At 34.2% G+C, this 121,896-nt stretch overlaps 2 protein-coding genes across 2 annotated transcripts; one reads left to right on the plus strand and one right to left on the minus strand.

Moving 5' to 3' along the window:
- Positions 1–20,907: 20,907 nt before the first annotated feature.
- LOC143228295 (prohormone-1-like) lies at positions 20,908–28,682 on the plus strand. The gene is made up of 3 exons (XM_076459575.1): positions 20,908–21,130; positions 23,835–23,986; positions 28,371–28,682. Exons 2-3 carry the CDS (start codon positions 23,879–23,881, stop codon positions 28,536–28,538), a joined length of 276 nt encoding a protein of 91 aa, XP_076315690.1. The 5' UTR covers positions 20,908–21,130; positions 23,835–23,878; the 3' UTR covers positions 28,539–28,682.
- Positions 28,683–60,142: 31,460 nt separating this feature from the next.
- On the minus strand, positions 60,143–121,322 carry LOC143231165 (chloride channel protein 2-like). The gene is made up of 25 exons (XM_076465828.1): positions 120,839–121,322; positions 119,299–119,449; positions 117,227–117,358; positions 111,813–111,941; positions 109,716–109,849; positions 108,223–108,300; positions 103,371–103,449; positions 102,905–103,030; positions 102,287–102,371; positions 100,957–101,058; positions 100,145–100,229; positions 98,802–98,951; positions 95,686–95,755; positions 90,807–90,917; positions 86,068–86,165; positions 85,424–85,539; positions 83,616–83,752; positions 81,797–81,993; positions 74,790–74,904; positions 74,201–74,274; positions 73,171–73,221; positions 72,220–72,255; positions 68,887–68,991; positions 67,731–67,817; positions 60,143–62,612 (listed from the first exon to the last, which is right to left on the minus strand). Exons 1-25 carry the CDS (start codon positions 120,890–120,892, stop codon positions 62,415–62,417), a joined length of 2,700 nt encoding a protein of 899 aa, XP_076321943.1. The 5' UTR covers positions 120,893–121,322; the 3' UTR covers positions 60,143–62,414.
- Between the last annotated feature and the right edge of the window lie 574 nt (positions 121,323–121,896).

A 121,896-nucleotide genomic window follows, 5' to 3' on the forward strand; every position in this document is an offset into this window, starting at 1 on the left:
GACCTTCACACACTCTACTAGTTAGTAATATATACTATTATATACATAGATTTCACCAGGACCTTCACACACACCACTAGTTAGTAATATATACTATTATAAACATAGATTTCACCAGGACCTTCACACACTCCACTAGTTAGTAATATATACTATTATATACATAGATTTCACCAGGACCTTCACACACACCACTAGTTAGTAATATATACTATTATAAACATAGATTTCACCAGGACCTTCACACACACCACAAGTTAGTAATATATACTATTATAAACATAGATTTCACCAGGACTTTCACACACTCTACTAGTTAGTAATATATACTATTATAAACATAGATTTCACCAGGACCTTCACACACTCTACTAGTTAGTAATATATACATAGATTTCACCAGGACCTTCACACACACCACTAGTTAGTAATATATACTATTATAAACATAGATTTCACCAGGACCTTCACACACACCACTAGTTAGTAATATATACTATTATAAACATAGATTTCACCAGGACCTTCACACACTCCACTAGTTAGTAATATATACTATTATAAACATAGATTTCACCAGGACCTTCACACACCACTAGTTAGTAATATACACTATTATAAACATAGATTTCACCAGGACCTTCACACACTCTACTAGTTAGTAATATATACTATTATATACATAGATTTCACCAGGACCTTCACACACACCACTAGTTAGTAATATATACTATTATATACATAGATTTCACCAGGACCTTCACACACACCACTAGTTAGTAATATACACTATTATAAACATAGATTTCACCAGGACCTTCACACACTCCACTAGTGAGTAATATATACTATTATATACATAGATTTCACCAGGACCTTCACACACACCACTAGTTAGTAATATATACTATTATATACATAGATTTCACCAGGACCTTCACACACACCACTAGTTAGTAATATATACTATTATAAACATAGATTTCACCAGGACCTTCACACACTCCACTAGTTAGTAATATATACTATTATATACATAGATTTCACCAGGACCTTCACACACACCACTAGTTAGTAATATATACTATTATAAACATAGATTTCACCAGGACCTTCACACACTCCACTAGTTAGTAATATATACTATTATATACATAGATTTCCCAAGACCTTCACATACCACTAGTTAATGTCACCCTTTACTTCTATGTTCCTCTACATATTTTACAATTATTCTTGGCTGGTTTTACAAAGTACGACGACCTGACATGGCCAGGTGAGTTAAGGTGCTTGACTTGTAATCTAAGGGTCGTGGGTTTGAATCCCCGTCACACCAAAGATGCTCGCCCTTTCAGCCGTGGAGGCGTTATAATGCGACGGTCAATCCAACTATTCATTGGTAAAATGTAGCCTAACAGTTGGCGGTGGCTGGTGATAACTAGTTGCCTTCCCTTTAGTCTTACACTGTTAAATTAGGGACGGCTAGAGCAGATAGTCCTCGTGTAGCTTTGAGCGAAATTCAAAGACAAACAACGAAGCTTACTTCTATGTGACTTTAGTAACTGAACTCTAAAGTGGGATTCCTAAATCAGCTAGGAGCGCCGGTTCTACACATACTATGTTAATAACTACAAAGGAAAGATTAAATTTACAAATAAATTTTTTCATTAAATATTTAACCAGATAGACAAACATTTTAACTCTCAAGAGGACACTTTAATTGAATTAAAAGACATTTCTTTAGCATGAAAGTGCTCATAAATTGCGTCGTTTCGTTCCAGTGATTAAAGCGCTATGCAAAACCGAGATAAGGCTAAGTATAATTTAATAGTACATAAATGCAAACGTTGCATATATAAATGTCACATATATAAATGTCACACATATAAATGAGACAATACTAAAAAAAATCGAAAAGAAGTACATTGATAAACCTCTAGAGTCGTTGTGTTGATTTCATGTTGTAAACACACTTACAAACCCTGGCTCCCTATGTAGCTAAACACAAATATATTTTCATATTAGGTTGTTAGATACAAAGTAACTCGGCATCGCCAGGAGGTTAAGGTACTCGACTCGTAATCCAAGGGTCGCTGGTTCGAATCCTCATCACACCAAACATGCTCGCCCTTTCTGCCGTGGGGGCGTTATAATGTGACGGTCAATCTCACTATTCATTGATAAAAGAGTAGCCCAAGAGTTGGCGGTGGGTGGTGATGACTAGCAGCCTTAACTCTTCTCTTACACTGCTCAATTAGGGACGGCTAGCGCAGATAGTCCTCGTGCAGCTTTGCGCGAAATTCAAAAGAAACCGAAAATTCAAAATATAGTAGGTGTATCTGAATCCAATCATTTTCGAACCTGACAAAAAGTAAAAACCATGATAACGCTGATTGAGAGGATACATTGTTAACGAAAGGAAAAAAAAATAACTGGATAAAATACATGAGACAATGTTTCACGTAAAAACAAAACAGATCAGAATAACAAACGACTGGATTATCTGGTTACGCACTGACATTATCTAATATAAAACAATTTATAACAACAAATAGCAATCAAACACTTGGGAAAATACGTTTTTCGTTGAAATTCCTAACCCTTGTTTACTCGGTGTCAAATAGCGAATCAATGCGAATAGAACAAGTGTCTTGATTTTTATTATCAAAGATAAATATCCTATTTACGTGTTCCACAAATGTACACCATACACGTTCGTACAAATGATTTTTCAGTTGGTTGATTCTAGTTAAGCACGATGCCATACGATAAGCTATCAGTACTCTACCCACTAAGGTTATCAAAACCCAATTTTTAGTGTTGTAAGTCTACAAACTTACTGCTGGGCCACTGAGGGCAGGGGCTACTTTATTGTTATACGATAACGTTTATATTCTTATATCATCTTGTTTACTTTAAAACACTGATGTGCTAAGTGACTATTAATCTATTTAAAATCTCAGACTTGGTTTGTTTTTAATTTCGCGCAAAGCTACACAAGGGCTATCTGCCCTAGCCGTCCCTAATTTAGCAGTCTAAGACTAAAGTCAAGGCTGCTAGTCATCACCACCCACCGCCAACTCTTGGGTTACTCTTTTGCTAACGAACAGTGAGATTGATCGTCACATTATAACGCCCCCACGGCTTAAATGGCGAGCATGTGTTATGTGATGGAGGTTCGAACCTGCGACCTTCGGATTACGAATCGAGTGCCTTAAACTCCTGGCCATGCCGGGTTATTCCAGATAGAACTCGTATAAATGTGGATTTTATTGCTATTTTATTCATACCAACCCATTTAAGTATGTTTATTATTACCAATTAATTCACATTAGCTCATTTAAGTTCTTATTGTTACCAATTAATTTACACCAGACTATATAATTGTCTTTATTATTACCAGTTAATTCAGTGACATTTCAATCCATATCAATATGATTCTTATGTTTTGAATCAGATGACTCGCTATTTAATGTTTAACAAAACTTGAAACCACATAAATACCATACCTGTGTTTATTATTGAAAAACAAATGAAAATGTAAAAGCAAAGAAAGTATATTTGATGATATGACTCCATTTGTTCTCTACAATCAAGTATTTGTTCTTCAATACTGCCGTGTTTTATAGAACCACCTGTTTGTTACACAATGTGTTGTAAGCTAGTCTTTTTTTCTAAGAAAACAAAACAGTGAAATGCCATAGAGCCACAGTAAGGGATCTAATGTTATTTTCACTGTATTATTACTGCTTCCACCCGGCATGGCCAGATGGATTAAGTCATTCGACTCGTAATCTGAGGGTCGCGGGTTCGAATTCCCGTCGTACCAAACGTGCTCGCCCTTTCAGCTGAGGGGGCGTTATAAAGTGATGATCAATCCCATTATCCGTTGGTAAAAGAGTAGCCGAAGAGTTGGCGGTGGGTGGTGATGACTAGCTGCCTTCCCTCTAGTCTTACACTGCTAAATTAGGGACGGCTAGCACAGATAGCCCTCGAGTAGCTTTGTGCGAAATTCCAAAACAAACAAAGTAGTCTTACACTACTAGATTAGGCACGGCTAGCGCAGATAGCCCTCGTGTATCTTTGCGCGAAATTCAAATCAAACAGTTACTGCTTTTTCGTTTTTGCGGCGGAGCAGTTTCATGTTCGTATGTTTCAAAATGTTGCACAACGCTGCACACAGTCATCTGTAATTTTGAAGCGCAGATCAGAAAGAAGGCAGTTAGCTAGTCAACAGTTACGCTGTTTCCCAAGAGGACCACGTATATGGAGTGTGTAATCCGTCTTTGTTTCTCTTGCCTTGGTGAACACAATTATAAATGTAATGCTCAACTTTATATCATTATCACCATTCATCTTCGTGCTTAAGCCAAACAATAATTACTCAGCATGTAGGTTTCTAGCTGTAACCTATACGACCAATTATTATGCTAATTTTTAAAGAAAAATAAAGGGAGTCACGACTTTTACTGCTCATCCTCTTAAAGCTTAAGTAATAAATAGAATTTATCTACCAGCTCGGGTCTCATTTTCTGCATTCATTTCTATTTACGTGCCATGTTGACGTACGAACAAGCGACACTTAAATTCCATACACTAATTGCGTTTATAAGCTATTTAGTTCTTTTACCCTGAGCATAATTCAAAAATGTGTTTGTCTGATTGTTTTGAAGTTGTCGCAAAGCTGCACGAGGACTATATTCACTGGCCGTACCTAATTTAGCAGTGTAAGACTACAAGGAATGCAGCTAGCCGTCATCGCCCACCTCCAACTCGTGGGCTACTTTTTTACTAACGAATAGTGGGGGTAGTTCGCGCATTATATCGCCTCCACGGCTGAAAAGAGCATGTTTGTTGTGATGGGAATTGGAACCCGCGACTCTCTGATTAAGGGGAGGAACTCGAAACCATACGTAAGTGTTTTTAAGGCCATTGAAATAACAGCAGATAACACTCGTTTTGTTTTTGATATTTGCTCAAATTGCACGAGGTCTATACGTACGGCACTCGTTCCAAATTTTGGACTGGTAGGTTGAAAGGAGGGAATCACCTATTCGCCACCTATGGCCTACTTTAATCAAATAATGGAATTTGACCATCATTCTTATAACACACTCGTGGCTCCTTACTTCGATTCTGGGCAAAGGAGAAGCGAGTCATGTTATGAAATTCACGGTTCGACACAATAACCAGATGACAGTACTCAAGATTATATAATATCTGAAATCACAAAAGTAAACAAATAAATATATATGTATAATAAACACCAATACATAAATTATAGGTCCGGCATGGCGAGATGGTTAAGGCACTCAACTCATAATCCCAGCGTCGCGGGTTCTAATCCCCGTCGCACCAAACATGCTCGCCCTTTCAACCGTGGGGGCATTATAATGTTACGATCAATCTCAGTATTCGTTGGGAAATGAGTAGCCCAAGAGTTAGTGGTAGTGGTGGGTGATGATGACTAATTGCCTTCCCTCTAGTCTTACACTGCTAAATTAGGGACGGCTAGCGTAGGAAGCTCACACTTAGCTTTCCGCGAAATTCAAAATTTGATTTTCATTTATTTTTAACATCATAAATAATTTAGTAAAAGGTCTGAATAAGTAAAAGCAGAATAAAATTACTATCTTTACGAGAAAGTAATTTTCCCCTATGAGTTTCCTTTGATTTATTTAAACTTACACTGAAGCTATTTCTTCTGGTTGTTCCTAATTTAGAAGTGATAGACTGGAGTGAAGACAACAAGTCAACATCTCCCACCTTCAACTCTTGGGCTACTCTTTTATCAATGAGAAGTGTGAGTGACTGTGACTTTATAACGCCCACACAGTTGAAAAAGCGAGCATATTCGGTGAAGGCAATTCGAACCTGCGACTTACACATTGTGATCGCTACCAGGCCATGCCAAGTCCTCGAAGAGATAGAGAGAGGGACAGATCAAAACTGCAGTAGTGGTCTGTAGTTAAGAGCTAGCTGTGCAGGTTCGAATCTCGTCACCAACTTTGTTTGCCCTCTCAGCAGTGGGGGCGTTATAATGTGACGGTCAATTCAGCTATTCGTTAATTAAGACCTTCACAAGAGCTGACTGTGGTTGATGTCCTCTGGATCATCAAGGACGGCTAACGCACAGTTCAATGCAACAAATAAAACTTTCAGGTCGTGGGTTCGAATCCCCGTCGCACCAAACATGTTCGCCCCTTCAGCCTTTGCGACGTCATTATGTGACGGTCAATCCCACTATTCGTTGGTAAAAGAGTAGCCCAACAGTTTGCAGTGGGCAGTGATGATATATCGCCTTCCCTCTAGTCTTACACTGTTAAATTAGGGGCGGCTAGCGCATATAGTCCTCGTGTAGCTCTGCGCGAAATTCAAAAACAAACAAATTTTTGACTTTCATTTATATTTAAACCTTTGTTAACACCATAAAGAGCTTGGTATGGTCACGTGGTTAAGGTGCTGACTCGTAATCTGAGAGTCGACAGTTCGAATCCCCGTCGCACCAAACATGCTCGCCCCTTCAGCCTTTGCGACGTCATTATGTGACGGTCAATCCCACTATTCGTTGGTAAAAGAGTAGCCCAAGAGTTGGCGGTGGGTGGTGATGACTAGCTGCCTTCCCTCTAGTCTTACACTGCTAAATTAGGGACGGCTAGCACAGATAGCCCTCGAGTAGCTTTGTGCGAAATTCCAAAACAAACAAGCTAAGTCATGGACTGTGAAACGTAATCTTGAGGAGGCTGTAATGTTCTTGAAGTTATTTGAAACAGTTAAGGTTGATTTGAAATTTCCCTTAAGCTCAATTTTGAAAAATATTGTGTTACTACTTACAAACACATAAGCAATCTCTCTCTCTCTCTCACACACACATACATACACTTACCAACGGTAATTCCTGCTGCCATCTATCGGCTTTGTCTATAAATAATCTAGTTATTGTTGAATCGGCTTAATGCTTTTGGGCATTTCCTTAAACAGTCAATGCCACTGCATTTCTCATAACAGAAACTCACTGGTATTAACAAGCCTAACCCTTATTACTTCAATATCTTTGATTTTAAAGCTAATATGTTTAGAAGTAACCCCGACTAGAGTTTAGAAGTAAGCACAAAGCTATACAATGGACTATTTGTGCTTCGCCCAACGTAGATATCGAAACCCGATTTTTTTATTACTAAAATGTTCTAGACTTTTCACTGAGCTGCTGAGGTGGTAGTGGTGGGCAGCGACCTCGACGTTCGGGACGTAAATAAGGAATTTGGAGAAAGATAATGGTGAAATATTCCACTCGATCGACATTACACTAACTTTGATATAATAAGATTATTTTATAATTTTTTATTATAATATCGAGGATACGATAGTTTTGTTTTCCAACTAAAGTCGCTATGTAGTTTTCATCTGATTGTTGTATTGTTTCTGCTAGTTTCCATTGAGAAAATTAAATGTTTTTAAACTTATTGTAAACATTAGTAAATTTATTTACTTCACAATTATTTGTCTGAAATTAAAAAAAACAACTCGAGTTATAGTGGAAAACTTTTCTTCTACTTCCGCAAATCAGAGAAATTAATTTAGCGAAATAAAAAATACCCATAAAACACGGTTATGATTGAAACATTAATCTGTTTTGGGTTAGAAAAAAATTCAAGTACCTGAAATACAACTTCCAAGACGTCAGAAAGCAGTGGTATGAATAAATATCTTAGCTTAGAAACGCACAGACAAAGATTATTTGCTTCATGTCTTAAAATATATATCTTATTATAGATTCTCTCCACATTTACTGGTATAATAACCTCTTCACTCGAAAACGAATTCGAAAATTAAACGAACAGAGCTTTGCTCTTAAACGCAAAGCTACGCGAAATACTATTTATGATCTGCCCAACACAGGTATTCAAACCCGATTTTGGAGTTAAAAACCCTGGACTTACTACTGAACCACCAATGTGGGCTAAACACGAGTTTCAAAGGAAAATAGACATAACAGAAAATGCGTGAAGATAGAATATTTCAACCAAGGAATTGTATTTTCAAACTTACGTACACGTGACCCAAAAGGCTAGGTTTACAAACTACTAACATTCAGATATGACTTACGCTAACGTAATTATAGTGATTTGTTAAAGAAGGAATAATATTGTTTTTTTTATTTTAATAAACTCAGTTTTTCTAGTTTTGATTTTCTTGTTTCTTCTGTAACACTAAAACTTTCTATATTACTGTAGATAGTTAAGTCACATACACGTCGGTCCTTTCTTAGTTCATCTTCAGGTCAACAAAAAGAGGGTTTGTAACTGACCGTTACCAAACACATGTCTTAGAGAAATGGTCAGTTGCAAACTCTTTCTTTGTTAACCTGAAGATGACCTGAGAAGGTCGAAACGTCGTTCTGTACTTTATTTTGATTGAAGTTTTAACATTCATACCAGCTGTCTACATTTTAGCTTCAAGTGAGTTTCTCATCATCACGAATATCCATTTCTACTTAACTTTTTATAACATTTAAAAATTGGTTGAACTTATTTACTGGTGTTAATATACAAAGTTGCTACTGGTTTAGTCTAGTTTTGAATTTCGTTCAAAGCTACGCCAGGTCTATCTGCGCTGATCGTCCCAAATTTAGTAGTGTAAAACTACAGAAAAATTAGCCAACCAGCACCACTCTTGCGCTACTATTTTACCAACGAGATTAACCGCCATAGATGAATTGGCAAGCATGTTCGGTGTGGCGAGAATTTGAACCCGCGACCTGACTGGCATAGAATCTTAAATTTTCTTTTTGCATAACTCTACAACCTGCGAATAAAAACTATAGAGATTGTATTAATATTATAAAATATAATGTTTTCAGTAAGGCAATGCTATAGGAACAGTACAGGGCGGAATATTTGTTTACTAATAAAAAATTTAATATTTTAAGATAGGTAACTTTCACTGGTGAAGATAGGTACCTTCATTCTGTAATAAACATAACTGGCACTACAGTTTTAAATCGTAAAGGAAGGATAACTGATGTTAAATGAATGATAAGTGCATGTGTCGGTCATGGTATAGATTTAGTTTATTTGTCATTATATGCAAAGCTATATACAATGGTCCATCTGACTTGTGGCTAGAAAACAGATCGAACCTAGAAGTGAATCGTTATAAGCACTCAAGCTTATTACTATGCCGCAGGGATTTAGAAACTGGTTAATAAGGCTCTTAGGCCACATAGTTATATAATAAAGGATACCTAACGGATAACGTGTACTAGAACTGCCATTCAAGTAACAGATACTGTGTACCAGAACTGCCATTAAAGTAACAGATAATATGTACTAAAACTGCCATTCATGTAACACATAATATGTACTAGAACTGCCATTCATGTAACAGATAATATGTACTAGAACTGCCATTCAAGTAACAGATAATATGTACTAAAACTGCCATTCATGTAACAGATAATATGTACTATAACTGCCATTCATGTAACAGATAATATTAACTAGCTCTGCCCTTCATGTAACAGATAATATGTACTAGAACTGCCATTCATGTAACAGATAATATGTACTAGAACTGCCATTCATGTAACAGATAATACGTACTAGAACTGCCATTCATGTAACAGATAATATGTACTAGAACTGCCATTCATGTAACAGATAATATGTACTAGAACTGCCATTCAAGTAACAGATAATATGTACTAGAACTGCCATTCATGTAACAGATAATATGTACTAGAACTGCCATTCATGTAACAGATAATATGTACTAGAACTGCCATTCATGTAACAGATAATATTAACTAGCTCTGCCCTTCATGTAACAGATAATATGTACTATAACTGCCATTCATGTAACAGATAATATGTACTAGAACTGCCATTCATGTAACAGATAATATGTACTAGAACTGCCATTCATGTAACAGATAATATGTACTAGAACTGCCATTCATGTAACAGATAATATTAACTAGCTCTGCCCTTCATGTAACAGATAATATGTACTAGCTCTGCCATTCATGTAACAGATAATATGTACTAGAACTGCCATTCAAGTAACAGATAATATGTACTAGCTCTGCCATTCATGTAACAGATAATATGTACTATAACTGCCATTCATGTAACAGATAATATGTACTAGCTCTGCCATTCATGTAACAGATAATATGTACTAGCTCTGCCCTTCATGTAACAGATAATATGTACTATAACTGCCATTCCTGTAACAGATAATATGTACTATAACTGCCATTCATGTAACAGATAATATTAACTAGCTCTGCCCTTCATGTAACAGATAATATGTACTAGCTCTGCCATTCATGTAACAGATAATATGTACTAGAACTGCCATTCATGTAACAGATAATATGTACTAGAACTGCCATTCATGTAACAGATAATATGTACTAGAACTGCCATTCATGTAACAGATAATATGTACTAGAACTGCCATTCATGTAACAGATAATATTAACTAGCTCTGCCCTTCATGTAACAGATAATATGTACTAGCTCTGCCATTCCTGTAACAGATAATATGTACTATAACTGCCATTCATGTAACAGATAATATTAACTAGCTCTGCCCTTCATGTAACAGATAATATGTACTAGCTCTGCCATTCATGTAACAGATAATATGTACAAGAACTGCTATTCATGTAACAGATAATATGTACTAGAACTGCCATTCCTGTAACAGATAATATGTACTAAAACTGCCATTCATGTAACAGATAATATGTACAAGAACTGCCATTCATGTAACAGATAATATGTACTAGAACTGCCATTCCTGTAACAGATAATATGTACTAAAACTGCCATTCATGTAACAGATAATATGTACTAGAACTGCCATTCCTGTAACAGATAATATGTACTAAAACTGCCATTCATGTAACAGATAATATGTACAAGAACTGCCATTCATGTAACAAATAATATGTACTACAACTGCCATTCAAGTAACAGATAATATGTACTACAACTGCCATACAAGTAACAGATAATATGTACTAGAACTACCATTTACAAGTGTAATATAAAATAAGCAGTACTGCGTCTCTACATCTCTGTATGAGAAATAATTGTACACCTATTCTAGTAATAATGCTCAGTTTGTTAACACAGGATAAATAATACAGGGTGTTCGAAAAGTCACTCTGTAGCTTTGTAATGATATTTTATTCAGTCTATTTCAAGCCATTAACTGATAGAAACTGTTTAGAAACAAAATAAGAAGGATCCAGGCCTGTATTGATGCCAACGGGGGTCACTTTCAACATTGTTTATAATTGTCATTCATATTTACCTCCTGTATTCTATATTGAAACATGTCTCTTAATAAATATATAAGTGCACAGTGACTTTCCAAACACCCTGTAGAATACCTATTCCAGTGATGACACTCAGTTTGTTAACACAGGATAAATAATAGAACACCTATTCTAGTGAAGACACTCAGTTTGTTAACACAGGATAGATAATAGAACACCTATTCTAGTGATGCCACTCAGTTTGTTAACACAGGATAAATAATAGAACACCTATTCTAGTGATGCCACTCAGTTTGTTAACACAGGATAAATAATAGAACACCTATTCCAGTGATGACACTCAGTTTGTTAACACAGGATAGATAATAGAACACCTATTCTAGTGATGCCACTCGGTTTGTTAACACAAGATAAATAATAGAACACCTATTCTAGTGATGACACTCTGTTTGATAACACAGGGTAGATAATAGAACACCTATTCTAGTGATGACACTCAGTTTGTTAACACAGGATAGATAATAGAACACCTATTCTAGTGATGACACTCAGTTTGATAACACAGGATAGATAATAGAACACATATTCCAGTGATGCCACTCAGTTTGTTAACACAGGATAGATAATAGAACACCTATTCTAGTGATGCCACTCAGTTTGTTAACACAGGATAGATAATAGAACACCTATTCTAGTAATGCCACTCAGTTTGTTAACACAGGATAGATAATAGAACACCTATTCTAGTGATGACACTCAGTTTGTTAACACAGAATAGATAATAGAACACCTATTCTAGTGATGACACTCTGTTTGATAACACAGGGTAGATAATAGAACACCTATTCTAGTAATGACACTCTGTTTGATAACACAGGATAAATTATAGAACACCTATTCTAGTGATGCCACTCAGTTTGTTAACACAGAATAGATAATAGAACACCTATTCTAGTGATGACACTCAGTTTGATAACACAGGATAGATAATAGAACACCTATTCTAGTAATGACACTCAGTTTGTTAACACAGGATAGATAATAGAACACCTATTCTAGTGATGCCACTCAGTTTGATAACACAGGATAGATAATAGAACACATATTCCAGTGATGCCACTCAGTTTGTTAACACAGGATAGATAATAGAACACCTATTCTAGTGATGCCACTCAGTTTGTTAACACAGGATAGATAATAGAACACCTATTCTAGTAATGCCACTCAGTTTGTTAACACAGGATAGATAATAGAACACCTATTCTAGTGATGACACTCAGTTTGTTAACACAGAATAGATAATAGAACACCTATTCTAGTGATGACACTCTGTTTGATAACACAGGGTAGATAATAGAACACCTATTCTAGTAATGACACTCTGTTTGATAACACAGGATAAATTATAGAACACCTATTCTAGTGATGCCACTCAGTTTGTTAACACAGAATAGATAATAGAACACCTATTCTAGTGATGACACTCAGTTTGATAACACAGGATAGATAATAGAACACCTATTCTAGTGATGCCACTCAGTTTGTTAACACAGGATAGATAATAGAACACCTATTCTAGTAATGCCACTCAGTTTGTTAACACAGGATAGATAATAGAACACCTATTCTAGTGATGACACTCAGTTTGTTAACACAGAATAGATAATAGAACACCTATTCTAGTGATGACACTCTGTTTGATAACACAGGGTAGATAATAGAACACCTATTCTAGTAATGACACTCAGTTTGTTAACACAGAATAGATAATAGAAAACCTATTCTAGTAATGACACTCTGTTTGATAACACAGGGTAGATAATAGAACACCTATTCTAGTGATGCCACTCAGTTTGTTAACACAGAATAGATAATAGAACACCTATTCTAGTGATGACACTCAGTTTGTTAACACAGGATAGATAATAGAACACCTATTCTAGTAATGCCACTCAGTTTGTTAACACAGGATAGATAATAGAACACCTATTCTAGTGATGACACTCAGTTTGTTAACACAGAATAGATAATAGAACACCTATTCTAGTGATGACACTCTGTTTGATAACACAGGGTAGATAATAGAACACCTATTCTAGTGATGCCACTCAGTTTGTTAACACAGGATAGATAATAGAACACCTATTCTAGTAATGCCACTCAGTTTGTTAACACAGGATAGATAATAGAAAACCTATTCTAGTAATGACACTCTGTTTGATAACACAGGGTAGATAATAGAACACCTATTCTAGTGATGCCACTCAGTTTGTTAACACAGAATAGATAATAGAACACCTATTCTAGTGATGACACTCAGTTTGATAACACAGGATAGATAATAGAACACCTATTCTAGTGATGACACTCAGTTTGTTAACACAGAATAGATAATAGAACACCTATTCTAGTGATGACACTCTGTTTGATAACACAGGGTAGATAATAGAACACCTATTCTAGTAATGACACTCTGTTTGATAACACAGGGTAGATAATAGAACACCTATTCTAGTGATGCCACTCAGTTTGTTAACACAGAATAGATAATAGAACACATATTCTAGTGATGACACTCAGTTTGTTAACACAGAATAGATAATAGAACACATATTCTAGTGATGCCACTCTGTTTGATAACACAGGATAGATAATAGAACACCTATTCTAGTGATGACACTCAGTTTGTTAACACAGGATAAATTATAGAACACCTATTCTAGTGATGACACTCAGTTTGTTAACACAGGATAGATAATAGAACACCTATTCTAGTGATGCCACTCAGTTTGTTAACACAGGATAGATAATAGAACACACATTCTAGTGATGACACTCAGTTTGTTAACACAGGATAGATAATAGAACACACATTCTAGTGATGACACTCAGTTTGTTAACACAGGATAAATAATAGAACACCTATTCTAGTGATGCCACTCTGTTTGATAACACAGGATAGATAATAGAACACCTATTCTAGTGATGCCACTCGGTTTGTTAACACAAGATAAATAATAGAACACCTATTCTAGTGATGACACTCTGTTTGATAACACAGGGTAGATAATAGAACACCTATTCTAGTGATGACACTCAGTTTGTTAACACAGGATAGATAATAGAACACCTATTCTAGTGATGACACTCAGTTTGTTAACACAGGATAGATAATAGAACACCTATTCTAGTGATGACACTCAGTTTGTTAACACAGGATAGATAATAGAACACCTATTTTAGTGATGCCACTCAGTTTGTTAACACAGGATAGATAATAGAACACATATTCTAGCGGCAATCTAACAACATCGAACATTCTACTCCGAATATCTAACCATTTTTCTCTCGAAAACGCAAATTAATGCTGATTATAATCGCTAAAAGAACCCCATGGAGCGTTTCATTACAATGTCAAAAGGAGATATTTTGTTTGCTATCAGAGTGTTATATAAGAAATATCTCACGTTCCCTCTCCAGCAAAAATAGACAATCGTTCACACAATTTGTTGAAAAAGATGAAAATAAGGTTTCAGTTTTCTTTTCTTATGGTTTTAAAGCTTGCAATGTTGATGTAAAAGTCAGTAAAAGAAAGTGCTGAAATAGTCTACCTTTTCCGGTTATTTCTGGTTATCCAATTAAAACAAATATTTCCGCAAAAATGTTGTTGTCTTTCTTCATTTCTCTATCCAATTTCTATCAATTCTGTTACAACAACACGGGCACTCTAGAATTTCTTTACTTGGATATATATATATATTTCAAAGAAGCCTCGAGGTTTCTTATTTCCACAAACAACACAAGTGTTAGTGGTTCAAATTTTGAACATGGAGAAATTTTCCTAACTTTTTCCGATTTGTAATAATTCGGGAATAAGTTTATTTCTACTTTGTGTTTGATATTATGCTCTCCATAAACGGTATTATTATCCAAGTTTTGTGTTTGTTTTATAAAAGAAAACAACTAAATACCTTAAGAAAAATCAACTTTGTCTCATTAAGTCCTTGTCTTTCTAACGAGACCAATCAGGAGAAGAGTGCAAAAAAAAAAAAAAAAAAATCAGAGCGCATGCGCAGTTAATTGTGACCATTCGTAAAACAGATAAGCGACAGACTGTTGTTGACATTTCTGAGTATCAGGTGTCTTTAACCAAATTCAGCTAATGATTTTTTGAAAATTTAATTCCAAAAATAAGCTATAAAATTTGACAAAGTTTGATTAAGATTAAGAAATGTAAACATATTTTGTGCCAAAGAAATGAAACAGTTTTAATTTCAACAACTATTGTGAACTATTATTATTTGTTATCTGCAGAATTGGCCCGGTATTACCAAGTGGTTAAGGAACTCGACTCCTAATCTGAGTATCGCGGGTTCGAATCACCTTCACACCAAACACCCTCGCTCTTTTAAGCCGTGGGGACGTTATAGTGTGATGGTCAATCTTACTATTCGTTGGTAAAAGAGTAGCCCAAGAGTTGGCGGTGGGTGGTGATGACTAGCTGCCTTCCCTCTAGTCTTACACTGCCAAGTTAAGGACGGCTAGCACAGATAACTCTCGTGTAGTTTTGCGCGAAATTCAAAAACAAACAAACCTCCAGAACTGAAGGAAACTGCATAATTACAAGTAAAAAGAGGGGGAGTCTATCTGTAAATGACGTTTTTGTTTTAATTCTTTTTATTGTTAGGTGCAATATTAATTGTAAGAAGACAGAGGGCAGCACCATTAATTTGTTTTACTTTGCTGGAAATGAAAAATGGCTGTAATGACGGTAACAGTTACATACATCAAAATGTTATTTACTGTAAGATAAAATGTGAAAAAAAAATTTACGTGTAATAATATCGTAAACTCATCCGACAGACAAACAAGAATATCTTTACCAGCAACCGTAGTATTAACCTGAAAGTAACGAAGAACTAGGCTTACATAAGTTCTGTTTGTTTGTAATTACGCACAAAGCTATACAGTGGGATATTTGTGCTCTGCCCACCACGTGTTTCTAGCGTTGTACGTTCGTAGACGTATCGCTGTGCCACTACAGGACTATAGGCTCTGTAACCTGGTGACCAACAGTATTATAACAAAGAAGAGAGTCCGAGAAAACCTGGTGTGCAGAGAAGTTCAAGAGAATTAGAGAGAGAGAAACCAATTAAGCTTGAATTTTCGAACAATCGCATCTTCGAAGCACGTACTTTAAAGAGACAGATCGGAGACTTTTAGAGTTTAGGTGTAGCTGAACCTAATTTTGAGCTTCTGACCAGAGAGAAGGCAGCCAGACAGAAGAGCAACCGCTAGAGGGATTTTGTCTGGTTCTTTGAGTCGAATAATAGGATTGGCTGTCAATTTTATAACGCTCAATACTTGAAAGTAGCGAAGTTACACACAAGTATCACGTCTGAAATCCTGGGCCTTCGATTACTAGACAGAGACGATAATCACTGGGCTACATCCTGACGTAAAAAAATTAGGAGAGCAACAGAAACTGAAGGACAGAGATATATATATATCTATACCATTTCCTCAAACAAAATAAACTATGACACACATATCTTGTTTTCTTTAAATATATCTTAAATTCCCAGAGGCTCAGCAGAAAACGCTAAGAGGACATATAACAATAAAAGATTAGTTTCGATACTCGCTGTGGTCACCACATGGATAGTCAGTCCACTGTGTAACTCTGTTAACAAACAAATAATCTTATTCGTTCTGTATTTGTTTATAATCGTCACGTTTTTACCGTTTTAGTTATTTGTATCTGTACTTAAGAGATTTACAATTAGTCACGTGAGGTACAAAAAATTGGGTAAATCATAAATCGCGAAACCCTAGAATCCAAGCGTTTTACCCAGAAAAAAACAGCCTTCCTTCTCGACTCTGTTTAAAACGATCGCGTTATTCGTGTTGTGAACATATCCATACGAAACGTAGTCTTTAATATGGCTTCTCTGAGCAGATCCCAAATTACTCACAAAACTAGAAAAAAAAAAAAATAGTTAGCTTTAATACAAGTTTATAATAGTGACAGTATTTCAACTTCCTTGTGATTCGTGTGTTATAATGGGCTGTCACGTGTTATTACAGTTATAATGGCCATTGTGTTACCTCGTGTCGTTATGTGTTATTTTGAATTATCATGTGCCACCATGCGTTATTATAATCATTGTTCTTGTGTTTTCATGTGTCATTATGTGTTATTCTGATTTATCGTGTGCCATAATGTGTTATTATTAGATATCACGTGCTATTTATGATATGTTATAATGTGTTACTATGGTTTATCGTATGTTATTATTGGTTCTTGAACCCAACAAGGTCATAAAACAACAAACAATATTGTGCGTAAGTAGTTAAAAAATGTGTTAAAAAAAAGATGGCGTTCATACAGACTCTACCATTAGTCCCAGAATTAAACATTCTCACGTATATTGTACAACAAATGGGAGCCTTCTGTCCACATCAGGCGACGTTTATCTAATAATCGTGGACCCTTAGTAGAGTACTGTATGTGTTTGTGGAATTATCAGAGGTTAAACAGTTATACTCATTGACCTTTCTTGTTTTTCTTACAATAAGGGTTATTACTTATGACACGAATCCTCCTTAAATCAATACCACAGTCCGGATCATGTATATCTAACAGTGACAAAGTTATAAAGCAAACTACGATTGGAATACACGGCTTAGGTGTTAACGTATCGGGCTGCGTTACTGAAGGTCCTGGATTTGCTTCGTGATGACGTTTAACATACTCTATAATTACAGATAGAGACAATTAATCCCGCAACTTGGTTTAAATGGGACAAAATATTTATGACGGCGGAGCTTGCTCAGTAACTGTCTAACTTCTGGGCAGCAGTACAAGATTAAGGATGGTGGCACCTTAACTTTAAGAGTCTCTTACTTAGTCGCTTAATTCTATAAACATAAGGTGTTGTTATGGTTGAAAATACTAATAAAGGGCACATTCTGCAAGATAAATAATAAAAAAAAAGCCCTGGTGATCCACGGATTAGCTTAAGGGTTATAATGCTAAAATGCAAGTTTGGATATCTTCGATGGACTTATCATAAATAGCTCATTGTTTGGGTTTTCGTTAGCACCAAAAGAAACACTTTTAACTTTACGTGATGGAAACGATTACACATATAAGATACATTTGCTGGGGGTCAGTCTTTAAGAATTATTTGATTTTTCCACGTGTGATATAGGTTTGTTTTGTTTGGTTTTGGAATTTCGCACAAAGCTACTCGAGAGCTATTTGTGCTAGACGTCCCTAATTTAGCAGTGTAAGACTAAAGGGAAGGCAGCGAGTCATCACCACCCACCGCCAACTCTTGGGCTACTCTTTTACCAACGAATAGTGGGATTGACCGTCACATTATAACGCCCCCACGGCTGAAAGGGCGAGCATGTTTAGCACGACGAGGATGCGAACCCGCGACCCTCAGATTACGAGTCGCACGCCTTAACGCGCTTGGCCAAGCCGAGCCGTGATAAAAGTGCAAAAAAACTAAATAAAAGCCAATAAGCTTTGAAACGCTTGACGTATGTACTTAACACGATATTTTAATACAATTTTATCATATCAATATAACACCACCACTTTGATTGGGCCAGCTAAACGGGGAATTAGTAGCTCCCTCTTGTGTCTAACGGCTCAGCTCATAATTCCGCCATTGTGTTTAGAATAGTACAAGTTCTATGCGTTGTTAGAATTGTGTCAAATTTAGAATTTACATAAGAATGCCCTTGCCCGGTGGCTTAGTGTTAAGCCTCTAGGCTTACAACGCTAAAAACATCGCATTACAATACTCAAAGTGGACAGAGCGCAGATAGTGCATTTTGTTGCTTTGCGCTTAACAACAAACACACATATATGTGAGTAGAATAACTGCTATTTATTTCCTGATGGCACATTTCCAAATTCTCGTACTTAATTTATTGTTACACTGTACAATGCACTAGTACAAAATGATTACGAGGTCGGTAATGAGAATCTGTAACACTCTATAATAATCAATACATATTTTGACTAACCTTGGTTTTCCTTGTACGTAAGTTCTAGGCTTAGTTACATTGCATTGATCCCTTCGCTGACTATGTGTAAAAAACAACAAAAAAAACCTGCTGTCATCTATTAAAACCAAACGTTAGCTTCCGTGCAACCTCAGAAATTTCCCGGAGCCACAACGTAAGGACTACCAGAATATCAATATATCTGTAACTAGATACAGCTTTGCTGTACTAACCGTAGGCAGGCCATAATAATTTTTTCAGCATCTTTAGTGTCACTTTCTTCCTGTTAGAAATCTTTGTCCTTCACTTTGGTTTCTCCCCTCCTCCTATTGGTTGAAGAAGAAAATCTGGTGTAATTTGATTGGATGATAATCTTGATGAATGTTGCGAGTTGATGGTAGCAAAATACAAAGGCTTTTATAAAAAATAAATAAATAATGTATGCTGCTTACTTGGTACATTTGGTATTACAGCAACATAAAAAAGAAAGAATCGAAAAATTAGGTGAAAAAATTACAATAAAATCTATAAAAGAAATTTTAAAGCAACTGCAAGTGTTTTTCTTCCAGTTTCAACTCACCGAGAACTATATATTCTGTCATATATATATAACAGAAATTGTCGAATATATTATCTGTTCTCTCAACTCAGGGTCAGGTGTTTTAAGGCGTTCGATTCGTAATCTGAGAGTCGCGGGTTCGAATCCCCGTCACACCTAATATGCTCGCCCTTTCAGCCGTGGGGGCGTTACAATATTACGGCTAATCCCACTATTCGTTGGTAAAGGAGTAGCCCTAGCGTTGGTGGTGGATAGTGATGACTAGCTGCCTTCCCTCTAGTCTTACACTGCTAAATTAGGGACGGCTGGCGCAGATAGTCCTCGTGTAGCTTTACGCTAAATTCAAAACAAACTAAACCGTAAATCGTTTGAAGTCTGAGATGTGCGCGTGTGTGTGACCGTAAATAGGTCCCTTTTGTTTCTTTCTTTTTACACAAATACATAACTAATGCTTTGACCAAAGTCCCAGTCCAAAACCACAAATGAAGGGCTTTACTAAAACGTGTTACTTTTCTGTGAGTTTTTAATTTTTAATTCGCTCCTTTGCGTTTGGGGTACTAACAAAGCTATTATCAACCAGCAAACAGGCTGCACATTTGTATTGAAATTGAATGTTTGTCGTTGGTTTTCTAAAATTAATGTATTTGTTCTTTAAAAAATATAAGAAAAAGACGCCAATCTGAAGTGTTTATGATAAAGCCAGTTGATAATGTTTTACTAGAGAAACTGAAATCGTGAAATTCGTTTACCGTATTAAGGCCAGTAAAGAAATGCACATTGCTTTCCCTAAATTTCGTCAATCTGTTTACTTTAAAAGTAAACGTTATCAGTAGGCCTTCTGAGGAAATCTAGTGAAAGCTTTATTCTCTTTACCACATTTTGTTTCTAGTAGTCATCTCTGGCTAATCCCTGGTGTACGATTCGGGAACTAAATTTATTTCATGCAACACTGTTCGCAAACTACAATTGAACAATCAAACACGCAAACGACAGCCCTCCTACCTCGTGCATTAGAATGTTGCTAAAGGCTCGTGGTGGAACACCACGTGTTGGCTGAAGTACTGCAGCACGTTTGCAATAGTTCATTTACCAATATCCTTCAATTTTGCGAAGGTTCAACCACGTGACCCCTCGTCCCTAAAAGCATGCGCTATGCTGGAGTCGTCCTCTTCTTCTAAGCTATTTAAAGCCTGAGTTGGCAACCCTTCTTTGAGACCTGAAGATTGTTACTTACAACGCCGCTTCATAAAATTGTCCAGGTAAGGTTGTTGTTGTTTTATAGGAGGCGCATCATTTAAATCATAAAAATTACAGAATCATTACACGATTATATTTAATTTATTTTTACTTTTAACAAGAACAGAAGTGATTATTGAAATGTTCACTTACTCGCATATATATCTTCACCGTTTGCCTATCTATCATATTGCACTAATAACAAATTGCTGACTTTATCACTTGTGGCACTGCATTTAGAATAAACAAAATGTAATAACTGTATGGGGAAATAGAAACCCGCGCAAGCGTTTCTTTCCCCACATTCGTTTCAGATTACCGTCCGTTTCTGTGCGAACGTATAATTTTAAACGCTGTGATAACATCATTAACTATTTTAACAGAACTAGTAACACGAGCTTTAAAACAGAAAAGCATTGTTGTCCTGTAACATATTTCTCTCTAGACACACTAACCCTAATCAGTACATGTGTCATAACTCCACTTTGTTTCTGTGATCGCTTATCAACATAAATGTCCCCCATCTGGTAAAATGGTAAGTCTATGGATTTACAATGCTAAAATCTGAGGTTCGATTCTCCTCGGTGGATTCAGCAGATAGCCTGATATGGCTTTGCTATAAGAAAAAACACACCCACTGGGTCTTTGTTTTGTATACCAGCGCCTCTGTTAAGATATAAATATATAACTCATACGAAAACACGTGATGTTGAGAAGGCCATTGTTATTTTGAATAAGCACAAAGCTACATAATGGGCTACCTGGGATCTGCCCACCATAGGCCTGGCATGGCCAGGTGGGTTAAGGCGTTCGACTCGTAATCTAAGGGTCGCTGGTTCGAATTCCCGTCGTAGCAAAGATGCTCGCCCTTTCAGTCGTGGGGCCGTTATAATGTAACTGTCAATCCCACTATTTGTTGGTAAAAGAGTAGCCCAAGAGTTAGCGGTAGGTGATAATGACTAGCTGCCTTCTCTCTAGTCTTACATGCTAAATTAGGAACGGCTAGTGCAGACAGACCTCGTGTAACTTTGCGCGAAATTCAAAAAGAAAAAAACTGCCCACCATGGGTAACAAAACCCAGATTCTAGTGTGTGTGTGTGTGTGTTTTGTGGACGAGTGTGAGGGAGCACAACACATAGGTGTATTTGTGTGCGGTATTTGATTGTGAGTGTATTCGATTCTTTACACACAAACAAACAAATAATATGTGTGTGTGTGTGTGTGATATAGTATTTTAATAGTAAATAACAAAAACATGTTTCAATGTATTTCTTAATTATAATATTCATGTAAATGTGGTTTATAAAAAAATCACACATTTCGAAAAAGTCACAAATTTTGATTGAAAAGCAGTGGCTCATTTTCACAACATCTGTCGACACGCATACACAAAACATTTAAATACGCCTATTACGACTGAGAATAGAAGAAATGAAAAATATTTTACTTGTTTGTTTGTTTGTTTTCGAATTTCGCGCAAAACTAGTGAAGGGCTATCTGCGCTAGTCGTCCCTAATTTAGCAGTGTAAGACTAGAGAGAGAAGGCAGCTAGTCATCACCACCCACCGTCAACTCTTGGGCTAATCTCTTTTACCAACGAATAGTGGGATTGACCATCACACTTTAACGCCCCCACGGCTGAAAGGACAAGTATGTTTGGTGCGACAGGGATTCGAACCCGCCACCCTCAGATTACGAGTCGAACGCCTTAACCCACCTGGTCATACCGGGCCTAAATATTTTCCCTTATAATGGTTTCTATTTGTCTTTTCCTTCCTTTTTTTTTATCTGTCTATTTATTGTATATATACATATATGTCGATGTATATCACTTCACTTATCTCTTTATATATGTGTGGGGGATGTAAATTTAATTATTATTGTTTTAGCTCACATTTTCAGAGTTTCGACGCTAAACACAACTAAAGTATTAGACTATATGCAACTGTTAGAATTACACTATGTAACAAAATGTTTACTTATTCTTGTTCCTAAGCAGAAAATGTTATTTCCCAATTGTTTATGCCTAAAGTAAATGGAAAAGACCTATTTGTTTTTTTTCAAACTTTGCTTTTGTGACCTGTGAACGTATAACAACAACATGATGGGACACTATATTTGGGGGTTGATACATGAAAGTGATTTACATTACAGTCAAAAATCTCGAAAAACTACTCACTTCTGAACATTGTTGTGTAACTTTAGTATAAATACATGTAAATTTCGATTCATATGTTGTTTTATTCAGACTTTATGTGAATGAAAATGTGTAAATTTGACCGTTTTTACATAGAAAATAGGTTAATTTCTAAATTTCATTATCCAAGTCACAAAAGTAAAGTTTGAAGAGAATAATGGCCATTTTCTGTACTTTTACAACATAAGCAGTTAAACAATAACACATATTATCCAGAAACAAAATCTGTGTTACATCGTGTTATTAGCTCTTCATATTATCATATTTCTTCCCATCATATATCTCGTCGTTTCCAAACACATATGAACACATGAGGTATTATAAACATTAAGCTAAACCTAAACTCAGACTGTATAACACATGAGGTATTATAAGCATTAAGCTAAACCTAAACTCAGACTGTATAACACATGAGGTATTATAAGCATTAAGCTAAACCTAAACTCAGACTGTATAACACATGAGGTATTATAAGCATTAAGCTAAACCTAAACTCAGACTGTATAACAATATTTATCTTTTGTAAATAGCTAGATAATCCTTAGAAGTTCTTAAGGTTTCAACTTCGGCCGCCATGTTGAAAATAAACTTGGTTTTCTTGCTGGTGTTTCTCTTCTTGACCACCGGTTTCGCTAAAAGTTTGGGTGAGACAGAACGTGGACTTTATCCAACGGACCTTGATGTGAGTGGCGGTTTTATTTTTTATTTTTTTTTTACTGTAGCTACAAAATTATGTTTATTTCGAGACGAATAATAGAACAGATAAACTTAACGTTAACATAACTTTAGTTATGCGCTACAGTGACAATCGTAATCTTCGATAAACAGATAAAAATACATAAAACTACAAAATGTAGTAAGTCACCTTCTGATGAATAAAATACAAATAGATATAAAATACAGCAAGTCTCCTTCTGATAAATAAAATACAAAAATGTATAGGATACAGTAAGTCTCCTTCTGATAAATAAAATACAAATAGATATAAAATACAGCAAGTCTCCTTCTGATAAATAAAATACAAAAATGTATAGGATACAGTAAGTCTCCTTCTGATAAATAAAATACAAATAGATATAAAATACAGCAAGTCTCCTTCTGATAAATAAAATACAAAGATGTATAGGATACAGCAAGTCTCCTTCTGATAAATAAAATACAAAGATGTATAGGGTGGAGTAAGTCGCCATCTTGTCGGGCTAAAGTTATTGTTTTGTGCTGTTATACAGTAAGATGACAATTAAAGCATTTGGTTCTATTTAAGTATACATTACAATAGTCTATAACCAATACTTAATGGTGTCGTCTCTTCCCCAAAACTCGTCTTCCCTTGAACGTTTTGTAACATGCCTTCCTAACATTCTCTTCAGCATTTGCCTTCTTTAGTGTGATGTGAGTCCAAAATACACGCCCCCCAGTGGCGGATAGGTCCGAGGTCTCATAGTCGTATTTTGGTACTGGTAGTGAGCGCAGAACAGAGAGCTCGCTATGTAACTTTATTTCCTTTTGTGTTTGTTTTTTGAATTTCGCACAAAGCTGCACGAGGACTACTTGCGCTGGTCGTCCCTAATTTATAAGTGTAAGAGTAGAGGGAAGGCAGCTAGTCATCACCACCCACCGCCCACTCTTGGACTACTCCTTTACCAACGAATAGTGGGATTGGTCGTACGTTATAACGCCCCCGCGACCCTTGGATTATGAGTCGAGTGCTTTAACCATCTGGCCATACCGGGCCTGTGGGATTGTCTCTAACGTTTTGTACTTTACCTCTTAATTTCAGTTCCAATACTGGTCTGTTTTGTTACGATAAATTATTTTTATAAACAAATCAGCTGCTTCGTGACGTATGGTAAACTGATATTTATTTTATTACTGAATTAAGATATTTGAGAGTCACTTATCGAGATTAAAATATATAACACTTTATAATATATCCTATATTCTTAAAAATAACTTTCCATTCCATCTTTCCTTGTGTATGAGAATAATACACGTATTTCAACGTTTCGATTTTGGAATATTAAAAAAATTCGATATGGCCAAATGGTTAAAACGATCGACTTATAATCTGAGAGTCGCAGGTTCAAATCCCCGTCACACCAAACGTGCTCATCCTTTTAGCCATGTAGGCGTTATAATTCAGTGGTCAATCCCACTATTCGTTGGTTAAAAGTAGCCCAAGAGTTGGCGGTGGGTGATGACGACTAGCTGCCTTTGCTATAGTCTTACACCGTTAAAGTAGGGACGTCTAGCGCAGATAGCCCTCGTGTAGCTTTGCACTGAATTAAAAAAACAAACAAGCTTCACATCCTGCACCTTTCCTAAATATTGCCAGAACCAGATCAGAACCTTGATCACTGAGACAGACTCGAGGATAATAACTTTCCTACAGTAGATATAGCGAATGAGTTCAAGTGCTTGTGCTATTTCAGAAGACCACTAAAGTGGATAATTCTACAAAAGATGAGCACTTATTAAAGGGATAAAGTAAGTGGATCATGATCATTCAGTGGATCATGATAATTCTATTGTCCCTCAGTTGAGTTAATTCTCACGTTCATAATGTAATAGAAATTACACAAGTGAGAATCAACTGGAAGCAGTTGTAGTGAACATGAGTGATGCGTTAGACATACTTATAAAACCATGTGATTAAAAATATCAATAATAACTTATCTCTTACCACCCTGCCCAGATGATGAAATAAAAACATAATACCAAATCGCTTTTAACGACGTATTAAACAATACCTGGAACATTGGAGTTTTGCTATACGTTTGGTTTGGTTGTGTTAAGCGTATAGCTAAACAATGTGTGCTCTTCCCTAGTGAATATTGAAAGTCAGTTTCCCGCAGTTAGTTTAGTGGGGAAGGTGTTTGGCAATGAAAGAATAATATGAATGTTTCTGAATTTAGTGTGTCCAAAACTGTATCAGTCATGAAGTTAATTATTAAAAATTGCACCAGTTTTAGTGAATTTAATTATTAACAATTGCACCAGTTCTAGTGAATTTAATTATTGAAAATATCACCAGTTCTATTGGATTTATTTATTAAAAATAGCACCAGTTTTGGTGAATTTAATTATTAAAAATAGCACCAGTTCTAGGGAATTCAATTATTAAAAATAGCACCAGTTCTATTGGATATATTTATTAAAAATAGCACCAGTTCTATTGGATTTACTTATTAAAAATAGCACCAGTTCTATTGGATTTACTTATTAAAAATAGCACCAGTTCTATTGGATTTACTTATTAAAAATAGCACCAGTTCTATTGGATTTACTTATTAAAAATTGCACCAGTTCTAGTGAATTTAATTATTGAAAATATCACCAGTTCTATTGGATTTATTTATTAAAAATAGCACCAGTTTTGGTGAATTTAATTATTAAAAATAGCACCAGTTCTATTGGATATATTTATTAAAAATAGCACCAGTTCTATTGGATTTACTTATTAAAAATAGCACCAGTTCTATTGGATTTACTTATTAAAAATAGCACCAGTTCTAGGGAATTTAATTATTAAAAATAGCCCCAGTTCTATTGGATTTACTTATTAAAAATAGCACCAGTTCTAGGGAATTTAATTATTAAAAATAGCACCAGTTCTAGGGAATTCAATTATTAAAAAAACACCACTTCTAGTGAATTTAATTATTAAAAAAACACCACTTCTAGTGAATTTAATTATTAAAAAAAAACACCACTTCTAGTGAATTTAATTATTAAAAAAAACACCACTTCTAGTGAATTTAGTCTTGCCGCTGTACCAGCGGTAAGTCTATGAATTTACAACGCTAAAAGCATAGGTTTGATTCTCCTCGGTGGACTCAGCAGATAGCCCGATGTGGCTTTGCTATAAGAAAACACACACTACTGAATTTAATGATTAAAACATAATTAATCTTGAATTTAGTTATAAAAAACACAGCTAGCTTTAACACTCACTTATCTATCATCTCTGTTATATTATACGTGTGTGAATGTTTGATATTAAAACCAAATCGGGCTATCTGCTGTATCGAACCCTCCATTGTAGCGTCGTAAATCCGTAGACCTTCCGCTGAGTTTCACAGAGATATTCACTCTTCAGTATAAAACGTACGTAATTAATGGACTGTTATTTTCAGTTTAACTTTATGGGTTAACAGTTTTGGACGTTATGAAAAATTCCCGCTTTAATGAAACATCTTTCAGTCTTCAAACATAACATTTTGCCGCGTAGGGAAGACTGGGAAAAGAAATCATCAAAATTTGAGGTTCAGTACCATTCATGATATTTCAATATGAACGGCACACTTACGTGACACATGATCTTAAAGGCTGGGTTAAAGAATTGTGAGGTTCAGATAAAGTCACATTTATTATTATCTACTGATCAAAGGAAGTACAGTCATTCTCTCGTTAGTATGAATAGCGGGATTGGCCATTAGAAATCTAATATTCCTACAGCTAAAGATATGGAAGCATGTTCAGAGTCAAATCTCAGCTGGAACACTGGACCTTCCCATCTGCAACCTAGCAAGTTCACACTAAACCAGGCTCAGCCTATAAAATTCGGGAAGTGTAAATGAAAGACCTTTTGTAAATACGTTAGAGATTGAATAATTTACAATAAATATTAAAATTATTTCAAAGAGTGACAACGTCTGGAAGACACGTCTGTGATGCTAAGAAAGAGAAATGCTGGAAGTGATGTCTCGCTGTATCTACAACTGTAAAACCCTTACGATGTCGTTGGAAAAACGTTGTTTTTATCGATATCACAAAGCATTCGTGTTTGGTACGCAAGAGAACCTTCCAACTCCTAGTGCTGTAATAATATACTTATGTAAGAATTCAAACACTCTCACAAAATGCAAAGTAAAGAATGCCATTGCAATATAGTAAATATAGTCCTTTCGATTAATAACTTGGTTTTCTGTTACTTTGAGGTATAAAAGACTGAAAAACAAAACCATTATTCTGTCTCAAATAACCTAGATAAGAACTGTATAGGGTTGGTAATAAAACAGTCGTATATTAAACTTAATATTGGCATAATATATTTTCACTGGCAGATACCTGGCGATGATGGCTCAGTGGACGCAGCACTTTTAGACTACCTTTTTGCTCGCCAGATGGTGCAGCGATTGAGAAATAACCTGGACATCAGCGATCTCCAGAAAAAGCGAACCTACTGGAAACAGTGTGCTTTCAATGCTGTCTCGTGCTTTGGCCGAAAGTAAGCTTCTTCAACTAACATCACCAGTATGATGTTAGAAACAGATGACGTATAACGAAAGACTGGAACCTAAACCCAATCCATCAGGCTCATGATGTGTATCTCAATAAGTTCTTATAGTCTTAACATGTAATAAAGTATTGGAACAATGCACCTGAATACTTTTGAATGAAATTTATAGTGTTTCTATTCATTGTTTACTATTTCTTTATGTCTACGGATTTACAACGTTAAAATCAGGGGTTCGATTCCCCTCGGTGGGCTCAGCAGATAGCCCGATGTGGCTTTGTTATAACAAAAACACACACACATACTTTTCCTTTAATCTAAAAATTCATCTTTCAAAACGATCACGTAATCATAGTTCACAACGATGAAACATCAGATTGAACCATCACAAGAAGATAATAATTTTATTTTGATACCATTTGAAAATTGGCCTGACGAGGCCTAGCGTGCTACAATTTTAAAATCTAGGGTTCATGGTCCACGTTCTTTTTTTGTTTTTGTTTTCGAATTTCGCGCAAAGCTACTCGAGGGCTATCTGCGCTCGCCGTCCCTAATTTAGCAGTGTAAGACTAGAGGGAAGGCAGGTAGTCATCACCACCCACCGCCAACTCTTGGGCTACTCTTTTACCAAAGTGGGATTGATGGTCACATAATAACGCCCCCACGACTGAAAGGGCGAGCATGTTTGGTGCGACGGGGATGCGAACCCGCAACCCTCAGATTACGAGTCGCACGCTTTAGCCGACCTGGCCATGCTGGGCCACGGTCCACGTTCTATCGCAGCACTTCGGAGAAATGGTACTCCATAAAAATTACTCTCAAATCCTATTACCAGTCGATTAGAGTAGCCTAAGTGCCAGCGGTGGGTTCTTTAACTAATTGCCTTTCCTCTAGTCTATCCATCAGTGGCACAGCGGTATGTCTATGGACTCACAACGCTAGAACCCAGGATTCGATACCCGTGGTTGGCAGCGTGGTAGTATCACAATTGTGCTTAATTCTTAACAAACAAACTCTCCAGTCTACCGGTTAACAACTGGGGATGGATATGCGCAGGTAGCCCTTGTGCAGGTTTGTGCAGTAGGTTATATCTGCAGTAGAGATTTAATTCTTAAATTCAAGGTTTGAGTACACCTACTATTTTAAAACACTTATCTTGAGTTATGACAGAATTGATGTAGCTATAAACTACTACGAAACACTCACTATTTCACGTTGGCAAGATGTGCGACCATAGCAACACATTTCTATCAGATTAATAATTTTAATATGAAAGTAGTGGAACCTCTTGTATCCATGAGAACGAACGGATTTACTCTCTCAATGACGTATTGTGCACGTGCAGCGCCTCAATTTTGAATAAATTTTTTATAATTGTATCAAAGGCGAATGTATAACTTAAAGCTTGAGAGAGGTTAGGCATACATAAATATAAATTTATTTATGTAAGTTTTAAGTCATAAGAAAACTTCAAAAGAAAAAAAAATATTTGCATCTCCACAGGAAATCCACAAGAGGGGGCGCAGATAGCCCTCGTGTAGCTTTGCGCGAAATTCAAAACAAAGAAATAAACCACAAGAGATAGATAGACTAGAAAAATCAATTTATAATCTTTCTAGTAAGTAACGTTTACAGTAACGTTTTTATGATTAATGTGCAATAAGAACTAGTGACGAGACATGGACAGTTATACTATGTTTAAATTAAGGAGGCCCCCGCTAGTACAGCGGTATGTCTTTGGATTTACGACGCTAAAATAAGGAATTCGATTCCCCTCGGTGGGCTGAGAAGATAGCCCGATGTGGCTTTGCAATAAGAAAACACACACAAACACAAATTAAGGAGGTTAACATGCGCGTGCGAATGCTTCATGTCTTCGCCACGCGATTTCAATACAGCCAATTTCGACACCAGAAAAATTGAAAACTGTTTAGGACCTGCTAGTCATCACCACACACCGCCAACTCTTGGGCTACTCTTTTTACGAACGAATAGTGGGATTGACCGCCACTTTATAACGTCCCCACGGCTGAAAAGACGAGCATGTTTGGCGCGACGGAAATTTAAACTCGCGACCCTCGAATAACGAGTCGAGTGCCTTAACCACCAGGCCATGCCGAGCCTGGCCAAATGGACCCTAGTGGCTCAGTTATTAGTCTGCAGACTTACGAAGCAAAAATTAAGTTTAGATACCTGTGGTGGACACAGGACACGTAGCTCGCTGTGTAGCTTTCTGCTTAAGTACAAACGAACAAACCAATTGACAACGAATCATACCTGTATCGGCAGCTTAACCCTTTCACTACGCAATTAATTTCCAGATTGATTCTCAAGAATTGTCAATTATTAACTAAAAAATAAAAGTATGAACTTAACCCTTGGTATTAGTTTTTCAATATGAAAAAAGCCGTATTTTCTGTATTACACGGTAATATTCTTTGAAAATTCGTAGTGGATAGTGAAATAAAAAAATTAAATAAACATTTGCTGAAAATAAGAAGAAAAATGTTATTTAGTAAAAGGCATATATGTTGTCCTAACTAACTCAAAATCATTAGAGAACATAAAACAAATTATTTAGATAACAATACCCAAAATATAAAGCAACTGTCTTTATACATGTTCTACATATATGTAGTCCTAACTAATTCAAAATCATTAGAGAACATAAAACAAATTATTTAGATAACAATACCCAAGATATAAAGCAGCTGTCTTTATACATGTTCTACATATATGTAGTCCAAACTAACTCAAAATCATTAGAGAACGTAAAACAAATTATTTAGATAACAATACCCAAGATATAAAGCAACTGTCTTTATACATGTTCTACATATATGTAGTCCTAACTAACTCAAAATCATTCGAGAACATAAAACAAATTATTTAGATAACAATACCCAAGATATAAAGCAGCTGCCTTTATACATGTTCTACATATATGTAGTCCTAACTAACTCAAAATCATTCGAGAACATAAAACAAAATATTCAGATAACAATACCCAAGATATAAAGCAGCTGTCTTTATACATGTTCTTCAAGTGTTCCTGTAATGTTGGCGATTTTATAACGAAACAAATAAACTTCCAAGCTTCAAGCTTTACAACATAGATGGCAGCATGCACGCACGCAAAGTGGAGATTATTTCCCAGTTTTGATGTAGGGATATTCTGGCATGTCGCAGTGGAGGGAAACTTTTTCTTTTGGTGTGGAATAATATCCGAACTACGCAGTTAATGGGTTTCAATGTTTATTCGGATGTATCCAAACTACGCAGCAAAATGATCAAGCTAAATGGTCAAATAAACCGGTTTTCTATATTGATTAAATACGTTCGACATCTAGGTGATACTTAGTTTAAATAACTTGAACATCAGAAGGGTATAGAAAGATTATGAACAAAACACATGTTTTTTAATATATGTTACAAAGACATCAAATAAGTGTAAACTTAGAGATTCCAACAAAAGTTGTCTTTTCGACAAAACATTTCTTGACGGGAGATTTCCTTTAGTAAAGAAGCGTACGATGCTCTTGACGGAAGACATTGACGGAAACTTCTATTATTGAAGATACGTGCAACGTACCTGAAGGTTGTTTGTATGTATTTTTCTTGTAGCAAAGCCACGGTGGGCTATCTGCTGAGTCCACCAAGGGGAATCGAGCGCCTGATTTTATCGTTGTAAATCCGTCGACTTACGGCTGTACCATCTGGCGTATCTGAAGGAAGACATTGACGGAAGCATCTATTAGTACATATAAGTACAACCTGCCTGATTGAATATACTGATGGAAGCATCTATTAGTACAGATAAGTACAACCTGCCTGATTGAATATACTGATGGAAGCATCTATTAGTACAGATAAGTACAACCTGCCTGATTGAATATACTGATGGAAGCATCGACTAGTACAGATAAGTACAACCTGCCTGATTGGAGATACTGACGGAAGCATCGACTAGTACAGATAAGTACAACCTGCCTGATTGGAGATACTGACGGAAGCATCTATTAGTACAGATAAGTACAACATATCTCGGAAGAAATATTTAACAAAATTCATATAAAGAAGAAAAAATGGAGGGAGAGATAAAAAGTGTGTACCTCGAACACTTTATTAGAATAAACCGTATTACAGAAACTAATATGGCCGCGTAAGGTAGACATGCGTACAACATATTTAAAACTGTAGCTCTGTATCAACGAGATACGTATATAAAAATGCAGACATTAGAATGAGTCGAATCACCGTGTCAAAGAGACACATAGATAAAAATGTAAAAATGAAGTACCGTGCAGATATCTTATAAAATAATATAGATACATCAATGAAAAGGAACACCGTGTCAAAGAGACGCGTTTATAGCAATATAGATACAACAATGAAAAGAAGCGCCGTGTCAAAGAAACACTTTGTAGAATGTTCGCGTCCAAAACACATAACACGAAGTATAACAGGCAGGAAGCGCCACCTGAAACGTATTGAAAACAAAAATAAAATTTAGACATATACATGTACGTTTGTAGACACTTCCTTAAGTCGAACGCTCGGCATGAGCAGGTGGGTTAAGGAGTTAAACTCGTAATTCGAGCGTCACGGGTTCAAATCCCCGTCGCACCAAAAATTCTCGCCCTTTCAGCCGTGGGCGCGTTATAATGTGACGGTCAATCCAACTATTCGTTGGTAAAAAAGTAGCCCAAGAGTTGGTGATGACTAGCTGCCTTCCCTCTAGTCTTACACTTATAAATTAGGGACGGCTAGCGCAGATAGCCCTCGTATAGCTCTGCGCGAAATTCAAAAAAACAAATAAACCTTAAGTCGAGATACATAATACAGGAAAAGTTTTATTAATAATCGAAATGATCTTATTTCATTGCTAGTCGATGGTTCAAGAGCTTCGTTTCTTTTTAAAGAAAACACCAAGTCCACTATGAAGTCTTTGGACTCGACCAATAACAGTCCGATTACGTTAGTATTAAAGATCATCGAAGCGAGTCCTTTAGGAGATGTCCAAGCGGTCAAGTGTCGCTGCTATACTATCTCTCACATCTTCCTTTAGACAAGAACATAGACGCTGAAGAGTTTTCCAGCTCTCTCTCTCTCCATAATCCAGTTTCTCTTTACGTTTTCAATGTTTTCATCATTGTAAGCTCGCTGTCAAAAATAATACCATTCGTTCCCTTTCCCTAACGATCATCGTAATAAAACCCACACTCGAATTGTTCTCAACCATGAGTAAAATTCGGAGGCATTGTTTATCTTCACCCTAGGGAACGTTGTTATTTATTAAAACTGAACAGTATCCAGGAGTCTCTGAGTGAAATTGGTGTTCGAGTCCGTCTTTCTTTCTGTCAATTAACAGCTTTCAAATTCTGAATGTTGGCTTGCATATTTAGCATTAGTTTGTTGTTGTTTATTTCTCATAACATGTAAACGTATTTTGTAAATTTCCAGATTTACTTCTACACGGATTTCAGTGTCGGGTCTGTGTGCACGTGAGTCACATATTTCAAATGACAAGCACGAATTTTCTTTCTTCGTGAAGCCCTAAGACTAACTGGTAAGATGTTATTAACATCTGGTTGGCATGCTATAATCGTACCATTAGGGACATCTTTTCTACGGGGAATAAGTAACTGTTTCGTTACTATACAACGCAAGAATTAACACTGTAGCAATAATAAACGATTTTTTTTTTTTTTTCGGAAGGGAAAGGAGATACAGGATCAAATGTGGCAAATTTTCTGCCTGCATAACCTACGTGTGTACATATATGTTTATGAGTAGTTTGGTTTGGTTTGAATTTCGCGCAAAGCTACGCAAAAGCTATCTGCGCAAACCGTCCCTAATTTAGCAGTGTAAGACTAGAAGAAAGACAGCTAGTCATCACCACCCACCGCCTACTCTTGGGCTACTCTTTTACCAACGAATAGTGAGATTGCCCATCACATTATAACGCCCTCACGGCTGAAAGGACGAACATGTTTGGTATGATGGGGATTCAAACCCGCGACTCTCGGATAACGAGTCGAGTGCCTTAATCACCTGGCCATGTTGAGCCATATATGTGGATAGAGTTTAAAATTTTGAATTTTAAACACTTTTCACAAATGTATTTATATGTACTAATTGTTTCCCAGATATTTTTATGGTAATATCTTGTTCATGTCTTGTTTGTGGCCCCGGCATGGCCAGGTGGTTAAGGCGTTAGACTCGTAATCTGAGGGACGCACATTCGAAGCCCGGTCACACCAAACATGCTCGCCCTTTCAGCCGTGGGAGCGTTATAAAGTGATGGTCAATCCCACTATTCGTTGGTAAAAGAGTAGCCCAAGAGTTGACAGTGAGTGGTGATGACTAGCTGCTTTGCCTCTAGACTTACACTGCTAAATTAGGAACAGCTAGCGCAGATAGCCCTCGAGCAGCTTTGCGCAAAATTCAAAAAACAAGCATTGTTCTGTTTGTGACGATGACGAAAAATGTAACATTTTTACAGGTGGTTCTTGGTCCTTCCAAGGTACAACATAATTCAATCAAAATAGCTTGAAGATTTATACTTTACAGAATATTATAAAAACGTTATTATTTTACTACAATTAACGAAGCGTGTATTTCAGTACCTGTGATATGTAATAAAAACTTTAGCACAATCTATTGAATGGTGCCACCAACAAAAATCAACATTTGAACGATTAAAAAAATAACTGGCATTACATTTCTTTATACCAGGACACAGTTGTAAACAAAAGCACTCTTCTCACAACAAGAATACAATTTGCACTAGAACTATATGTGAGAGTCTGATTATATCTTTATTCATATAAATTTTAAATGTAGTGCTGAGAAATTGTAGTTTTTCTTTAAAAAAAGACCCGTTTCATCAATAAAGTGTCACATTTTTATGATATAAAACATTACGTGTGTGTTTTCCTCACAGTAGAGCCACATCAGGCTGTCTGCTGTGTCCATCGAAGAGAAAACATTACGATTTATACCAGTAAAATTTACGAACATTTTGAGCTCTGTACGTTGCATCATTTCTATACATGAGTTTAAAACAAGTAACTTTTCACATGAAGTACTTCTCAGAAAATAAATATACACATATTTACACATATATTTACACAATAAATATACACATATATTTATTTTTGTAGAAAATGTTCACCTTTAGTTTTAGTAAATTTTTTTTCAATGAGGTATGAATACTATGGTAGGTATGATTTCTAATTACTAGCACGGACAGTTACCCATAGGGTGGAGTTTCTGTCAGTGTCTAAAATAAAGATCTGTATATTATATGTTTTCATGAGTAGAATCTAAACGGATATTATTGCGACGTACATTATTAATACGTCATCATGCCTAAAGTCTAACGAACATTAGAAATCTGTATATTATAAATACGTTATCACGCCTAACAACTAAGCCTGAGCATATTACGATTCTAAGAACGGCATTAAGAAATCAATTTTGCGCATGTCTTGTTTGAAGTTTGTTTGTTTGTATTTTTAATTTCGCGCAAAGCTACACGAGGGCTGTCCGCACTATCCTTCCCTTATTTAGCAGTGTACGACTAGAGGGAAAGAAATTAGTCATCACCACCCACCGCCAACTCTTGGGCTACTCTTTTACCAACGAATAGTGGGACTGATCGACACATTATAACGCCCCCACGGCTGAAAGGACGAACATGTTTGGTATGACGGAAATTCGAACACGCAACCCTCTGACTACGAGTCGAGTACCTTAACCACCTGGCCATATCGGGCCAAGACTAGAGGAAAGGCAACTAATCATCACCACCTACCGCCAACTCTTGAGGTACTTTTTTTTACCAAGGATTGACAGTCACGGATGAAATGGTGAGCATGTTTAGTGTAACGGGGATTCAAACCCGTGACCCGTAGATTGCGAGTTATTCGCCCTAACCACCTGGCCATGCCGGGCCTTCTCTGAAGTACATTTAAGAAACTTCAATAATAAGTGCACTGTTTTAAGTTGTAATGAAAAAAGTGATAATAAAACATTTACAATAAAAACAAAGATCGTTTCTTCCCTTGTCCATAACATATCACCAGGTCTATCTGGTATCATCAAGTATGATACAAGGGTTAGCTTCTGTTCTGTTAAAATGTTGTGATCTGGCATCATCAAGTAAGATACAAGAGTTAGCTTCTGATCTGTTAAAATGTTGTGATCTGGCATCATCAAGTAAGATACAAGAGTTAGCTCCTGTTCTGTTAAAATGTTGTGATCTGGCATCATAAAGTAAGATACAAGAGTTAGCTCCTGTTCTGTTAAAATGTTGTGATCTGGCATCATCAAGTAAGATACAACAGTTAGCTTCTGTTCTGTTAAAATGTTGTGAACAGAATTAGGAAAAAATTTACTATGTATGATCGATTAAAAAAAAGCTTTTCTGTTAAAGCAATGCTGAGAATTGTGATAAATCTTGTAATGTTGAGAGATTTAACGATTAATCGTATAGGCAGATAAACCAAATCAAGTGATGTTACTTTTTGGAGGCGTTGACTAAGTTTTATAGAAAAAATCTCCACCCGTTTTCAGTATTTAATTGGTCGTTTGTATTAACCATATGAACAAATAAAAACAATGGCAGTAGGTGGCCATACAAAACCCACTCTAATAGTAGTTTTAGGGAACATTGTAAATAAACCAACAAAACACGGAACAAATTTTATTTAAAATTCAAAACAATTGCTTGTTCGTATCCACAGTTTAAACCCAGAATCTAGACGCTTGTGCTTCTAGATTGTTTTATTTTTGCAACGAAACAAGAAATAAAATACGAAAGAAAATGAATCCATTCATTTCAACCATGTACTCTCTTAGAGAGAGACCGTTTGAAAAACATGTGGAAAACGACATTTAAACAAAAAGTAGGTAAACATTCGAACAAAGCAAATACCGTTTCAGCTCTTGACAGTGAAAAACAAAAGTTGAAAGACAAATAAGCTTAATCACCGACTGAAACAGATTGGTCGAAATGGTTTTAATAAGATATTCGAAAAATATTGTTAACCAGACATTAAGTTATTGGTTTTATATTTCAGTAACACAAACCATACACCCCTCTGACGGGACTTTCTCGTACTACATTCTTCTCCGATTATTACATGCAACGTATGACTCAGGTATAACCATGTGCTTCTGTGAAGTTCTGATATCTTATATCACGCATTTGTTTGATATACTATTCTGATATTTTGATATCCTATACCACATACTTCTTTGGTACCATATATCAGATTCTTCTCTGATATCAAGTACAAAGCACTTCTCTGATATTACAAACCACATATTTGTCTGACATCCTATACAATATATCTATACGTATATCTCTGATAAGGCTTAAGTATATGATTTATCAGTGATAGTATTGAAGGCCTAAAGCTGTTACAAAGTTTGCGTATAAGAAAACCGAACTTACACGTACAGGTTAATGTACCAACAGAATATCTAAATAATTAATATATTGTATTTTTATATTTTTCTTGCTAATGATTTAATACCTGATACTGGACAAACAAAATCATTAAATCAATACAACATCCATATGTATATATATATATTTTTACACGCTTCTGTATTCCATATATATAAAAAAATACAGACAAGTTCCTTGTCTATTTGGCAGCATAGGTTCATAATATATATCCGGTTTAATATGACAGTCCAGACTGGAGTGCCCAAGTATATTTTACTCTCTGCTTGAATTCTACCAAAAATAATATTTTGTCTCCTTTCACGTGTGACAGCTAAACAAAGGAAACCCATAACTATACAACGTTTAACTTTAGATATATCCACGTCTGTTTCTCTCCATCATCCGACAGTTGAAATATATCGTAAAACGCCTCGGGGGTTTTATTTCTTTTGGCGCGACAACAATCTTAAACCAACATTTAATTCATCTGGTTTTGTAAATAAGCGCTAGTGGCTACTTATTTCATTTCGTTTTGCCAATAACGGTACAATATTTATATAGTTCCAATAACAGTACAATATATATATAGCTCAAATAACAGTACAATATGTGGCGTTCTTTGAAACACCGCCTAAGTAACTTTCGAAAGTTTAATGTGCATTAAGTGCACTCAATAACAGTGCAATATTTATATTACTTCAAATACAGCACAATATATGACATTCCGTGCAACAACATTAAAATGAACACATTTTTTCCTTACACTGCCAGTTTCAGAGAGGTGCAAGGCTGACCTAATTTAACCTTTACACCCTGACACCACGTCATATATCACGTGACCTCCAGTGCGTCTAAACACCCGATGCAAAAATAAAGTTGCGATGTTGTCCACTTACTTCAAAGAAACAGGAAGAATTGAAACTTTTTACTCAACTTCTGTAACAAGTCAAATTTCACATTTATTTTAGACGAATCAAAATTGAATGTGAAGTTATAATCGAAGACAGAGTTACAATATGTTGTCCTGAAGTAAGCACAAAGCTACACAATAGTGCTCTTCCCATCACAGGTATCGAAACCTGGTGTTTAGCGTTGTAAGTCCGCAGATAAACCGTTGTGTCATTGGAGGTTAGGGTGAGTTATAGTAACCTCTTTGAAGACTTTCGAAATCATTATGAAAAAAACATTCAAGGATATTTTTACCTATACATTACTTAATCAACAAACTAGAAACCATTTTACACCTACAAAATGAAGTTCTGCCTCAGCCATAAGAGAAGTTTCGGCGCTGCCAGGTGGTTAGGGCACTCGACTCGTAATCTCAAGGTCGCGGGTTCGATCCCCGTCATAACATTATAACGCTCCAACGGCTGAATAGCGAGCATGTTTAAACCCACTTAAAGTAAAAATGTGGGTTTCTCGTTATCACGAATGTGAGCCACGAATGTGACCATTAATCCCGCTATTCATTAGTGAAATAGTAGCCCAAGTGTTAGCGGTGGGTGGTGATGACTAGTTGCCTTCTCTCTAGTCTTACGTTGCTAAATTAGGGACTACACGCAGAGGTAGTCTTTGTGTAGTTTAGCGCGAATTTCAAAACAAACCAAAATCAACTATAATACTGTCCAACTCGAAATCCAGTTTGTCGTTTTTCTAACCAATATCTGATTCTTGTGCTGAGTCTCAGAGAAACATTATCGGCGTATGTTTTCCAATAATCCTTACAAATACGAATTGTTATTTATGAATACCATTCTGCATGAAGTTGCGAAAAATATTCTGATAAAGCAAATAATAGTTATAATAATTGACTACACAATTAATCTTAGCAGAATCAACTCTGAACACTGCCCTTCTCCGCGGTGAAAGGTCCCTGGAAAGCCGCAGGTAGGCCCTGCATGGCTAGATGGGGTAAGGCGTTTCACTCATAATCCGATGGTCGCGGGTTCGAATCCCCGTCGCATCAAACATGCTATTCCTTTCGGCCTTTTGGGCGTTATAATGTTACGATCAATCCCACTATTAGTTGGTAAAAGAGTAGCCCAAGAGTTGGCGGTGGGTGGTGATGACTAGCTGTCTTCCCTCTAGTCTTACACTGCTAAATTACGGACGGCTAGCGCAGATAGCCCTCGTGTAGCTTTCCGCGAAATTTAAATAACCAAAACCAAAGCCGCAAGCTTGGTTAAGATGGTCAAAAATTGTAAGCGGGAAAAGCAAACGTATAAAAAATACTTAAGTGCTCCTTATTCAATCTACTGCTAGAGAAAACTGTTGCTTACATTAATTCAATTCTATATATAAATCGACCACATCCAAAGCACATCTGTTAGACCATCGCTTAATCTGTAATATGTTGAGATAAAACCCTAAATTTAATGTAGGTATAATTACATTTTACAGCAACGAGAATGTGAAAAATCAGTAGCGATCACCATTGTGAAGGTTCTGTTCGACTCCTTGAACGTGACATCAACGTTAACTACCACAGTTGAAAGTGCCGAGCATGTTCAATAGCATCACTCGCGAGTTGAGCTTCAGACTTGCTATAACAAAAATATCCCACACACAAACACATTTAAAAATGCAAAATATGAATCAAAAAACAAGCTTTTCCAGCTGTGTTTATATTTTCCGATAAGAACCACTACACGAGTTATGAAGAACTTATATTGTTTTATTCTTTTCAAATATTCGTTCTTTTAGTTTGGTTTCCCAAAGCTTATACTCAAGTCTCACATTACACACTAATTGTCTAAGTCTGCTCTTTCGAGAACCAATATTCTCTGAGTACCAGGACTGTATTTAAACATACGGTCTATTTATTAACTCTTGTAAGAATTAATATTTATTTGGTGGGGAGTTTTGAAAGTTCCCCGATTCTTGACAAAGCCAGTTCTCAGACTCAGCAAATAGTAAAAGGACAATATAATTTCGAAAGTTAAGACGCTGACTTACTAGTATGTTAAGATCATTATTTTAGAAACCCTGCAGACCACGAAGGAAATAATCTTAAAAGCGATATTTGTTAAATTACCCAATTTGTATTTATTTATTTATTTTTGAATTTCGCACAAAGCTTCTCGAGGGCTATCTGTGCTAGCCGTCCCTAATTTAGCAGTGTAAGACAAGAGGGAAGGCAGCTAGTCATCACCACCCACCGCCAACTCTTGGGCTACTCTTTTACAAACGAATAGTGGGATTGACCGTCACATTTTAACGCCTCCACGGTGTGACAGGGATTTGAACCCGCGACCCTCAGATTACCCAATTTGTAACATTAAGTAGATGGTATAACGTTCGCGCCCGAGGTGTGTTTTTTTAATTTCGCGAGAAGCTACACGAGAGCCATCTGCATTAGACTTCCATAGTTTAGCAGCGTAAGAAGTAAAGGGAAGTCAACTAGTCATCAACATCCACCGTCTGGGCTACTCTTTAACCAACGACCAGTAGGACTGACCGTACATTATAACATACATTACTTGCGTTATGCTACTTTGGAAAATAAGATTAAAAAAAAAATCAGTTTAGATTAGAAGTTAGATATTTGAATAAATATTTTATTTGTACGCTTTAAGTTTAATTTTGAATTTGCACAGCAAATCTGGAAACCATTTTCATTCGTAGCCGCTATGTTTCTTGAAAATAAAATACATATTAAGGGTACAATGAACTCGCGCCTTTTTGAAACCAGGACATTCAATACAGATTTGGCTTGCTTGGAATTTCGCGTAAAGCCACACGAGGCCCCTCTGTGCTAGCCGTCCCTAATTTAGCAGTGTAAGACTAGAGGGAAGACAACTAGTCATCACCAACCATCGTCAACTCATGGGTTACTCTTTTGCCAACGAATAGTAGGATTGACCGTCACATTTTAACGCCTCCACGGTGTGACAGGGATTTGAACCCGCGACCCTCGCGAGTGCCTTAACCATCTGGCCTTCAATATAGAATAATGCAAATTATAGAATTGTTGAACTTTATAAGGCTAGCTGAATTTGGTTGTAATCTTGTATACAGGAAATAATATATAGGAATTAATCTATATTCTGTAATATATGCAAAAAATATATTAATATAGTCATGTATGGGTTATTTTATATGTTCTTACAACCGCTTAGAACTATTACATGTAACATTGCCTCATTAAACATATTTTTAAAACTATTTATACAACAAAGTGCGTCGGTGTCCATGCCGTCATTAGTTCATAGGTCCCTATATAACAGGCGTTCTCCAATGGCAAAGCATCCAGTCTGATGGCTTATAGCTCTAGAAACAGCTCAACATACGTAGCCTCTTGTGTAGCTTTGCGCTTAACAGCAAACACGCTAGTAACAAACGAGTTGCGCAAAAATATTCAAACAATGTCTTGGGCATTTTACACAGAAAATTAGTGACTTCGCTCAGTTATGGTCAGTTCTTTTTTATTAAATATTGTAACAGGAAAAACATAAAATCACTAAATATGGTAAAATATATGAAACCTCACTTGTAAATTGACGATTTAAAGACAATAAAGGGAAATCCCTTACGATATGAAAATAACTAAAGTAGCAGTGCAGTAAATAGTGCACTGTTGTCTTTCTGTTTACAATACCTGACTTTCAAGCTAATTTAATTAGTTCTGAACTTCGTAGAGTAAACTGGATGGTCAGATCTTACAAACTGTTAATAAGTTCTGGTGAAATCAAACACACTTTGGAGAAGGTAATTTAAAAAATTAAGAAAGTAATTTAACTAATGTTATATAATGAACTAACTAGCCACGGAAATCGAAGCACAGATTTTAGCTTCAGAAGTCCTTAAAGTCACTGCTCTGCCACCAGAGGGCACAAGAAAACAGAAATGTATAGCAGAATGCATTGATCTTTTAGTGGATCCTTCAATATTGTCGACGATTATTCCAGTATTCCTTTATTGGAATATACACAATAAACAGAATTTTTAATATCTTGTTTACCACGAGATATTAAATAAAAATACACAATAGGAAAAAATTCGAAAACACACATTAACTATGAAAGTTAGTCGTACAAAAAACAAAATGGTAGTACAAACTTTTAATCACAGACACTAGGACTATCAAGTTAAGTATTTTCATTTCTAGAAAAATCTCCATTTTTCAAACGAATTTTCCATCTCCATGCAAATTGATATATCCTTTTCTAGCACAATATTTCTTTGGGGAAAGCAAATAAATATTTATTAGGATATACAAAATCTGTAAAATGTTACGAATGAATTAATTTGAAGTAAAGTTCAATGAAACCGTATTAAATGTTTATGTGTGTAAGTAAAAAAATTATAAACTTGTCAGCAGAAATTTTTCAAGAATTCCCATCACCGAATCCGAGGGTCGCTGGTTCGAATCCCCCTCACCGAACATGTTCGCTCTTTCAGCCGTGGGGGCGTTATTTTGATTAGCCAATCCCACTATTCGTTGGTAGAAGAGTAGCCCAAGAGTTGGCGGTGGGCGGTGATGACTAGCTGCCTTCTTTTAGTCTTATACTACTAAATTAGAGATGATTGGTGCAGATAGCGCTCGCGTAGCTTTGCGCGAAATTTGAAAAACAAACAAACAAAAGTATATTTATATACACTACATGGCCAAAAGTACGTTGACACCCGATCATCACACCCATATGTGTTTGTTGAACATCTCATTCCAAAACCATGGGCATTAATATGGAGTTGGTCCACCCTTTGCTGCTATAACAGCCTCCACTCTTCTGATAAAGCTTTTCACTAGATTTTGGAACATGGGTGAGGGGATTCGCTCCTATTCAACCATAAAAGCATTAGTGAGATCTAGCACAAATGTCGGGCGAGAAGGCCTTGCTCGCAGTTGGCGTTTCAATTCATCCCAAAGGTGTTCGATGGGGTTGAGGTCAGAGCTCTGTGCAGGTCAGTCAAGTTCTTCCACACTGACCTCGGCAAACCATGTCTTTGTGGGTCTTGCTTTGTACACGGAGCATTGTCATGCTGAAACAAAAAAGAGCCTTCTCCAAACTGTTGCCACAAAGTAGAAATCACACAATTCTCTAGAATGTCATTGTATGCTGTAGCAAGATTTCTCTTCACTGGAAAGAAAAATCCTAGCCCAAACCACGAAAAACAGTCCCAGACCATTATTTCTCCTCCACAAAACTTTACATTTGGCACTGTGCATTCAGGCAAGTAGCGTTCTCCTGACATTCCCCAAACCCATATTCGTCCGTCAGACTGCCAGATAGTGAAGCGTGATTCACCACTCCAGATAACACGTTTCCACTGCTCCAGAGTCCAATGACAATTGGCTTTACACCACTCCAGCCGATACTTGATATTAGGCTTGTGTGCAGCTGCTCAGGCATGGAAACCCATTTCATGAAGCTACCGACAAATAGTTCTTGTGTTGATGTTGGTTCCAGAGGCAACTTGGAACTCGGTAGTGAGTGTTGCAGTTGTGGACAAACGATTTTTACGCGCTTCAGCACTTGGTGAACCCGTTCTGTGAGCTTGTGTGGCCTACTGCTTCGTGGCTGAGCTGTTGTTGCTCCTAGACGTTTCCAATTCGCAATAATAGCACTTACAGTTGACCGAGGCAGCTCTAGCAGAGGAAAAATTGGACGAAATGGCTTGTTGGAAAGGTGGCATCTTATGATAGTGCCACGTTGAAAGTCACTGAGCTCTTCAGTACGACCCATTCTACTGCCAATATATTGGAGATTGCATGGCTGTACGGTTGACTTCATGCACCTGTTAGTAATGCGTGTGACTGAAATAGCCGAACCCACTAATTAGAAGGGGTGTCCACATACTTTTAGTCATGTACTGTATGTCATATTCTAGGCTTCCGCTAGCCATTAGCCACATCACCATTGGCGAAAAGAAACAGCCTGTGGCTAAAAAATCTAGTGTTGGTTTCGCCACAGTGGCGAAAGATAATAATTTTTTCGGCCTTGGATGGTTTTCCTTTATTTATTCTGCTCAAGTTTCGGTCTTAACAGCTTCCGTGGTTTTTATCGCCATCCACCCCATTAATGATGACAAATGACCAGAAGCACCCCCAGCGAGTTGAAGAAACGTCTTTAAATACTACCACTGACTGTAATCTATATTTTCTTTATATATGTATTATGATGATTTCAGGGATATGAAAACTAACAAATTAATTTGAAAAAAAAATACTACTCAGTTGTGCTTATGATTTCTTTTATTTTCATTTCTTATCCTACATGTTTGATTCTGCCCGTGGTACACAAACAGTAATCAGAGAAAACCTGACTTTCATCAAACCAAAATATGGTCTGTATTAAAGTGGAAATCCCAAGTTTCGTTTGACATGTGTTTGAATTGAGATTATGACAACTCCTAGATCAGATAAAAAGACGTCTAAACAGTTAGATATATCAAGTTTTTTTTTCAAAAGAAGGTTGAAGCAACAACATCAACTGATGGTGGGAAATCCACTTCCAAAAGAAAAGACAGCTCTGAAGAAACTGAAGTTTGCAGCAGTGATCAGACCGTCGGTGTGAAAAAAATATATACCCAAGATTTTCACAGAGTTGTTAAAGAAACTTGGTTTTCACAGTTTCCTTGGCTGGAACATGTTTCCCAACAAAATACATTTCATTGCAAATTATGCAGGGACGACAAGAAGACAAATATTTATGCTTCCACTGGGAAAACTGCTACTAAGCCTAAAAAAGACGACTTGGTGAAGCATGCACGGTCAGAAGATCATCGCAGTGCAGTAAAATCACAAGTTTTGAAGAAGGACATGTCAACTGCTGCTATGAATGTGTATGTGGGGTGTGAAGGTGACATTCAGGCACAAATGGCCACATTACTTGTACAAGCAAAGGAAGCCATCCCAACTGTGAAGTTTCATTCCCTCCTTCCACCACAAGTATTCAATGTAAGAATATTCTTCATTCTAGTATTAATAAGATACTTTCTGTTTTCTACAGTATTTTCTTAAAACAAAAGGCAATTTGACAATTTTCTAAAAGTGAAACATTTTGAAAATATCTATCAAAAATTAAGTAGCTAGCCAACTCTTCCAAATATCTTTGTTTATCACTTTAATTGGTGGTCTTATTTCAAAACACAAGTTCTTATATATATTTTAACAGGGAGTGACCTCTCTAAAGAAACTACAGACTCAGTCACAAAGTGAAACAGAGAGCTTCGTATACACCCACAGCCAGTCTCTGAATGATATGTACAGCGCCATAAATCATGTAGTTCAGGATGAAATGCAGGCAGACTTTCCCATTTTTTGTTCTTGAAGCAGATGAAGCAACTGATGCAGGAAACACCTCTATACTGATAATTTATATCAGGTATCTTTCATCATTAGGTGATGTTACAAGTCGATTCCTTGCTGTGCATGAGCTGACCAACACTGGGGCTGATTCTATCTACAACACAATGCGCTCAGTCAAGGCACATCGAGGATTGTTTGATGTTGACTTGGTTGGACTTGCAACTGATGGTGCAAATGTCATGGTGGGAATAAAAATAGGTGTTACTACAAAATTTAAGGAGTAATGCCCCTGGATAATAACAAGTCATTGTTTGGCACACAGATTACAGTTGGCAGCTGACAAGGTAGCAAACCAAGTGCCATACCTTGTTTCAGTTTTGAACCAGTTTACAAAAAGCCTGAAATATTCTCCCAAGTTGTGTCGTGTTCTGAAGAGAGCAAAGCATTGCATAGAGAGAAAAGCAACACAATCAAGCAAGAGTTCTTCACACGATGGCTCTCTTTTAATGATTCCATCCAAGCACTAGTCAACTGTATTGAATCTGTGATAAGTTACCTGCAGGTCGTAGCAACGGAACGTGGTACTCCAGGCCAAGCCTTGCTACATGGTCTAGTCCAGCAAATGTCATGTTACAGCTTTGTCATGATGATACATTTTTTGGCTGTTGCTGTTGGCATTCTTGGACTTTTGTCAAGATCTCTACAGAGAGCTGATTTATCTTATGATTAGGCTAAAGCAATTATTGATGGACCAATTTTGCCAATTCAGTCACTGGTACACATCCCTAGTCCTTACACACAGACTGCACTGAAGGAACTCCCACAAGCTCCTGATGCCAGTGGTTACAATTCTTACAGAGGCCATGACATCAAAGATATTGATAAACAACGTGAAAAGTACAGATCAGTTGCTGAGTCATTTGTTGAAGAGGTGGTCACAAGACTACAAGTAGCATTCCCAGACACTATCATCATGTCATTTTTTTTCAATATTTAGCCCATGTCACAGCAGAGCAGTATCTGATGAGGATGATCTGAAGAAACTCATCCAGCACTTCTCTCCTTTCGTCAATGAGGATGAGACACTGACTGAATGACTGCTACTAAGGAACATTATGAAACAGGATGCTCACAAAAACAAAAATATGAAGAACTTCTACAAGGAATACATTCACCAGACCCGTCAGACTTTTCCAAATCTATCTCAGCTTGCAGAAATTGGATTAATAATTCCAGTTACATCTGTTGACTGTGAGCGAGGAATTAGCAGGTACAACAGCATCAAAACAGATGCCAGGAGCAGTCTGTCTGTGGCCAAGAGAGAAATGTTACTGAACTTATCCATGGAGTCCAAACCTTTAGATCATTTTAACTTCAACTCTGCATTCAAATACTGGGTCACTCACAAAGACAGACATGGGTACCATTACCTGTTGAAGAAATGTGCTTCAGAACTTCAGGTGTCAATTTCTACCACATCTTCTGTTGAAAGTGATTTGGCTGAAGAGCTGCCATTGGATTTATCTACTTACTAGTCATGCTACCGTATTCTAGTTTTAAGTCTTTTTTTTTTGTTTCTGTGTTATTTTGAGAAATGTATCTATTTATTTTTCTTTTTATCATGTTTATTTTGTTGTTTTTTTTTGGCGGGGAATATTGCTGGCGAATAAAAAAATAGTACAAAACTTAATGTATTTTCACATAATTACAACTATTTTTTACTGGATGGAATTGATGCATATTAAAAGTCACGCATCACACAGTTTTTGGCGACCTAAAATTATGGCTAAACAACTGTCACTGTGGCTGAAAGAAAATTACTTTGTTTAGCCACAGTGGCTAAGAGAGTTATTTTTCTAGTGAAAGCCCAGGTCATATTATAGTGGAACACACTGTAAAAATAAGACAGATTTATTACACTGACAGATCAGGTGATACCTTAAGGTTATACGAATCCTCTCCTGTGCTCATTGGTTATATAAATAACGCATGCGTGCTGAAAGGGATGGATTAATTTGGAACAGAGACTTAATTGTATTAGTTCGCCTTTGGTTTTGTTATTAAGAGTTACTTTGACTTTCCCTGTGCACTGTCTTTTCTTCAAACTTGATCGAACCGAACTAAACTTACTTTGTAGAAAATCGTCTTGATCACAGTTACGTGATTCAAACCATTTAACATCCAGATAATTATCAAGTCTTCTTTCGCCCCGCACCAGAAATAGTTGATTTAGACAAAATGTAGGAGGGTGTTTTATTTTATGAGATTTTAATTTATGTGCGCGACAATGAAAGAGGTAGAGAGGTCACGTCTAGAAGAGGAGTGAAGACGGTGAAGCCAAAGCCGGGTTTACCGAGGACAAGATCCAACGAGAAGGAAAATCGTCGACAAAGTAACTCTATAAACGGGCCTAAATGAAGATTTATAAATCTATTGAAACTGGATCAAAACCAGACAAATGAAATTTAATTCATTCAGTTTTCACCTATAAGGTTATCAGTGCACCTGAGAACACCACTAGAAAAAGAGAGTGGTTTGTTTAATTTCGCGCTAAAGCTACACGGGGGATATCTGCGCTAGTAGTCCCTAATTTAGCACTGTGAGACCAGAAGGAAGGCAGCTAGTCATCACCACCAACTCTTGGGATACTCTTTTACCAACGAATAGTGAGATTGACCTTCACTATATAACGCCCCCATGGCTGAAAGGGCGATCTGAAAGGGTTGGTGTTATGGGGATTGAAACGCACGACCCTCGGATTACGAGTCGAGTGCCTTAATCACCTGGCCATGCCGGACCGGGTGGTAATAGACAGATGGAAAGCTTAAAAAACATTTAAGGACAGTTTTACATAATAAAAATTTCACAAGTCAAGAAATACAATTTTAATACAAAATAAGTGAGGGAAAAATTAGAAAAAAAGACAGCTATGAAACAGATATATAAATGCATCTTATCTCTCAAATTACTTAGGGTAAAAACTTACACAGTGAAAACAAATTCAAATAATCAATGAAAGCCATACGTGCACACTGTAAACTTAGCAAACAATACACAATTATTACCAAAAACCAATACACACATTTAATATAACTTGTAACACTATAGCTTTTTAATTCTTTTTCTAATAATAACATTAAATGCAAAATTGCTTTTAAATTTCAATCATATAAAAATGTTACTACCCCCGAAAACAGAATAAAAATAATTATAAGGCAGTCACTCATTACAACAGCGGTAAGTTTCCAAACTTGCAATGCTAAAATGTTGAGTTAGATTGTCAGCGCAGATATCCCATTGTGTAGCTTTGCACTGAAGAAAAAAAAAAAGCTGCTAGCGATACGGTTATTACATACAGCAAAACCATAATACAGGAAAAGGATTAATGAAATTCAAACCCACAAGTAAGAAGCAAAAGAAAAAGAGAAAATAAGCACACAAAAGTAAGAAAAAAATAAAGACAAAAACAACAAAATAAGTCAAAATACATAAATTCCCAAAAGTTCTCTTTACAGCAACTCACATCTCTTACAATGTTCGTTATTGTTGTATATTTCACTCTGCATTGTTTTTTTTCTTATATCGTCGACCACAATGTAATATTCTTTTCTTCTTGCATTGACACTATTGTAATTTTAATGTATGCCTTCACAATCGGGTTTCGATAGTCCATTGTGTAGGTTTGTGCTTAATAACAAAGAAACGATTTTCATTTTTAAAATAAGATATTTACAAATACATTAATAGCTACCGATATTAGCAATGTTTATTAATATTGCATCTACAATATATAATAATTAATCCATTATATTTCTTGGCAAGATGTTTTGGATGATTAATAATATCTTTTTTACTCTAGCCGATCAAAATTAGGCTTAGAGTCCATAGTATATTTTAGAAAACTAATTATAAGCTCTAAAGGTTAATAAATGACTGTGATGCTGTGCAAAACGTAGTTAGTGAATCTCAAAAATTATAGTAATTAGACTGCATTAAACTTAACAATTGATTATTGTCGTTGTTATATCGATTTTTTTTGGAGGGTGAGCAATTCCATTAGCAACTCAGTTTCTTTCAGCTTGGACAACGTTAAATAGACTAAGCTACTTATTAAATCAATAATGAAATTTAACCTTTTTAAAGTAATTATAAATCATCAGATTATCCTGCAATTAAGATGTATAAAATTAATTTAAAAGTTCAACATAAAAATACGGCTTAACCAAATCAGCTTATAGAGAAGAGATTTTTTCTTTGACAATTACAAGAACGTATCAATAAACAAACTTTGAATAAAGACATCAGCTTCCGGCCGTTGAAAGTAATTTTCAAGAAACTGCATCAAATACAAGATGGCTGTTACGAAGTATTCGACCTTTACAGCACAGATATGTCCAGTAAAAACAAATATGAGTTTAATGTAAGTAAAACCTTATCCTTCTCTCACCAAACAGTGATTCATTGAACTTACTTATACAAGTTGTACTATAAGTATATTTCTCAACTTAGTTAAGAAATGTAAAATGTCTGGTTAATGGGCTACGTATATAAAATATTACCAGTAATAATGTACTAGCAGAGACCATCAAAACATTTGCGGTCAAATTAGTATATTTATTGCAACAGTGCTTTTTTTTAAAATGGAAGATTTTTAGAAAACTAAAAAAATAATTCTAATCGCAAACACTGAAACCTACAAATTTACTTATCTTAGGCCTAACTTAGTTAATTCGTTAAGCGTTTACTAAATACGGCTTATATTAAACAAGGAGATAAATTAACACTAACTTGTGTACGTTTTTTGCTTTAGTTTAGTTAGGTCTAAACTTTACGGTACTTATTTTTTTCTATCAATAAATAAATTTATAATGTTATTCTACGATCTAACATTAGGCCTTTTTAAAAATTTTGATAAGCCTTTAAAGTTTAAACAATAGCTCTGGATTGAGTGCAACGCATTGTTGGTACTGGATTTGAGAAATGTGGTACGGTCAGAATTCTGTTATTTTACACTCTTCTAATTTTTGAAAATTCCCAAGGATCTGGATTAAAATTATGATGCTTAAAAATATACTAGGCCTAATACTAATGTCTAATACAGTGTTTCTTAACCTTTTATTCGTCTTGGGCCTGGCCTAGCGCGTTAAGGCGTGCGCTTCGTAATCTGAGGATCGCGGGTTCGCGCCCGAGTCGCACCAAACATTCTCGCCCTCCCAGCCGTGGGGGTGTTATAATGTGACGGTCAGTCCCACTATTCGTTGGTAAAAGAGTAGCCCAAGAGTTGGCGGTGGGTGGTGATGACAAGCTGCCTTCCCTCTAGTCTTACACTGCAAAATTAGGGACGGCTAGCACAGATAGCCCTCCCTAGTAGCTTTGTGCGAAATTCCAAAACAACCAACCAACAACCAATTTATTCGTCTTACCCCCTGAGACTCTCCAGGGTATTACCGTGACCCCCTAGAATAAAACAAAATTATATAAAGATCCTAATTTATTGAAAATGTTACAAATAAATAACCTTGAGAAATGCTCCAAGTGCTAAACAAATGCAAAATCCATGGAATTACTGAACATCACACAAAACCAACTTATTCACTCAGTGTGAGGGTTGATATATATATATATATATATGAGAAAATATACTAAATGCGAAGGAAACTTTGATATTTAAATTTTAAGTTTGATGTATTAATATTATATGGTTAAAATATGTAGGCAATTAAAAAAGGTATAATATATGAACATTTTTACTCAAAATTAGACAGGTGGTTGCGCAACAAGCATCTCGACGAGTTCAACTGCTGCACTTCAGCGTGTTTCTCATTGGTGAGCAGTTACAGGCACTTGCCACAAAAACTAGAAACTGCTCTGTGATTTCCCCAATAATTCTCAAACCTTCCGTGACCCCCGAGAAACCTCAAACGACCCACAAGTTAAGAACCACTGGTGTAATACAATTAAGTGTATTTTACTACATATTTCGTTAAATTTGACTAATATATTATGAAATCCCAAACTCAAAACTGCAGAACTATAAACAAAACACCGTTCTATCATGTTACAGCTAACTGACCTGTCAAATAACAAATTTGTAACTTCCAAAAAAGTTCCAATTACTAGCTCAAGAAACAAAAAAATAATAATTTTCGATTTAAAATTTAACTATTAAAAACTTAAGCTTTATGTTAGAAAGAATACTATTAAAATTATAGCGCGGACTCTGGGTAAGAAAAATACGAGCATGGCTGGTCCTTAGTCTTTCTTTTCTGACACTATATATACATATAAAGACTTATTAACAATACAGAGAGTATGAGTAAATCTGAATGTAATTAAATTGTTGCTTCTCATCCTTACATGGCTGTTATGATGCGCAGTACTAGTCTTGAGAAACTGAGTTTCAAGCTCATTCACTAGAGTTTTTTTTTAAAAAAAACAGGTCACACTTCCTTCATCGATAAAACGCGTCCAGCAAAAACATTGGGAAGAAAATCAGTTTCTACTCGTAAAAGTAGGCTTAATAATAACAGTCAGTTGTATTTGTAAAAGATGTTACATTAAGAATATGAAACGTTATTACACAAGGAAATAAAACAAAGCTTTTTTTTTTACCTTTTACCCTACTTTAACTTTGAATCTATCACTGCATCTCTATCGCAGATCATATGGTTTAATTTGGCGTCAATGGGTTTTACTCATTTGAGCACTAGGGACCATTAAAATATTTCCACAACAATCGTGGTACCAGAAAGACCTACGTGACCCCTTCTCAATTGAGCGATACCAAATTATGCACACACACAAAATTATATTTATTATTCTCATAGAACCCAATAAAAATGAAGACAGATTTATTACACTGATAGATCAGGTGATACCTTAAGGTTATACGAATCCTCTCCTGTGCTCATTGGTTATATAAATAACGCATGCGTGCTGAGAGGGATGGATTAATTTGGAACAGAGACTTTGCACTTTAGATCATTTTAATCGGTGTACAAGCTAACTAAGAATTACAAATAAGTAAATCTAAAATTTCCTTTGGGAACACTATGGTTTCATATATATATGTATATTAAAAGCTGAAAGCGGATTGCGCTTGCCAGAAGAGCGCAGAGAGAATTGACAAATACCACCGTCACGTTATAACGCCCCCATGTTTATTGGAACCAACGACCCACAGATTATGACTCCTGACCACCTGGCTACATCGGGCCGTCAGTTTTGGTTTCAACATATTTAAGACATTACTCCCAAGTAAACTATTTTAAACGTGTCAAAGGGTAACGGCGACCAACGGTCTGTGTCGAGAAAACAGGTAAGATTTCCTACCCTTAGAGGGTGTAATAAACACCCTCCTACATTTTGTCTAAATCAACTATTTCTGGTGCGGGGCGAAAGAAGACTCGATAATTATCTGGATGTTAAATGGTTTGAATCACGTAACTGTGATCCAGACGATTTTCTACAAAGTAAGTTTAGTTCGGTTCGATCGAGTTTGAAGAAAAGACAGTGCAAAGGGTTTGGATACTGTTAAACACAACGCTACGCATTGGGGTTTCTGAGCTACGATCAACAAGTTTGTAAACCTGATCCACTAGAAGATTGGTTTGGTTTAGTTTGAATTTCGCGCAAAGCTACACAAGGGCTATCTGTGCTAGTCGTCCCTAATTTAGCAGTGTAACACAAGAGGGAAGGGAGCTAGTCATCACCACCCACCGCCAACTCTTGGGCTACTCTTTTACCAACGAATAGTGGGATTGACCGTAAATTATAGCGCCTCCACGGCTGAAATGGCAAGCATGTTTGGTGTGACGAGGATTCGAATCCGCGACCCTCGGATTACGAGTCGAGTGCCTTAACCCATTTGACCATGCCGGGCCCAAATGGAGGAACGGGGCAGTGAAAGAAAGTAAAAAAGTGAATACTAAATGGGCATTTTCGTTCTCTTACATAACCGAAATAGCTTCGTAAACAAAATTACTGCTCGTTGCAGAATCTTTGCACAAAGCAGTATTTATGCATAGCCAACCCTAATTTTGAACTCATGGACTAGAAGCGAGACAGTTAGTTAACAACACCCACTGCTAACTCTTGGTTCACTATGTAAATGGATTTGACCATTGTTCTTATTGCATATCCATAGCTCTAAAGTCCGAAAAGTATTTTTGCAGCAACGGGACACGAACCATGAACTCTCTTAGATTCGTAGTCTGGCACATTAACCTTTAGGCCACGCCCATCTAGAATAACTTTTAATGGTCACCAATTTCAATTATAAAGATAAAATAATAAGTTCGTGGTAGCAGTTGCAGGCGCAATTTACCTGTAACTAAGGGTGGAAATCTTACCTGTTTTCTCGACACAGACCGTTGGTCGCTGTTACCCTTTGACACGTTTAAAATAGTTTACTTGGGATTAATGTCTTAAATATGTTGAAACCAAAACTGACGGCCCGATACAGCCAGGTGGTCAGGAGGCATAATCTGTGGGTCGTTGGTTCCAATAAACATGGGGGCGTTATAACGTGGCGGTGGTAAAATAGTTGACACAGAGCTGGTAGTGGTTGGTAATGACTAGTTTCATTCCCTCTAGTTTTATACTGCTAACTTAGGGACTGATGTAGTTTTGCGCGAAATTCAAAACTGAAATTTCTTCAATAAAAAATCATTTTAATCGGTGTACAAGCTAACTAAGAATTACAAATAAGTAAATCTAAAAATTTCCTTTTGGAACACTATGGTTTCATATATATATGTATATTAAAAGCTGAAAGTGGATTGCGCTTGCCAGAAGAGCGCAGAGAGAAATTAGGTATGACTCCCCTTAAATATGTTTTATAATTAGGTAAGCGTTTAGGCTGATTTCGGTGAGATGGGGACCAATATATGATGAAATTCAGTGGAAAAAATAGTGGAGAAAGTTAGTTACTATAGTTTTTACTTTAATATATATATTTTTTTTGGATTCCTTAGTTCCAGCTTTGAAATTACTCATTTATTTTCTTGTAACGAGTGATTATTTTCAACCAGAAATTAAATTAAAGTTGGGAACTCATGTATGTTTTGACGCTCAAGTATTGATTCTAATAATTATATTTACTCGAAAAAGACAAACATTTTTCTCCTTACGCAATGAATCTCCGTTATAAGTGCCAGCGTTAAGAACCAGGCTTCTCCGTGATTCCTGATGACGAGAAACCCACTTGATGTAAAAATATTTCCAAGGATGGCTGATATGGGTAATAACACTTTTACTAATAAAGCAGAGAGCAACGTTTCGACCATCTTAGGTCAACCTTTGTTAACACCCTTTTTGTTTGTTTGTTTGTTTAAATTCGCACAAAACTACTATCTGTGCTAGCCGTCCCTAATTTAGCAGTGTAAGACTAGAGGGAAGGCAGCTAGTCATCACCACCCACCGCCAACTCTTGGGCTACTCTTTTACCAACGAATAGTGAGATTTGCCGTAACATTATAACGCCCCCACGGCCGAAAGAGCGAGCTCGTTTGGCGCGATGGGGATGCGAACCCGCGACCCTCAGATTACGAGTCGCACGCCTTAATACGCTTGGCCATGCTAGGGCCCCTTTTTGTTAATAGCCATAACAAACCAGGCTTCTGTTGTTAGGCGACGTACACACATATTCGCAACACAAGTGTTAAGTCCAGAGATATATTCCCAAAAACGCAAGAATTGCTGACAAAAGCTTTTGAGAAACGAGTTTAAATATATAAAACATTTTTGTTCCTATATAGCTATACAACACACACTAACAAAGTGTACATATCATTGTTGACTTGATGGTATTTCGTCGTTGTGCGCGACCTGGAAAGAAGGATAAAATTCACACTTGGAACTCTTCCTCCCTGATGGTTTTTATTTGGTGTTTCTTTTATGTGTAACATTTACTTTTTTTTAAATGTTTATATTATTCACTCCTGTCATCTAGCGTGGAATAATCTAATTAATATTAAATTAAAAGGTTAAACACTTATAATTTTAGACAACAACTTAATTTTTATATTTACGTACTTCAAAATATAATACATTTTCGTTAAAAATTGAATCTTTTTTAACCTTTCAATTGTATTTAAAAAAATGAGCGACATGAAAGTTTGTAATCTTTAATATCCACTTTATTTCGCCATTAATGTCGCTCCAGGACAAAAAGTAAATTATTTGTTCTATGTAACATTCACTTTAGGGTGGTTAGGTTTAAGGTAAATTTCATTCTTAGGGGCGCTGTGATTAATCGGTAAGATACTTTCTACGAATGGTATAAAATTATCTTACAGAAATAATTAACGATCGAAAATTTGATATTAAGTCTCTTGTAACTGAAACTCTAATAGCATAGTTTGGCGTTTAGAAATTCCTGTCTTTTTCTTTATTTCAGAATTTAATTTATTTAAAATCTGATACGTATATTAATTACGTACTTCACATAAAAAGAATCATAAGAAACACTGGAGGCTGTTTTTGAAACTTTATATTATATAGTACTACTGATGATATGTATTTCACATTTATTGCTTTTCTTCTAACTATTCACTCGAGTTCACTGACCGCCACAAGAAGCGAATAACCCAAGTCTGAAAACAAGTTAGTTTATAGTCTCTCTCATTCAATTACAAACTAGACAGCGGAAACCCAATTTGATAGGTAAGAGTTTTTAAACATGTTGGATTTCATCATAGAAGTTATAACCTCTATATAACACGTTATTTGTGTGTAAACGTCAGAGTAACATTGTATACTCTCATATTATCAAAATAAATCGCGTTATTTCTTAAGCAGGTGGTTCCGTAAAATATATCATTTGTTTTATAATTCTACAAATAAGATTACAACTTTTTTCCTTTATAGTGACTTCTTCCAAATACGTTCTGTTCGATCTTTAATTCAGTTTCGGGGGTGTGATAAACAAACTCAAGCTAATAAAGTTTTGAATATGCAACATAGAAGAATTTCTAAGATTAATCGTATTACGAACTTAGAAAAATAAGATAAGTTTTATTTGGGAATGTTTCGAACAAATAATTTATTTGTTAGAAATAAATTTTTTTCAACATCTTTAAACCCTTTTTTATGGTAATCGTCTTAAAATTACTAAATGACAAAATCATTTTTCATTCAGCTTAGCGCTTTCTATAAAATGTTTGTTTTTAATTTCGCACAAAACTGCAAGAGAACTATCAGCGCTAGCCGACCCTAATTTAGCAGTGTAAGACTAGAAGGAAGGCAGCTAGTCATCACCACCCACCGCCAACTCTTGGGCTACTCTTTTACCAACGAATAGTGGGATTGACCGTCACATCATAACGCCCCCCCACGGCTGAAAGGGCATGTTTGGTGTGACGGGGATTCGAACCCTCGACTCTCTGGTTACGAGTTGAGTGCCTTTACCACATTCTATAAAATGAATGGTGAAATATTTTTAGGAACTTAGCCAACAAATTAGTTTTTAGCACTTTCAGTACTTCGATAATACAGCTTTGTAAGAAATTGCATCTTATTGTTTTCAACCTTATGCATAACACCTTTAAAAATTAAAAAGATAAAAGAAAAAACGACGATTTCATAGTATTCCTCAGAACAAGGTCTCTGTTGCTGGTGAAAACTTTATTTCTAATCAGTTGCAAATTAACTTTAATTTTACACATGGTTCATTTTATATCTTAATGATAGATTATTTTTTAAAGTATCTTCAACAGATTTTGCCTCTAACACAAATATAGAAGAACCTGCGCACGCGCACACTGTTGTTACTTGTCTTCTGGAAACTAACATTGATACCAGATTCCGCAGTCTACTTTTCTAGACCAAAATGTACTGTCTTGCAAATGCTGTTTCCAAAAAATGAAAACAAAGAGCAAATTGCGATGACAACAAACCTCAGAATATCTCCTTTTTTACTCTCAAACACGAAATAAAAATGCCACGTAGTTCAAGTTTTTGTGTGTAATTTTGGTTATCGCTGTTTTATAACCATCCTACAAGTAAACCCTACAAAGTTTTATAACCTGATTTCACAGCGGACGTTGTTTCTTCTTTTGTCGTGAAGCAAATAAATTACCCTATGGTTTTTAGCGTTTTAAGCTTTCAGATCTACTGCTGAGCCAATGGGAGGGAAGGGCTCAATGACAACAGAAAAGTAGTTTTTCAGAGAAAAAAAGAAAAGAAAGAAGGATTAGTATGCATCACTAAATAAGTAATTGTCAACTAACTCATTTTAAATTTCGCACAAAGCTACACGAGAGCTATCTGCGCTAGCCGTCCCTAATTTAGCAGTGTAAGCCTAGAGAGAAGGCAGATAGTCATCACCATCCACTGCCAACTATTGGGCTACTCTTTTACCAAATGATAGTGGGATTGACCGTAACATTATAACGCTCCCACGACTGAAAGGGCGATCTTGATTGCTGTTATGGGAATTCGAAGCCACGACCCTCGGATTACGCGTCAAGTAACATAGTACTATGCCAGGCCCTGGGCTACTGTGATCGAATAGCCTGATTTGACCTTCATTCTTTTAACGGAGTACAATTTTGCAATAACGTGACGCGGACCCTCGAATTCACATTCTGTCTCACTAACAACTTAGCCATGCCTAGCTCATATCATAGTATAAAACTATGACAAATTCATCCTAAATCGAGAGAGCGCCATCTGTTATCCATAATAAGAAATTGCTACAAGAAAAGTGGTGATAATACCAATTAATAACAAACGCACGCTATTTTCATTTGTCCAAGCACCACAAAAAAATATTAAGATATACAGTCTTCGCATTTTGATATACGATTTAGTGTTTCAATATACCAAACTGCAGTTATATGTCCTACTCATACCAATGTTGACAGTTATGTTGTTTTTGCTATCGGAGAGACAGTCGTTAAAGTGTTAGAGTTTATAATTCTGTATCGGTCCGGTTCAACGAAACAGCCCTTTTTGGATGAATTATTCTAGTCTTTTATTTCATGCACATGTATGTGTTCTAAAATTGTTTGTTTAATTTCTCGCACAAATTTTGACGCGATGGATTATAGGGAAAGCAACTAGTCAACGCCACCCACGGCTATCTCTTTGCAAACGAATATTGTGTGGAAATGATCGTGATATTGTAACATCCAACCAGCTGGAAGGGCGTGCATGTTCAGTGACTGAATTCGATCCCACATCCCTCATTTTATGTCGAATACCCTAACCACTGATGTTTTATTAACGAATCAGTTACAGAATTAAAATGCCCACAGAAATAACAACACGTTCCACTCGTTTGAATATTACTGTGTTGGAACTTATTTATGTGAATATTAGGGTTATAAAGGTAAGTATCTCGAATCGTTTTCATAATGGTAAAACCTATAAAACGTTGAGACAAATGCTTCACTTAAAACCTGTTTGTCTATGGATTTGTGAATACTTTTAAAGGCTTCAAACTTTCCCAAAATACTTGTTTGTTACATATCTTGCACCAATATTTGTTTTGCCTAGCGAGTTGTTAATTAAGCCCACGTTTTTTTTAGGCTTAACGATTGTGCTCTTTAAAAAAAAAAAAAAAAACCTTGTATTTTTGCTATCTAGAAGGTAAACCTACAAAGAAAATTAAACTCATTTATTTGTATGCCTGAATGATAACTTCACAATAACTCTTAAAACTTCGGTAAAAAAAACAAATCTTAATAACTACCACAGGCGTTGCCAGACATTGGCACAAAGGTTCCGTGCTTCGATTACACATTACAGTCCTGAATCACCATGATCGATATATTGAAACGGTGAAAATTCCTGCGCCTACGATAGGCCTAAACCCCGAATCTCTAAAGCACCTAGCGATGCCTCTGATAACTACAACTAACAATAAAGTCACAAATATACAAACTTAAACCAACTAACAATTTATTACTGAAAACAAAACGAAGCTTATTTACACACATAGGCCAACAATAATGAAAACCTCAGTAACATTTGTATACAAAAAACATCATAAAAATCGCCGTCCCCATGGGTCTAGTAGAAAATAAGTAAAATATCAATAATAATAAAAAACACAGCTTAGAATGCACGTAATGTCTAGATTGCTCAAACTGGGCAGAGTTGTTTATTTTCGTAGAAATACATTTACATATTAATAGGAATCACTTATTTAGCGTTTCGGAAAAAACTGTTTATCGTCTTATATATATATATATATATATATCATATGGCTGTTGTAATTACAAATATTGTTTGTTTATTTTGTATCTCTAAGTTACTGATGATGAAAATTAAGATATAAACGTCAGTTACATTCAAGAAAAATATAAAAGAATATATTCTTATTTAAACCAACGTTTTGCATTTGTGGCTTCTTCAGGGTTAATATACACAACTGTTACTGATGATGGAATTTTGAAAGTTCCGAAATGTTAATAAATGATTCCTGTTATTTAGTTTGTGTTTTGCTAATTGGGCTAGAAAACGATCATAAAACATAACAGTCATTAATTTCTCGTCAATTATTTTATTAAATAATCTCCTTATAGGATTATTTGATGAATGAAACTCCACAGATCAATAATTATTAAAAATTATGTACAATTTAAGATTTCATAATATGTAGCTAGCTAGCGAAATACAAGTCGTTAAGTATTTTTCTAGCAGTCAATATAAAAAGTGATAACAAAGTCACCAATATATACAAACACACACAAAACAGGAGAAAAAAGTTAACCATTTTCCCATACTTGTCCAGTTGCCTTATACATGGAATAAATGTTGAGCAACAAATAACTCTTCTCAATAATATTACTATGATCAAAGGCAGTGTTTTATTATCATCATCTGAAATACACTGATTTAAGTACATTTTACATTCATTACAATACACATTATGCTAAGTTGTCTTAATCTCTTTAACAAGCACAACGTTGTTACATAAACTCTTCTGCCATCTTTAAAAATTAAAAGTATTTTATTAATGCTTTGTTATATTAAATAACGTATGAAATATTCAGTTGTCACAAAATTGGCTAATAAGATAAGGTTTCCAGAGACAAAAGGTGATGCCGATGGATACGACTCAATATTGTAAGTTAGCAATAGAATATTTGTTATAAACTAAAAATAATAATAATAAAAACAGCAAGTACATTTCTTTTTGTTCAGAAAGTAAAAGATCCAACTGTCCTTAGATACTCTCAGTTGAAAGAAACAGTCCAACTCTTATGACAGAATACAACCTTAAAAATATTTGGAATACTTTTGTCTTATTCTAAAGCTTTACTAACTGCAAAATAGTCTACAGTAGTTGTTATTTTTTTCTTTGCTTTAGGAAGGAGGAAGATGAGTATTCATACTTATGTGCACTAGAATTGAAACAGTAACCTATTATCTTTCACTTCAAACTTTAAAACTTCTAGAAAAAGAATACCTAAGATAAGAAATAGAGTAACATCAAAGCTAGGCCAGGTCTTAAAAATCCTACGTTTCTGTATGTAAACAAATGTTCTCTATTCAATCTTCCTCAACCTTTAAAATAAGATATTGCCAAGTTAGTTTCTCCATATTCAACAAGTGAGTAAAACCGTTGACTTTGTTACTCGAGTGTTTTAAAAGTGGCCAAGAATTAATAAAGATTTTTAAGCACAAACTGTCTCTGCATGAAAACCTCAACTCAATAACTTTCTTGTAACAAACTGACGGTTAAAACTCAGCATGAGTTATAAATCACACCACTTTCTTCCTGAGGGAATTTTACCACAAAAAGAAATTTCACTGAATCTGTATATACAAACATTAGTTTTTAAATGCATTTGATGCTGCAAATCTAGATTTCATCATAAAAAAATAATTTGAAACAGTTAATAACAAGCTGGATTTAAAGGCACACACTCCTACTTTAAAATATTGGATCCATTGCATACAACATTATCTATGAATGAGGAACACAAATAAAAGACGTTATATTTAGAATTAAAGGTAAATTATTAAAAAAACAATAATGATCACACCAAACAAGTTGCAAAAACAGTGAAAGAAATCCAATCGTTTTTAAACATCTAAAACATAACAAAGCATAAGTCAACTTATATTATCAGTAGAGGTATTAACTTGTAACTAAACACCCTAAGTACAGTCCCCTTTATACAATAATGTCCATCTTACATTTCACCTCAAACTGGGTGTGAGTCTTCTACTTCACTTTTATACAATCTTGTCAAAGGCCTACTCTCACTAATATACTCATCTGTTTCTGAATGAGTTTCTGATGGAAGCTCTGAAGATAAAGCCTCAATTTCAGGACCACTGTCATCACTCTCAGACATTCTATTAAAAACACCACTGTGAAGATTTTCAATGGCTTTACGCACCTAGGGATGAAACACATTTTTAGACTAAGTTTTACTTCCAACTTAGGAATTCATAAATTATAATAAAGGAACAGCCTGTCTTTCGTTTGGTCAGTTACCTAAGTACAATGTGGTTTGAAAGTTAGTTGACCTCAGATTTAGGTGCAGGGAATTTACTTTTGGATCACTACATCTATTCGTACTTTCTCACTTTTATCAGCTTGTGTTTAATGTCTGATAAAGATAATACATGTGTATGATACTTTGTATTAAAATTCATTGTAGCAATTATGTTAATATCTGTATCTCGGTAAGCATGTATAGTAAGTACAGTAGATACATGCATGTATATTCACATTGACTCATTGTTTGTTTTCAATTATCACAACCTTTCATAAACTTGTTCATTTGTTGGATTTCACCAAAAGCTACAATAAAAGGTCTTTGTAACTAGCCCTCCTTAATTTTGACATAATAGGTTAAAAGGAAGGTAACTAGTTGACACAACACACTACATCTCTTGGGCTACTCTTCTCAGACCAACTAAAGGGATTTGACTGTTACACTTATAATACACCCCAAAGTGTTTTTTTGCGTGTGTCAGTGGGACATGAGCTGTGGAATCCAAAAGATAAAAAAAAGAAACCAGTATGAGAGTGTTTCATTAGGGTTACACTAACTTAACAGATCATAAGCAAGACAAACTCAGACCTCACCTCACAACCAATAACAAAACAAAAACATATTATGTTTGTTTAATAATTCATTAAAATGCAGTTCAGAAATTTCTTCAGTTCAAACTTATAATGCATTTGTTTAACCCTTTCCGACCTAATATCTTGTGCTTTCTTATGAAAGCCAAGAAGCTAATTAAACTTTAATTTAAACATTTCACTGAAACTTTCCCCTTAAACACTTACAAAATAAAACCTAACTAAAATGTTCAGATTCATACTTTTGTATCTGCATAAATTTTGTTAATATTTGTTTCAAGTTAAATAATAATAAAAAAAAACGTTTCCAATCTGAAAATCCTAATGTAGCCTTTTTCCCTCCGTCCATTTGTAATTAATAGTCATGAGCTGGTTGGTTGATTTACTGTTTTATGGCACAGTAGCTCGGCTATCTGTGCCAAACATCCAGTAATAAGTTAAAAAGTAAATTTAGTAAAATTCATAACAGGAAATTAAGATAAAACAAAGTTTAAAAAGAAAAACAATTAGAATAAAACCAATATTTACATCTAGTCTACAACATTAAGAGAAAAACTACAGTAACACATGTTGTAAAATACTTTCTGTAGCATAACTGTAATAATCATAACTCTCCAGGAAGACTAACAGGTAAGTACAAAAACCACCATCAGTCACCTGAAGTTGACCTTTCCAGTCTTGGTTCCAAGTTATTTGACCTCATGGCCATTTTAAAAAAAGGAAAGAAATAAAAAGGTTTTAAAAGACGTGTAGCAAAATTATAATAATAACTTGCCAGGATGGCTAACAGGTAGTTGAAACAGTCACCTGAATTGACCTTTCCAGTCCTGGTTTCGAGTTATTTAATGTTACGGTCAGTTTCTAATTTCAAATTGAACTAGATGAACTGTGATTTTTAAAAGGGAGCCACATTAAAAAGTTGTAATGTATAAATTAAAAAACTTAAATGGCATTAAAAAGATTAATGGCCTTTAAAAAACTAAAAACATTTCTAAGGTGGACAGTGTCACCATCACCAATAACACTGTCTAACGTTATGAACAAACCTTGGGACAAAACATGTTTAAAATGATTATAACTCTCAACGACAGCAAGACAGTAAAATGTGGCTTACTATGACCTGAGTGTTATACAAACTACACACTGGTGCATCAGTTCCAGATAAAAGAAAACAATGAGTTAAAAAACTGTGACCAATGCCTAGTCTAGTTGGAACAACTTCCTCTTTCAAATCCTTATGGAAGCAAGATGACCTAATTCCAATGGAGGGTTTCATTTGGAAAAGTTTGTTTTTGTGTTCTCACTCCAATTTGACTGCCAGCTGGCACGGAGACGAGCCTTGAATACAGGACCATAGTCCATGTATGGAATAGGCACAGCGGTGATAGTGCCAGAGCAAATAGACTTAGCTGTGGTGTCGGCGAGCTGAAAAGCGATGCAGTTCAAGAGTGTGGGATATCTACGGAAAGTTTTCGAGCCTTTCATGCCATGTGGTAGGCAGGATTCCACCATGGACGAGGATATAGTGGAAAACATGTCGAGGTTTTATGAATACATTGAGCATCTGCTTGTATAATACAGTCAGTTATTGCTGCCACACAGTCGTCTATTGATGGCTGACAGACGATGGCAGAATCAAGTTCTGCGAGAGCAGTGAAAGTGGACCAGTCTGCCTGATCCAGCTTCTACCTGGGCATGCGGGTTGGGTGGTATTGACCACAACCAGTCTATCTTAAGATTATAGGAAAATAATCACTGCCTAGTGGATTACTGTCAACCCTCCAAGAAAAATGGGAGAATAATGAAGGGGAGCAAACTGAGAGATCAATAGCAGTAAAGGACTGACTAGGTGCATGAAAATAAGTAGAAGAACCAGTATTGAAAAGAGAAAGGTTGTGATCAGAGAGCATATGCTGTACAGAGTAACCCCTCATATCAATATCAGCACTTCCCCAGAGGAGGTGATGTCCATTAAAGTCCCCAGGATAAAAAAGGGAGACAGCAACTGTTCAATGAGACCATCAAGGTGTGATTGATCATATGTCTCTCCAGGCAACAGGTAGAGAGAACAAACAGTGATGATACAACCCAAAGAAACATGGATGGGCACATGCTGATCAACCAACAGTGCCACCCATCCATGCATTCATCCATCACACAGCCTGTCATTGCTGTACAAAGAAAACTGCCAAAAGGTGACTGTATCGGCAGTTTTCAGAAATGTTTCAGTAAGGAAAGACAAACAGGATGGTAGGAAGCAAGCAGTGTTTTGATATCATCTAAATTCGAACGTAAACCTTGACAGTTCCATTGTATCAAGGTGGCGGTTTTTACTTATGTGTAAACGAATTGTGTGGAGAACCCTTCTGTTTACAACCATGTCTTTTTTTTTTTTTTTTTTTTACTGTCTTTATTCCTGTCCTGGGTCAACTGGGCAGGTCTTTGCTGTTGGAAGAGGATTCCAGTGACTGAGGACATGAACGAATGATTGTTTTTCATCTTGGGGTGGGAGAAGAAAATGTACCTGAGGAAATGCTTGTACCCAGAACAATAGGAAGTGGATCTTGGGATTTGTTGGAATGTACGTAAGGGACAGAGATGGGTGTTGAAGTTGATTTATCAACTCTTTTAACCATGGAGATAAAAAAACTTTTCATTTGTTTTGAGAACAATTCTTTTGAAGGCACAGAGAGATCTGTTCCCACTGTAGTTGTGGAACAAACTGCAGCAGTATATGTCCAAGATGAAGTGGTGGACAGCAACTTTTGAACCTCAGGATAAGTAATGTTATGAATTGTTTTCAAATGCTGCACCTCTTTTTCTTCCAACCATTTAGGGCAAGAACGAAAGTAGGACAGGTGAGAACCATTGCAACAGATGCAATGAGGGCCCGTTTCACACTCGTAAGCATCATGGTCCTTGCCACTGCAACAAGCACATGTCAAGGAACCACGACATGATGTCTTTGAGTGACCAAACCGCTGACACTGGGAACATTGGAGAGGATTTGGAATGTATGGCTGTACTCTGCAATTTAGGTAACCTGCCTTGATGGTGGCAGGCGGACGTGGTGATGTAAACATGAGAAATGAGGACATTGGTTGGCACCATAATTCCCTTTTTGCGAGTGGAGATACGCCTCACTGCAGAAACTCCTTGGGTGGAGAAACCAGTGAGAATCTTTGACCCTGAAATGTTCTTCAAATCCCTCTCAACAATAACTCCTTGTGACGAATTCAAGGTAGCATAAGGTGTAATCTCAATAAGTATATCCCCAATTGCCTTTGAATGTAAAAGAAGTTCACTATATTGAGATGTGGATGTTTCCACCAATATGTCACCAGATCGAAGCTTCTTTAATGATTTTGGAGAGCTAGCAAGTCCCTCTAGTCCCTTCTGAATGAAAAAGGTATGAAAGTGAATGCAATATTAGAAAATGAGGTACAACAGGTGGTACAGATGGTGACGATTGCTGCTCAGAATTTTCAAGATGTGGTCGTTTACCTATAGAATATTTTTTTCACTATTTTATTAAGATTTGTAATTGGAGTATCCATAATGAAAAAAGGGAAATTTTGGTGCCCACTGGCTCCACCCATCATGGAGCCCTTTGAGGGGATGCACTACAATGTCAAACAAGGACACTGCAGCAGCACCAGGGTTTCATGAGCACTATACCCAAACACCAGCATTGGATACAATGTCCACAACACTTGTTGAGAACATCCAACACTGGTACTTGGTTGATCTTAGTCTGAGTGGACCGGCCGAATGACCCAAGAAGGCAACCCCAAGGCCAAAGTGGTGTGTTAGGGTTGGACCCCTCAACCATCAGGATCCTCTCCTCCCCCTTCACGGGTTGCCATGCATGGCAAACACATGGATGGATATTTAGATCTCAGAGAAGTTAAACTGATAGAACAGAACCTTCCCTTCGAGGTCCCCTCACCATGTATAGGAATCCACACTGAGGGGATTAGTCATGAGAAATTTAACAAAAATAAAACAAAGATGCAACTTTGTTATTTTATATATTCTGTTTCTTGTTTTTGCTTCAAAACGTTGATTTTTATTTTTAAAGTTAGTTGTATCAAAAACTATACAATTCAACTAAATGCATCGTTTTTTTTATACAATCAAAGCTTCTGAAGTTAAAATAAAGTTATAAATATGTTTTCTTCCTATTTTATTTATTTAGTTGTTGTAACTCTGTATTAAATGTTATAGAGGAAAGCATGGATTCTCATGGAAAGTCATACAATTTTCAGTATTCAGCAGTTGGACACTATTTAAACTACATTACTACAACTTTATATACTTGCTGATATACTTAATGAAAGTTTCAGTCACTAAACATTACTAGTTTTAATTAAGATAAACAATTAATCTGTAAGTTAAAGCAAAAGTTAGTAGCAAATATTTTTACCTCTTTTAAAGCTACGATCCCTACAAGTCTACCAATAGCAGTGACGTAGGCATGGTTTAATCCAAGCATGGAAAAGAGAGAGTGAACCTGGAAAAACAAAACAAATGTGAGTTTGTTAAATATATATAGTGTAAGCTCTGAGTATGGCAGAAAAGTCTGAAGTAGAATGTGTAATTTGGTGAATAATAAAATCTTACATTTAAAAAAACAACTGAGTGAGGTACACAGAGTTACTTGCTAGTTTTTGGTAAACAAACTTCCAAAAGAACAAATATAAATATAAAAAGTTAGCCCATCAGATCACAATAAGTGAACAAAGTTCCCAAAGAACAAGCAAATATAAAAAATAAGTTTGTCCATCAGATCATGAAAAGTAAACTTCCCAAAGAACAAACATAAATATAAAAAATAAATTAGTTCATCAGATCACAATAAGTGAACTTCCCAAACAACAAACATAAATTGAAAATACAAATGAGTCCAGTAGATCACAATAAGTGAACTTCCCAAACAACAAACATAAATTGAAAATACAAATGAGTCCAGTAGATCACAATAAGTGAACAAACTTCGCAAACAACAAACATAATTATAAAAAAAAGTAAGTCCATCAGATCACGATAAACAAACAAACTATAACTTCTCAAATAACAAACATAAATATGGAAAATAAGTTAGCCCATCAAATTGCAATAAGTGAACAAACTTCCCAAAAAAAAGACATAAATATAAAAAAAAAATTATTTGAACGTCCCCAGCAGAAAAGCATAATCAAAACATGAGATTGTTTATCAGCTGCAGTCCTGTAATAGAAATGTCATCAAATATGTCCACAGAAAGAAAATAATCACAATATCATAAATTAATATACAAAGTGACAAATCTATGAATCCTATCAAGGCTTTTAAACATGGAAGAGTTGTACAAACTAAAATTAATGTTGTTGCTTTACACAGCAAGCAAACCAAAGATATCTGATGAAAATATTTGCATATTTTTGTTTACGCTTTACATGCTTGCTTCACACTTTTTACAAGTCTAATGTTTTTTCGGGGCAAGTCACATTTTAGTTTATTAAGATAACAATAGTTTCTAATTCCTTTATTTTCTCAAACCTTCTACAAATGTTGAAAAAGCAGATACAAGCTAAGTGTACCTTGATCAGTGTTGTTCGTTCTACAAGTTGGAAAGGAGCTGGGTCAATGTGACACTGACCAAAATCCACTGGTTTGTTCAGCTGCTCTTCTTCCCAGGAATGTTGCTAGATATACCAAAGCATCATAAGTAATCTTATCATTAAATACAATATCTAATCTCTTAACACACATGTTAATATAGATACAACAACCCTATATAGACCAGTAAATACATACATAAATAAAGACTCAAACAAAATTTAAACTTCAGTTATCTCCTCAAGCTATTTACACAACAAAACTGTTGATACAATATTCACAAAAGCAACTAAATTGCTGAGTACCACACCATGGCCAGTTTTCCTATTTGCTTCATCTGCAAAACTAGCAACTGAAATACTGAGTGCTATACCATAGCTAATTCTTCTATTTGTTTCATCTGCAGAACTGGCAACTGAAATAGTGAGTACTGCACCATGGCCAAGTCTCCTATTTGCTTCATCTGCAGAACTAGCAACTGAAATACTGAGTACTGCACCATGGCCAGTTCTCCTACTTGCTTCATCTGCAGAACTGGCAACTGAAGTACCGAATATTGCACCATGGCCAGTTCTCCTATTTACTTCATCTGCAGAATTGGCAACTGAAATACCGAATATTGCACCATGGCCAGTTCTCCTATTTGCTTCATCTGCAGAACTGGCAACTGAAATACCGAATATTGCACCATGGCCAGTTCTCCTATTTGCTTCATCTGCAGAACTGGCAACTGAAATACCGAATATTGCACCATGGCCAGTTCTCCTATTTGCTTCATCTGCAAAACTAGCAACTGAAATACTGAGTGCTATACCATAGCTAATTCTTCTATTTGTTTCATCTGCAGAACTGGCAACTGAAATAGTTAGTACTGCACCATGGCCAATTCTCCTATTTGCTTCATCTGCAGAACTAGCAACTGAAATACTGAGTACTGCACCATGGCCAGTTCTCCTATTTGCTTCATCTGCAGAACTGGCAACTGAAATACCGAATATTGCACCATGGCCAGTTCTCCTATTTACTTCATCTGCAGAACTGGCAACTGAAATACCGAATATTGCACCATGGCCAGTTCTCCTATTTGCTTCATCTGCAGAACTGGCAACTGAAATACCGAATATTGCACCATGGCCAGTTCTCCTATTTGCTTCATCTGCAGAACTGGCAACTGAAATACCGAATATTGCACCATGGCCAGTTCTCCTATTTGCTTCATCTGCAGAACTGGCAACTGAAATACCGAATATTGCACCATGGCCAGTTCTCCTATTTGCTTCATCTGCAGAACTGGCAACTGAAATACCGAATATTGCACCATGGCCAGTTCTCCTATTTGCTTCATCTGCAGAACTGGCAACTGAAATACCGAATATTGCACCATGGCCAGTTCTCCTATTTGCTTCATCTGCAGAACTGGCAACTGAAATACCGAATATTGCACCATGGCCAGTTCTCCTATTTGCTTCATCTGCAGAACTGGCAACTGAAATACCGAATATTGCACCATGGCCAGTTCTCCTATTTGCTTCATCTGCAGAACTGGCAACTGAAATACCGAATATTGCACCATGGCCAGTTCTCCTATTTGCTTCATCTGCAGAACTGGCAACTGAAATACCGAATATTGCACCATGGCCAGTTCTCCTATTTGCTTCATCTGCAGAACTGGCAACTGAAATACCGAATATTGCACCATGGCCAGTTCTCCTATTTGCTTCATCTGCAGAACTGGCAACTGAAATACCGAATATTGCACCATGGCCAGTTCTCCTATTTGCTTCATCTGCATAACTGGCAACTGAAATACCGAATATTGCACCATGGCCAGTTCTCCTATTTGCTTCATCTGCAGAACTGGCAACTGAAATACCGAATATTGCACCATGGCCAGTTCTCCTATTTGCTTCATCTGCAGAACTGGCAACTGAAATACCGAATATTGCACCATGGCCAGTTCTCCTATTTGCTTCATCTGCAGAACTGGCAACTGAAATACCGAATATTGCACCATGGCCAGTTCTCCTATTTGCTTCATCTGCAGAACTGGCAACTGAAATACCGAATATTGCACCATGGCCAGTTCTCCTATTTGCTTCATCTGCAGAACTGGCAACTGAAATACCGAATATTGCACCATGGCCAGTTCTCCTATTTGCTTCATCTGCAGAACTGGCAACTGAAATACCGAATATTGCACCATGGCCAGTTCTTCTATTTGCTTCATCTGCAGAACTGGCAACTGAAATACCGTGTACTACAAGAAATACTATGGCTACTTCTACTATTTGATTCCTGTTATTTGTGTGAATCTCCAAATGGAAACATTAAAGAAAAGCAGCAAGGCCAGCTGTTACCTGGAAATAGCATGCTATAACAAACTTTATTATTTGTTAATTGTAATAATACACTGTTATCAATAATACAGTAAAATTAGCTGCTGCAAAAGCTGCTCATTAACTGTAAACATGTTTTTTTATTTTGCTACAAACCTTCCTACAAAATATTTCTCCACCTTGTTATAATATTGTGTATTACCTACATGTAAAGACAGTATGTATGTGAAAGAGACAGACTAAGTTCCTTATATATCAATATATATGCATATGGAAGACAAACTTAATTCATTAAATTCTATTAGTGGTAGTTTGTAAACAATAAAAGCATTTCTGCATAAACATTGTTGCCCATATGAGGAAATAAGCCTCAAAGCTATTGGTTATACATATACGATATGTTATGTACTGGTTATGTACAAAATATTACTACATCTATAATGAAACCTTTGGGATATACCAAAGTTCTCGTTTATCCTTCACACTTAAGAATGCTGTTTTACATTAGTAGCTCAGCATATTTAAGACTAACCTAAATCTTCTAGGTTAGCCACATCTCATGAGATATTATGGCTGGAAATGTCACCAGTAGTGAAAGCACCTAATTGATAAGTCAATCCAGTCTAATCAATACAAGTTTTAGATTCCTTATGCACTGATTTATGACAGTAAGAGCTTCTAGTCACCTCACTTTATAGAACTGGCTTCATTAAACATCCTATAACATACTCTTTATTTCTAATCAATATAGTTCTAGTAGTTCAAGGTCTAAGTAACTAAATCATAAAAAATCTGACAAGATCTTTAACTATTTACGTGTAATTCACACAAAAAAATGTACCTTCTGACAAACAACGTAATACAGAAATTCAGATATAAAGGAGACAAAAACTAGCTTACTTATATTGCCAATGATATATAAGAGGAAATTTAGTGCAAACGAACATTATAAAATTTTATAACATAAAAATGACAAACCTCTTCTTCTGACATATCAATTACACGTTCCTTTGGCTGTGGAAAGACAAAAAAAATTTCAGTTGGTAACATATGAAATAAAAATATTGCTTAATACACTCAAGTAATAATGTAAAAAAACAAAAGATATAACATTCAAAGTGACATTTCATACACGAACGATCTTCCACATTGCAAAGTCTGAAGAGGAACAGTTTCACTCAAAAATCTCCGATTGTTTAAACTTAGGCATTCACTTTTACATATGTTAAAATATGTAAAATAGTAAAATAGTGCTGATACCATAAGTTCCCCCTTTTAAAAAGTAAATTTGTTTACACTCAATAAAAAAGCACAAGAGAAAAAGATAAATATCTGAAGATATAAAACTGAAATGTATCTTCTTATTTAATTTTTACTATTCACTTAACTCATACGCATCCTAGATACTGAATGTATTTATGAGTCTGCAAACCTGCTTTTAAAATTGTGGACATACTGAAAGAGTATCTTAATGGACAATTTTGAGCCACTGATAAGGTACAAATATAAAAAAAAGTCTGCATTTAAAGACACTGAATAACATTTTGTGTGAAGAATCTATCTATCTAACGTTGATCATATGAAGTGTACTTTAAAACCTAAATAGATGGTCGTACCTTACTGTTGAAAAGTCCTCTTTTTTAATATATTTTTTTGTTTTATGTAATAAAAAGGGAAATTTTTAAGGGTAAGATAAGACCAACCTTTTAGATTTTAAAGTAAGATGGCCTTCTACATTATCTGTCTAGAAATGTTAATGACCAATATTTTAGAAACACTTACAAAGTTATAAATCTTTTACTATTGTAAATGTATGAAGATTTTACACTCTTAATTAATGTACATTTCAACAGTCTGCACAAAGCATAAGGTTAAGGTCTGAAAGTGTACTGAATAAATTAAGGCATCAATGAAGGTGGAGTTACATACCAACTGGACCCGCTTTTGGATGCTTGGAGTACTTGGAGCACTGACATCTGTCTGTAAAATGAAAAATTAAATTTAGACAATCTCTATTGAATACTGTATCACAATGATCCCATAATTAAAGAAAAAAACAATGAAAAAACCCACAACTATTGAAGCAGAACCTTCCAGACCTACATACATAACATAATGATATTTCAAACTTATAACGCTACTTTACGAACACCACTTTAACATGTTGCCTGGTTATAAAATAAATTAATAACTTCAGACTATAGTACTACAAAGAAATATTTTGAAACAAGGACTATGCAACTGCATAGCTGACAAAAAAAAAAAAAGACTAAATTTAAATTATTATTTTTGGTTATGTTTTAAAATTTTCATGTTTATACTATAGCCTTTTACTTACTTCACATGATGAGCATGGCTTAATGACTAGAACCTTTTTGAAAGTTTAAAAAATAATTTGAGGAACATGAAAAACAAGTTATTGTATGGTAAAGATTACTGAGATTTTCGTGTTACAGTGGATGACTCACGACTCCTTTGAGTCAGCAAAATTGTTAACCTGTATTCTGTCACATCATTTTCTTCACACTTAATCCTTGCATCTTTGTAACAATATATAAAACCCTATATTATTAATTGAGTAATTTATTAAAAAGATGTATTAGAAAATAATACTATTTAAATGTAAATAACCAAAATAGCTGTGCATAAATACTCTATAATCAGCCAGAACATCACATTTCAACTTCAAGGCAATGATCTGCACTCTGCACTGACTACCACTTTTACTGGATGTAGGCTTTACCCCAAATAGAATAAATTCTACAAATTCCCAGGCATGTAATGTTGAATTACAACTCAAGATATATTTCCCATCTGAGGCAAACCTAAATCACTGATTTGTGCATTTTTAGTAGCATGTATAATTGATAATCTCCACAAGATGTAAGAATATTTTTATTAAAAATTTAGTCTTAGAATGAAATTCTCAAATAAAATGTGGACAAACTTGTATTCTTACCTGATCTGGGTAGGCATCTTCTAAGGTTTTGGCTTTGTAAAAAATGGTCTCAAAAGCCTGTCGTAGTCTGAAATCTGCAGGTTATACATTGATAAACATTAAACTAATTTTTGTCTGACATAATACATAAATATCTAAGCAAATGACGGTATTATTTTATTAGCATTTAATTAAGTATGATTTAAACTATATAAATTGGACAAAATCTACAAAAAGTTTACAGAACCTGAATATGTGACAAATAAAAACTTGTTTGTAAAGAAATGTTGAATATAATACTATTTACATGAAAATTAATAAGCTCACAAAATAAAGCAATGAAAAAATTTTGGTTATATTAAGTTTTAAACAATTATACTTAATCTGAAATTGTATAGAGCTAATAAAATTACAAGTCTAAAATTACTAATAGAATTACAAGTCTAAAATTACCTACATAATCCTTAATATGAATGTAGTTGTCTTTAATCATTGCATTTTTATTTTTTAATGTACTTCCTGAATTTAGAATCGAGTATTTGTGAAATTAATTTGTGAATTTAGAAATACATTATACACCTGCAAGAATGAAAAATAAGTGAAAACTCACCTTGGGACGTGATAGTTGAATAAGGTGATGTTAATGGTGAAGGTTTGAGGATGGACTTCACTGGCGATTTAGGGCTGAGTGGTGGTGAAGATGTGGGTGAAATTTCTGTAGAAAGCTATTTGGAAAAAAATTCTATTTATAGAATGGTAATAGTTTTAATTTTTATTTAAGTTTTACTTAAAAAAATAACTTAATAAAAGCCAGGAAAACCACATTCACAACTGATAACGTTTAATATTCAAATACTGAGATATGCATATCTGTGATCTGCAGTACATCAACAATGATACCAGTTCACACATAACTGTGATGTTTTGTTTTTTACAGACAGGTCGAGGTTATAGAAGAAAATGAAAGGAAAAAGGATACATGTACATAATAAATATTTCAAACAGGCACTTTAACAAAAACCAAAATTAAAGTAGCAATAGTTGATATGAGCTGTGGCTTCGTTAATTGAGGATGTTTAATGGATATTAAAAGATTTTCTTCTAGAAGCAGTTTCTTGTTAGATGAACCCAATTAACAAAATTCTGAAATTTATACTCTTCAGTGTGTTAGATGAGCATTTTTTAATTGTTATTTTATGATCCCACTGATCCAAGATACAAATAAAATATTTATTTTTTCGAATTTTGACTTAGAAATAATCAAGCATAGAAAATAAATAAACAAATTTCTTTGATTTTTTTAAATCTCTGCACTGCCATTAGTCCTCTACTGAAAGAACTGAGCTTTGAGTATTACTGCAATTTCTCAGACTTACACCATTTTTCTCACTGTACAAGTTCCTATTTAAAATGCATGTGCTCTGGGAACAAGGTTTTCTGGCCATTTTACATTGATATCTGCTTGTTGGGCTCTGGCCTGGCTCACCTCTCTGGTGCTGCCTTTGTTTCACTCCCCCTTTCTCACCCATCAATTTTATAATGCCCCATCACACTTCATCACCTTAAACAAGTAAAAAAATTAAATACAGGCAAAATTCCAAGCATAGTTAAATAATTTTCCACATGAGGGAACGAAGAGGAACCACAACGTTCCTGATCGCCCCCGATGGGGAGAGAAATCTCGAGACTTCTCTCTCTCTCTAAACTGAACCCCTGCCAAGTTCGTTTGCACTTGTTTATGAACAAGATTTTCTCTATGGTTGGAGATACAAGGTGGTTTGGGGAGAATTACACACAAGCTACAGTATTAAACATAGATCAGTCTGAAATCACACAGCAAACCAGAGGATAAGTATTGAAAAGGTTCAGTACAAAATGCTTGGGTTATAAACTATTAGTGACATTATGTCCCAATCTATCACAATTTTTTTTACACCCACTTGCTATACTCAATACAAAAAACAAGAAGGAACACAGAGACCATTTTAAATGTAGTGTATCAAACTGCCATATGCATGTACATAAACCTGTGATGAAAGAACATCTGTGACGTTCAACATACTTCTGTTCACCTTAACCCTGTAAATCAAGTCTTAGAATCCAAGCAGTTAAAGACAAAATTTTTCTGGATTTCCTTTAGCCTTAGGTTTTACTGATTAAAATTCATCTTATCACTTTATCACATAGGTGTCACTGGTGTGCTGATGCTTCTCTTACATGAACGTGCCACGAGTTAGGCCTATCTATAACACATGCTTTACTTCTGGTAACAACCCAATAAACCATCATCCCTGTATAGGCACTAGAAAGTAACAGAACATTGTAGGAAACTGATGAATATACAAATGAAAACCATATACAGTTTTGTGTTTTCATTATGATACATTCATGTGTAGCTGTGTATTTACAAAATATTGTTTGACTGATGTAACTATAAAATTATTGGTAAGATTCCCCCCCCTCATACTCCAATTTATTTTTTAAACAAATTGTGAAACTAAAAAAAATTAAAAAATGCTTGTTTTATTGTATACGAGAGTCTGTTTCTTTCAATTTCATACGAAGCTACACAAAAGTTATCTGTACTTGCCATACTCAAATCAGCAGTGTAAGGCTAGTCATCACATTTCACTGCCAACTCTTGGATTACTCTTTTACTGCTGATTATTTGTATTGATTATCATATCATAATGCCCTCACAGTTGAAGGGATGAGTATGTTTGGTGTGACAGGGATTCAAACCTGCAACCCTCAGATCACAAGTCAAGTGCCCCAACCACCTGTCCATGCCAGGCCTTGTATAGGAAAGAATCATGTATTTATCACCATTTAGTAGCTCTATGTGAAATTCCTATATGTTCGTAGGTACACATTTTTAATTGGTATTTTGTCTCACCCACAAAAGTGACCTTCAAGGGTCAACAAAGGTATACTGATAAATTATCTATCCACGGACACAGTGGAATATAGAGTGTGTCTTTGTGATAGAATTTGTTGTGAGTTTTGAAAGTAGTTTGTAAACAATGTGTAACTTATGTTGAAGAAGTTCATATGACATGAAATCTCTATAAATAACTTCAGAATTCTGGCACAAGTTCATCTTAAATGTAACATGTTAATGTCTAGTGATCAGCACAAACTTGTTAATGAACAAAAATCACATCAACTTTCACTATTGTGATTTTTTAAATGTGTGTTACTTGTACCCTGTTTTCTTTCTTTAATTTTCTATTAGCTCAATGTATCTACTGAAAATAATAAATCACAATTATATATGGGTTAATACTATTCCATGCTTGATGTATTACAAATCATTGAAGATAGGATATGTTTACCTTGTAACATCCAAACATAATTTAAACCTCAGATTACTTTCTTGCCAGCTAAACTATTGAACATCAGGTAACACAATTAACAGTAGCTAACTGCCAAAAAACTCATGGGTGATTAAAATTAGTAAATAATCAAAAAGAGGCAGTGATAATTTTTGCCAGGCTATAATCAAACCATGATTATAAACATTCAGACCCACCAAACACAATGGTCAAAATTATTAGACCGAATGATTGGCTACAAACACAAACATTTTATGGAAAAGACATAACTGATTGATAACTTATTAAACATCAGTCTCACGTCTTTCAGTCGGGATTTTCAAGTTTAGAATATCAAATAATGACAGCTTGTTAAAATGGCATTTCTGGACACTATATGGCTTAATTTTCTAATTTAATGTTAAGAAATGCAACTGTTATTTCAAACACAGATATAACATTAGATGGTTTAAAGGAAAACTATGAAAAAAAAATGTAATGTTTCCTTAAAATTCACATCAACTGATTTGTTTTTCAATCATAAGAGGAATACAATTCATAATTTTGTGTTGTTGTCAGTAGCATGGCTGGAACTTTCAAACTGTAACCAAAAGTTTAATGACTTTTTTGGATTAATATAAAAATACATCATCTTACTCATCCATACTTTAATATATTAACATACTTTACAAACATTATATTTGTTTTTATTAATTAAAAAAGATAAAACAGTTTGATTTCCATAAAGACTAATATGTTTTTAATATTTGGTCTGGATACTTGTATAGAGTTACACAGGGGTTATCTATCCCTAATTTTGAACTGATAGACTAGAGGTAAGACAGCTAGTGAACAGCACTCGCAAGAAACTTTTTACAATTAGGAAATGAGATTGGACAGTAACTCTTATAAATCATTTATGGTTCCAAATTATTGAGTGGAATCTTGTGGCAACAGAAAATGAACCATAAACCCTCAGAGTTGTCCAGTATGCTGATCACTAGGGATGGTTTTTATTCTAAAAAGATACAATGCAGTAGGTTTATTTCATGTTATTTCTATATAAACATGACTTTCCTTTCATATAAACTGAACTCCTACACCAACTGATAACATTTTCTCAACTGGAAAATTAATTTCAGGATTTTACTTTCTAATTATCAAATGATTCTATTTCCCAATATCATCTGGTATGAAGTTAAGGGAATACCAAGGATCAAATGATTCTATTTCCCAATATCATCTGGTATGAAGTTAAGGGAATACCAAGGATCAAATGATTCTATTTCCCAATATCATCTGGTATGGAGTTAAGGGAATACCAAGGATCAAATGATTCTATTTCCCAATATCATCTGGTATGGAGTTAAAGGAATACCAAGGATCAAATGATTCTATTTCCCAATATCATCTGGTATGGAGTTAAGGGAATACCAAGGATCAAATGATTCTATTTCCCAGTATCATCTGGTATGGAGTTAAGGGAATACCAAGGATCAAATGATTCTATTTCCCAGTATCATCTGGTATGGAGTTAAGGGAATACCAAGGACCAAATGATTCTATTTCCCAGTATCATCTGGTATGGAGTTAAGGGAATACCAAGGATCAAATGATTCTATTTCCCAGTATCATCTGGTATGGAGTTAAAGGAATACCAAGGATCAAATGATTCTATTTCCCAATATCATCTGGTATGGAGTTAAGGGAATACCAAGGATCAAATGATTCTATTTCCCAATATCATCTGGTATGAAGTTAAGGGAATACCAAGGATCAAATGATTCTATTTCCCAGTATCATCTGGTATGGAGTTAAGGGAATACCAAGGACCAAATGATTCTATTTCCCAGTTAAGGGAATACCAAGGACCAAATGATTCTATTTCCCAGTATCATCTGGTATGGAGTTAAGGGAATACCAAGGACCAAATGATTCTATTTCCCAGTATCATCTGGTATGGAGTTAAGGGAATACCAAGGACCAAATGATTCTATTTCCCAGTATCATCTGGTATGAAGTTAAGGGAATACCAAGGACCAAATGATTCTATTTCCCAGTATCATCTGGTATGGAGTTAAGGGAATACCAAGGACCAAATGATTCTATTTCCCAATATCATCTCGTATGAAGTTAAGGGAATACCAAGGATCAAATGATTCTATTTCCCAGTATCATCTGGTATGGAGTTAAGGGAATACCAAGGACCAAATGATTCTATTTCCCAGTATCATCTGGTATGAAGTTAAGGGAATACCAAGGATCAAATGATTCTATTTCCCAGTATCATCTGGTATGGAGTTAAGGGAATACCAAGGACCAAATGATTCTATTTCCCAGTATCATCTGGTACGGAGTTAAGGGAATGATTCTATTTCCCAGTAAGGATGAAGTTAAGGGAATACCAAATGATTCTATTTCCCAGTATCATCTGGTATGGAGTTAAGGGAATACCAAGGACCAAATGATTCTATTTCCCAGTATCATCTGGTACAGAGTTAAGGGAATACCAAGGATCAAATGATTCTATTTCCCAGTATCATCTGGTACAGAGTTAAGGGAATACCAAGGATCAAATGATTCTATTTCCCAGTATCATCTGGTATGGAGTTAAGGGAATACCAAGGACCAAATGATTCTATTTCCTGATATCATCTGGTATGGAGTTAAGGGAATACCAAGGACCAAAGGATTCTATTTCCTGATATCATCTGGTATGGAGTTAAGGGAAGACCAAGAGAGAATATTAATTGAAATTTTGACATTTCTGTTCACACCTCAACTGAAACTTATTTCACAACAAAGTAGTAATTACCTGGAATCAAGAAATGAATTTGATCCCTCTACATTTATATACTAGGTATGGTTAGTAAAAAATGATGAAAAGTTTTGTACCATACAAGTTTACCAAATGTATTTGTTTATGTGTATTGAATTTATACCAAGGACTAGTTCGATAAGAAATATAAATACCGTATTTTCCGGTTAATAAGCCGAATCGCTGAATAAGCCGAGGCCAATTTTCAGCTCTAAAAATGAGGGTTTTTGCTTATTACTGCCCAATAAGCCGAAGCCATTTTTAAGAAGTGACAAGTTTCTTCAAAATGATTTCTTAGTCTCGTTTCAGCGTCAGCATGCATGTTGTGTGTGATCATTGGCGTTCTGTAGTAAAGCAGAACGTGTCGTATTGAGACAGAGATGGAATCAATATGTCATTCGTTATTGGCTCCACTCACTGTAATTAGGTAACCAATGAAATTCCAGAAACAACGTTTCACTGTAGTCTTAACGTGCTTTGCTGATGGGACAAAATTACCGCCTATGGTAATTTTCAAAATAAAAACATTTCCTAAGAAGAAGAAATTTCCGAAAGGAGTGATCGGCCAATAAGCCGACCCCCAAAAATCAGGTCCAAAATTTAGGGCCAGAAATTCGGCTTATTAGGCGGAAAATACGGTATATGAAAGATGACTACGTTTCACTGAACTCCTACAATTACAGATTTTTTTTTATCAAATTAGAGCTCAGTGCTAGCAGTATGACATTTATTAATGAATCAACCTTCTATGAATACATACACAGTTTTTATCAAACTTTGCACAACTTTTGAAAAACTGCTAGCAGATTGAAAAAGTGTTTCAAATATCGCATTTTCAGATTTTATTCATACTATTCTTAATACTAAGTTTCGAATACATATTACTGGAGATATTAAATAACCATTAAAATATTTTTTTACCTCCAACAACTTACATAATTTAAAACTTGAACAATGGAGGGTGTTATTTCAAGGAAGTTTCATAAATGTTTTGTTTGTCTGCACTAGTACAAAGCTACACAATGAGTTTATGTACCCTGTCCTCCACAGTGAATCAAACCCTGGATTTTAGCACTTTAAGTCCATAACGTACCATTGACCCATCAGAGGACATCCATAACTCATTAGAACTTCCCTGTTAATGGTGTTAGTTTCCACTAACTTATTACTTTCACCTAACATTCATTTTGTACAAGCAACAGAGGTAATATTTCTACTAAGAAAATAACTGCTACATTTTTAAAAGTCTAATAAAATAAAAATTATAATCTACTTTTCTACACCATGCAAAATTATTGATTTATAAAGATTTTTAAATTTAAACTTGATATTTAATGTCAAACTGCAATAAAATATTTTAGCACCACACTATCTCTTCCTTCAGTGTATTTGAAAAATGTCTTTTACTGACAAAAAAAGAGCTTTGCTAAAAGTTTTTAAAATAATTAACATCTGTAAACTGTAAAACGAAGCTACAATACTTACTTTATCACTTCCTGAAACAGGTATTATCTCAAACCTCGACATTTTACGAGGCTGGTCAGAAAACTGTAGTTTGTTACGTGCATCATCTATCGACTGACGTCTTGCCATCTCTTTCAGTCGACGTTCTCTACCTAACTGGTTCTCCAAAAGTTTCTTGAGCTCAACCCGCTGAATTGATCCAAGTAGAATCATGGACTCTTTAGGTGAAATGTAATATTATTATACAATTTAGATTTTTGTGATAATAGCTCTTTCAGATACTTAATAAAAAACATTATTGACTTTTATTCTAAAAAAACAATTTCACTTGCTACTCAGTTCTTTGGTAATAACATTTTTTTTTATGCACAATTGGTTATTCGGTTAAACAATTCACTCATTACTAACAGTTCCATTTTTATATAAACAAGTATTAATCCAACACTATTTTTTATTATAATGCTTAAGTGAATACAGCCATATATATACCAACTATAATCAGGTACCACCAAATCCTCATTACATATACTTAGTGAATTATAAATGCACCATCACTGATATGTTATTATAAGATGGATCATTTTAACAAACTTAAAAAAAAACAAGAAAAAACATTAATGTTACATAAAAAAGCAATTACAAACATAGTAAACAATTTCTTTTTTACCACTGATGTAAATTTGTCTGACACGTACATGTGAGAATATTGCAAAACTATATTTAATTATCTTGCTTGTATTCATATACATGATGAGCCATACTACAGTATGGCTGCCTATACCTATTCATTTTTATTTCTGAACTAACACACTAGAGGGAGACAGCTAGACAACAGTAGTAATCTCCAGCTAATGTAATCATTATAAAGACACAAACAAGTGTGGTTGGAATAAGTAGCAAAATATCCTTATTTTGCAATAATAAATAATTGCAGTTTAAAGATGTATCACTTTTACTAGTAAAACACTACAAGATATATTAATTAATTGAATTAATCATAACTTTAATACCATGTTTTCAGAAGAAAACTGTTTTAGCTAATGTGCACTAATGTACACAATTATAGTAGAAACTATTTAAAAAATGAACAACCAGGAAGTCTTAAAAATACTTAATTAAATTAACTTTATAATTTGGGGATTAATTTCTAAATAAAAATCAAATAGGTCATTAATAGGAAGTAACATTTTGCTCATTAATAAAAATGCCTCAATTTGAAAATCTAGTGCCATCAAGCCAAAAGTAAGTTCTATTTATTCATGATCACAAGAAACCCACTTGAAGTAAAAATGTCTCTCAAGATGGCTGGGTATGGGTATTAAATCTTTTATTGAAATAAAGTAGAGACCAATGTTTTGACCTTCTTAGGTCATCTTCAGGTTAACAGAGAGAGTTTGCAGAGAGTTTGTATAGGCACTATTGCTAAAGCAGGCTCTTGCTCAGTATTAAAGCTCACCAAGACAAGCAACATACAAAAAAAAAAAACTCAACTAAAGCAGCATTTACACCAGTCATCTAAAATCTCATTATTTTGTGTAATATTAGATTTAAACAATACTAATAAATATTTCTAACAAATCTTTCTTCATCAGACCCACCCACCAACCCTATTTCCTATGGACTATCACCCAAAGGTACTCTTATAAACAGATAATGGATTTTTTTCTATAAGTTTTATAACCCTTTTCCTCTCTACTATACACATAACTGACAAAAGTCTTAGAATTCTCAAAAATCCTCTATGAGCATACATCCAAAATCTATTGTAAAGCAAAGTTCAAACTATTAATGCATTATTAATCCTCTAAGAGAACTCTTAAAATTAACTAAAAAAACTGACCAGGAGAATCAACAAAAGGATAGGAGTGAAACTGTTTATTCATTTTCAGAATATTCACAATTTCTCTGTACGTCATTCCTTGCCATACGTGCACAACGTCTCGAACCATAATCTCATCGACATAAACATTGTGGGCCCTGAAAATCAACAAGGTACTTCATAAATCACTAAGATGCAGAATATATTTACATGTTATCAAATCAAAAGAGCATAAATTGTAGAAAAGCTTTTCCTAAGTATTAAAACTAGACCTATGTTACATATATAGAAAACTAGAGAGAACAGATATATACAATTTTTGCTGTTTGAAAATTTTTTGAAAATAGTTTAGCAGCATCAGAATTAAAGTCTGTGATTTTAAAATTACAACTTTTCTTATAAGGAATATCTAATAATTACTTAGATCCATGTGCTTATTGTTAAGATGAAAACTTTGGAAATAAAAAAAATTAAAGCACAAAAAAAACAACTTTATTCAACAGAAAATGTCCATATAACATAAAAGAAAAAACTATGAGAAAATAGTGATGCTAATTAAAAAAAAATATAAAACAATAAAAAAATTAAATCGTTTTACTTTTCAACTATGAGTCCGTAGAATAATGTGTAAAATTACATATTCTTATCTACTTTAGGAAACTGGAAAGCAATACTTTTAATTAGATCCTGTGCAGCATATTAAGATAGATATATTCAATTTATATTTACAGAAACTGTAAATGCTGTTTGAAACACTGGTTGCCATTAGATAATTTCATTAATCCTTAAAAACAGCCATTATGAATCTACTTCATACTTTTCAGTCAGCTTATAAACATAGTACACTTTCTAGACTCTCCATCATTATGGGTAAAATCATGTTAATATTAAATATTTGTGAAAAGTACAATCTTGTACACTTTCCTCCATTCTAAATTATGGCGTTTTTCAAAGTGCCAATGGTTTAAATTATTTATTATACTTGTGATAAGTTATTTATGGCAAAAAAAAACCAGCACTAGCAAGAATCGATGAAATATGTATCTTACCAATGAACCAGTTACATACAAAAAATCTACCACCAAGGTTCTTTGACTTTATGTTTAACCTGTATTATGCTTCTAATTGTTCATATTTTTAATAAGTATCTTAGTCAGGAGTAGAATGGGTCACTAAACATGAATAAATGGTTGCTTCATCTCTTCTTTAAATGGAAAATAAATTATTCATAATTTATATATTATCAGATTATAACAAGATCAGAGCCAATCTTAGGACAGAGCAAGTTAGGCAGTTGCTTTGGGCTCCATGTTTGAAGTTTGAAATCCAATAAAATATTGCCATGGCTAATTTAAAATAATGTAATTTGATTACATATGCTCAAGTAGGTATAAACTCAACAGTCTAACAGAAAAATCCAAGTGTTGTCACCTTTTATGCCAACCATCGAGCAAGTCACTGATATTGAAATGTCATGCCATCAATCTACCTCATGCACTGACATTGTATGTTTTCTAACAATTGTAGTTTCACTTACAGAAGAGAGCCCAGTGAGATACTCTGTCATTGGGCCTCACAAACTCTGAGATCATCTTTGGGCAAAACCTTTGTCTTTTTCAAACACTTGATATACATAACCAATATTGAAATTTTTTTACAACTGGCTCACAGAGAACCCCTCAGGAATGCCTTGTCACATATATGTTAAAACACTAAATACGAGAGAAAGTAACATATTAAACACATATATGCACACCGTGTATTAAAGAATTACATTTATTAATATGTCAGAAAAATTTATATACAAATTGGTAAAGAATCAAACTTACACTGATGAAACAGTAAGAATGGGTGGTAAGTATGGAAGTTTCTTGATTTTAATAATGCTATCATAAATGGAAGGTTGTAGTGACTGGGCAATGGCATTTGATATTAGAACAGCTACCTGTTAGAAAAGAAAGTGAATTACCTGTTTATTTGCACACTGTACACATAGATCTGATAAAAACCTATTAACATCATTTTATGAATTATGAAGAGTGGATTTGGAACATTTACCTATCATATTGAGGATTAATCTCTTTTTACAATGACATCTTACAAGGTTTGTTTTATGAAATCTGCACATAAATCAAGAACAAAATATTAACCAATTATCCCACTAAATTACACATCTTTGTGTAAAGTCCTACAGATTGTATTTGTTAAATAATACATCAGAAATACAATTTGTATACAACACTCTCAACCAATAGTAAAATAAGAAAGGTGGTTTTTATTCATTTCTATCAAGACTTACATATTTTTTAACATCATAAAGGTGGTTTACTTTACACATTTTGTTGAAGACAACACAACTAAAAACAAAAATCTCTGAAGGTTATTGTACATAACGTTCCATTGAATAACTCACACAATAGTTACCTATTATTAGACTTAGAACATCAGAAGAAGATCCTTTAAAGACACTCACAATTACAGGAAGAATATGAGACATTTGTCCGGTCAGCTCAAAGACAATAACAGACGTCGATACTGTGTGAGTGACGCTTCCAGAGAGAGCAGCAGCACCTATGGAAATTAGTCAATAAGTTAATACATTCTCTGAGGTAAAACCGATACAATGGGGTTTCACTGATATAGAACTATTAACCCTATGGACATGAGCAAGTTTAAGCATGTGTCACAACCTTGTTATAGTTGCACTCAAAATTTAATTAATTTATTTTCTATGTATGTCAATAAGCCTGCAATCAACGTATAGTTTATAATATTTTTTTTATATTATCTAACCCATTAAGTTACAAAGTTGAAAAGGAGACAAATATTTTCAATCTGAGCTTCTCTTAGTCACATGATGTGCAGAAATGTGGCTTCACATTTACATATTTACAACATTTCCTTTGAAGGGCTTCAGGGTGTTCAAACACTAAGAAACATATGGTACAGGTTACCAATAAGCCAAAATAAAAAGTTTCATAGTGATGATAAGGAACCCACTTGAAGTAAAAATGTATTCTCAAGACAGCTGGTATGGGTATTAAATTTGTAATTAAAGTAAAGTACATTTTGACCTTCTCAGGTCATCTTCGGTTTTATCCTCTTGTCTTCTTGCTTTAGTGATATATTTCTTCGCTCCACATTGACACATTCCTCCCAAAGCCTCTGTCTTTTAAAAAAATGCTTACTATCACCTTAGACATTACTAATACACATGTTTATAGTTTATAGAAACAATAAATTCATACTACATATATCAGGTGATTATTTTACTTTAGAGATAAATGCCAATAGTTTGCCATGAAAATTTGACGTGTTTAGATTAAAAATGTTGTGCTACATAGTTTGCAGTTTTTGGTTTTATTTTACCTATTTATAGATTAGTTAGGAAGCCAGATAGATTGAGTCATTTTGGGACATTCTATTCTAGTATCCAATATTTTTTTTTGTGTTCTAAAATGCATATTTGAAAACTAGATGAATTATTTCTGGGAACCAACAAATAAATATAAAGCAATAAGCTAACCATATCATGCACGTAAACACAAGAACATAGTATTACATTTCTTTTATTAACACATATATTTTATTCATTGTTATATATTTTTAACAAAACTAACTTAAATGTGAAAATTAGAAACTTCTGTTAGATAAGGAGGTTTGAATGATAAAAAACAAAGGGGAATATATGCAAGCTGTTGCCACATTCCATAGATTTATAATTTGTTTACCCTAACATCCCCAAAGCTCTCATTGAGTTGTTTACTGTTTTCTTGTGCTAGTTAGGTAAGGTTCAAAGAAAAATAAAACATTAAAATCAAACAAATATAGATGTGAAGCTGTTTAGGATAATTAACTAACAGTATGTAACAATATACAATCATTCTATAACAGTGTGTAATAATATACAATAATTCTGTACCAGTGTGTAGCAATATACAATCATTCTGTAACAGTATGTAGCAATTTACAATCATTCTGTAACAGTATGTAGCAATTTACAATCATTCTGTAACAGTATGTAGCAATTTACAATCATTCTGTAACAGTATGTAGCAATTTACAATCATTCTGTAACAGTATGTAACAATATACAATCATTCTGTAACAGTATGTAACAATATACAATCATTCTCTAACAGTATGTAATATACAATCATTCTGTAACAGTATGTAACAATATACAATCATTCTCTAACAGTATGTAATATACAATCATTCTCTAACACTATATAACAACATAATCATTCTCTAACACTATATAACAATATAATCATTCTGTAACAGAATAATTAACTATCAGTGTGTAACAATATACAATCATTCTGTAACAGAATAATTAACTAACAGTATGTAACAATATACAATCATTCTGCAACAGAATAATTAACTAACAGTGTGTAACAATATACAATCATTCTGCAACAGAATAATTAACTAACAGTATGTAACAATATACAATCATTCTGCAACAGAATAATTAACTAACAGTATGTAACAATATACAATCATTCTGCAACAGAATAATTAACTAACAGTGTGTAACAATATACAATCATTCTGCAACAGAATAATTAACTAACAGTATGTAACAATATACAATCATTCTGCAACAGAATAATTAACTAACAGTGTGTAACAATATACAATCATTCTGCAACAGAATAATTAACTAACAGTATGTAACAATATACAATCATTCTCTAACAGAATAATTAACTAACAGTGCGTAACAATATACAATCATACTGTAACAGAATAATTAACTGACAGTGCGTAACGATATACAATCATTCTGTAACAGAATAATTAACTTACAGTGTATAACGATATACAATCATTCTGTAATAGAATAATTAACTAACAGTATGTAACAATATACAATCATTCTCTAACAGAATAATTAACTAACAGTGCGTAACAATATACAATCATACTGTAACAGAATAATTAACTGACAGTGCGTAACAATATACAATCATACTGTAACAGAATAATTAACTGACAGTGCGTAACGATATACAATCATTCTGTAACAGAATAATTAACTTACAGTGTATAACGATATACAATCATTCTGTAATAGAATAATTAACTAACAGTGTAACAATATACAATCATTCTGTAACAGAATAATTAACTAACAGTGCATAACAATATACAATGATTCTGTAACAGAATAATTAACTAACAGTGTGTAACAATATACAATCATTCTGTTACAGATTACTTAACAGTGAGTAACAATACACAATCATTCTGTAACAGAATAATTAACTAACAATGTGCAACAATGTACGAGGTCTGTTCAAAAAATACGTGGACTGACGTCATAAAACAAAATGTACTTTATTTAGAAGTTACAGGTCTGGGACCCCTTCAAAGTACTCTCCTCCCCAACGCACACACTTATCCCAACGATGTTTCCACTTGTTGAAACAGTCCTGGTACGCTTCTTTTGTAATGTCCTCCAGCTCCTTCGTCGTATTTGCCTTAATCTCGGGAATCGTTTCAAATCTTCTTCCTTTCAAGGGTCTTTTGAGTTTGGGGAACAAGAAAATATCGCAAGGAGCAAGGTCAGGTGAGTAGGGGGGTGGAGAAGAACAGTGATCGAGTGTTTGGCCAAAAACTCACGAGTTCTGAGGGCTGAATGGGCACAAATTTCGCAGCAACGCGGTGCCTCTTTAATTTTTCGGTCAAAATCTCGTAACAAGATCCAACTGATATCCCACACTCTTCAGCAAGCTCCCTGACAGTCAGACGTCGATTTGCCTGCACCAGGGTGTTGATTTTGTCGACGTATGGGTCGTCAGTTGACTTGGAAGAACGTCCAGGACGCTCATCATCTTCAATGGACTGTCGACCATCCTTAAAACCTTCATGCCACTTGAAACATGCTGTACGCTTCATAGCAACATCACCGTAAGCCGTATTAAGCATAGCAAAAGTTTCAGATGCAGATTTTCCAAGTTTAACACAAAATTTCACAGCAAGTCGTTGCTCCTTCATGTCATTCATTCTGAAATCTGCCAAACGAAAAAAATCCCACTTCACTTAAAACCGCGTAGCTAATACACAAATGAAGATATCTGCAATTGGGAAATGGCGTCGTAATCAGCTGATCTGTGCAAACCTAGCAACACCAAGCAGACTTCCCTGGAACCAACTGGAGCCGCGCAATTCAAACAGTCTGCGTATTTTTTTAACAGACCTCGTACAATCATTCTGTAACAGAATAATTAACTAACAGTGCATAACAATATACAATCATTCTGTAACAGAATAATTAACTAACAGTGCGTAACAATATACAATCATTCTGTAACAGAATAATTAACAGTGTGTTACAATATACAATCTTTCTGTAACAGAATAATTAACTAACAGTGTAACAATATACAATGATTCTGTTACAGAATAATTAACTAACAGTGCGTAACAATATACAATGATTCTGTTACAGAATAATTAACTAACAGTGTGTAACGATATACAATCATTATGCAACAGAATAATTAACTAACAGTATGTAACAATATACAATCATTCTGTAACAGAATAATTAACTAACAGTGTGTAATGATCATTCTGTAACTTTTTCTATATATTATTTTTCATATTTTATTGCAAATTATTTTGCTACAGTAGTGAAAATAACTAATAAAGAAATATCACACTCACATAAAAAACTATAGCAATTTGTTTAGGAGGTTCTATAGGTGACATAAATGAAATGCAAAAACTACGATAAAATAACTGAGCCTTTATATAGACTTAATAGGTCTTGAGATGTAAAAACATACGAAACGGAGTTTTACTGATACAGTTTTCCTGCTATAAATTTCTAAAAATATTAACAAGTTCTTCAAAATTAAAAACCGACAAAATGATAAACGTTCTAGAAGAATTCTGCTATCAAATAAAAATGTAACATTTGATTCTTTATAAGATTCATTTTATCCCGTATAACACATGCTCACATTGGATCAGAAGTGAATTAATTAATGGATTAATTAGCTTTTCTCCAAATATTTTACATACTGTATTTTTCTATTTGTATATTATTATGAAATCTATTAATAGAGAAACATGACGTATCCACCTATACAACCCTAATCCTTAAAATTAAACTATCTGATACTGTTTCAGAAGACACAGCAATAACAAAAAATTGAAAACTAGGAAAAAATACCAATGAACTGAAAAGCTCACCAACAACTGCATAACCTCCAGGAATAATTTTGGTCACTGTTTCACCCAGCCGTACTCCATCAGGAAACCAAGCTGCCATACACTCTCCAACAAGACGGCCAAAAGCAGCACCTACACATTAAAAGAATTAATAAAAGTTACACGTTAAAACATTCACACACAAAACAGAAGTTTTATACTTAATAGATCAAGTTGAGGATGAAATCTACAGTTTTCAAAAATGCATAATTTTTTTTTGAAATGTAATAGAACAACAGTAGGGTAGAACTATTATAATTAACAATTCTTTCAAACACATAACATTACTGCTAACAGGAGTAGTTCTCACACATTAACAATTACAAGGTGAAAACAATTTAACACCGAGTTTGCAAGTTCAATATTGTAGGTTTTCTTCGTACGTTCTTCTCACAGAACACATACATTTATATAATGTTCTCGTGCATACAACATTCTCCATAAAAACTTAAAATCTGCTTATTTTAGACAGGTCTGCAAAGCTCATAATTCAAATGCAGTTTTATGTCATGGTTCTGGTGATGCAATTTTACCAAACACCTTTTAAACAAGAACATTATTGCACAAGTTATTTTTGATTAACTAACTAAATAATAAAATAATTCATGCATTTATAAAAAATTAAAAACTCAAGACATTAAAGACTTGTCCAAAGTACACAATATTCTAACAAAAGTTATGTATTACTACATTTGGTTAAATAAAGTGGTATATATTACCAGTATTTCCATATATATTGTTCTATGAAATGTGTTACTTCACAATGGATAACAAAAGAGACCCAGAGTTTGAAAAAAATATCAGATTCTATTAGAAAATTGATTGATTGATTGATTTAGTGTTTTATGGCACAAAGCAGCAAGGCTATCTGCGCCAGACATTCGGTAAAAATGTAAAAAAAAAATATAAAAAAATAAAAAATAAATGTAGTAATAGACATAAATGGAAATGAAGGTAAAACAAAAAAGTATAAAACCAATGTTGACAACTAGTCTACAATGTTAAGATAGAAGGCAGAGTATAAGAAGTTGTAAGGTATTTACTCTAGCAAAAAGGTAATGATCATAACCCACCAGGAAGACTAACAGTTAAGTTCAAGAACCACCGTCAATCACCTAAAGTTGGCCTTTCCAGTCCTGGTTCCGGGTTATGTGTCATAGCAACCAGTATCAAAATGTAAAAGAATAAAAGTTTTAAAAGACACTCCGCAAAATCGTAATAATGAGTAGCCAAATGTCCAGTAAAAAAATAAAAGTCAAGTAAATGGAGTAAAATTTGTAAAAGTAATTGAAGATAAAAGCAAAACGGCAATTAAAACAGAAAATGGCGTAAAAACCAATGTTGACATCCAGTCAACAAAGTTGTAAAGAACTACCTGTAGCAGAATGGTAATGATCATAACCCGTCAGGAAGACTAACAGGTAAGTATAAAAACCACCGTCAGTCACCTGAAGTTGGTCTTTCTAGTTCTGGTTCCAGGTTATGAGTCAATATGGCCAGAACTAAAAAGTTAAGTAGTAAAAGTGTGAAATGATATGCAGCAAAAGTATAATAACAACTCGCCAGGACGACTAACGAGTAGTTCAAACGGATAGTTCAAACAGTAGCGTTAGTCACCTGAAGTTACTCTTTCCAGTCCTGGTGTCGAGTTATTTAATGTTCTGGCCATTGTCCAATGTCAAATTGAAGGAGAGATATTAAAACTGTAAAAAAGGAACCACAATTAAAAAGGTGTAATGAATAAATATGCAACACTTAAATGAGATTAAAAAGATTAATGGCCATTAAAAAATTAAAAACATTATCAAAGTGGACAGAGTCACCATCACCAATAACTGTCCAATGTTACAGACTGACCCTGGGAAAAAATATGTTTAAAATATTGCCGTCGTTGAGAATTGTAACGATGGCAAGAAAGTAAAACGTGGCTGATAGTGATTTGAATGTTACACAAACTACACACTGGTGCATCAGTTCCAGATAAAAGAAAATGATGAGTTAAAAAATTGTGACCAATGCGTAGCCTAGTGAGAACAACTTCCTCCTTCCGAACTTTATGGAAGCTAGATGGCCAAAGCCCAATTTTGGGTTTGATTTGAAAAAGTTTGTTGTCACGTTGCTCACTCCAAGTGGACTGCCAGCTGGCACAGAGCCGAGCCTTGAAGACAACACCATAGTCCATGTATGGAATAGGCATAGGAGTGATGGTGCTGAAGCAGACATATTTAGCTGCCATGTCTGCAAGCTCATTCCGGCGAATACCAACCTGGCTTGGTATCCAGAAAAACTGGATTGAAGTAGCTGCTAATGAGAACTGGGCCAGTCGGTTTCGAATATCAGCGAGAATAGGATGTGAGCTAAATGTGTAGCGATTCCAAGGCAAGTATAGAACTAAGCGAATCAGTATAAATAGTGCAGTTCGAGTACTGCTCAGCTGCAATATGATCCAGGGCAAGAGATATGGCATACAGTTCAGCAGTGAACACAGAAGCTGTAGAAGGGATTCTGCGCACAACTACTGACCCATAGCAAACCATAGCAGAGCCCACTGAATTACCTGATATGGAACCATCTGTATAAATGGGAACTGAATGATTGTTTGAAAGATATTCATTGAATAAAAGACGGTACTTCCAATCTGGAGTATCTGCCTTTTTTAGGTGACTGAAAGAAAGGTCACATTTGGGGGCTGTAATAAGCCATGGTGGGATGGGCCAACCTGTGGAATCTGCAATGTTATCCAAGGACAGACCCAATTCATCCAATTGCGCCCGGATGCGAAGGCCAAACGGAGCAATGGCTGATCATCTGTTTTGAAGAAGTACTGCCCACCGAGGAAGGAAAACACATTTCCAGGTGGGATGCTTTGGTAAGGAATGAAGTTTCGAAGTATATTGTAAAGATAGTTGCAAACGGCGAAGGTGTAGAGAAGGTTCATGAGATTCAATGTATATACTTTGAACTGGAGAGGTACGGAGAGCCCCAGTGCAGGGTCGAAGTCCTTGGTGATGAATGGGGTCCAGCATCTTTAAGGCCGAGGGTCTGGCAGAGCCATAGACCATTGATTCATAATCAAGTTTCTATCTAATAAGAGCACGATATACCTTTAACATTGAACAGCAATCTGCCCCCCAACTGGTAGAAGAGAGAACACGGAGGATGTTCAGTGCTCTTGTGGATTTGACCCGAAGCTGCTTTAAGTGTGGTATAAAGGGGAATCCAGTGACTGAGGACGCGAACAAATAATTGTTTTGTCTCTTGTGGTGGGAGAAAAAGATGTATCAGAAGAAATGCCTGTATTTGAAACTGAAGGATGTGGATCTTGAGGTTTGTTGGAAGGTATGGGAGGAACAGAGATGGGTGTGGAAGTCAATTCATCAACCTTTTTAATCACAGAGGTCAAAGGGCTTTTCATTTGTTTTGAAAACGATTCTCTTGGAGGCACAGAGAGATCTGTCTGCACTCCCACTGTAGTTGTGGAATGAAGTACAGCAGCATATGTCCGAGATGGAGTTGTGGACAGCAATTTCCGAGCCTCAGAATAACTAATGTTATGTGTCGTTTTCAAACGCTGCACCTCTTTTTCCTCCAACCATTTTGGTCAAGAATGAAAGTAAGAGGGGTGAGAACCATTGCAGTTTATGCAATGTGGGTTCATGTCACAGTCATAGGCATCGTGGTCCTTGCCTCCACAACGAGCACATGTCAGGGAACCACGACAAGATGTCTTTGAGTGGCCGAATCTCTGACATTGAAAACATCGAAGAGGGTTTGGTATGTATGGCCGAACCCTGCAAATGAGATAACCTGCCTTGATAGTGGCAGGTGCACGTGGTGAAGTAAATGTTAAAACGAGGGTATATGTTGGCAGTGTAACTCCATCTTTGTGAGTGGAGATGCGCCTCACTGCAGAAACTCCATGAGTGGAGAGACCAGCGAGAATCTCTGACTCGGGAACGTTCTTCAAATCCCTTTCAACAATAACTCCTCGTGAAGAATTCAAGGTAGCATGGGGTGTAACCTCAATAGGTATATCCCCAATTGCCTTTGAATTCAAGAGGAGTTCACTGTGTTGGGATGTGGATGTTTCAACCAATATGTCACCAGATCGAGCTTTCTTTACTGATTTTGGAGAGCCAGCAAGTCCCTCTAGTCCCTTTTAAATAAAAAAAGGGGACATTTGCCCTAAAGGTTTTTCCGAAAGAGATGGTTATATAAGAAAATGAGGTACGTGTGTTACTGATGTTGAAGATTACTATTCTGAGTATTCAAGACATGGTCGCTTACCCATTGACTGTTTTTTTACAATTTTATTTAAATTTTTTAGAGGATCCATAAGAAAAGGAAAAAATTTTGGTACCCACTGACCCCACCCACCATAGAGCCCTACAAGGGGATGCACTACAAAGTCACGCAAGGACAATGCAGCAACGCCAGGGTTTCGTGAGCACTATACCCAAACACCAGTATCAGGCACAATGTCCACAACACCCGTTGAGAACTTCCAACACTGGTACTTGGTTGACTCTAGCCCAAGTGGACCAGCCGATTGACCCAAGGGGGGCCACCCAAAGGCCGCCCGTGTACAGGAATTCGAGGCCAAAGTGGTGTGTTAGGGTTGGACCCCTCAACCACCAGGATCCTCTCCTCCCCTTCACGGGTCGCCACGCACGGCAAACACGTGGGTGGATGTTTAGATCCCAGAGAAGGTAACCAGATAGAACAGAACCTTCCCCCTGGGAGGTCCCCTCACCACGTACAGGAATCCACACCGAGGGGTCTATTAGAAAAGTCAACCAGTGGAACTTTATGTATCTTATGCAAATATATTCCTTATTTGATTAGTAAAAATATTATTCACCCATCTTGAAAACAGGAATAAAAACACCAGCAGGAACAGGAATTGTTGCAGCCCATGCAGTAGTCAGAAACTAAAGAAAAAGAAAGAATATAACTGTACAAAAACTGGAAAGAAATCAAAAACATAATTTGAGATAATCAGCCATGCTAGTTCATACAGCAACAACTACAATCAGCAAAACTGTTACAGAAGTTTACATGTCACTGGTAATTTAAATACAGTATAACCTTGAAAATTACAACACATAGTATATCAAACTAGTCAGATAATTAACTGGTAATTTAAATACAGTATAACCTTGAAAATTACAACACATAGTATATCAAACTAGTCAGATAATTAACTGGTAATTTAAATACAGTATAACCTTGAAAATTACAACACATAGTATATCAAACTAGTCAGATAATTAACTGGTAATTTAAATACAGTATAACCTTGAAAATTACAACACATAGTATATCAAACTAGTCAGATAATTAACTGGTAATTTAAATACAGTATAACCTTGAAAATTACAACACATAGTATATCAAACTAGTCAGATAATTAACTGGTAATTTAAATACAGTATAACCTTGAAAATTACAACACATAGTATATCAAACTAGTCAGATAATTAACTGGTAATTTAAATACAGTATAACCTTGAAAATTACAACACATAGTATATCAAACTTTTCAGATAATTAACTGCATATATTGGTAAACCAATTTTTAGTTAATTTCTCTTTACTTAATTTGTACTTTTAACTTTACTACTACTTTAAATGTTTGGCAATAAGCTCACTTTCAAAATATTTTCAGTTTTTTTTAATTAATTTTTCAATGCTTACTGAACAAACTTATTTTATGATCAACATCACCAAAACTGTCAAAATTCTTCAACTGTTAACCTGAAGATGACCTTGGAAGGTCAAAACAATGTTCTCTAGTTATTGATAAAAGTGTTGATACCCATACCAGATGTTCTGAGATACAATATTTTTCAGAGTTGTAAACAAACTAAAAAAACTAGTTATTCCATAGCAGAGACTTACTTCATATATTAAGCAACAGGTATAGGCTGGAAACCCTTATTAAAAAATACTCTACATAAAAAGTTACACAAACTGCTGTCTGTACATAGCCATCCTTAATTTTGAACTGACAGACTAGAAAAAAGACAGCTAATCAATTATACCCACCAACTGTTAAGACTACTCTTGTCTAATCAGTTAATGAAACTTTTTTACTGTTACCTTTATAATCTACCTACAACCCCAAAATGTGAAGTGCATTTTTGTGGCAATGAGTAGTAGACACTAAATTCTCTATTTAATAGTCACGTCATATTAACAATATATGATTGTTAATCAAACTAAATATGGCCAGTGAGACCATATCTCACCCACGCATGGTAATAATTATAACTTCTTTTCTCAAGAAATGTACAGGTGAAATTAAATAGCTTTACTTAAACTTAACTTATCATGGCCAAATGAATGCAGTCAGCCTAGAAAGCAAAACTGTACCAGTGAATTAAAAATAAAATTATTGAAAATAAACGTTTAGTTGTTTTCTCATATGTTTACAAAATTAAATACCTCATGGTTAAGTTTCTTTTTAATAAAAAAGATTCATTTATTTATTAATTTTATATAAAATTGGTTTATTGTATTGTGCAAATTTGAATTTTCCTGATCATGATATCCCACTTGTAGCCATTACACTTTTAAATAAAAGCAATAATAATTTGTACTTTGGACATGGGTGCATGGGTAGTTTTATCATTGATGGTCAAAATGCTGTTTCTCAACTAAATTGTTACGAGACGACGTTAGTGCCTGCACCTTATAAGCTGCTGATCTAAACATGTCACTGACGTTCTTTTACCATTCTTGCAACTGTAAAAACTATGTTCAACTTCAACCAGAATATAGTAGTAAATGTTTGTCTTGGTAAAGTTTACTGCTATAGAAGTTGTTTTAATTACAGTTGTAATTTATTTTGTCAAAGCTTAAGAAAGGCTCACTTTATAACTTTATACTTCATACGAATGTGAAAGTAATATATTAAAGTACTTAATTTATCTTACTCAACTACTCAACCATGTCACGTTTCACTTACAAAACAACTGTGTGTTAGGCCTCATTTGAATTAGACCATATCAGCTTAAATAACTTTTGAAGATATAAAAAAAATCACCCCTAAAAATGTAGACAAACATATATAAATTAATATCAAATAGGTTTAAAACTTACTACATATATTAAATGAAACCTTCTACTTTAAAAAGTTTAAAAAAAATGACTTGCTTATAGTTTTGGTGCAATTCAAAATTGTTTTTTACACACCAGTGATCATAAACATAATGAAAGTGAGCATATTCTTTCTCAACAGAAAACAAAGATAAAATTTGGTTTTAGACAATAAAAACTTTAAAGGAAAGCAGAATGATATAAAAGTTAAGAATTAAAAGCTACACCAGATACACAGTTTTAGTTGTTTCTTTAAAAGATCACAGTTACATCTTTCCAAAATTTCAAAGCTGTGAATTCGAATAAAAACAAGATATTTTATTAGCAGAAATTACATAAACTGTAGAAAATAAATTTGAAGTTTCATACAATTTCATCTAATAGTTTATTTTCACACCATAATAAAACAAACACACACACACACTGACTGATGCAGACGTATTTCATACAGTTAAATGAGTTAATCCAAGTGATGAAAAATTAGCACATTTGAAATATCAAGTAAAATATTAAAGAGTGAAAAAAATAACATTTTTAAAATGTCATAATTTTAGTAATGTTGAATATTTTAAGCACATAAACAGTTATAAATATTTTTCATGAAAACATTTAACTTCAACATTGTTTTTCTTCAAAAAACATAACAAAAACATAATTTAAAAGTGTATCAGCTCTTGGTACATACATACACAACAGTCATAACTGTCATGCTACTATTTATATATTTTTTTATTTTACATTCGATTTTTTCAGCTGCATGCAAACTTAATTATTTCAGACTTTTCTATTTGATAGAATTTCAAATATTTAGTTCATTTGAACATTCTAATTGTAATTCAATTAAATATACATATATAACAATTAAAATGTACTTACTGTGACAACAATATAAATGACAAGATTGACATAGATGTTGGACTGTGTTGTTGACCAATGACTGATAATGATGGCTTCATCCAGTGGTGGATTTGTTCCTGTCCAGGTTGTGTTGCTAAACAGTTCACTCACCTGCTCATGGGTGGTTAACTTTAAGAAAGAATTTTTAAACAGAAATTTTATAAACCACCAGTTTCATTATAAGTACCCACAAAACTAAAAAAAAAAAAATCTGAGATCTTAAAACCACACTTATAAGTGATTCAGATCGAAAACCCGATACGATTTCAATCTTAGGTTCTAAAAGTGTTACAGGTTTGTGAATCTCCTTTAACTCTTGGTACACAAGTTGTAGATTCTAGTTTTATGGATTTTTCACAGTTTTACAGAAACAATGTTTTACATCGTACTTTGGTCAAACACAGAATCATTAATAAGCCTGTTGCTTACTAACCAAGCATGAAGTGAGTATAACTTGAGAAATATAAGCTACAAACAATCACCTGAAGCATTGTGTAATTAGTTTACTTCATTTCTGAAAAGAAATGGAGAGTTCTATAAATGTATATAATAATTATTTATAATTGTTTATAATTTTTTCAGTTTCATAAATTATATCACATATTCAACAGAATTAATGAGATTTTTATTTTTTTATTTTTCAACAGGTTATACAAAACATTTTATTAAACGTATTGTTAACAATTGCATACTTATCTTCTGTATTAAAGGCTTAGCTAACAATCACTGATATTTTATAATCTTCACTGAGATGTTTCACCAGACATATGCTTATGATGCCCTTGATATATTATCATAATTCAGTTTTCATTGTGATAACCCTATAGTGTAACTTGAATATTTTTACTAACTGTAGTGATGAACAGGCAACATGGTCATTAAACTGAAAATAACAATAATAATGACAAAAGCATAAAAGAATACATTAGCTACAACCTTTGTAGTATTTTCTTTTCATTGGTATACATCTATATAAGGTCATTTTAATACACATGTGATACCTAGTTTATAGTACGTAATGCTATATATTCTATCATTTCAGTTTAAGAAAAATAAACAAAAATCAGAGTTAGAAACTTTAATTTTTAAACAACATTACTGATTTACTTGTTTACTGATTTGTTAAATTTCCAAATATAAAAATGCTTTGCATGAAATCATTGCTTGCAAACATCTTCCTGAATGGACACACCCACACTCAACACAACAAAACACAGGCCAGTTTACTAACTTATGACACGTCTATCTTGTAATGTAACACTTTCATAAAACATCATATTGAGAAAGTTATCTTAATAGATATAAAATAATAAACCTGTTACCTCAGATGCCATAAACTTTCCAAGTCCCAGAGGGAATGTTAGTGTTGCTATTACTGTTGTTACAATGGCTGGGTAAATAAAACGGCTAAAATTTTCATACAAATAATAAAAGTTGATTAAACAAACCAATAATGAAAGCTACATTTCTATCACATTAAAAAAAAAAAAGAGGTAAAATACATATGAAAATATGCACATACGTAAAAACATAGAAGAAAAAAACTAAAGAATTGAAAATATTTATTTATAATCATTGGAAAGGCTTCCCTTGGCAAACTATGTTCAAACCATTTCTATTAACACATAACAATTTGTTTACCTGTTATTAAGCACAAAGTTACACAATTTGTGCTCTTCCCACCACTTGTATCAAAACCCCGCTTTTAGTGTTATAAGCCCTCAGACATAACACTAATCCACCAGAAGCAAAAACTACAGAATCTGTGGTGTTTACAAAGTAAATTTATGAAGAACAGAATATTCAAGATTCAAACAACAGGAAATGTCTTCTTTGCTCTTATATAACAGGTTTTTCTACAACTAAACAGACAGAACGATGTTTTTGACAAATATATCCAAATATATAAATATATTTTGACAAAAATATTAATTTTCACACATTTAATACAATGTAAAATTTTCAGTTACTTTAGTTTTGTAAGGGTGTGGAAAATGAGGGAGTATATCAAGTGGTCTAAACAAACAAAACTCTTAATATAGTATCCAAGCAAATTAAAGTTCCGTCTAATAAACCAAATTTCAATTAAAAATAAATGCTCGAGAAATATATAACTCATGTGTACAGTACTCACTTTTTTTGCAAGAAAGTATTCAGTTTTTTGTGTTTTCTGTTAAATTCAACAATTCTTCGGTGAAACCAGACAAAAAATGCTCCAGCAAAACCACAGAATACTCTAAAGAAACACAATAAACATGAAATCATCTTAATCTAAATAATTAGATTAATTACTTAATACATTAATCTAAGTAATTAGATTAATTACTTAATACATGGTCTTTGGTGGTGTACATCTTAAATGATATATAGATAAAACACATTAATTCCTTTGGATATTTAAGACACATAAACAAGTCTATTTTTTGTGCATTTGAAATCTGAATATGTTATAGTCATCACATATCTGCAGATACTTCATTTAAAAACATGCGTTTCAACATTTTTTAATGATATTAAACGAAGAATATACTAGGGGAAAAAATATAAACACGAACTTTTGCACTACTGCTGTATTTCTCATATACAGGTTTGCCTAAAACGTTTAATGAAGTAATTCTATATTTTTCTGATTAAATTTGTTAGTTATACTTTACATGTTCTAGAGGTTCCTCTTAAAATTCATAGAATTTTTGTGTTTATATGTGCAAAATAGTATATTGAAGATAGGTAAATATTCCACAAGAATTCACAAACTTCTATACAAAGTGATTCTTTTAATCACAGTCCTATGAAACCAGTTGTTGTTTGTTTTTTTTCAAGCAGCTAAGTCAATGAAAATTGTTAATACATTTTTATCACTTCCATATTTAATCAGTTGCTCTTTCCATGATCAAACATGTCTGTAGGTGTTCTTTGAAAAAAAAAAAATTATTTGACTAGAATATGATAATTCTGTCCATCTAGTTTAATTACTGTGAAAATCCAACATGTTCCCATCTTAACCAACAATCACAGAAACTGCTGATTTCAGTTTGCAGTTGATTTCTTGTGCTATAAATGCAAGTTCAGAGTGATTGCCATAAAGGAAAGGAACTCGTGAATTTCACATTTCAGTCAGTCATTCTAGGCCTTATTTGATACTTATGGCAAGAATATTAGGCAAAATTATTTAGTTAACACTCACTAAATACATATTTTGGTGATTATTAACAGTGTCTTTAATGATACATTTTCTAAACATGTTTATTTTATAACTTTTAAATGAGTTCACTGAGTACAGACAGTGTAACATTTTAAATGTTACTCAATTTGAAATATTACTAAACTACTGAATTTTAATTCAGTCATCATTAGCACATTAGTTAATTTTCTACATAAATCTTGATCAGAAAGTGTTATAAAATTATTTATTTTAAATACAGGTAACACACAAACATATATATATATTTATCATATATCCTTACCCAATCATAGCAAATGCTACTAGTTCTTGTGGATCAAAAGGGAAATCCACTCTAAAGTTTGTTTTAAATAGTGCTGTAATTGTTTCTGTTTCAGGAAAATTAAAAAAAAATATTATAAGTAAAAACTATTTACTGGCACCGAAACATTATGTATTTATGATATAACTGACATCCCATTATCACTTTCCTTTTCAGATAAAAAAATAATTAAAATAAACCCAAAACCAAATTTACACTGAATATAACTCTGCACTTCTTTATGTTGAGGAAAACTATTTTATTGTTTTTTCAAGTTAGGATAAAATCTAACTCTACACAGTGTTACAATATTTGGCCTATTTATAAAGTAAACAAGTTATAAACATATATGTATTTACTGCTAAAAGGAATGTTTTATATTGGTACAAAATAACTGAAAATTTCAAATAATTAATTCACATTACTCCAACAACAAAAAAATCGTAAAAATTTGTTGTTAAACTGTTACATATTGTAGTTTAATATACAGGCCTCACTAGATGAACTTGAACAAAATTAGTGAAAAAGATTTTTAAACAAAAGAAAAATAACAGAACCATCCACAAATCTTATATTAATATACACAAAGAGAAGTTTTACCTTCATCTTTAAACCACACAGCAAGTAATCTCCACACCATGGCTCCACAACATGCAGCAAAAAAACCTCTCCAATAGTTCCGCACAGCAAAGAAAACAGAAGTAACTTCTATACTAAACAGTACTCCTACACGTGAAACAAATAATAATCTTTAGCTTTCAGGTACCCATGGAAACAAAATACATTTGAAAAAACAACAACTTCTTCATAATTAAAAACACTTTAATTATTTTAGTTAGGCCTACAGGGGATTGAATCTGATTGTTTTTAAATGTAAGCCAAGTTTCTGAAATTTTAAGGAATTCTATTTTCACTTTATACAGATTTTATCATGCATTTGTGGTTTTGTCACAAAAGAATACACACTACAGTAATCTGAGTTAGTCATGGATCTATGATATAACACACTAACCACTAGACCACTCTTGGTTCAGTAGAAACTGAAAAACAAAACAAGTTTACCTACCACCAATGGGAGCAGCAAAACTACAAGCTACACCAACTGCACATGCAGCAGCCAACATTTCACTTGTTCTGGATTCATTCTGAAAGTAAATTCTACAATTTTAAAATGCTTATTTACAGATGTACAAACAAGATGGTTCTTAAAAATGATATAAAACTTGTATATACAACATACAAGTTACATGTACAAATAATCTAAAGCAATCAGTTATGTAGATAAAGAAACTAAGATATGACTGAAGTAAAGAAACATTACATAACTGCTACTACAATTGTAATACGTTTATTTATTAAAGCATCCATCTTATAGATCACAAAACATATAGAACATATACTTCTGAAAAAGGTAATGCTAAAATAATACCCCATCATAACAGATTCATAATTTTCCTATGATTTCTCTGTTTCACTAACTGTTTCCTTTTTTCTCTTGTGGAAAGAATCCTGTTCTAACAATGTTGTGATATGAACATTACCAGTTTTATATAGTTATAAGAGAAATATCAGTGGTGCATTACCTAGAACATATTTATCGAAAACTTAATAGATGATATAACCTAAAAAGTAAGAAACAAAATTATTTCTTTGTCATAAGTTAAAAAAATAAACACAATATAGAATTAAATTACTGAAGTTTCAAAATGTGAATTTATTTATATCTTTAATAATTTAGACTAAGCTTTAAACAAAACATTTGAAGACAAGACCAAAGTTAAATTAAACATGTTTTGTTCTTATCTAAATCTGGTACAATAATTTTTCTTTTACATTATATCTATAACAATAATGACAAATACATCACCAATATAGTTAATAAAACTTTATTTTCACTCATACTCTTACACACTAATAAATATTTTAGCTGAAAAACCAATTATCATGTGTAAATTATCCCAGATAGACCTGGCAAGTCAAGTTAATAGTATTTATATAAAACAGCAAGATACAAACAAGTCAAAACAGCCAGAAAACCTTAGTTAATTGGATATCCACACACAAGGTATCTTCTCCAACAAGTATATAGTTACAAATAACTGAAAAAACTAGAGTTCACAAGGCTCACTGTTTCTTTTAGATGAATTTAAATTTTAGTATGCATGTATCAGAAATGAAGTGTAATTGCTTACTATACCTGCAATATTATTTTTTCTTAACTTATGAATGCACACAATGCCCATATGTTTATTTTAGTTTCTAATATTTAATTCAACAAATTATTTTATGCAAATATTTCATATCTGATGGAATAAATAAATGCCTATTACCCTTAAAAAACTTACACCAGGATAACAAAGACTTGTGTCAAAACAAGTTCATAGCAGTGTACCCACATATGAAAATTACAACATTTTTACCATTGCTAGACAGAAACTCACTTCTTTCTCAAGTAGAGGTATATTTTACTATCAATTTGCAGCTACATTTGAAAAATAAAAAGATAATTATACATGTAAAACACACGTGCTTCAATCTTTTATGACTATCAGTTGTCAGGAGATTTAAAATAAATATTTACTCATTTTTGTGCATGCTGTAAGGTGCAAGATATTTCTTACTTTAACAATTATAGTTTTAAAACCAGCACACTCTCTAGATATTGTTAAAATGCTCAGACATTAAACAAAGCCTGAAACAACTTACTCCATAACAATTCTTAATGCTGAGAAAGAAGACAAAGCCTGAAACAACTTACTCCCTAATAATGCTCTTCGACATGTTGGGAGAGGCAGCAATGCCTTAAACAGCATACTCCCTAATAATGCTCTTCAACATGTTGGGAGAGGCAGCAATGCCTTAAACAGCATACTCCCTAATAATGCTCTTCAACATGTTGGGAGAGGCAGCAATGCCTTAAACAGCATACTTCATAATAATTATTGATTTTAAGCACACTTTTACACAGATTAACTTCTTTATCAGAGACAAAAAAACAAACAATAAATAGAACAAAATGAATTGCATGCAACTTGTGTAACTTCTTCAACAATAAACCAAAAACAGTGCAAGAGATGATGAATGCATCCATATTATTACTATTAGAGTCTAACATGCAAGGCCATGCACAGACTAAGCAGATAACAACAGTGGCTCATAAACAAAGCTGACATAATGGTTTTAAATCAATAATACGTAAAGATTCTTTTTAAAGTTCAATATGCAGTTTATGCACACAAACTAGTTTAGTTATTGAATGTCTATATATGACATTAAAAATGGAATAAAGTAACAAACTTCAACTGAATTGTTTAGTTAACTTTTAAAATCAAGACATTTTCATTCTTACTTTCAAAGTCTAACAAGTGTCCTTTACCTAGGAAAAACAAATTATAAAGCATGTATGTTAGACATAATATACTGCATGCACTAATGCAAAACCAGCTCAACTTGTACTCAAAACTTCATGCACTCTTCCACTGTTTACCCTCTTCCTGTCAAAATTTTACTCAAAACTTCATGCACTCTTCCACTGTTTACCCTCTTCCTGTCAAAACTTCAAAATATGAACATCACACCCAAACTCACCTGCTTCATAAGAGCTTTATATGTTGTTCTATCCTGTCAAAACCATAGGTAACAAATGTTCATTCTGTCTTATTTATGACTACGCAATTAAGCGACTTCTCACGCTTAATTTTAAATAATAATATGCAACAAACTATGTCGAAATATACATTATATACAGTAGATATTTCACCATTTTTATAGGATATTTTTGTAAATGTCAGTGCAACAGAAAAGAAAATATCATAAACACACAGTGTAGCATGTGAAGTTTATACACATATTACTGCCAGTTCTTTTGGACACAACATGCTATTTAAAGTTATTGTCCTTCATCTAATTTCCTTTATACATTTCCAAAAGCTACATGTCCAAGTTCCTATAATGTTTTTCCACAACATACATCATAACTGTCCTAGTTGTATGACACTTTTCCATTTACAAACATAATCCTATTTGCAAAAAGGGAAAGGTACCAAGAAATGACAGGTAATAAAAGAAAGGTTTTGAAACCAAACAAGTTTGAGAACACTGAAGAGTTATGATTAGCAATAATTTTTAAAATAAAAAATAACTGATCTTCTTCAAGGCTTACAAACTTAGGTATTTGGTCATGTGACCAGAAGTGTAGTTCAATCTTTCTTTTTTTTAAGAACTGAAAGGTTTGAATTAAGAATTTTCAGGAATTGCTGAACATGGACATGCTAGACACGAGTTTTAATACTTTCTCAATATTAATAAGTAATTCAAACAGAACGTAAGGCTATAGGCATGCAACAAAAGAAAAATTATGCCAATTGGACAACAGAATGATGAGGAATGTTTGTTAATGGGTTGAACAATCTGCAAGATTTTTTAATATTTTTATTTAAAAACGTATGACATATCAAGCTAGCACTCTACAACCATCTGAACGATTCAACAACGAGCATTAGCTGGAAATGTCATCCTTCGCTAAATAAAAACATTTAAAACTTGGCATATCTCAACATTTTGTTGTCCGATTAGCAAAGCTTTGTTTCTTGTTGGATATCTTGTATATTGTCTATAGCTTTACATTCTGTTTGAATTGCTTGTTAAAACAGAGAAATTATTAAAACTTGTGTCTGGCATATCCATGTTCAGCAATTCCTGAAAATGCCTAATCAAAACCGTCCTTCATGTGGATATCTTTGTCACCTATGTGGTTTTAACTACATCTTTGCTAATTAGTCAACTATATGTTTTGTTTTAACTTGTTTTGCCACTACAGAGCTTTTAGGGCTCAAACAGAACTGATCACAACAAAAGAATTTGTAATGTTAAAACACCACAAGATATATTCCAGCTCTAGAGTAAATAGTCTTTTTAATTTTTTGCAAATGTCAATTTTTTTCCAGTTGCAACTGCAAACGATAAAGTAGGAAAATATTGTATGCTGCTGATAGTTTTCTTACATCCATTTTTTAGACTGTTTGCTTTCACCCAATTTCAAATTAAATTAAAATGTTGATAAGTGCAGTTGTTAAAAATATTCTGTATATGTATATTTTTATATGTCCACCATTAATAAAATAATTTTAATACGATGTATTTTCTTTAAAAGATATATGATCAAATTGGCAGCATTGTTCAATGTACTACATGATAGAGCAAAAACACTACAAGTATTCTTAGACAAGTGAGCACCAACACCACATATACCTAAACGGGCGAGCATCAACACCACATATACTTAGACGGGCAAGCATCAACACCACATATACTTAGATGGGCGAGCATCAACACCACATATACTTAGACGGGCGAGCATCAACACCACATATACCTAGACGGATGAGCATCAACACTACGAGTATACCTAGACGGGTGAGCATCAACACCACACATACCTAGAAAGGTTGCATAAACACCACATATACCTAGAAAGGTTGCATTAACAATACAAGTATAATTAGACAGGGGAGCATTAATGCCACATATACCTAGATGGGTGAGCATTAATGCTACATATACCTAGATGGGTGAGCATTAACATTACATACAATAGATGGGTGTGCATTAAAATTACATACAATAGATGGGTGAGCATTAGCATTACATGTATTAGATGGGTGAGCATTAGCATTACATGTATTAAATGGGTGAGCATTAGCATTACATGTATTAAATGGGTGAGCATAAGCACTACATGAATAAGATAGGTGAGCGTTAACACTACATATAATGACATATTAATGTAGTCTCAGCTACACATGTAGCAAATTAATCATAGTTCGAAATCCTTGAGGATTCTCTCTCTTTATATCCATCAATTTGAATAGCATCAAAATAAATATTACCACTTCATAATGATATAATGCAGTCCTTACCTCATATATACCTTTGAAGGATGTCACAAGCTTACTGAGAAGGGTGGCTACTATGCTTGCCACATGTACAAAGGGACCCTGAAACATTTAATCAAAATCAAGTTAATGTTTAAACTTATCAACAAATTGATGAAGAATACTGCGGAAAAATAATAAATACATACTCATATATTAGAGTAAAAAAGATATTAATTGCTACATTTTCATGATGTTACAATTTTTTCAAACTGCATTACAAGTTTTAGATCTTCTACATTTGTTTTTCCACATTTTAAATATACAGATTTTACAATTAACAAGTATTATCATTTTTATACTACTATAACATACTCCCAAGTACTCCCAGTGAGATAACAACTGTTAACATTTTATAAAAATCTCTGAAGGAAACTACATATATAATGTGAAAAAAATATATGTATTTCATTAAAACAAAATTTTTTTGAAACGTATCCTAATTTGGAGTAAAAAAAGTTATGAAATAAGTAGAGCAAACTACACTGGTCTTTTTTTTCCAAGTATTACACCTAATTAGGTACACTTCACTCAATAAACAAATTACCATATGTTCATTAAAAAAAATGCAACATTCAGTTTCAAAAGAAAAAAATACAGGAGTGAATTAACCATTTTTTACCAGTTACATTTCAAAAAGATATGTTACTTTATTCGTAACAGAACATTTTATTTACTTCGTTTTATAAACACATTTCTGATAAATTTGTGTTAAACAACAGTATATGAATGTTTATCACATAACATTATAAAAGTAGAAAACAAATTCTGACTGAAACCAACGAAACAAATTCAGATGATTCAGTCACTGTCTCCAGTAACATTAACAAAAAATAAATGTCAAGGACCAAGTTGACTTTCAGTCACTCTTTTATATGTCTTTAATATTAAAAAGAATAACTTTAGTTCTGCATTCTACCTGTCTCAAAAAAGATCTACAAATTTACAATGACTGTTAAAAGACTTCAAGTTCAATTAATGTAGAATACATTACAACAGTAGTTCCCAACTAGGGGTGCTCGCATCCCTTGGGGGTGCAAGATAGCATTCCAGGGGGTGTGAGATAACATTTCTTTTGGCTACCTTCACCTTTATTCTCAAATAAATAATTACTGTGAGGAATGCAAGAACATATTAATTTTTTTTAGGGGTGCAGGGCATAAAAGAAGTTGGGAACCACTGCATTATAATATGCCAAATGTACTGTATATGCTATATCAGAAGCCAGCGAGATCTTTTGCCCAATACGAAAGATTGTCATGTATAGTAGTACGTACCAGTAGCTTAAACATTTATCTCACAAACAAGATCTATCCTAGGGTCTTTTCTCAGGTCACTAGATAAATGCCAGTTTTTTTGCGTGGTAATTTCAGTTTCTGCATTTCTTTCAAGAGTGACCTGAACCAAAGTTCAAGAGTTAACACATAAGCAAGCTACCATATGATCTGACAATTTCCCATAGAACAAGTAAGAATTACCTCTTTGCCTAGTGGCATTCCACTGCCTAAAGAGGCAGTGAGACCAACCATCTTGGACACTAATGTTCGAAATGTGAGATATTCTTTAAGCACAACTCCTCGAAGAATTGTTTTCATTTCAGGAATGCCAGATCCTAGAAAGAAATTAAAATACTTATATGAGTCATTTTTATATAATAATTATATATAATAATTGTCTCTTTTTTGAGACAAAGAAATTTCTGGTAACATGTGAAGTGTTACTTATAAAAAATATATCACACTTCTGTGCAAATAGCTAAGCAAAGATATGGCTAATTTTTTACTTTAGTTTCATCACTATTACTGGTTATTACATCATGTGTGTGCATGTGTAAATATATGTTTTAAATTCTTTTATGCTTCTCATGATTATTTTGCATTTTTAGCTTAGTGTATGGATTTAGAACTTAAACCTCTTAAAATTGTTCTAGCCAACAAGATATTAAAAAGATTTGGGCCAGAAATATTGGTACAGTAAGAGTACCTTACTGATGTATCATTGAACCATAATTGTAAGTTTCTTCTAAACTGTTTTATCACATTCAATGCTATTAGTTTTCCCCTTTTAAAAAAAATTATCCATATTGTTTATTAAGTTAACATTTGTTCTTATCTACACAGTTACTTTGCTTTGATTAGAAGGTAATGATAATTATAATCAAAAACAGAACAAACACAAAACTAACATCAAAATCTAAGGATAATGCATACCAGGCATTTGTAAGCTAATTTTGTATAAAACAATGTAAGAAAATTTACAAGCATTGTATATTAAGTTAATTCAGTTAAGTTAATTCAGCTTGTATAAATTTCTTTATAAACACCAGTAACAGAGCAAACTAACTGATGGAAGTCAGCTGTGAATAAGGAATACAACTTAACACTGTATCAGATGATACTGATGAAACCATATATTAAATAGCACTCTTGGTAATAGGATGGCAACAAGCAATTTCTAACAACCCACTCAAACTTATACAAGTGCAGCTGTGATGAGTGGTGTGTTTGTTTACATTTGGACTTGCAGTATCTGTGAGCTGAGTCAGCTGATAGAATTAACACCAACAAAAAAAACACCTAATTATTATTCAAACATCAGAAACATTTGTCCTGTACAAATCACAAATTTTAATTTTTTTTTATTAAACAATCTGTTTATTAACAAAATAGCTGTCAACTAAAAATATCTTAAAATATATAGAATTATTTTGTCATAGATATAATTATTCATTATATACACAAATCCTTTTGTACAATACATATTTATCACAATTACAATAACAAACTTGAAGAAAAAAATCAGTACATAAATGTCCAATGTCTAACAACAAAAATAAAACGAAAAAGTAAACAGATGTTAAGCACTACAGGAATTAGTTTCTAATCATAAAACACTGAAGAAAAACAAACAAACAATGTTAACCACATGTAATTTGATAACTTTATCACTTGCTGTTCTACATGTCAGTGGGTCAGCTAATAAACTTCACCCTGTTTAACACACTGACAAAATGACCTTTGTGTGAGTTTTTAGGCACCTGGAAATAAAGGAAATAAAAACCAGATTACAGTACTTTAGATATAAGATATCTCTCTCAACTATAGCCAGATAACAGTTGAAGAAACATACAGAAAATGTGGTTGTAGATAAATAAGAAAATCAGTCTCAAAACCAACCCATGCAAGTTTATCAGAAGTAAAGAACTTTATCAACCAAATTCACGGGACAGCATGTTCAACTTCATACAGACTGATTATAGCTATTCTTGATGACGAGAAACCCACTTGAAATAAAAATGTATCTCAGAACGACTGGTATGAGTATTAACACTTTTATTGATGAGCAGAGAGCAATGTTTCGACCCTCCTAGGTCATCTTTGTTGACATGAAGATCCAAACATTCTTATGCGGTTATCAATAAAAGTGTTAATATCCATGAGATATAATTATAACTCTTCTTTATCAGGTTATATATATATATATATTTACCTTAATTTAAAACCATGCCTATAATGATATATATTAACATTAACATCTTCTGTACTCATAACTCATTCCAATGTTTTTAAACTTACCCACTGCTTGAGCAGCAACAATATGAACAAAACCTGCAGAGAACAGCATAAGGATCAAAGGAAAAGCTAGCCAGGCTAAATACTGTTGAGCTGGATGTTCAGTGAGATCTCGATACAACCAGATGCGAGCTGGAATGAAAATGAACATTTTTATTTATTGCTCAAGTCATTTTATTTACAATTCAACTGCATAGGTGTGTGACTGAGTCAACAAGAACTTATTCTACAGATTTACTGCAAAAAGATATGCATGTGTTAAATTATTTTAATACATCAAAGCTAAACTACAACAGTTACAAGCTACACTATGCAAATATGAAGATTAGCGCTGACAACATACCAAAGTTAAACTACCCAAGTTTCAAGATTAGCTTTGACTTCATATCAATGTTAAACTACCCAAGTTGTGTGATGAACTTTGAAACCATATCAAAGTTAAACTACCCAAGTTATGTGATGAACTTGGGCATCATATCAAAGCTAAACTACCCAAGTTATGTGATGAACTTGGGCATCATATCAAAGTTAAACTACCCAAGTAATGTAATGAACTTGGGCATCATATCAAAGTTAAACTACCCAAGTAATGTGATGAACTTTGACACCATATCAAAGTTAAACTACCCAAGTTATGTGATGAACTTTGACATCATATCAAAGTTAAACTACCCAAGTTACAAGATTAGCTTTCACATCACATCAATGTTAAATCACTCAAATTACATGATGAGGTTTGATATCATATCAAAGCTCAAATATGTGACTTACAACACGAGCTTTTACACAATATGAACTCTAAACTACCAGAGTTAAAAGATGACCATTGATGATATACTATCAAATCTAAACATTAATGAAACACAATATTAGTTTGAATTACTTTTCCAGTAGATAAAGAACTTGCTTCAACACCACATTCTTCATATTTGAAAATATGCATTTTTGACAAGGGTTTTTCTAAGAATAAATGAATAACACTTGCAAGCAAACATGTTTGAATACTCAAAATTACATGTCAGTTATATATGTATATTCTTTTTGTACTTTCACACATGAAGCTTGAAAAAGACAATACAAAAAAGGTTTAATGAACTTTTCCTTTAAAAAAACTATGATGTAAAACCTAACACTTAGTAAAATCTGTCTGAAGGATATTTTTGAATTAAAAAAAATCTTAAATCTTTGGAAATGGGATCAGCTAAACTTTAGAAAGCTTTACAGAACAGATCTTTGTAGTGTGTTTAGTGATACAATTCAAATAGCACAGATGTCAGATTTAAGTGTTATGACTTAAAAATTATTCAAAAATTAAAAATAAAATTTAAAAGAAAACCACACAAAAAGCCTTACGTTATGATGATTTGTTGAAGTTAAGAGTTTAATCATGATTTAATACCCACAATGTAGACCTCTGGTGGTAAGTTTTAACAAGCTGACTGCTATGGCATAGTAATATATCTCACTACATTTCTGGCAAAGACACCAGTTTACACTCTTAAGATGCCACAAGCACAAAGATGGGAAGACAGCCAAAACTTAATTTTGTTTCTACACAACTGATCTTAAGATTTATGAAACTCCCATGTGTATAGTAATGCCATTGAAAATACTTGCTAATAAAATCAGTGGCAAAATCAACTGATGGTAATTTTTTATCTAAATCCTTTTACATTTCCACAACTTGTTTTATTACCATAACACTGAAAACAAACTGACCATAAATGTTCTGTTTTATCACCATATGGTGAAAGATAGAATCACAAGTGTAATGAAGAACTATTGATGATAGAGCTGCTTAAGTGGTTTAATATTTTAAAAACTTCAAATATCTCCACTCGTAACATTTAATACGTATGTAATAGTCAGTAATAAAAGAATACATGAAACTAGAAAGAAACATATTGAGAAAACTGCCATAATTCTTCAAATTATCAATACTTTGTTCACTATTTCCCTTAACTAATTTACGACTCTACACAAAATAAATCTCCATATGAATTTAACACTGAAAATGGAAGTAATAAATAGTAAACCTAACAGAAAAATTAAACAAATCTATTTGTTAGAAGATTCTCAGATGTGACAACAAATTTGTTTTAGAATATGAATTATAACTTTAATTCATTGTAATATCGACTTCACTGGCAAGTCTTTCTAGGTGGATACTATTAACTATTTAGGATCTTATATACGAGTATTCTGAGTAATATACCTGAATTACGTAACTCCATCAAGTCTACATGAAAGTTTACAATTAATTACATTTTCTTGAATTACAAATGTTTTCTCATGTGGTGAACTTCTAATCAGTGGTTATAAAAACTGACTTCCCTTGACTTACATAAGCCTCCCCCCCTCAATGTCTTAAAATTGGGACAGTACAATTCTTAAAATCATACACACTCTATATCTCTAAATGTCTGTACAATTGAGACAATATATTCTTGAAAGCTTTTGTTCTTGTGAGAGATAAGTGTTTCATTATTGACAGGGAATGCTTGAATCTCGTATATTGATAACTATACATAAGTTGGAACTAAGAATATTTAATTATAATTTAACTCTGGCATGAATTAATAGAGTTAATAAATTATTTGACCAAGAATTTAAAATTATTAAATTAGTTATGATTCTATATTTAGTTTTCTACATGATTTTGACATGTTACCAACTACAAGGAAACCTTTTACCCTAACACAAGAAAGCATCACATACACACGAGCTACTTGCACTAGAAAATCCACTCACATATAACATTAGTCTGGGTATTTTGTTGACCTTTTAAATCTTTAGATACTCTTACCATTTGATGAGCCCCATTCGTGGCAAGTAAATAGTAGTTTTAGGCCTAATTTTAAAAATTGGCTATAAAATATATTAAATAACTAGCTTCTTTTCAATATGCCTCCACAAGCATCACGAAAAGTTGTGAAGAAGGCCTGAAATGCCCAGGTTCTTAAGCAGATCAACCCAGATACTGGAATCTCCAGCAAAGCTATGTCCATTATGAATAGCTTCGTGAACAACATTTTCAAAAGAATTGTTGTTGAAGCTTCTCACCTGACTCACTACAACAATTATCACGAGCAGGGAGATACAGATCTTCTATTATTTTATTTTCTCTCTCTATTTCCTTCTTCGTTTGTTTTTTTCCCGTATATCACCAGACATGCTGATGCCTGCATCTCCTTGCTTAACCTACTACGGATGATCATCACCCACCCACCCCAAATCAATCTGGCCCTTTTGTCACCTTCACTCCACCTGTTCCTGACATGCGAGGCTCAAAATTTTCCTTCCAAGTGCCAAATCATGGATCCCCTAAGCTGGATTTTTAACCCCACACCACAAACACCTAATCTTAATCTCAAGTGTGGGGCTGAAGAGAAACAGATGTTTCCAAGCACCCTTGGTTGTCTCACAAGCCGTGAAGTTAATCTTGAACCATTTGACAAAATAAAAAGGGGCTATAATCTTACTTTATTCTGTGTGTGCCTAAACCTCAAGTTTTATTTTTAGTTTATAGTTGAAAGACGGAATGCATATAATAAATTAATCCAAAATACAAATAACAAAAACACAGTCAGTTTGATTTTCAAGCTATCTTGAAAGTACTTTCCATTTTTGAATTTTTTCACTAATTTCTGTCAATAAACTTTTTAAGACTAAAATACAACAATGCAGACAATTTAAATGTTACCCAAAATAAGTTGTTTATTTTTATTCAACATGTGCATATCCTACATCACAAGAACAAAGATAAAATACAGGTGTACAGTAGAAACCGAACACCACTTCTACTTGGCCCAGTTATCTACGTCCCACTTTTATTGTATTAGTATCTCGATATAGTTAACTATTTCTCTAATCTTCAGTTTCAGAACATTGAGATAATATATGAAAAATGTTTCTTATAAATAATATACTTGAATTACATAATTTCAACCAATCCATGTAAAAGTTTTCAACTCATTACATTTTCTTGAATTCACCAAAGTTTCTTTATATAATAAACTTCTAATCAATGGTAATAAAAACTGGCCTTATATAAGCCCCCTACCCCATTGTCTTAAAAGTGGACCAGTATGATTCTTAAAATTAAACATTTACTTTGTCTGTGAACACCTGTAAATTAAGACAATATATTCTTGAAGGCTTTTGTTCTTATGAGAGATGTTTCATTATTAACATGGAATGCTTATATATTTTGTTATTTTATTCATGCCAGCCTAAGCCATGTAGAATGAAATAACATCATCAGGTAATTCTGGGATGGCAGTTATAAAGAGTTGAAATAAAAATATCTTGAAGTTAATGGTAATCAACAAGCATTTAAGTATCTACAATACTTCTACATTCTTTGAGCTTTTATTAAATGGAAATTTTATCCATTAACTAGTACGAGTTTTACAATGATTGAGCAGTCATTAAAAACTTAACAAAATTTTTGTTCTTGTAAGTGTTACCTAACTTTCCATTCATGTGAATGCTGTTCTTCCAACCATACACAGGTCCACAATCCCGTATCCGGAAGTTCTGAAATTCGAAAAGCTCCGAAAAACTGAAGTTTTTTTTTCATGGAGTGTGGAGCGTCACTATAACAACTGACCCAACTTCACACCCACTTGACCCATGTCACTCAGTTGTGACGTGGCAGTGTGGCCTAGCTGCTCAGCAGTCTGACAGGAGTGTCGGTTGTGTCTCAGCTGTCCTACTGGTCAAACATGTGTCTGTGGTTCGCTATTTTTTTCTTGCTTTTCATTTTGTGACTTTGTGTTTAATTTCACTGTGAAAATGTCAAAAGTAGCTGCAGAGACCCCTATGGGTAACAGTGAGAACAGGAAGCATCTGATGTTATCAATAACGTAGAAAGTGGAGTTACTGCAGAAGCTTGATCGTGGTGTGTCTGTGCAGCGTCTTACTGAAGAGTATGATGTCAGAACTACCACTGTACATGATTATGGGGTGCTGTCCTTGACCCTACTGGGGTGATACATTTGTTCCAAATTCCGAAACACACCTGACCCCAAGGGTTTCAGAAAAGGGATTGTGGACCTGTATTTATTTACTTGGCAGACTGATAAACATTATGAAATATATCATGTGATGTGGAAGCAAAAATGCACTTTCTTTCTACAAAAATAAGCCTACCACCCTGATATGCAAAAAAATGATCATACATCAGATTGAAATACGTCCACCCAGATCGCCCCTGAAAAAGAAAAATCCACTTTTCGAAAGTGCTTAAGTTATAAGGGTTTCTCTTTCAGTTTTATCAAGACTTCTTGGACCTACGTGTTTTTAGCACATCATGAATACATCTACTCATGATACTATAAAAGTAAACAAATGCACTTGTCTTATTCAAAGTGACCAGTACATCTATGTAATAAGATACAAGGTCATCAACTTACCTTTCTGACAGATAGCAATCCCATAATCCATAGCAAAACTCAGAAGAGAAGAAAGTATACCAAGCAGTGCTAAGAAAACCCAATCTTCTCCTAGCCTAGCAAAAGTGTGTTTCCAAAATATGGACATCCAACCTTCAAATGGAATCACATAAAGATACTATCTATATAAATCTAACTACAAAAACCACTTTTCATACAAAAAAAAATCATTTAAAAAAAAAAAATTTAACCACTTTATTAGCTCATTGTTTCAGGTATAAACAAATATCCTTCAAGAACTTGTTACAACTCATGAAAATAAAGTAAAATCTTGAAGCAATTAAAAAAATCAAAATTTGTATCTAAATTATTTTTTAAGAAAGATAAAGTGTACTATACACTCCTGCTAATGTTAAATAGTTTAAAAATCTTTAATTAATTAACTAAAACAAAGAGTAAATTTTGGCATCTTTCAAGAACAAGAAAGTAATCATTTTGAATGCATTAATGAGCTCAAGAAATTCAATGGTTACTCAAATTTTTAATGTACATTTGATTACACTTTAAGTTAGTTCATATTAATAAACAAATTAATTAATTAACAATTAATAAATGACAAACTATTCTTCAGAAAATGTCATCTGTTACTGATAATAAATAATTGTATCTACGTAAACACAAGAGTGCCAAAGCAGGTAATTGCCAACTGATATGCTCGTAATGGCAAACGAGATGTTACTGGAATACCTTTACCCTACAATCTTGTAATTCTTGAATCCTGAAGGAATTAGAAAATGAATACAGTTTTAACAAATATAATAGGTCTGATGACAATTATAATTAACTATTATCATGTCTCACCAACTTTGAAAACGTGTTCACACCCTAACAACTATTGATGAAATACTTTGCTTGAAATATGAATTCATTTATTTGATTAAAACTCAACTACTACTACCACAAACATAGTCCATCAAAATTAATCTGTACATTACCACTAGTACCACAATCATAGTCCACCAAAATTAATCTCTACATTACCACTACTACCACAAACATAGTCCACCAAACTTAATCTGTACATTACCACTACTACCACAAACATAGTCCACCAAACTTAATATCTACATTACCACTACTACCACAAACACAGTCCACCAAACTTAATCTGTACATTACCACTACTACCACAAACATAGTCCACCAAACTTAATCTGTACATTACCACTACTACCACAAACATAGTCCACCAAACTTAATATCTACATTACCACTACTACCACAAACACAGTCCACCAAACTAAATCTCTACATTACCACTTACTACCACTACTGCCACAGTCACACCAAACTTAATCTCTGCATTACCACTACTACCACAAACACAGTCCACCAAACTTAATCTCTACATTACCACTACTACCACAAACATAGTCCACCAAACTTAATCTCTACATTACCACTACTACCACTACTACCACAAACATAGTCCACCAAACTTAATATCTACATTACCACTACTACCACAAACATAGTCCACCAAACTTAATATCTACATTACCACTACTACCACAAACACAGTCCACCAAACTTAATCTGTACATTACCACTAGTACCACAATCATAGTCCACCAAAATTAATCTGCACATTACCACTAGTACCACAATCATAGTCCACCAAAATTAATCTGTACATTACCACTAGTACCACAAACATAGTCCACCAAACTTAATCTGTACATTACCACTACTACCACAAACATAGTCCACCAAACTTAATCTCTACATTACCACTACTACCACAAACATAGTCCACCAAACTTAATATCTACATTACCACTACTACCACAAACATAGTCCACCAAACTTAATCTCTACATTACCACTACTACCACAAACATAGTCCACCAAACTTAATCTCTACATTACCACTACTACCACAAACATAGTCCACCAAACTTAATCTCTACATTACCACTACTACCACAAACATAGTCCACCAAACCTAATCTCTACATTACCACTACTACCACAAACACAGTCCACCTAAGTTAATCTATACAACGTCTACAATATGTTCCTAAAAGCCTCACCAATACATTTCCTCTGCCATTTACTTCTGTAGGGCCGAAGATCCAAGCTGCTTAACTTTTCTTCTTTTTTTCTTAATGCCTTTAAAGACTTAGCTCTCTGAGCTTCTGCTTTAGCATATTCCCCGAGATCTTCTTTATAACGGCCAAACATCTAGAAAGGTAAGCAATTTGTCATACTGATACATGAAGTATCATTTCACATTCATACAAATAACCAATAGTGTATATATATTACCCAGAAATTGTAGCAACAATAACATTAATGCTGAACAAAGAGATTTCTGTGAAAAGGTTTTTGTGTTTTTAATTATGACCCTGGAAAACAAAGGATTTGAGAAAACCACATTTGCACTCTTTTTTTTTTTTGCAATTTAATAAGGATTTACTTATAAACTTTATGCAAAAAAATTACTGATTTAATTTTTCATTATTATAATTTAAATACTTAATTAAAAAACCCATGCCAGATTTTGTAAGAATGCTAAATTTCACCCACAGGTAAAGTTGATTAGTTTTAATCGACATGCTTTGTTTGCTTTTGATCCTGTAGCAACAACGTGAAAACACATATATTGTGAATATTACTACATGCCTGCTAACATCCTTTTTTTTTTAAATAATAACTCTACTTATAAAAATATCTTTAACTGAATATATTTTTACTTCTTCTTGAAAGACAAACATAATCCTTGCATATTTTCATTGTTTTTCTTCATAACAATATTTTTTAAGTACTGGTATAAGCCTAATAACCTATACTAAACATGTTAACCAAAGTCCTAACAAAGTGCAAGGTCTTCAATTTTACCTATCCATTTATTCTGAAAATAAAGAATACTGTCTGCTGCACTCATATTCTTTATCCTTTACTGCCCTTTAATTTCACACTAAATAATCCAGTATTTGATACAGAAAGTTGCATTTATGTTTTCTTTTTGTTGTAGAAGTATATGTATTTGTGAAATCAGAATATTTTGCACAACACCCAAAGCATTAAATGCATAAAAACTGTGGAAGAATAAACACAATCTACAACAGATTTAAATGACAGTGACAGGGCACGTTGCCTATGTCATGACTTACATAAGATTGCACAATGAGAAACCAGTTTCACATCAGCTTTACATGTTACACAGTTACTAGTTGTTATTGTGGAAAACGCTTTCAATACCTTTTAAAATAAACATTTTTTTTGTAAATATATTCAACTAACATTTTATAACGAAGAAAAGTTTCTGTATTCATTCATGTACTTTATCTTTACTGTTTTTATGAAGTATTTGTTTTAAGTATTTAATTTTTAAAAAAACTCTTAGTAATTTATAAAATAAGGAAAATATATCTTAAAATTATCTCCCTCAACAATCAGCGAATTACTTATGCTATTAGATATAACCTAAATGTGCATATATTAATTATTTCACTAGTGCTTATAGTTGCCTATAACTTTGGTGCTGTTAGTTTACAATTATCTCGCACACGTGCACGTTACTTAAGCCTATATACTCAGGTTAAACAGTAAAGAAATGAAATAACTTACCAGTGTATGCTCATAACCAAGAGCATTTTTCTCTTTTCTACTTTCTTCAGTCATATTTGAAAAAGTTCGTAACCTTTTACAAAAATATACTATTTACTCGTGACAATATTTCGAGTTTGCGCTTATTTTACCTGTATATAATCATATATACTCTGGTAACAGCGGAAAACTTGTAAGTACAGTACGTTTCGTTTCTTATAGTTACACTACAACCAATTCGACCCTCTTCGTCCACAAAACGCTGACGACCATATGATAGATTTACGTCATACAGACTTCAAACACGTGGTCTAGTAAAGAAGGAGGCGTTTGTATTCGTGAATCAAACTAACACTGTAAAATACAAGCTTAAAATGTTAGAGCCTTTAGATAAAGTTGTGTCACAAATTTTTTTTCTGGTTTCTCGCAAGCATAGCTCTAAAGCATATACTCTAAAATAATCTAGAACAACAACAACAAACAAACTGCCAACCAAACAATTCGCTATTGACACAACATACGCTGCCGTTCGGTGGACTTATTAACACGGTCAAATTTTGTTTGAAATTGTGTAATCCGATACTTAGTATTCGTATCGTTTCTTTTTCTGGCCTCCAGGTGATTCATCTGTAAGTTCTGAGAAATTATAATGCTTTAAATCAGGTCTTGGTATTCATGGTGGTCGGAGAAAACTTAACGCTTAGCAACAAGCAAACACATTCTTTTTCCTGTAATATGCTTTAAAGAACATTTTTCTGCAATTTGATCGCTAAATTTAAGCTCGATTTTAGTACTTTTAAAGCTATAAACAAATAGTGTTATTATTAATAATGACAGTAAATCAAGTAATGAAATAATCACCAGAAGATGAAGTTATTGCAGTTTTAAAACTGCAATAACTTCATCTTCTGGTGATTATTTCATTACTTTTACGTTTAAATATTATGATATTGATTTGTTCATGTTTGTTTTGAATTTCGCGCGAAGCTACACGAGGGCTATCTGCGCTAGCCGTCCCTAATTTAGCAGTGTAAGAATAGAGGGAATGCAGTTAGTCATCACTACCCACCGCCAACCCT

Source organism: Tachypleus tridentatus, chromosome 10 (assembly GCF_004210375.1).
Source record: "Tachypleus tridentatus isolate NWPU-2018 chromosome 10, ASM421037v1, whole genome shotgun sequence".
Taxonomy (NCBI): Eukaryota; Metazoa; Arthropoda; class Merostomata; order Xiphosura; family Limulidae; genus Tachypleus; species Tachypleus tridentatus.

What these genes read in the sequence shown, in the direction of transcription:
- LOC143228295 (XM_076459575.1), top strand. Translation starts at nt 23,879, where the DNA reads ATGTTGAAAATAAACTTGGTTTTCTTGCTGGTGTTTCTCTTCTTGACC. An exon ending in TTTATCCAACGGACCTTGAT is followed by an intron (nt 23,987 to 28,370) that starts GTGAGTGGCGGT and finishes TTTCACTGGCAG; the next exon opens with ATACCTGGCGATGATGGCTC.
- LOC143231165 (XM_076465828.1), bottom strand. Translation starts at nt 120,892, where the DNA reads ATGACTGAAGAAAGTAGAAAAGAGAAAAATGCTCTTGGTTATGAGCAT. An exon ending in TTCAACTATCACGTCCCAAG is followed by an intron (nt 74,275 to 74,789) that starts GTGAGTTTTCAC and finishes TATAACCTGCAG; the next exon opens with ATTTCAGACTACGACAGGCT. An exon ending in TTGATATGTCAGAAGAAGAG is followed by an intron (nt 68,992 to 72,219) that starts GTTTGTCATTTT and finishes TGGTATATCTAG; the next exon opens with CAACATTCCTGGGAAGAAGA.